Below are 144,179 nucleotides of genomic sequence, written 5' to 3'. Positions count from 1 at the left end.
ATGGCTTGTGGCAAACTGCAAACGGGACTTCTTATGCTTTCTGTTAACAATGCCTTTCTTCTTGCCACTCTTCCGTAAAGGCCAACTTTATACAGTGCATGACTAATAGTTGTCCTATGGACAGAGTCTCCCACCTGAGCTGTAGATCTCTGCAGCTCGTCCAGAGTCACCATGGGCCTCTTGACGGCATTTCTGATCAGCGCTCTCCTTGTTCGGCCTGTGAGTTTAGGTGGATGGCCTTGTCTTGGTAGGTTTACAGTTGTGCCATACTCCTTCCATTTCGGAATGATTGCTTGAACAGTGCTCCGTGGGATGTTCAAGGCTTTGGAAATCTTTTTGTAGCCTAAGCCTGCTTTAAATTTCTCAATAACTTAATCCCTGACCTGTCTTGTGTGTTCTTTGGACTTCACAGTGTTGTTGCTCCCAATATTCTCTTAGACAACCTCTGAGGCCCTCACAGAGCAGCTGTATTTGTACTGACATTAGATTACGCACAGGTGCACTCTATTTATTCATTAGCACTCATAAGGCAATGTCTACAGGCAACTGACTGCACTCAGATCAAAGGGGGCCTAATAATTATGCACACACCACTTTGCAGTTATTTATTTGTAAAAAATGTTTGGAATCATGTATGATTTTCGTTCCACTTCTCATGTGTACACCACTTTGTATTGGTCTTTCATGTGGAATTCCAATAAAATTGATTCATGTTTGTGGCAGTAATATGACAAAATGTGGAAAACTTCAAGGGGGCTGAATACTTTTGCGACCCACTGTAGATCGGTGAATGGGAACTGGGTTACCATTTGCTGATTAGTGTACTAACATGGGACGAGAACGTGTGCATGGTGAGCGATCTCGGTGGAAGACTAATATCAGTAACTAATAAAATTGAATTCAGAAATATTTGCATCTCATTCCTGCTTTAACTACTCTACGACCGCGTCACACCGATGGGCATCAGCGTGGTGGTTACCCCAGGACCGTCAAGTCCTAGGGGAGTGTTTTGTGGGCGATCGTGCACGCGCATCACCCAGCAGTCTGTGCGCCGCTAATTAGCAGCGCCGGGACGAGAACGTGTGCGTGGTGAGCGATCTCGGTGGAAGACTAATATCAGTAACTAGTAAAATTGAATTCAGAAATATTTGCATCTCATTCCTGCTTTAACTACTCTACGACCGCGTCACACCGATGGGCATCAGCGTGGTGGTTACCCCAGGACCGTCAAGTCCTAGGGAAGTGTTTTGCGGGCGATCGTGCACACGCATCACCCAGCACTCTGTGCGCCGCTAATTAGCAGCGCCGGTGGGCTGTTACGATCTAGCCTACAGAAATAGTATAATACAGGTTGTTTAGTCAACAACCTGTATTATACTGGCTGCCGCCTCCTCCTCTGGTGGTCCCTTTGCTTGATGGACCACCAGAGAGGACGGCAGTTTGTTAACACGCACGCACGCACACACACACACTTGTGCCCTTACCCCCTGATCGCCCTCAGAGACCCCTCTGATCAACCCCCCCAGTGCATTGTTTACACCTGATCTCCCACCCCCTTATCACCCACTGTCTCCCCCTGTCACTCACCCATTAGATCAGGCCTTAATCAGCCCCCTGTGGGCTCCTGATCACCCCCCCTGCTATTGTTTAGCTTTGATCTCCTCTCTGTAAGGCCTGTAAACAGCCTTCTTTTCATCCCCTGATCACCACCTGTCACTTTCCCCCATCAGATCAGGCCCTGATCAGCCCTCTGTGGGCTCCTGATTACCCCCCCCCCTAAGATCCCCCTCTGATCACCCCCGCTGCTATTGTGTTTACCTGTGAGCTCCCCTCTGTAAGGCCTATAAACAGCCTTTTATCACCCCCTGATAGCCTCCTGGCCTCCTGCCCCCTGTGACTGTCTCATGCCCTAATCAGCCCTTTGCGGGCTTCTGATCCCCACCTCACTGATCAACACCCCCCCCCCCCCCCCCCCGTGATCTCCCCTCTGTAAGGCCTATAAACAACCTTTTATACCCCCGAAAGTCTCCTGCCAACTTCTTGTGACCGTCACCTGTCTGATCAGGCCCTATTCAGCCCCCTGCGGGCTCCTGATCACCCCCAGATCCCCCCTCCCTGGCCAGTTAGTTGGCTAGGCCCCTTTGTTAGGTAGTTAGCATCAGTTAGCGCCCAGCCCACCGCAGTCGCTGATTAGCGTCATCACTGTTGCTAATCAGAATTGGTACTATATAGCGCCCATAGTGCCCCCTTTCACCACCCAGTGTGGAATCCATGTGGAGACAGATCATCTAGGATCGGCCCTAGACGCTTTTAATTTGTTCTTCACTGAGGATCTCTACAACTTAGTCGTGGCAGAGACCAACCGTTACCGCCTATCCGAGAAGCTACTACGCCCAGCCTTTCCGGTGGAAACCAGTCACACTTTCCGAATTTAAAATCTTTTTGGGCCTTCTCCTCAACATGAGTCTAACTAAAAAGAATGTATTGTGGTCCTATTGGTCTACGCACCCAATATATCACATGCCCATGTACTCTGCTGCCATGTCCACAACCTGTCATCCAAGAGGCCACCCTGCTTATGACCGGCTCCACAAAATTCGGCCCCTCATAGACCACCTGTCATCGAATTTGCAGATGCTTACACCCCGAACAGAACATCTGCATAGACGAGTCCCTTGGCATTAAGCAGTACATCCCAAGCAAGTGCGCCCGGTATGGGGTCAAGCTCTGTGAAAGGGCCACAGGCTATACATATAGTTTTAGGGTCTTTGAGGGAAAAGATTCAAAATTGGAGCCGGTCGGATGTCCTGACTACCTGGGGTGCAGTGGCAAGATTGTGTGGGACATGGTGTCACCCTTGTTCCAGAAGGGGTACCATTTATATGTGGACAACTACTACACAAGTGTGGCCCTCTATCAGCATTTACAGATAGTCATAATTTGCTGCTGTGGCACTATGCGGCCTAGTCCCCGGGGCTTGCACGGGGGGAGAGGGCTGCCTGGCGTACCGAAGACCTTCTCGCAGTGAAATGGAGGGACAAGAGGGACGTTTACCAGGACTGGAATAAGGTGTGACACCACTGTTTATTGTCCCACCTGTCCTGACCAGCCTTCCCTATGCATAGGGGAGTGTTTCGAGAAGTACCACTCACAGGTACGCTATTCGAGTAGAGAATGTGAGATGCAGTAGTAGGCACACAAAGGTCTCTCAGGGCTCTTTCACACTGGCGCGATGCGTCGTGGCAAATTGCATAGCGAAAGTCCCACTTTGCGGTCCCCACTATGCTGGAAGTGGTTGACTTAATGCTAGTGCGACTTAATGCTAGTGCATACCTACGTTACTGCGTGGCTCCTGGTGACGCGCAGTAATCTTTGCGTCGCCATCCGGGACGACACAAAGATTACTTCCTACTTGGCTGAATGTCATGTATTAACGCGGTATTCCCTGAAGGTCTGTTTTTGGCAACGCGGTGCAGCGGGCGCGACCCACAGGATACGCCAATATGCAGTGTGAAACCAGACATCAGGTTTCGAGTGACCCTCTCCTTTCACTTGGGACAAAGTGCATAGTGTACTTCGCCATATCTCTGTGAGATTTGCGCTTTGCACACTGTCCCATGGGGAAGGAGTGGTTTGTCCTCAGAAGGTAAGTAAACAACAAAAAACACAGGTAAGCAAAAAAGTTAAAAGTTCCAAATGCTAATGTTTGGGTAAAAAGGTTCAATAAAGTTTATCAAAGTTAATGTTAATGAATTTATTGCATTGCTGCTTGCTTGTTTTTTTTTGTTTTTTTCTCTCTTTCTTCATCCATTACCCTTCCAGGTGGACTGATGCTGGGCATACACGGTCAGTTTTTTTCTTATCAATCGAGCCGCTGATGGCTCGATTGATAATATTCGAGAGGTCCGATGACCTGCCGGATAGATTCCCCGTGGGCGGACAATAGCGGGGAATCGAGCGGAAGATAAGGAGCGCCCGCGGGGACGAGCGGGAATCGATCTGGACGGCGGCGGGGACGGCAGGAGTCGATCCGGCGGCTAATCGAGCCGCCGGGTCGACCCGTGTATCCCCAGCATGACCGACCAATCGACCAACCAGATGCAGCACTGATGGTGCATCCTGACAGAAGCATTGCGTGTCTGTCAGATTACACACAAGTCGGTGCATGCAGCGCTGCAGGACGAGATTTCTCCTCCGCAGTAAGATACGTTTGCCAAGGCATATGACCTGAGGGGCGGTGTTGGAGTTCCGATGCTTTGGCAGCCACAAGTATCAAAATTGGCATGTTTTTTTTATCCACAACAATCGATGTGAATGGAGAAAGCGTCTTTGCCAGGGCATATGAGCTAAGTGGGTTTGGACAGTTTGGGCGGAGCTACTATGTCCTGGCAGATGCCTTTTCCCTCTTTTTTTCAAATTTTTTGGAAGATATTTTTTCATCCACATTGATTGATCAATGTGAATGGACGGATCTTTGCCATTTCTAGCCTAGAGGCCGAATGGAAAAAAGTGCATTACCTGTATGCCCAATATAAGGAGTATAGCAGAAAATCCTAATACTGGCCAAAAACGTAATGATTGCGGAGACCCTAAAATGCCAGGACAGACCCCCACTAATGACCCCATTTTGAAAATAAGACACTCCAACGTATTTGCTGAGGGGCATGGTGAGTTCATAGATTTTATTTTTTGTCACAAGTTAGCAGAAATTGTTCATAAAAAGCAGTGCGATAAAAAAAATCTTGTCGGGAAAATACCGCACTCGGTATTTTCCCGTTCTGTGTGCTAATTCATAAAGATTTACCGAGCTGCCGTTGAAGGTTGGTAAGTTACCGCAGCCCATTGAGCGGTAGAGTAGAGCAGTGTGGCGATTCTCTCTTTTGCCCTGCACAAATGAATCGCACAAATGACTCAGACAGATGATTCGCACAGACTTTCCCTGCCTGCACAAGTGACTTGCACAAATGACTCAGACAGATGACTGGCACAGACTTTCCCTGCCTGTACAAATGACTCGCACAGATGACTCAGAAAGATGACTCGCACAGACTTTCCCTGCCTGCACAAATGACTCACACAGACGGCTCTCTGCACAGATGACTCAAACAGACTTCGGCTCTCTGCACTTTGCATTCATCAGAAGTGTCTGTAACTTGTTAACGCCTCACCAGAGATGTCGGTAACTATCGTCAGGCTTACTGCTTGTTGCAGGCTTTATGAATTGACATTTGCTGACAATTTACTGACATGTGTTGGAGGTAACTACAGCCAAGTCGGTAATTTATCTCACTGGTCGGTAATGTCAGCTTTTCATGCGGTAACAGCCTTTATGAATTAACACTTTGCTAAGTGCTCGGGAAAGTCTGCTGTTTTCAGCATTACCGCATGAGGTAATGCTTTATGAATCGAGGCCAAAGTGTCATTGTCCGCTAACTTGTGACAAAAAATAAAATTTTCTATGAACTCACTATGCCCCTCATGGAATACGTTGGGGTGTCTTCTTTCCAAAATGGGGTCATTTGTGGGGTGTGTTGTGGGGTGTGGAAAGAAGACACTCATGAGGGGTATGGTGAGTTCATAGAAGATTTTATTTTTTGTCACAAGTTAGTGGGAAATGACACTTTGTGAGAAAAAAACCCCAGAAAAAAATCAATTTCTGCTAACTTGTGACAAAAAAAACAAAACAAAATCTTCTATAAATTCACTATACCCCTCATGGAATACCTTGGGTTGTCTTCTTTCCAAAATGGGGTCATTTGTGGGGTTCCTATACCGCCCTGGCATTTTAGGGGCCCTAAACCGTGAGGAGTAAAAATGACCTGTGAAATCCTAAAGGTACTCATTAGACTTCGGGCCCCTTTGCTCAGCTATGCTGCAAAAAAGTGTGACACATGTGGTATCGCCGTACTCAGGAGAAGTTGTATAATGTGTTTGGGGGTGTATTTTTACACATACCAATGCTGGGTGGGAGAAATATCTCTGTAAATGGACAATTTAGTGTAAAAAAATCAAAAAAGTTGTCCTTTACAGAGATATTTCTGCCACCCAGCATGGGTATGTGGGAATAGACACCCCAAAACACATTATAGTACTACTCCTGAGTACGGCAATACCACATGTGTGACACTTTTTTTGCTGCCTAGATGCGCAAAGGGGCCCAAAGTCCAACGAGCACCTTTAGGCTTTACAGGGGTGCTCACAATTTAGCCAAAAATGCCAGGGCAGTACAAGTACCCAACAAGTGACCCAATATTGGAAAGTAGACGCCCCAAGGTATTCACTGAGGGGCAGCATAGGGAGTCCAGATTTTATTTTATTTTTGTCACAAGTTAGCAGAAATGGAAACACTTTTTCTTTTGTCACAAAGTGTCGTTTTCTGCTAACTTGTGACAAAAAATAAAATCTTTTATGAACTCACCATGCCCCTCAGTGAATACCTTGGGTGTCTTCTTTCCAAAATGGGGTCATTTGGGGGTATTTACACTATCCTGGCATTCTAGCACCTCAAGAAACATGCCAGGTGCTCAGAAAAGTTAGAGCTGCTTCAAACTGCGCAAATTCACTTTTTAGTACCATAGTTTGTAAACGCTATAACCTTTAAACAAACAAATAAATATACACTTATTGGATTTTATCAAAGACATGTAGCACAATAAATTTGGACAAAAACTTGTATAGGAAAGGTTACTTAATTTGAAAAATTTACCACAGGAATTTTGTAAAAAAAAAAAAAATGGTATGTTTAACTTTGTCTTTTTTGAGGACTATATTAATCATTTACCGACATCCTATCGTATTAAAACGTCATGCTTACCGCTATTAACGGCAACATGACGTTTTAATACGTTGCGCATTCCCGCCGCTGCTACCGCCGTGTGCGCGCTGCTACCACCGCTGTTTCCGTCGGGATCCCGTGCTGGGTGATTGGGGAAGAAGACCGAACGGTCCTCTACCCAATCGCAGTGCCTGGAGTGAATGGACGTGACCGCGAACAGCGGCTTTGTCCATTCACAAAAACAGGAAATGTAACAATTAAATAAAGTGTAAAAAAAAAAAAAGTGAACACTTCCTATAATGAGTGTTCACTAGCGCCATCTTGTGGCCAAAAAGTATATTACACCTACAAAATACATACATTTTCAAGTATATACACATCATTAATAAAATTACACTTCCAACCCTCCCCCCCCCCCCCCCCCCCCCCAAAAAAAAAACCACTTGTAAAAAAAAAAAATATCAGCTTCAAAAAAATAAATAAATAGTTGCCTTAGGGACTCAGCTTTTTTATTCTATATTTTATGGGGGGAAATTAATTTTCATTTATTACATAGGGGCTTGTAATTATGGCCAGAACAAAAAAAACAAAACAGAAAAATAACACTTATATTTCAAAATAATATACTGTTGCCATACACTGTGATAGGGACATAATTTAAACGGTTTAATAATCGGGACCACTGGGCAAATAAAACGTGTTTGTTTTATCCACAGGAGAATGTTTAATTTTAAAACTATAATGGCTGAAAACTGAGAAATAATGATTTTTTTTTTCTTTTTTTTTCCTGTTTTTCTCATTAAAACGCATTTAGAATAAAAAAATTATTAGCAAAATGTACTATCCACAGAAAGCCTAATTGGTGGCGAAAAAAACGAGGTATAGATCATTTTCTTATGATAAGTAGTAATAAAGTTATTAGGGAATAAAAGGGAGGAGCACTGACAACTGAAAATTGCTCTGGTCCGTTAGGATAAAAACCCTTGGAGGTGAACTGGTTAAAAACCAAAAATCGCAGCAGCAATCAAATAGCACCAAAAGAAAGCTGTATTAGTGACAAGAAAAGGAGGTAAAATTTGTTTGGGTGGTAGGTTGTATGACCAAGCAATAAACTATTAAAGCTGTGAAGTGAAGAATTGGTCACTAGGGGGGGTTTAAGCCCGTGGTCCTTAAGTGGTTAACCTCCTTGGCAGTAACCCTGAGCCAGCAACAGAGTGAAAAAAACATGCTGAGAGGGGTAATCCCAGGGGGCGTGGTCAACATGGCGACCTGAGCGGACGCATGGTGAGGAGGCTCCGCTACCCAGCTTTATTTCCTCAGCTCTCACTGCCCAAACATAGCTGATTCCTGCGCTACTTATACCCTGCAAGCTCAACACACACCCAGGCACAAACTGGAGAGTTGGTCTGATCCTCCGGCGGAGGAATCCGCGGAAACCAGTACCGCTGCTACCTCTGACTGGAGCGAGTCTGCGGGTCCTGCCCGGGAAACGGCATCCTCTTCTCGTTATTACCCCTACGAAGCTCCAGCAATGTCGCAGCGCAGCAAGCAGAATAAGGAGAAGGAGAAAGGGGACAGAAATAAACAGCCAGACCAACATACGGATACCCCGTCTGCTCAGAAGTTGAAAGGGAAAGGTGATAAAGAGGCAGACACCATGGTCGCAGAAGAAGAAACAGAGCCACTCCCGCCGTATGTGGGCACCATTATGGAAGCAATACAGGCATGTCAGGCTGCCCTTACCATGAAAATTGACCATGTGGACGCTGGTCTAGGACTGCTCCGACAAGACATGTGCAGCATCCGTGAGCGAGTAACTGAGGTGGAAAGGCCCACCTCAGATAACGAAGATACGATTCGGGCACACAGCAATGATATTCCCGCCATGCAGAGACGGCTGAAGACCCTGGAGGATAAATCGGTGGATGCCGAGAACAGGAACCGGCGTAATAATCTGCGCCTGGTCGGTCTCCCGGAGGGAAGTGAAGGGAACGACGTACCCGCATATGTTGAACAATTACTCAGACGCCTTCTCCCTGATAACACGTTCTCTCCCTTCTTTGTAATCGAAAGGGCTCACAGGATTACCAGCAAAAAGAACCCCCCGGGAGCACCTCCTCGAGCCCTGATATTTAAAATCCTAAATTTCAAGGACCGGGATAATATCTTAACAGCTGCAAGAAACGTCGGTGACCTGTTCTTCGAGAATCACCGCTTGATGATCTTTCCAGATTTCACTACTGAGACGCAGAAACAGCGCCAGTCCTTCTCACAAGTGAAGCAGAAGCTACGCGATCGAAATATCCCATACGCCATGCTTTTCCCAGCAAAGCTTAGGGTTCAGGCGGACGGGGAGACCAAGTTCTTTGAAACACCTACTGATGCAATGACTTGGATAAATACCCTACCACGTCTACCTGAGTAGTACCTGTTTTAATACTTATCTACGAAACTGTAAGTACAAAGTTATCCCCACCTTGATGCCGATAATTAGTTACTGTTCAAGCCACACAGACTACTACGGTTATGTGATATGCCCCCCCCTGCTTAAACCGGCATTCTGGTCAATGGGAGATTAACCCCGGTTTCCACCTAGCCCTCTATAACTTACCTGATGCTGTAAATCGGGTTTAATCCTGTCTTTGAAGCCCGCCATATCTATTTTGTGCCTTAAGACACTCATTCATCCTTCGTAACGGAGTGAAGATGATGGTTGCACAGCATACTATTCCGAGACTGTCTATTAGATTAGAGACGGGATACTGTTATATATGTCCCTAACTATCAGCGGGACCGGTTGCTGATACCTTCGTTGTATTGTTATGCCTATTTTACTGTTCAACCTTATTTTAGCGACTCCTGCACGGTACTATGAAATATACTGAACGTCATGCGTGAATCCCTGCAGATGGAGTCAGAGCTTTAAGTTCACTTTAGAAGCTGTTTATTAGATGCCAATGTGGGAATTTTACTCCTTCTCTCTCTACTTGTAAATATATTACCGGCTTTAAACGACCCAGGGGATCTAATATACTGGTCCAACAGGCATAATCTAAATTTGATCCGCCATTGTACTCCGTTTTGGCGCGCTAACGCCCTTGTTGTTCTCCAATTTAAACTGCCCGCCCATACCTCGTTGGCGCGCGCGCGCGCGCGCGCGGTATATATAACTGCCAGTTGCAATGTCTAATGCTCCATTGTCAGTTCGCCAGTGGGGTATACCCTAATACTCGATCTCCTGGGTCGTTAGGAGAAATTAATGTGGTCTTGTTCTCTTAATATTGTGTGTCTGCACTGTTAAGATATGACAGTAGTACGGGTACGCATCGTTAAGCTACAGTGTACGAACGCCACCAATGTGGTTAGACGTAATAGTACTGCGACCCATTGCATAATAAAGCCGGGAGGAGTGTGAGGGATCTAGAAAAGGGTTTTTCTCCCCTTCTTTGTTTGTTTTGTGCCTTGTGCTGGTGACGTCTCCGGGGACCGGGCAGGTGTTCTGTCTATAATGCAGCCGCTGGGTTTTACTAGCCTCCGTACACAATTTTTCGCTAAAAGCTTGTAGATCCCCTGAAATCAGATGGCTGGGCGGTATTGCATGCAGCTGGTCTCCTGTGGCGTCGCTGGTGGGGGGCATACATAATTTTATTTTTATATATCGTCTTAATGGGCACAGTTAATGCCTATGCCTACTATGTAGGATACATTACTATAAAAATGCCATCTTATGCAGCAGTGGGGTATAGGAGATACTGGAACTATGCTACTCCGGTACTGCGTGGATGTGCTCCGCCAAATACATGACCCTGAAAGGGAGTAAACAACATATCTCTGTGATAGAGGGGCACCAGGGATGCTCATAACACCTTCCCGATATATACAATGAATGCTGAAACTCATAATTTACTTAGCGGCCCTCCACACAGACAGAATCCCTTTCTGGATAAGAAATATGCTCCTACTTCTGGCCATAGCCTGCAATACCCAGTAGATGGCGACACAGCACTAGCATATAAAGCTTGCAAAACCTGACCCCTCACTCACTCCAACCTGAATTGTCGCAAATTCTTTCTGTTTTAGGAAGGCAAACTTTTGTTTTTCTCGCATAAGTTAAAAGGGAAAACAAACTATAGTAATTGTTACCTAGTTAAAGGCGGAGCTCATGTATGAGGTCTGGAGAACCTCTAGGGTCTCCTGTTGTCCTGGTATCTCGGTGGTATTCATCTTATAATTTATATGCTTTACCATCACGCAGTGGCTTAACAGACCACACAGCTATATAAATATGCGATGTGGGCAATTAAAATGTCCTTCTACTTCCCTGGCAACACACATAAGAGGATACAAATCATGGTACAGGGTGAACTTTAGCCAAACGGTCTGGTCAGTATGCATTGTTTTAGTGCTGTAAGCTTTGTTAATTCTCCATAGTAGTATGTTATATAATGTTACATTTTCTATGTTTGAAACGTTATGACATGCACCCCCAGCCCATATTGGGTTGGGCGTACTGGGTGGCGGGCCTCCAAGCGCCGTCCGCTTCCCCTCAGAAGTAGTCCCTTTGGAATACCATCAACCAAGTTAAATTTTGTAAGATCAACTACTTCTGCTATAGTTGTAAGTTAGGGTACAGACATGCTCTTCGTGGTGAGTTTGGTAAGAGATGTAGGGTGGGGGGTTTTGGGGGTGTTGTTTTCTTTCTCTGTTCTTTCCTATCTCTCCCTTGGCTCCGGGCTTGCCTCCTGGTCATGGCTTGGCAGATGGTTGCTCATACTTCTATATGGCCCACGGCTGTTTACAACAATAGCAGCATATAGCTCCTGGGAAATGCACTTCAGGTATGTCTTATTATTATTAGACAGTACAAATGGATACACTTAAATGTCTATGTTGGAACACAAGAGGGCTGGGCTCTAAAATCAAGAGATCACTAGTATTCAACTATCTAAAACAGTATACCCCACATATATGCATTCTACTTGAAACACATCTGACTGGAAACAAACCTTTGTCACTTCGGCGCCCTTGGGTGTCGCAGCATTATCACTCAACATACTCTTCCTACTCTAGGGGAGTCTCAGTACTTATCCATAAATCCCTTCCACTACAGATGATGGACTCGTACTGCGATAGCCAGGGACGTTTTGTTTTACTCAATTTTGAATTATATGGCCTTGAATATATAATAGCAGGGGTGTATATTCCCCCGCCAGTACACAAACAAATTCTGTATGATATTATTACTAAGTCCTCCAGGTGGCATGGTGACAGACTTATTATAATGGGCGACTTTAATTTAACTATGGATCCCACAATGGACAGAACTAGCAATTCTTCCAGAGACGGTACCGACCTTAAAACTTGGGCTGAAGGTAATCACCTACAAGACATATGGAGGTGGAAACACCCCACTGACAGGGCCTTTACGTGCTTCTCCTCTGCGCACCGCTCTATGTCCCGGATAGACTTAGCCTTTGCCACTCCACCTATATTACCCCAAGTACAGTCAATTGACATACTACCATCAGGCATCTCAGATCATGCTCCCATTCTACTCACAGTGACAACTTCCACCAAACCCAAAGATCGGCTGTGGAGAATATCACGGTTTTACATAAATGAACCCCTTATACAACCTCAAATATCTCAGGCCCTACGAGATTACTGGACTACAAACTCTGGATCTACTTCAAACCCGGTGGTCTGGGACGCGGGGAAGGCGGTTGTCAGGGGGCAATACATGACAGAACTCAGGACATACAAGGCAAATTCTAGGGCACATGTGCTAAGCCTTGAGAACAAGGCTAAAGACGCTGAAACTGCCTTTATACAATCTAACTCCCCTGAGTCCTGGAGGTCTTGGCAGCAGCTAATTAGGCAGTGGAGAATGGCTCAAATATCCCTAACAAAAAACATTATGTTACACCAAACGCAACGCATATTTGAATTTGGGGACAAAAACAGTAAATTGCTGGCCTGGCTATCCAGAGACTCGGGTCTACCCACGGCTATTCCTGCTGTAGTAGACCAAGGCAATGTCACCCACAGAGATCCCGAACAAATTAATAAGGTCTTCTCTACTTTCTACCAAACACTATACTCCTCAAGGGCCCATTACTCTGCAGAGGATCTAAGTAATTACCTAAACAATATAGACATACCAACACTATCCGAACAAAATAAAACGATCCTAGATAAACCAATTTCCATTGAAGAAATACAAGAAGCTATAACCGAGCTCAAACCTAACAAAACCCCTGGCTCAGATGGTCTCCCCTCTGAATTTTATAAATGTTATACTGACCTCTTGACTCCTAAGCTTCGTTCCCTGTTTAATGAAGTCCTGGAGGGCCATTCCCTGCCTGAGTCCTTTTCAGAAGCAATAATTATTCTTATTCTGAAACCAGGGAAGGACCCAACACAATGCGGGTCATACAGACCAATTTCATTACTCAATACGGATGCAAAAATCCTTGCCAAAGTATTAACAAACAGGATTAAACCAATAATAACCTCCTTAATTCATGGCGATCAATCTGGCTTTATGCCTAACAAAGGCACCGATATTAACCTACGCAGGCTTTTTACTAACATCTCTTTGTCCTCCTCGGTGCCCAGTCGTAGGGTCGTTGCCTCGCTGGACACCGAGAAGGCATTTGATTCTATAGAATGGCCTTATCTGTGGGAGATATTAAATAGATATGGGTTTGGAAATAACTTTGTTAAATGGATTAAAGCTCTATATCAAGCTCCCAGGGCAAAAATTCGCACCGGAAACAACATCTCTGAGTCATTTCAATTACAACGCGGTACCCGCCAGGGGTGTCCACTGTCCCCATATCTTTTTGCCCTAGCAATAGAGCCTATGGCTATTCTAATCCGTGACTCTGAACATATTTGTGGGATCCCAGTGGGGTGTATAGAAGAAAGAATATCACTATATGCAGACGATACTTTACTATATCTAAATGACCCAGAGAGCTCTCTGACCTCGGCTTTGGACATCATTACAACATTTGGCGCATACTCGGGCCTTAGGGTCAATAAAGATAAGTCTGTCATCATGCCGCTTGACGACAATCAGCCCCAAATGCCATCTAACTCACTACAATGGGTCTCCGAATTTAAGTACCTGGGCATCCTAATAACAAACTCTATACGGGAGTATACTAAACTCAATATTACACCAGTTGTAGAGGCCTTTCGTAAGAAATCCCACACATGGAAGCAGTTGCCGCTCTCACTCATTGGAAAAGTAAATATATTCAAAATGATTTTTTTACCTAAATTTTTATATGTACTTCGTAACTCGCCAATTATGATACCTAAGAAATTCTTTAAAACCCTACACTCTCTAATCTCAACGTTCATCTGGTCGGGCCAAACCCCCAAAATTGCCCTGTCTACATTACAATTAGGTTCCGACCAAGGTGGTTTGGCGCTCCCCAACATGCAACTTTATTACTATGCTGCAACATTAGTCACAGCCAGATGGTGGCTCTCTCAGGACCAATATAACCCTGCTGTAGTTACAGAGGCGGCATGCTTGGGATCTTACGAAAGACTCACTCTCCTGTTGTATAGAGGTACTACCAATGATGATCGTTGTACCATTCCAATGCAAACGGTTTGTAAAATCTGGACTGAAGCAGTTAACACCTGAAGGTAGATAATTATACTTCTCCACACTCCCCTATATGGGATAACCCTAACCTACTGCACTTCACTCAGATCCCAGATCCTACGATATGGACTAAGGCAGGAATTAAAAGTCTACACCATATTATTAAGGACGGTTCCTTACTAACATTTGATGAATTAAAACGAATGTATTCCATTTCTAACAAAATGTTTTTCCGTTACTTGCAACTCCGGCATGCCTTTGCGGCCCAGTTCTCTGGCGGCGCACCTGTATTGGCTGTACATGATCTTGAACGCACTCTCTTGACAAAACACTTAGAAAAATCCCTATCGGTGATTTACTCAGTCCTTATGTCCAAAAATAATGAAAAAATCCTTCGCTGTCAGGAAAAATGGAATGTGGACATTCCAGGACTGGACAATACTGACTGGGAAGATATCCTTGAAGACTTTATAAAAGGCCCCATCTCGGCCAGAGATAGGCTAATTCAGGTCAAATTTTTGCACAGAACCTATCTAACCCCGACTAGAATGCATCATATCTGCAACACTAACAGTGCGCTATGCCAGAAGTGCTCTGCCGCAGACGGTACGTATTATCATATGTTTTGGAGCTGTACTAAAATCAAGATATTTTGGAATAATATATTTGACACTATAAATGAAATCCTAGAGACATATGTTGACTGTACACCCAAACTTGCGTTACTGGGAATATTTGAGGAACCGTCCTATAATAAACATACACAATACTTGATCCGCATTTTATGTTTCTATGCACGTAAAGAAATATTAAGAGTATGGAAAGGCGAGACTACACCCTCAATTAATATGTGGAAACGTACCATAAATCGGGCTCTCCCGCTATACCAAATGACATATAAAAACCGTAACTGCCCATTAAGATTCCACAAAATATGGGCACCATGGTGTGACAACCCCTCTACGAATGGGTCCAATTCGGAAACAGATTAATCTTTTCTTCCCTTCTGTGTGATAACAGCCAATCTAGGGCGGACAGGCTGTCGGGTGGTGGCGGGGGGTGAGCTCGGAGCCAACTTCTTCTTTCCTTTCTCTCTTTTCTTTTTCGCTTTCCTTTTTCTTCTTTCTATCTTTTCTTCCTTACATATATCCTTCTGATAAGCTCTGGGTCTCCTGCACACGATCTGTGTGGGCAACATCACATCTCTGATGGAATGGTACTCCTGACACATACGAGCAGGTGATATATATATCCGAAACCATACCCCCCTTTTTTTTGTCATTATGCATGAGACTGTAGAAATATCCTTCGGATTAATGTACAATAATACTATCACTTGTCCTACCAATGATTGTATTGCCTATTGTGATAAGAATGTGACTAAGACAAGCTCTCCCGTGTGTGGGACACCAATGTTCTCTCATTATATCTGTCTCTTTTTGATGTTTGTTTTTCAAAAATAAAAATTGATTTGTTAAAAAAGAGGGGTAATCCCAAGCCTCCCTCTGGGTTGTTGCCGGGAGGTGTATGCAGAGCCTGTAGCGCAAAGGCCGTTTATAAATCGCCTGGGATCTGGACACTTCCTGCTCATCTTCTTCTGGTCCTCGGAAGCTTCCTGGTGTGAGATCGCAGTTTGTCACATGACAAATAGCAATCTCCCCATGGGGTAGAGCACCACCCTGAGAACAGGAGGAAGAATTGCAGCACTGGATCCCGGGGAGGTGAGTGAAGTGCAGGGCTGCTGCAGAACTAGCTGCGGTATGATTTTTTTTCCTGCTTTTAGGGTCTAAAAGCTCATGTAATAATTGTACCACTTTTAAACCCTAAAATCTGAAAAAATATATTGCCAAGGAGGTTAAAAAATCTTTCAACCTCTCTCCACTGGCATTTCCCTTCCTCATTTTTACAGGCAATCATAGCACTACTAAATTCAAAAAACATTGTTAGGACCCAACAGCCCTCTCTAGCTACCATCCTATCTCACTTCTGAATGGACGCACAATTCCAGAACTGACATTTACTTCACTAAACCCTTGATTATGCCCATTCAGTATATTTACCACCCCCACTATTCCATTAATAGAGTCCTTACCGAAGTTGCCAATGACTTCTGGTAGGAAAATCGAAAGAACATTCTCCATACTCCTACTACTTGAGCTTTCCAGTACCTTTGCGTCTTTAAACTATTGTTACAGTAGAATCTTGTTATATTAACCACTTCTCTACCACAGGTTTTTTCCCCTTCAAAAGCTCTTCCCATTCATTCGGTAATAACTTTATCACTAATTATAACACTGAAATGATCTATACATTATTTTTTACGGGAAAAACTAGGCTTTCTTTGGGCAGTACTTTATGCTAAGAATTATATTATTTTATACTGATTTGACAGGGAAGAAGAAGAAAAAAATGAAAAAAATCACCATTTCTCAGCTTTCAGCCATTGTAGTTTAAAAATAAATTGTGCTATTGTAGATAAAACAGACACATTTTATTTGCCAATTTGTCCCGGTTTTTACAATGTTTAACTTCTGTCCCTAGTACAAAGTATGGCGATACTATTTTATTTTGGGTGAGGGGTGAAGGAGTTTCAAAAATAATGAAAATGTGCTTAATGTTCCTATGGTAAATGAATAATGGTGTATTTGGAAGTAGTTTTACTTTTTGGCCACAAGATGGTGCTATACGTACTCAGTTTTCTAAAAATAGACAGCAGAACCAAATATTTATATGTGTTTATAGGTGTTTGTAAATAAGGACGTAGAAAAGCGTGGCAGAAGTTGCTAAGTGGTTAAACATCTGGATGTAGTAAACTCAGTCCCCCAGGTCCCAACGCCTGCATAAATATACAATGTATGACCAATCCTGATATACTTAAAGTGGACCCAAATTAAAAATAAAAAATTTCAGAAATAAAATCTATTTTCTAAATTATAATAATAAATAGCAACCTTTTTTCAGCTGCATGATGACAAATATAAAATATTTTACATTTATTGGAGGAACCCCTCCCTTCCGTTCAAATTGCCGGGACAAAATCCAGCAAACTGTTGGAGTAGGTGGTGTCTGGCAATGGAGGAATTGCTAATGGCTGCCACCTGTATAACCCTAGTAATGAAAAGAGAAGGGTGAAAAGCATGCACTGAAATACTCATAGGCTTAAAGGAGTGTTTATTTTATCTTTGTATGTGTCAGAGTGGGGCAACTAAATATTTTTAATTTAAAAAAATGTTTGGTTTGGGTCCGCTTTAACAACTTTTCCTGGTCCGTTGGAGTATACTATAAAGAAATTCTACTGCATTGGGGAATCCAGAAACCAAGAGCCTAGGGCAGTGGTCCTCAAACTAGGCCCACGGGCCAAATGCAGCCCACCGAGGCTTTTCCACTGGCCCCCGGAACACAAAATGTACCTTCAAATATTGTCTGCCCACATATAGAATAACAGTGCTGCCATCACCTATCCACATACTATAGAAGCCTGCGAGCCGTTATTTGCTGGCTTCCAATCCAATACTTCATCAGGTGACACTGCTGTCCAACTGGTTGTCACCTGGGTATGCTTCACTGTCTGATACACAAAGACGTTCTTCAAGTGCCGCATGACTGAATGGCTGCTGCTGAGAGTTCTCCCCCAGGTATGATTAGGGGGAATCAATAGCTAGTTTCAATGTAATGTTTTTCAACATCATTTTATGTATGTTCCGGCCCCCCAGCAGTCTGAAGTATGTTGACCCGTCCCTTGACCGAAAAGGTTTGGGGACCTCTGGCCTAGGGCATCCTTTGATTTAATCTTTCACCTGTCTGGCAGTTCTTTCACAGTCTCCTACTCCAGTACTAACTCCACCCGCTGTCTGTTGATTTACCACAAATTTCCAGTCTTGGAAACCTCTAGCTACAGTTCTACACTTTTGAACTGAGTCAATTAATATGCTCATTATTGTTTCAGTATCAACTCTGCACTGATGACACCCAAATCTGTTTCTCAGCTCCTGATCTCATGATTGAGTTTCCACCTGTTTATTTACTGTTTCAGCAATCACATCATGCTCAAAAATAACATGAGTAAAACAGAAATTTTGAAATCTTTCCACCATTTTCTGCTCACCAACCTGTAGTCACCATAAGGGCTGTTTTATACTGCAAGTCATAAAACCCAATAACGGTGCAATTTTACAATGCAATTTTCCTGCTATTTCAATTACTTGATTTTTACTGAATGCTAGGAACACAAGGATAAATGCAGAAGAAATGCAGCATGCAGGACGTTTGTGTTCAGGCACATTTGGATCATAATCATATTGCACTAGAATTTTCATTATCTTGCTGATGGCTTTACCATACAGTTAAAAAGGATGGCAAAAGGTAGCAAATCACTTCTAGTATACAATTACCATTCTGTTTTTTACCTTGACAAAGGGGACGCCTCATGGTCACGAAACGGTTTTTGGTTATTGAATAGACATCTGGTATATGTTGTGAATAATCGGTTCACATTTCTACATTATTTATTCATGGTGTGCAATTCCACATCTGTATTGGGGACTAAATGTAGAGAACACCCCACAAACCTCAGCTTATTACGCCAGGGCCCATATGCAATTACATTTTTCACCTGAGTTTTCTCCTAGGAGATATTTTCATAACGTGTAAATAAAAATGCCTTTTAAACCACCAGCAAGCAAAAATATACTCAAAATAATATTAACAGTGCCTTTTCACCTACTTTTTGGTACCTTTTCAATTGCAAAGTACTGAAAAATTATTTTAAATAGAAGATGAAAAATTATCTCCTAGGAGAAAACACAGGTGAAAAAGTGAATTGCATATGGGCCCAGGTGTTTGATTCTGAGCTCTCATTTAAGCCTCTTACTACCTAGTTAGCTAGCTTCTGCTACTTCCAGCTGAAAAATATCTCAAATGCGCCTTGACTTACAGAAGAGGCTACTAAAATGCTTGTTCATTCCACAGTTACGTCCCGTCTTTACTGTAACCGAACGTTGTAAAAACAGCGCAGGAGATTTGGGCGCAGCCATCGCCACCATAGGCCGTAATAGGAATTATTTCTACAGCAGCGTCGAAACGTGCTGATATGAACTGTCCCATGATTCATTGCACTAGCAATTTCAGGGCATTTTTAAAAATCGCCGGCACCTAAATTAGGCACCAACGTAGCAGTAATGTTATACTGTGTGGGGTGCATAAGGGTAATTCGGGGTTACGGCAATTGCCAAACTCCTAATTACATCTCCCTCCGAGTAGCAACGACTCGGAGGGGGAACACTATTTTATGCTGCCAGGGATTTGAGCGGCAGCAGGGTGAGCTGTCTTTTGGCTCACCCTGCGGCCAGCTCACAGGCAGCATACAAATATGGCCTTATGGTATTGTGTAAACTTAGTATAAAAGTCTCACATAAAATGTGTCTCTCTCCTGCCAGTAACCCCTCATTTGTTCATTTTTCAATGTATTAAAATAATGCCAGTGCAAGTATGTGCTTCCAGTGTGGCTTGCAGTGCTGTCTGGCTGGACCTCTGTGCTTTGTAACTGCTTATCCTTTGTTTAATGTTCTTGTTAATAAGTTTTGCTCAAAATAAATATTTACTTTAAAGCCCAATGGATTTAAATAGACATAGGGCAAAAGTCAGTGGACAATAACAGCACCAGACACTAAAGTCTACTTCTCCAGTATTGGTCGAGACATGATTTTGCTGGTGTACAACATACCCTGTGCCACTCTCTATACTCCTACTCAACTGATAAAGTAATAGCCTTTCTTAAACAAGTTTCAGTCAATAGATAAACTAAAATTCACCAAGAGGACCCTAGGTTTAAATACATTCATTAGATTAAGTAAAAAATAAATTAAATAAACATATAGTGTTTGGTAGGATAAAGACTATGGGAGCTAGAACTGCCCAAATACAGCACTGCATTTTTAGCACATAAGTAAGACAGTAAATACTACATTATGGAAAACAGTTTCAGGAAGGAATGAGAGTTGCAAGGCAGTGCTGAAATTGCCAGCACTAATTCTATTAGTTTTTATATATGACTTAAAGGACAACTATCAAAGCTGATTATTTTGGCAGAAATCCTGTAATAGAGAGTAGACACTTGGGAATAACTGGTTGTAGCTATTTTTTTTGCTTGTGTCCCTAAACTGCATCCTATACAGGAGGAGTCAGCGTTGGAATGCAGGTGTGTGTGTGTGTGTGTGTGTGTGGTGGGGGGGGGGGGGGGGGGGGGGGGCTAGGAACCAATGACTCTTCAAACTCGCACTATATATTCTAAACATAATGGCACCCCCTATTGCGGATGATCTCTGCTGCATTTGAACCATACCGTTCAGGGACACCTGGCAAAAAAACAATTTACTGGCAAATTATTCGCTTTGATCGTTGTCCTTTAAAGGATACCTCAACTGACCTGTGACATGATGAGATAGACATGTGTATATGCAGTGCCTAGCACACAAATAACTATGCTGTGTTCCTTTTTTTCCTTCTCTGTCTGAAAGAGTTAAATATCAGGTATGTAAGTGGCTGACTCAGTCCTGACTCAGACAGGAAGTGACTACAGTGTGACCCTCCCTGATAAGAAATTCCAACTATAAAACACTTTCCTAGCAGAAAATGGCTTCTGAGAGCAAGAAAGAGATAAAAAGAGGAATTTCTTATCAGTGAGGGTCATACTGTAGTCACTTCCTGTCTGAGTCAGGACTGAGTCAGCCACTTACATACCTGATATTTAACCCTTTCAGACAGAGAAAGAAAAAAAAGGAACACAGCATAGTTATTTGTGTGCTAGGCACTGTACATACACATGTCTATCTCATTATGTCACATTTCAGTTCGGGTATCCTTTAAGTTTTTGTTATGTCAGAGTAAAACGAATATGATTCAGCACCTTGAAGGTGGCAATGCCATCCTTACTATGCGGCACTTAAAAAGCACCAACAAAATATTACTTTAGTTGTTGCTTGATTGAACTGAAAAGTAGAAGAACAGGAGTTCTTTCTTGTAAATATAAATATATATATATATATATATATACACCGTATATACTGTATACTGTATATATATCTCTCCGGGAAAGTGTCATACTTCAAGATCTGGAAGTTGTTGGGTGTGTGTAGCATCAGAGTGTATGCATGGATCAGTACTGTATCAATGGGCAAAGTTCAAACTTTGTAATTGTAACCTCAGAAAAGCAAGTTGCTACTCAGGGTAAAGCATCCATATGCACATAATAACAGAGCAGGGAGAGAAAACTATTCTGTGGTTTTAATGGGCCTCATTCTTAAAATTATATAGAAAGGAAGTTCTGATTGTACATAGCAACCAAAGTCTCCCTTTGAAGATTCCAGTGTACTATGAGAAATTAGAGACAAACTGATTAGCTGCTATGGGCAACCAGAAATGCACTTATAAACATGCATGGAGAAAATGCAAAGCAGTTTTGTGTCATACAACCTCAACACATTCCAAAGTGTGGGAGACAACATTGGGCAAGATTCACAAACCTTTTTCACCTTATCTATGTTACATTTTTAAGCTCCCAAAGAGCAAAAATATAATTAAGGCACGAAAAGTAATATTAAAAGGAAATTAATCAGGAACAACTTACTTTTACAACATTTACGAGCAAAATAATAACTATAAGTTATTTTTATCAACTGGTAAGTCAATTGATAAGTCATTTATGAGAAGTTTTGTGAATGGAATCCATTGAGTTTTCTGTCCTGCACAAAATACATAGGAAGGGAAAAATGAACTTGCTGCACTTACAATATGCAAATGTATATATATCTTCATGGGACAACACTGCAGATATGACACTTTGATACAATGTAAAGTAGTCAGTGTACAGCTTGTATAACAGTGTAATTTTGCTGTATCCCGGACGGATTTACCATAAGGCACAGTAGGCATGCGCCTACAGGTGCCTGATAATGGAGGGGAGGCTCACTCCCCTCCCCTAGCGCCTCCTTTCTTCCCTATGCAGACTCCTTAGCAGAGCTTAAAGGCCAACTGAAGAGAGAAGTATATGGAGGCTGCCATATTTATGTCCTTTTAAAGGGAACCTAAACTGAGAAGGATATGGATTTTTCCTTTTAAAATAATCCCAGTTGCCCAACTCTCCTGCTGATCCTGTGTCTCTAATACTTTTAGCCACATCCCCTCAACAAGCATGCAGATCAGGTGCCCTGACTGAAGTCAGACTGGATTAGCTGCATGCTTGTTTCAGCCACTACTACAGCCAAAGAGATCAGCAGGACTAACAAGCAACTGGTATTGTTTAAAAGGAAACATTCTTATCCCTCTCAGGTAAGGTTCCCTTTAAGCAATACCAGTTGCCTGGCCACCCTGCTGATCCTGCCGCTAAAGGTAGCCATACACTGGTCGATTTGCCATCAGATTCAACCAACAGACAGATCCCTCTCTGATCGAATCTGATCAGAGAGGGATCGTATGGTTGCCTTTACTGCAAACAGATTGTGAATCGATTTCAGCCTGAAACCGATTCACCATCTGCTGAGCTGCTGCTGTCGCCTGTCCCCCCCCCCCCCCCGCATACATTACCTGAAGCCTGGTCCCGGGCATCTTCTCCGCATCACCTCCCGGCTGGCATCTTCTCCGCATCACCTCCCGGCTCCCGGCTGGCATCTTCTCCGCATCTTCTCCGCATCACAACATCCGGCATCCGCGTATAACTTTCTGTCACTCCAGTAACAGCGGAAGTTCAAATAGAGCGCCCTGCAGTGACACAGGAAGTTATACACGGATGCCGGATGTCGTGATGCAGAAGGTGATGCGGAGAAGATGCCAGCCGGGAGCCGGGAGGTGATGCGGAGAAGATGCCGGGAGCCAGCTTCAGGTAATGTATACCTGCGTTGATCATACGCCGCTATCGATGCGCTCCCTCCCCGCGGGCGATCAACGGTAATTTCCCGCACGGAGCGATCAACGGAATCGATCTATTTCGGGACGAAATAGATCAAAATTTAGCGTTTAGCATGAACGATGTGACAGCAGATTAGATCCCAGTGATCGAATCTGCTGTCAATCGGCGGGTAATCGGCCTAGTGTATGGCCAGCTTAATACTTTTAGCCATAGACCCTGAACAAGCATATGCAGATCAGATGTTTCTGACATCGTCAGATCTGACAAGATTAGCTGCATGCTTGTTTCTGGTGTTATTCAAACACTACTGCAGCCAAAAAGATCAGCAGGGCTGCCAGAAAACAGGTATTATTTAACCACATTATGCCCGCCCTCAGGCCCCCCCCCCTACCCACACCTCAGACTACAGTTTGCACCCAATCACCCCCCTAATCACTCATCAATCACTCATTATTACTATCTGTCAGCACTATTTTTCTTATCAGGTCCTAAACTGCCCGGCTCCTGATCACCCCCCACACCCTCAGATCCTCCCCAGACCCCCCCCCCCTGTGTACATCTATCCTCCCCTGTACTCCCCCACTGATCACATGTCAATCACCCATCAATCACCCCCTGTCACTGCTACCCATCAGATCAGACCCTAATGTGCCCCATGAGCACCCAATTACCCGCCCACACCCTCAGACCTCCACCCCATGTACTGTATACATCCATTCTCCCCTTTAATCACCCACTGATCACCTGTCAATCACCCATCAATCACCCCCTGTCACTGCCACCCATCAGATCAGACCCTAACCTGCCTCTTAAAGGCATCTGATCACCCACACCATCAGATCGCCAGCAGACCCACCCTCAGATCACCTCCAAAGTGCATTGTTTACATATGTTCTCCCATCTAATCACCCATCAATCACCCTGTCACCACCTGCCACTGCTACCCATCAGATCAGACCCCTATCTGCCCCTTGGGCACCCAATCACCAGCCCACACCATCAGAACGCCCTCAGACCCCAGCCCTGATCACCTCGCCTGTGCATTGCTTGCATCTATTCTCCCCTCTAATCACACCCTGAACACCTATCAATCACCCTGTCCCTGTCACTGCTACCCATCAGATCAGACCCTAATGTGCCCCTTGGGCACCCAATCACCCGCCCACACCCTCAGAACGCCCTCAGACCCCAGCCCTGATCACCTCGCCAGTGCATTGCTTGCATCTATTCCCCCCTTCTAACCACACCTTGAGACACCCTGAGACATCACCTTGAGACATCAATCACCTCCTGTCACCCCCTAGCACACCTACCCATCAGATCAGGCCCTAATTTACCCCGTGTAGGCTCCTGATCACTCGGCCAAACCCGCAGATCCCCCCCAGACCCCTTCCGATCACCTCCCCAGTACATTGATTGCATCTATTCTCCCCTCTAGACACCCGTCAATTAACTCCCGTCACCCCCCTAGCACTCCTATCCATCAGATCAGGCCCTAATCTGCCCCCCCCCCTCCCCTGCGGGCTTCTGATCACCCGGCCAAACCCTCACCCGCCCCACCGCAGTGACAGAATTTTTTTTTTCTGATCACTGCTAGTCTCTAACACTTAAATGTGGCTGAGACCAACCGTTATGCCACACAATACGCAACCGCCAATCCAAGAAGCTACCATGCCCAGCCTTTTTGGTGGAAACCACTCCAAGTTTCCGAATGTAACATTTTTTGGGGCCTTCTTTTTAACATGGATCTAGTCAAAAAGAATGTATTGCGGTCTTATTGGTTTACGCACCCAATACATCACATGCCCATGTTCTCTGCTGCCATGTCCAGGTCACGATTTGAGAACATCCTGCACTTCAGTGCCAATACAACCTGTCATCTAAGAGGCCACCCTGGCCACCTGTCATCAAAATTTTCAGATGCATATACCCCTGAACAGTTATTTTGAGGCATTTGGTCTCCAGACTACTCCTCACGGTTTTGGGCCCCTAAAATGCCAGGGCAGTATAGGAACCCCACCAAGTGACCCGATTTTAGAAAGAAGACACCCCAAGGTATTTCGTTAGTAGTATGGTGAGTTCATAGAAGATTTTTTTTTTTGTCACAAGTTAGTGGAAAAGGACACTTTGTGACAAGTTAGTGGAAAAGGACACTTTGTGAAAAAAAAATCAATTTCCAATTAACTTGTGACAAAAAATAAAATCTTTTATAAACTCACCATACTCCTAACGGAATACCTTGGGGTGTCTTCTTTCTAAAATGGGGCCACTTGTGGGGTTCCTATACTGCCCTGGCATTTTAGGGGCCCTAAAGCGTGAGGAGTAGTCTAGAAACCAAATGCCTCAAAATGACCTCTGAAATCCTAAAGATACTTATAGGACGTTGGGCCCCTTAGCTGTTAGGGTGAAAAAAAATGGCACACGTGGTATCGCCGCACTCAGGAGAAGTAGTATAATGTGTTTTGGGGTGTATTTTTACACATAACCATGCTGGGTGGGAGAAATCTCTCTGTACATGGACAATTGTGTGTAAAAAAAAATAAAAAAAAATTGTCATTTACAGAGATTTCTCCCACCCAGCAAGGGTATGTGTAAAAATACACCCCAAAACACATTATACTACTTCTGAGTACGGCGATACCACGTGTGGCACTTTTTTGCACCCTAACTGTGCTAAGGGGCCCAAAGTCCAATAAGCACTTTTAGGCTTTACAGGGGTGCCTATAATTTAGCACCCCCCAATATGCCAGGACAGTAAACACCCCACAAATGACCCCATTTTGGAAAGTAGACACTTCAAGGTATTCAGAGAGGGGCATGGTGAGTCCGTGGCAGGTTTCATTTTTTTTTGTCACAAGTTAGCAGAAATGGAAACTTTTTTTTGTTTGTTTTTGTCACAAAGTGTCATTTTCCGCTAACTTGGGCCAAAAAATAAAATCTATGAACTCACCATGCCTCTTAGTGAATACTTTGGGATGCCTTCTTTCCAAAATGGGGTCATTTGGGGGGTATTTATACTATCCTGGAATTCTAGCACCTCATGAAACATGACAGGTGGTCAGAAAAGTCAGAGATGCTTCAAAATGGGAAAATTCACTTTTTGTACCATAGTTTGTAAACGCTATAATAAATATACACTTATTGGATTTTTTTTTTATCAAAGACATGTAGCACAATAAATTTGGACAAAAATGTATACAGACATTTTACTTTGACAAATTTTATCACAGAAAGTTAAAAAAAATCATTTTTTTTTTACAAAATTCAGGTCTATTTTGATGAATATAATAAAAACGAAAAATTGCAGCAGCAATCAAATAGCACCAAAAGAAAGCTGTATTAGTGACAACAAAAGGAGGAAAAATTCATTTAGGTGGTAGGTTGTATGACCGAGCAATAAACCGTGAAAAATGCAGTGGTCTGAATGGAAAAAAAGGCTCTGGTCCTTAAGGGGCGAAAAGACTGTGGTCCTTAAATGGTTAAAGAGACTCTGAAGTCTCATAAAATTGACGTTATTTTAAAAATCACTTTAACATCATTGCCCTACCTAAAACGCTGCATCCCTGCGGCTGAACACTAACTAAATTGGCAGTGGAACACGGCGTGACCAAGCGTCCAGGAGGACGCGAAACGGCCATCGCTAGGCCCACATCTGTCCCTCACTCCCACCTCCCATGCTGACAGGCCTACACCTGGAATTATAAGGTATCACATCTTCAATATTTGCAGGATTTATATGCAATCATGGAATATGCTATGCACAGAATCCATTTTGATGTTGAACACTGGCAATAAATGTGTATGCTTAAGACGGAAGATGCACGCTATCTGTTTCTTTTATGCATAGTTCAAGTTTCTTCCTTCAAATTGTGGAGCGGAGCACATGTCTTGTACAAGCAATCTACATAGCATATAACCTGTCAGCAACAAATTGGCCACTTTGGGCACACCATACTCGCACAAAAGCTGGGAGCAACACACCTCTTAAAGGAGAAGTGCCACGCCATTCTGTTTCTTTTTTAAATAACACTAACTAAATTCCCCCAAACTCCCCAGAGCACATTGCGGGGAGCGCTTTCCTGAGAGGCAGAGCTTTCGGCTGCAGCTCTGCCTCTACATGCATCTATCAGCGTGGATCACCGCCTCCGCCCGCCCCTCTCAGTCTTCTTTCACTGAGAGAGGCGGGGGAGAGGCGGAGATATGCACGGATTGACACGCATGGAGGCAGAGCTGCAGCTGAAAGCTCTGCCTCCCAGGGCGGCAAAATCCATGACCAAGAAAGTAGTGGATTTTGCAAGGGGGGGGGGATTTAGTTAAGAGTTCAGCCGCGGAGATGCAGTGTTTTAGGTAGGGCAATGATGTTAAAGTGATTTTTTTTTAAATAAAAAACTTGAATTTTATGAGACTTCAGTCTCTTTAAAAGGAAATAAATATGGCAGCCTCCATATTCTCACTTCAGTTGACCTTTAAATGAGAGTTTAGTGACTTGGCTCTCTGCATTCCACTGACAAAATCTCCCTTCAGAAAGGGCACCACTAGCTGGCTACATAATACTAAGGGACACCTGTAGCTACCTATGACTGGTAAGGAAGAAGTGTCACAGCTGGGTCAGCCAGCACACTTGCTGTGCGGTTCAGTGGGGTTCTATGGGTCTCTGGAGGGCGAAGTTTAGGGTGCCGGGACATTTGTGCCTATAGGATCCTGTGATGTAAATCCAGGCCTAGCTGTACTATCAAAATAGCATGGCCATTAATGTCTAAGCCGTTGGCAAGAAAAGTGAGTAAACCCATAAGTGAAGAATGTCAAAATTCATGACCCTGGTGTGGAAAAATATGTAATTGGGCACTATTTTTCACAAACAATTCTTCATATGAACAATCAAATTATTTTGGACCACTAATGGACAAAAATCTAACATATCTGATCGATTTCATTAATCTGATCGGCTTGGTTAGTGGCCACCTTCAGATTAAGGGAAACAGCTTGATGAATATTTTTGAACAAGTGGAAAATGTACATGCCCAAATGTTGGCTAGTGTTTTCCATAGAGCATAGTCTAAGATGCCCCTGGAGCATTGCTAGAGGATCCCTGAGACCAGGGGCTCTGCTGGGCACCAATGTAGGGAAATTATGCAACATACTCCACATAGCAGTTAAGCAGAATATCCACCACATATGCAGTTAGGCACCATTTCCCCCACATAGCAATTGCATATGTGGAGGATATGCTGCCCGATTGCTGTGTGGGCTAAATGCTGCTTAGTCGCAATAAGTCAGCATACACCACACACACCAATGTGGTGCATAAGCTGCCTAATTGCTTTTAGGCAGCATATCTACCACATATGCAATTAGGCAGCATATCCCACATAACAATCAGGCAATGTATGAGCTACCTCGGGTGGCTTTAAAGGATACCAGAGTTAAAAATAAAGTGTCCCCTTTTACTTAAGGCTTCTAGTCTTGTAGGTCTCTTCCTATATTCCTGGTCCTTTACGTTGATCTGCTGGGCAACCTGGTAAAGTGCATGACTTGGCTAAGTAGCGCACTTCTGCCTATGCGATGGCCCGGTGGCACGCCTCCTTGAATGCGCTCCTATAGCCGCAAGCATTGTGCGCATGTGCGGTAAATTAAGACTCACAACTGTCATTTGCACCGTTTTATCCACAGTGATTCAGTTATCTCCTGAAAAGTGAGCATCCCTGTCTTGACTGTTGTCGGGTGAGGCAACCTTTGGGGTGGTAAACTGGTAGTAACTGAGGGACTACTTTGCTCTTGGTATCTAAGAGTGGCAGCTTATCACCCCTTGTGGGCTCTGCTGGTAAAAATCTGGTGTACACTTAAAGGACTTATGAGGTCAAAAATGTGTTAAAGTTCAGTACCTGTGTTTATTCTGTATCTACGGAGGACTCCATCTGCGCCCTCCGTTTACTGCCGCTGGGTCCACCGCTCTTCCTCAGACCCCCGGTCGGCTCCCGACCCCACTGTCCGGGTCGGGCTTTTTTCCATTTCCATTTTCCACATGTAAATTGGCTGCCAGAGCTTGCCGCAGGTGCACAGTCCGCATGAGGCAAGTGCGGCTGCACAGCTGTAGGGCCTCCCCCGATCCACGCACAGGAGAAAGCCTGTAGCGAGGACGCGGCGGGAGGAGCCCTAGAGCTGCACAGCCGCGGTAAGCTCTGGCGGCTATCTTACATGTGGAATGAGAGCCTGACCCGGATGGTGGGGTCGGGAGCCGACCAGGGGTCTGGAGCAGAGTGGGGGACCCAGCGGAAGTAAACTGAGGGCTCAGATGGCGTCCTCCGTGGATACAGAACACACAGGTACTGAACTTTTTTTTTTTTTCCCCCCCACACACATTTGACCCTGTAAGTCCTTCTGTACACACAAGATATGTTGCTTGGCGGTGATCAGGATCTGATCCCTCAGCAGACTTTGCAGTGCCAAGGCTGCGTTGCTAGTCCACAGGCTAGAGACACATTCTGTTGCTCTACAGGGGGTGGGAGGAGAGCCAACAAAGCAGCAGTGGGAGCAATATCACAAAAAGGCCAGGGCGAGTGGGGAGAACAATGCTTTCGGACAGTGATCGGCAAAATTAATCTGCTGGACTGATAGCAGGCCAAAGCATCGGGAGCTGCTGTATTCATCGTTTGCATGCAGCTTTGAGTTGGACCAAATGCACTTCCTGACACATTCCTAAGCACATCCTAAACCAGAATGAAGGTGGCCATACACTGGTCGATTTGCCATCAGAATCGAGCAAAAGATAGATCGTATGGCCACCTTTACTGCTAACAGATTGTGAATCGATTTCAGCCTGAAACCGATCACAATCTGTGGAGCTGCCCTGCTGTCACTGTGATCGAAGCGGCCATATATCGGCGGGAAAATCGTTAGGTGTATGGGCCCCTTTACTTGCATTTCATCGTCCATCTCTACCATATGAGCATTAGGCCTAGAACCCACTAGAAAGCACAAAGAGCAATCGCTAGCGATTTGAGATAGTGTTTTGCAAGCGATTTTGGGAGTGATTTCCCTGTTCCTATACAATTCATTGGAATGAAAACACTCCCAAAATGCTGCATGTCCTGTGATTGCGATTTCCTTAATCACAATTGCTCTAGTGGAATCTGTCCCATCAATTTACATTTGAAGAGCGTTTAGGGAGCATTTTCAATCGCAAGCGATTTCCCTGAATGCTCAAGTGGGTTCCAGGCCTAAGGCTGGGAATCGGCAGAATCAGTGAGTTGGCACAGTGGACTAGATCCACATCAATTGGAGGACCTATGTCACTTACTGTACCACCACATTGTGTCAAGGCAGGTCATTTGGACACCACCATAAACCGCAGCGGCACCTGGTGTATAATTTGGATTCCAGTCAAGGTAGAACGAACATGGCCAGGCATGACTTGACTAGCAATTTTCATTGGGTCAAGCTCTCTTTTCAGGTGGGGGAAAAAAAAAAAAAGTTTGTAGCATTGCTAAATGGAACAAAACTAAATGTCTTGCTTATAGGAGAAAGATACAGCAATAATGTTCAGTAACTTAAACCACATTATGATACACGTTACACAAAAAAAAATTGGAGAATTTATTGTCTGACATTCTTTTTTAAATGTTGGATGTAAATGCATTATTTTGCATGCCGTAAAATGAAACTTTTTTAAATGGAGGAGCACTTTTAGTGCTGCCTTGGCATAGTACTGCTGTGGCAGGGAGATGGGAGCCAGGAGGCACTGTGCTCCCTAGCAACATTTTGCCAAGCATTGATCTAGCTAATGCAGTCCTCAATCTGTCAGCCATCACATGTGGTTTCAGATTCTTATTAAAAAAGAATCCTGTAGTAGGAGGGAAATGGAGACTGCCATAATTATTTAAACAGTACCAGTTGCCTGGCCGCCCTGCTGATCCATTTGTGTCTGAATCACACCAGAAACAAGCATGCATCTAATAGTCAGATGTGATAGAAAACACCTGATCTGCATGCTTGTTTAGCATCTCTGGCAGAGGATTAGCAGGACAGTCAGGCAACTGGTATTGCTTAACCTTTTGCCGACCGCGTCACGCCGATGGGCGTGGCCGCAGCAGCAGCCCCAGGACCGCCTAACGCCAATTGGCGTAAAGTCCTGGGGCCAGCTAATGCAGGAGATCGCGCGCAAATCTCCTGCTTGGGGGGCGGAGCTCCGCCCCGCCTTCAGTCTGAGCGGCTATTGCCGTTTGGGAGACTGTTAGATCACCGTCTATTTCTGTGTACAGCGCTGCGATCAGCGCTGCGATCGGCTGCAGCGCTGTACTGGGAACAGCCGTGTCACACGGCTGTCCCCCTGGGGGACAAGAGAGCGATCGGCTCTCATAGGCAGAAGCCTATGGCAGCCGATCGCCGTAATTGGCTGGCTGTGGGGAGGGAGGGAGGTAACTTAAACAAACAGTAATTTTTAAATAAAAATCACGAACAATAATATTTATATAAAAAAAAAATAAACATGGAGGGGGCGATCAGACCCCACCAACAAAGAGCTCTGTTGGTGGGGAGAAAGAAGGGGGGGAAATCACTTGTGTGCTGTGTTGTGCGGCCCTGCAGTTTGGCCTTAAAGCTGCAGTGGCCATTTCAGCAAAAAAAAAAAAAAAAGGCCTGGTCTTTTGGGGGGTTTAACACTGCAGTCTTCAAGAGGTTAAAAGAAAATAAGTATGGCAGCCTCCATATCCCTCTTGCTTTGTGTTCTCTTTAAAGGGAACCGAAGTAAGAGGTATACGGAGGCTGCCATATTTATTTCCTTTTAAGCAATACCAGTTGCCTGGCAGCCCTGCTGATCCCCTGCCTCTAATAGTATTAGCCATAGCCCCTGAACAAGCATGCAGCAGATGAGGCGTTTCAGACTACAAGCCTCATCTACACGCGTAGATGAGGCTCCGATGTTCCTTATCAATCGAGCCGCTGATGCGGCTCGATTGATAAGATCCGACAGGACGGATCTCCCCACCGCCGATTCCCTGCTTGTTCCCCGCGAGGGGACAATGGCAGGGAATCGAGCGGAAGATAAGCGGCGCCGGCGGGGACGAGCAGGGAATCGTATCCGACGCACGCGCCGGCGAGCGGGGACGAGGCGGGTACGCGTGGGGATGCGGAAGAGGCGATCTGGCGGCTAATCGAGCCGCCGGATCGGAGCCTCATCTACTCGTGTAGATGAGGCGTTAAAGTCAGATCTGACAAGACTAGCTGCATGCTTGTTTCTGGTGTTATTCAGATACTACTGCAGAGAAATAGACCAGCAGAGCTGCCATGCAACTGGTATTGATTAAAAGGAAATAAATATGGCAGCCTCCGTATACCTCTTACTTCAGTTCCCCTTTTATGAATGCCTGATGCCTGGCAGTCGCATGCTGATCCTTTTGGCTGCAGAAATGTATGAATCCCACCCCTAAAACATAAGTGCAGTCAATGTGACATTCAGTTTGTAAATGGACCAATCAAACCAGCAGGAACTGCATTTGATAGGCATACGTATGCAATCGCCGCCAGGAAACTTGGGTGCAGGATACAGCCGATATACGGCTTTCCCTGCTCCGGCATAAGTCCCGATGGCGTTAATTACTATTCCCCCTCCAGGTCGATGTGGATGGTGGGGAATGATGTAGTTCGGCTGCCAGCTATTGCTACAAATTACAGTATTTTAAAAGTAACTTCAGCGCTGTCTTCTGACTGCACTGGTTGCTTACTGTACGCCGCTATAGTGGTCTATGGTGGTGCCAGCTGTACCAAAATCTCCTGTGCTGTATTCAACGTGTTTGTTTGATAGGCCCAATTCCAAGCTGCATACAAGTCAACTAAGGATGGTTTATGCAAACAAAATATCAGCGCCAGGAGAACCAGACATTTGATCGCTGCTGAGAATAGACAATGGCGTCAATTCACCAGAGGTTACCAACCTATTTATCTCTTGGGAGGTAATTTACCTCCTGTGATATCTCCAAATAGCAATTCTCCAGAAGTATAGGGGAAAATATCGACAGAGAGAAATGCAAGAGAGAAATGTGAGATAAGTATGAGATAAATAAGTGATAGTTAGTAGTTAGTTTTTCTCCAAATCACAATTTACCAGGGAAGAAAGGGGGTGTGGCCATTCGTTATTTTTTCATCTCTTTATCCCCTGAATGAACCTGGAGATATCGTGGTTTTCACACAGCAGCTGCTGCTGTGGAAGATGGAGCCTTTTGAGCTTACTCTGTTAGGCCTGGTGCACACCAAAAACCGCTAGCAGATCCGCAAAATGCTAGCGGATTTTGAAACGCTTTTTCTTATTTTTCTGTAGCGTTTCAGCTAGCATTTTGCAGTTTTGTGAAACGTTTTGGTGTAGTAGATTTCATGTATTGTTACAGTAAAGCTGTTACTGAACAGCTACTGTAACAAAAACCGCCTGGCAAACCGCTCTGAAGTGCCGTTTTTCAGAGCGGTTTGCGTTTTTCCTATACTTAATATTGAGGCAGAAACTCCTCCGCAATCCAAAATCTGCAGCAGCCCGGGAGTATGCGTTTCTGCAAAACGCCTCCCGCTCTGGTGTGCACCAGCCCATTGAAATACATTACCCAAGCGTATCCGCAGCCGCAAGCGGATCGCAAAACGCAGCCAAACCGCTCTGGTGTGCACTAGGCCTTAGAGCTTGCTTTTATTATGAGGAGACGAAGGCGCAGGAGGAGGGTTTGTTTAATCGCCCCTTGTATTTTTCGTGAGAGAACAGTTCTTGATAATTCTACTGAGAGAGGTGGTGAAGAAGTTCAGACTCACTCGTGATATGATTTATGATATGATCCAGCAGTAAAAGGCGGGAATACTCTGGTCACGTAGTGGTAAAACTCCGCCTCCTACCCACAATGCTTCACTTTCAAGCGTACAGAGAGGAAAAGTATCCCATGCAAATCATTAATACCGATTACCTAACTCTCTGCTTTCTCACACTTTCCTCATGCATATCTCTCCATTATCCCGCTATCGAACATTTTTCTCTCTGTCCTCTCACACTGGTGAATTGACTCCAGAGTGTTAAAATACCTCATGAGATAAACTACCTACCTTTTTTCTCTTAGTAAATCCTCTGGTGAATTGACGCCATGGGCCTCAATTCACTAAGCTTATCTCCTGTCTTTAATAACTCTTCTAGAGTTATCACCATGGTGATAAGGCATGTAGTATTCTGGAAACATTTGACCTCAGGCAAATCTAAAAGTTAACTTCTGTCTTCAAGTTAACTCTTCAATCCTTAAAATAACTCCAGAGTTTATTAACTGCGTGTGAAATTAACTACAGAGGAGGTACCTTAACTACAGAGGAGGTACCTTAACTACAGAGGAGGTACCTTAACTACAGAGAAGGTAACTTAAGGAATGAAGAGATAAAATAACTCTCTCACTGTGTGGCGGTAAGTTATCTCTTGCCTTATCTCCAGCATGATCTTAGTGAACTGAGGCCATTGGTAGTTAAGTTACCTCCTCTGTAGTTATTTTCACATGCAATTAACAACCTGTCTTTAACTCTGGAGTTATTTTAAGGATTGAAGAGTTAACTTAAAGACAGAAGAGTTAACTTTAGGTTTGCCTGAGGTAAAATGTTTCCTGAATACTACATGCCTCGTCACCATGGTGATAACTATAGAAACGTTATTAAAGACAGGAGATACGCTTAGTGAATTGAGCCCATTGTCTAAAAGTCCACACAGAAAAATTATTAAAAATCAGCGCAGATCATAAGGAGAGTCCTTGATTTCACCATCAACTATATTTCACCACAGTGGTCATCAAGTTCATATATTCATATGGTGGGCCATCACCCAGAGGAATAAAAGGCGCTTACCAGCTGCTGACAACCCACTTTATAAGGTTGTAGGTCTCGCATTCAGTGGTAAAAGGAACAAGGAAATGACCAGGATCCAAACTTCCAACACTCCTTAACTTAGTTCAGGCATTCCGTCCCTAGGGAAGGAGACAGGCGGCACCTTCTTACTGGTTGTGGACCAGCATACAAGCGAAAAGTTCTTTGGGGGTTCCCAGTTCTTGGGCCTCGTATGCAAGTTTTATTGCTTTTATGGCTTATGCTATGATTTTACCAATAAACGGTTTACACTTAGATCTGCCATTTGCAGGTTTTATCTATATTGGACTTCTGGACAGGATGCCTGAACTAAGTTAAGGAGTGTTGGAAGTTTGGATCCTGGTCATTTCCTGGTTCCTTTTACCGCTGAATGTGAGACATACAACCTTATAACGTGGGTTGTCAGCAGCTGGTAAGCTCCTTTTATTACTCTGGGTGCTGGCACCACCATATTAATATATGAACTGGATTACCACTGTGGTCAAATATAGTTGATGGTGAAATGAAGGACTCCCCTTATGATCTGCGTTGATTTTTAATAACGAAGGATGGTTAATGATGATAATCATTCTGAATCGATACAAATTTTATGCAAATGTATACCATATGGAAGGGAGCCAAATGCCTACATTTGGACATCATCAACATAAACCTGATATTAGGATTTCATTGCTATCTCAACCTCATGTAAGTGAAAGGGGCACTGCAATATACATATGTGGAGTTAAAAGACAGCCTCTGCTGTGACCGTCGAATTTTGGGAAAGAAAAAAACTCCTTGTAAACTATTTTATGGCATTAAGGTCATGTGTTTGCACTGGGCTATGAATGCACATTCTGAGGCACCCTTCTGAATAGGCCATAGCAGTCCATGTATAGCTGTCCACACTTTCTGCAGACTTCCACAAATTTTTCCCTCCATGCAACTCTCATGATACAGCGTAGGAGGATCATTCTTTATTAGGTCAGGAAGCAAGAGAACTTTCGCCAGATTATAAACAGTCACCAATGAAAGCCCAAAAGTTTCCAACCCTTTTTCCAAACTATCCAAAATGAAGAGCACAACTTGCTTGGAGTAGGGCAAGGTCTTTGCTACTTGGATTTAAACAGAATACAAGAGACAAGGAGTCCACCACGTCTTCCTTTTAATGCTTCACCTTTATTTCATTTCACTTTAAAAAAAACATTTGACTTTTAAAAATACAAATGTATCTTGACTTGTGAGATTATAAAGTGCATATTTTGACCCCTAGTGACGTGTACAAACATCTTAAAAACGCCAACATACAGAAAGGGGGCAAGGGACACCCGAAAACAAAAGGCACTTGAAGTTGAAGGGTTGAAATGTACATCTTTGCATACATTGCCAGATTGCAAGCAGTCTTCCAAACCACTATAGAACCCTGCCTGCCCCCTTTTACAACTTTCCAATGTCTAACATTTTTTGTCATTCAAAAAAGAAAAAAAAAAAAAAAAAAAAAAGTACACACTGTTCCTCTTTGCAGCCACAGGAAACAAAGACTGTGAAAACTTAAAAAGAGTTTACCATTTAGTGATTACTAAGTTTGGACTTTTGTATATAACTTATTAGTATTAAGTATAAAATACCGGTCTGATATTTGAAAGCACATTAAAAAACTGCTGCAAAACGTGCCATCTTAAAAGAAAAAAGAAAAAAAAACAACTACCCAAGTGGTGTCTACTTTATTTGGTCACAAAAAAAAAATCCCTATATACAAATAGGAGACAGTGTAGGTAAAAGCATCAGCATGCTTACTGGAATTGAAGTTGGGTCCTTGACACAGTCCAGTAAGAAAATTTGCAGTTTGTTTACCTTAGACCCGACTGGCATTTGCCAAAAAGTCTCTGAAATATGACAATTGGCAAGGTTATCAGTACAGTAGTATTAAAAATTCAAGCATCAACATCACTAAGCTGTGTATTAAGTGGATACCAGCATCCACCCAAGAAAATAAAAACCCTTCACATATAACGGATCTACAATATTGCACCAATTAAAAACAAAAAAGCCTCGCCTGTGCTGGTATGTGGTAAAATGTTCAGTTTAAAGCATAGAATCTTATGTGACCTGGACAGAAATTCTTTACACAAGAGTGAAAGGACACTATCGTACAGGATGGGACATTGGCATATGTAACAAATACTTTACCTAAAAATATATATCTATATATTAAAAAAGAAAAAAAAAAAAAAGACAAATTACCGGTATCTCAGATAAGAGGCCTAATAAGTACCAGACTTGCCAGCGCCACTGGAAGTGATCTACTTAACAGGTGCAGTGTACGTGCATAAGGTGGGGCAGTGCAAATAAAACCCAGCTGTAGCAGGCTGTAGTTGAACATATTTTACCTGAGTAGAGCCAGAAGGAAACAGAACAAGAGACATACTGGCCACTGCTGCCGAGCACAGTTCATAGCCTGGAGCAGATACACATTCTCCTCAATGGGAGGTCAATGCTCTATCTAAAGACATGAACACTACAGCAGAATGCTACAGGACACATTTAAAGAAAATACTACTAAGGCTTATGTAGAGCACAAATAAAGTAGCCCAAGGAAGGGGGAAAGACAAAATTAGCAGCGTCTTCCAGGCTTCAACATTATAATAGATAAGGTGCTACTTTGGTTAATTTAAGGATGCCAATTTCACCCATCTACGATAAACCATATATAAATATAACCTAATACATGTTCTAAAAGTCTTGACATCAGAAAATTTTCTAAGTTTGCACATCATATTTTATGTATTCACATTGGGGCCAATATTGCTACAGTCGGCATATCAATTTTCTTTAAAAATTAGTAGTAGGGACCCCGTTTTTCAAATCCAGAGTAGCTGGGCAATTCTGGAAATATACCATAAGAGCATCTGGGACTCCCAAACTGATCCAGAGAATGGCTGTAATCAGGTTCACTGTGGCGGCTCTGGAGGTCAGACCGTACTATTCTATAATTTTGTCCTTTATTACTATCCCAGTAAGTTTTACCATTGCATTCATAACAAACTGCAAATTCAATCTTCTCTCGAGGCCTTAGGTCATCAGGCAGAACAAAATCAAAAGAGAATGTGTCCTTATCAGTTCCTGCATAAGTGTCTGTTACATACTGGCATTCATAATCTGTAAAGCTTCGCCAAGAGTCATATGTCACTCTAATCTTGACGCTTTTGTGGAAGGCAAGATTCTTAACCTTTACAGTGCCAACGAGCGATAGCTCTTTCAGCACACAGTTTTCAAGACAAACGCAGTCTGCCTGGAGACGGTTCCTGAAGTCCAAGTAATCTGCAGCAGGCTGGTCAAAGTCCAAAACCAGGTGTTCTCTTACTGATGTGGTCAAGTTAACAATGTTGTCAATCAATTCTGTAATGTTGAAGGGAATCTCCAATGGGTCATCAAGCTCTGAATAGACTTTAACCATAGTAAGGGCTAAGCCTCTACTATCAGCAAAGGAAACCCGTTTTTTTACTTTGTTTCCATGGTCATTTAATTCTGGTAGCAAAGCCTTGTCATTTGGATGGATACATGGTCTTAGCGGCTTTCTCGGCTTTGCAGCAATCCCACAATAGAACTTCATGGCAATATCCACCGCCATAGTTGGCTTATAGGGAAAAAATTCCAGGACACTAGATAAGAAGAATAAAAGCAAAAGGTTAAAATTCTTTATAAAACCAAAAGTATCTGCTACATTAAACCTAAAAACCCCCACCTATTTCCAAACTGCTATTAAAAACTTAAAACAGCTGAAGAACATAGGGATTATATACACCAATTTAATGCGCTACAGCATGACTCAAGTAGTAAACAGAGTATTTGAAACCCACACAATAAGTTTATTCATATAAAGATATTCTGAAAACAGGCTTGCTGGCTCATGTGCATCAGGCAAAATATATGCCCTAAATCTCACAAACTTAAATATCAGATGACATGGGAGAGAGATCTTGGGGTGGAGTTTGACGAGGAGCAGTGGCAGAAGATTTTCCTGTTCAATCATAAAGGTTCATTGAATGTTAACGTACAAGAACTTGGTTTCAAGATTCTATCAAGATGGTATAAAACACTTCAGACATAACACAAGATCTTCCCAACCTCTCCAGACACATGCTGGAGATGCACATATGCTACATATCTTCTGGTCCTGCCCCAAAATTGTCCCATTTTGGATTGAAATCCATCATTTGTTAGAAAAGATTTCATGTGATAAGATTGCCTTTGCTCCTGGTCGTCTCCTACTCCACATCAGATACAATCAAAGCATACAAAAAATCTATTGCTATCCATTTAATTAACGCAGCGAGAGCTATAATTCCCCTACATTGGAAGTCTCCCCAGGCCCCGTCTATCAAATCCTGGCTTAAAAGAGTAGAAGGAATAGAAGCCATGGAGCATATGATCCTCTTATCCCAAGACAGAACGGAACAATACACCTTGATTTGGTCAGTCTAGAACGAATTTCAATGTTCAGAAGAGTATAAACGACTCAGGTCAGATGGTTGAAAGAGATTTCTCATACTATCTTTCCTTTTTCCTTTTCTCTTACCCTCTTTCCTGGTGTGATGGTTGAGTCCCCTACAAAGTCTACAACTTTGGACTTATAACACAACATTCCCCCTGACGCCTACAAAATGAGTACGTACTTGAATAAAGTTCATCTGCGACATTCTGCCTAGCTTTGTTTGTTAAAACTACAAGCAGATGCAGAAGCAGTTGTGATGAAGCTACAATGATGTTACTAAATACTAGACGTTGTATTACGCTACTTTTGCTCCGTTTAATGTAATTTCATGTCATGCTATGTTTGTATACTTGTACTGTAAAGTTTTTTTCAATAAACTTAATTGTGAAAAAAATAAAATATATGCCCTAAAATCATAGCCATAGAGCTTTGCCCAATAAGAGTCAGCCAACCAGCCTGGGGTTTTTTTTTTTTAATGAGTTTTGTTGTATGAATAATCAGATTTTTACGATGTTCCTACTAAAGCGGTGGATCTATACTTTTCTGATTGATTTGAATGGTTGTAGAGCTTTGAGATCATGCAGAATCATAAAAATGTTTGCTAAGTGATCAGAAAATCAGCATCTCTATTATAAGATCTAGTGGTATCTTTTCCCCATGCTCCCCCCTCCCATGTTCAGAAGCCCTTCTTAAGGGACCCATACACTGGTTGATTTCAGCCATTGATCGATTCAACAGAATCGATCAGAAATCGATTCTTTCAAATCTAGCGATTTGTGGCCGATTTCAATGGATTTCATCTGACAGAATGGAAGATCTAGGTCGATCTGCTGCTGGCAGCAGATCGATGGCCCATAGAGTTGCATTGGATCTAATGGTCCAATAATTCATTTAGATAGATTTCCAATAGATTTCATTCTGCAATCTATTGGAAATTTGTTCCTAGTGGGTGGCACGCAGATAAGATTCCTGTCATATTCGACTTGACAGGCATCTGACAAATTATCTGATCATCGAATCTGCTGCAAATCTATAAGTGTATGGCCACCTTTACACACACTCCATACTCGCCTGAAAGCAATGCCATCCAAGGTATTCCACCAGAGATAGTCAATGAATTGCTGATAATTCCAATTGCACGCAGTTTAGGATTGAGCCAATATAACTAAACAGGCAGTGCAGTTGAACAAAGGGAGTGCCATATGACTGTTAACCACTTGCCGACCAGGGGTGATTTGCCTGATCTGTGCTGCGTGGGCTCTCCAGCCCGCAGCACAGATCAGTATTATGCAAGGGCGATCAGACTTCCCCCCCTTTTTTCCCCACTAGGGGGATGTCCTGCCGGGGGGGTCTGATCGCCGCCGGCCATCTGCGTTTTGCGGGGGGGGGGGGCTCCTCAAAGCCCCACTCCGCAGCCATTTCCGCCCTCTGCCTCCTTACCTCCCTCCCTCCCTCTTTCCGTAATGCGCAGGACGGAGTTCCGTCCTGCTCATGGAAGGATAGGCTTACGCCTATCAGATGCCGGCGATCCCCGGCCAATCAGAGGCCGGGGATCGCCGATCTGCCCTACGGCGCTGCTGCGCAGCAGCACCGTATGATGTAAACAGCGGAGATTTCTTCCCCACGTGTTTACATTTTGCCGGTGAGCCGCGATCGGCGGCTCTCCGGCTGTTCACGGAGACACCCTCCGTGAACTGACATGGAAAGGCCGCTCTTTCGAGCGGCCGTTTCCATGGTAACCCGCAGACGACCAGTTTACGCCGATCGGCGTTAGCTGGTCGTCAAGAGGTTAAATCAAAGACTGTGCAATATGTTGGGATGTTGGACACTAAAGGGGCCCATACACTGGTCGATTTCAGCCATTGATTGATCCTATAGAATCGATCAGAAATCTATTCTTTCAAAATCGATTTGTAGCCGATTTTTATCGATTTGATCTGACAGGATGGAAGATCTAGGTCGATCTGCTGCTGGTAGCAGATCCATGGCCTATAGAGTTGCATTGGATCTAATGGTCCAATAATGCATTTAGATAGATTTCCAATAGATTTAATTCTGAAATTTATTGGAAATCTGTTCCTAGTGTGTGGCACTCATCAGATAGATTCCTGATGGTTAAATCTGCTGCAAATCTGTAAGTGTATGGCCACCTTAAGGGTTAATGGTAAAGTTCGGGTGGGGTTGCCCATCTGTGCGTGCATATAGTTGCTGTTATGCACCTGATGAAGGACTACAGTCCCTAACATGTAGTGCTCCTGTTCTGCAATACACAGCAAAGTTTTTCTGCAGCCAGTTGTGCGCCGTCTTTCTTTGCATGGTTTGGCCCAGGTCCATTTGAGCAATCTGGCCGAGACTTGGCACTGGCCAATCAATAGGTCTCCTGAATTGCATGCGATTTGTATTAGATTTGCATGCAAGCCGCTTGATACGGAGGGATCTGCGTCATGACGTAGGCGCGGCCGCGGCTTGTTCACCCGAGGCTGAGACTACCTCCCAGCATGGAGCTGGCGTCCCGGCGTCTCCGCAAATGAGAAGGGGATGACCGGTGGAGCCAGAAAGAAAGCTGGATCGGCGGCTGCCCCCGCTCCTGCCCCAAAGACGCCACAGCGCTCAGCGGCGGAATTCTTTACTCCGCCAGGACCGAGCGCCTCGGCGGAAAAGACGACTGAGAGGCTCGGTAGACAGGAGAGCATGGCCTCACCGCAACTTAAAAAGCCGACAACGATGGAGGAGGTGTGGAAGCACCTAAGAAACTTGCCTACGAAGCAGGATCTGTGTGAGCAGACAGACAAAAATCCTGGAGGTTACCAGAGCAGAAGTAACGGCAGTAAAGGAAGAGGTGACAGAACTCAAGAGCCGGGTGTCAAAGCTGGAAGAGGAACTCGGGGCCATAAAGGAAAGTTTAAAAGATGTTAAGAGGAGGGAAGAAAAGCAAAAACAAATGAACATAGCGCTGTGCACCCAGCTGGAAGACCAGCAAAACCGGTCCCGTAGGAATAATATCAGAGTACGGGGACTGCCGGAGGCGATTGGCCCGGGAAGACTACAGGAGGTCTTGAGAACTATCTTCAACTCAGTTCTAGGGCGGCAGAGTGAACAGGCCATCTTAATAGACAGAGTGCATAGAGCCCTGAAACTACCCTCTCGGAGCGGGGAAACCCCAAGAGATGTGATATGCTGCCTACACTACCATGCAGAAAAGGAAGCAATTATGGGAGCAGCCTGGAAACAGGAATGTATCATGTACGATGGAAGACAGATACTGCTTTTTCAAGATCTGGCCCCAGGGACATTACAGCAGAGAAGAGTATTAAAACCACTGCTTCAGCAATTACAGAAAGAAGGAGCCACATACAGATGGGGTCATCCCTTCGCTCTGTTGATTAAAAAAGGATCCCTTTTCTTCTCCCTGCGGAGACCAGAGGAACTTCCTGAGCTCTTTAGAGTACTGGGACTGGTACCGATGGAATTAAAAGACTGGGATCCGGAGAAAATTTTTATACATAAAGAAAAAGGTCAGAAGAAGGGTCCCTCTATATAAAGGACACCTACATGTGAGTTACGGCAGATTTTTTGCCTGAGGAAAGGTACTTAATGGTGTAGCCGAGGGCTGCTCGCCCTATAGGTGTTTTTTTTTTTTCCTCTCCCCCTCCCCCCTCCCTCTCTGCTTATTAAAAGTGATGGGCAATGTATTGATCTAAGAGAGATGACTATTGTAAATGAAGACTCAGTAGACTACTGCCACGTGTCCCCCTGTTCTTTCTCTCCCCGTCCCCACCGGTTTTTAAATATGGCTAGTTTGGACAAAATGTCAAAAACTGTGAAAGCTGCCCAATATGTTTAATATGATGAAATGGAATAGTATGAAAAGTTTTATGAGCCAAGATAAACCGCAATTGGGGAGGAGGGTTTTTTTTTTTTTTTTTTTTCCTCCTCTCTCCTCCAAAATGTGGCAGTGGGATAAGGGGCTTGTATCCCTCTGGCGGGTGTTCTGGGGCGGGGGGTGGGGGGGTCTTCGCCAGCGTGGGGCCCCGAGGGACCCCGTGTTGGTGTTGGCGTCGCCCCCCCTCCCCCCCCCCCCCCCGGACGGCCCGAGAGTGCTTAGGGGGAGAGGAAATGTGAGAAAGAGATAAACAAGGGGTAATTTATGAAGGATATGGTAATATGCACTTAAAAGAAAATGTGTGTGATATATGAATATAATTAGTGGATGTGAGACGGTGTAGGGAGTTCATTGGTGATAGATATAAATCAGTGGGTGTTGATTGGTGGGGGGTGGGGGGGGGGGGTCGGGGTCGACGCGGGGCCCTGAGGGGCCCTGTGTGGGCGGCTTCCCCCCCCTCTCCCCCCCCCCCCTGTTGGGGTGTTTTTGGGGGGTGGTGGGGGAGGGAAACTGAGTGATGCTATGTATATGTTTATATAATGATACAGCGGGGTGGGGCCGGGGGGACAGAGAGAAATTAAAATTGAGCACTACTGATAAGAATATAGATAGATATATAAAGGAATGTGATGTGTGGTGGTTGTGGGGGGGTGGGGGCGGGGGGCGGCATGGGGCCCTAAGGGGCCGTCTGTCGCCCCCCTCGCCCCCACCGCTGCTGTGGAAAAGTTTGGGAGGGGGATATTGGAGGTGGGTTGAGCACTGAAATAGATTGTGATGTTAAAGTTATAAATAATACTTTGTTAAATGGGGGAAAAAGAAAGAAAAGGGGAAGAAAAAAAAGAGCACTAAAAGTAGAGGAGAGGGTGTGTTAAGTGGGTTAAGGAAAAGTATTTAATTTATTTGATGACATGTAAAACACGAAGGCACATTACATGGGGGGGTTGGGGGTGGGTGGGAGATGTGTGAAGGCACTATTGGTTTGAGTACTTAGAGGCTTATAGTGGACGGAAATGCACTGTGAGGATGGTGAGTGGGCCCCGGGTGGGGTTGTGGGCTTGGGGGGGGGGCCCGCGGCCGACGGGGGGCCCTACGGGGCCTCCCGTCGGCCGCTGGCGCCCCCCCCTCTCCCTCTCCCGCCGCCCGTGTTTGGCCCCAGAAAGTAACGGGAGGGGAAAACTGGGAGAGAGATAGACACAGAATCGGGGGGTGTTGATGAATGTATTAATGTTCCTCCTTCTTGGGAATACTAGAGAAACACGGCTGTACTATGAGAAATGTGAGGGGAAGAGTGGGGATGTCGGAGGGTGGGGAGGTCGGGGGAGGAGTACGGGATGGAGGATTGGAAAGAATGGGGCGAGCAGTCCTGGGAACCTTTTTTTCAGACTTTGTCACAGGGGAAACACACGGGATACGATGAGCTGGTTGCGGGGGGAGGGGTGATGCTGTCATGAGGGAGGGGGGGGGGGGGGTTTCGGAGGCCGAGTGAACGAGGGGGGGGCCTGCTTTGTGGTGTAGTTTTCATTCCTTAAAGGACCCGAAGGACCGGGTACGATAGGGGGAGAGATAATGACCCCTGGGGACCCTCAAAAAAGAAGGGTATCCAAGAAGAAATGCCCATTAAGAACATTAAGGGAGGTCCCCAAAGGGCTCAATGAGCCCTGCAAGAGATGGTGGTGGAATGAAAAGAGGATGACTGAGGGTGTGTTTGTTGTTTTCTCCTTGGTCTTGTTGGTTTTTCTTTTTTTTTTTTTCTTTCTGGTGAGTTCTTTGTTGCTATTTCTGATTGAGATGTGTGTATGGCTGGGCGTATGGCTCCTTGTCTCTCCTCTCCTCCGGCCGCCCGGGGAGAGACCCTACCAGAGAAAGTTGAGGAAAGATGAGAGAGAGGAAGACGGGAAGGGAAATGGAGGAACAAATTAAATTCTTATCGTTGAATGTCTGTGGGCTAAACGTCCCGGAGAAGAGATCCTCGCTACTACAGCTTCTAAATACAGAACACACACAGATAGCTCTGATACAGGAGACACACTTTAAAGGATCTGCCCACCCCAAAGTTTTTAACAATAGATACCCTACAGCTTACTATAGCAATTTCCCAGACTCCAAAACCAAAGGAGTGTTAATATTAATCTCTAGACAAATTAAAATGCAGGATATTGAGGTCCTTAGAGATGGGAACGGTAGATATTTGTTTATAAAAGGGATATTTAACTCACAGAAATTAACAATAGGCAATATCTATGCACCCAATACAGGTCAATTGTCTTTCTTAAAAAGTGTACTGAGGGCCCTGGAAACATTCGCAGAAGGCTCGGTGGTCCTGGCAGGGGATTATAACCTAGTGTTGGACCCTGTGATGGATACCTCCTCAGGGAGAACCAGCCTTCCCCATGGAACACTACGTGAAATTAAGCAGCATATGAATAAACATCAGCTCATGGATGTCTGGCGCCTCCAGCACCCTAGGGATAAAGAGTATACATTTTATTCATCTCCTCATGGAACATACTCTAGGCTGGATTTTTTTATGATCTCTCATAACTTGCTATCTCACCCGGTGAAAACAACGATAGGGACAACAACTATCTCCGACCATGCTTCGGTGGCACTATGGCTAGGTAAGTACATGCAGCGGGAGAGAGCATTTACATGGAGAATGAATAGCTCACTGCTAAAGAGGGAAGAGATAGCTCAGAGAATTAGTAAAGAAATTAGAGATTACTTTGAGCTAAATAATGATACAGTACCCTCGCCGGTACTGATATGGGAGGCACACAAGTGTGTGATCAGAGGAATATTAATACAAGAGGGAAGCAGAATCAAGAAGGAGAAAAATACAAGAAAGCTTAAAAAGGATAGAGAGATTGGAAGGTGAGCATAAAAGGGGATTGGCAAGAGAGATACTGGAAGAACTTACAGCAGAGAGAGAAAAACTAAAATCAATTCTATTTCGTAGAGCTAGATATGCAGCACAGAGGTGTAACGGACTATACTATGAACATGGGAATAAGACGGGACAGTTGCTGGCGCGTGCCTTAAAAAAACAACAAACAGCTAATTTTATACCATATATATGTGATAGTAAGTCTGATAAGCATTATAGGAGCGAATCCCAGGCGAGGGTCTTCCGAGCATTTTATGAAAATCTATATAATCTGAAGATGCGAGACCAAGAAACAGAGGGGAAGATAAGATGGGAAGATGTGTGGGAATACGTTGAAAGTGCAGGGATGGGGAAACTCACAAAGGAGGAAATAGAAAAAATGGAGGCCCCTATTACACCTCAAGAACTAAGGGAAGCGGTAAAAAGTATGCCTGGGGGGGAAGGCCCCAGGCCCAGATGGATTTGGGCCAGAATATTTTAAGCAATACATTCAAGATCTAGAAGCCCCTTGGGTATTGGCAATGAATGCATTAAGTGAAGAAAGAGAGGAGAGATTTAGTAGAGAATCCTTGGAATCTCACATAGCTGTAATACATAAGCCGGGCAAAGACCCGTCGGTATGCCCTAGCTACAGACCGATATCATTACTGAATACGGACCTGAAAGTTTATGCAAAAATTCTGGCTAGAAGAATGTCCCCATGGCTTCACAGAATTATACAAACGGATCAGGTAGGGTTTGTCCCTAAGAGGGAAGCCCGGGACAACACGCTGAGGACACTCGGTGTGTTGCAATGGGTGAGCAACTCGACCGACCCTGTCGTGCTGCTCTCTACTGATGCGGAGAAAGCATTTGACAGGGTCGGTTGGGATATTATTAGGGCGGTGCTGCAGTCCATAGGGGTAGGAGGTAGGATGTCCAAATGGATAGGATCATTATATAAGAATCCGACAGCAAGGGTGAAGGTAAATGGGGCCCTATCAGACCCTTTTGTGATCTCGAACGGCACACGCCAGGGGTGCCCTATGTCCCCTTTAATCTTCGCACTGGTCCTAGAACCTTTTTTAAATCATATAAGAAAGAACCCGGATATTAAGGGAATAAAGATAGGACAGAGGGAGCATCGAGTAGCTGCATATGCAGATGATTTACTGTTCTATCTCAGAGCCCCTGTGATTTCAATACCCCTCTTGATGGGAGAGTTCAAAAAATTTAGGGAAGTCTCCAATTTTAAAATCAATTGGGATAAATGTGAAGCCATGGGAATAAATATAAACGAATCTGAAAAGGGAAATTTAAAGGCAAATTTCTCATTTAAATGGGTCAAGGAAGCACTTACATATTTGGGCACCAAAATTACAGTAAATTTAAGGGGATTATACACATTAAACTATGGGGCACTTCTTGAGACTGTGAAAAAAGATCTTCTGTCATGGAGGAAGTTAAAACTCTCCATGCTAGGTAGAATTAACATATTAAAAATGAATGTACTCCCAAGACTGCTTTATATATTTCAAACACTGCCAGTCCCGGTCCCGGAGTCCTTTTTTAGGACTTTAAAAAGAGAATTTACTAGGTTTGTATGGAAAGACAAGCCTCCTAGAATAAAATATATATTGATGACCCAGACAAAAGCCCAAGGAGGACTCGCTTTGCCAGACCCTAAAATGTATTATATGGCCGCGATAGTGGCTAGGATTGTAGACTGGCATAAAAATAGTCAACATAAACTCTGGGTGGAGTTGGATCAGAATACGGTTGAGATCCCCTTACAGGGAACTCCATGGACCACACATGCCTTCAGGACTACACACCCGGCAGGAGTATATGTGAATCACACATTAAAAACTTTTAATAGATTAAGGGAAAGATACGAACTGTCCCCTCTGCCATCTCCGCTGATGCCGATAGTGGATAACGATAAATTTATGCAGGGCTCAAGTGAGGGGCAGTATGCGAGATGGAGAGAGTCAGGGGGGGTTAAAGCAGGGGACCTGATGGTAAGAGGAGAATGGAGATGTCTGGAAGAGTTAAAAGAACAGAGGGGGAGGGAAGACCTAGATTGGTGGAGCTTTATGCAATTTAGGCATTTCTTACTGTCACAAGGACGAAAACAAGAATTTATAAGAGAATTGACACAATTTGAAAAACTCTGTAGCATGGAAGGAGATGGCAGAAGGTGCTTAGCTAAGATCTATGGATTGTTAAATAACAAGAAGGAAGCCAGCGAATCATATAGGAAGAAATGGCAAGATGAGCTAAACCAACAATTCACAGATACCCAATGGAACAAAATTATAATTTTTTCTTATAGAACGTCAATATCAACTAGGATGCAAGAAATAGGTTTTAAACTACTAGCAAGATGGCATCTCACCCCGGACAGATTGAGAGGTATGTACTCAGACTCGGATCCCAGGTGCTGGAGGTGCCGGACTGAAAGGGGCACATATCTCCATATATTTTGGAGCTGTGATATGCTGCGAGGATTTTGGGAAGGGGTGAGACGAATAGGGGGGGAAATATTGGGGTGTGAGCTCCCTCTGGACCCAGCCTTCTTCCTCCTACACCATAATGAATGGGGCATTAAGAAATATAGACAATCCTTATGTAGTTATCTAGTCAACGCGACGAGAATTCTGATCGGAAGACATTGGAAAACACAGCAACCCCCTACGTTAACAGAGTGGATAGGAGAAATAAATAAAACACAAATGCTAGAGGAATTAACAAAATATATTATGGGGAAAGAAGAACAACATAGGTCAACATGGGAAAAATGGGAGCTGTTTAAAGACAGTGAAAATTACAGGAGGTTGATATGTGGTTGAGGATTCTTTTTTCCTGGGGGGATGGAGCACAGACATGAATAAAACCTATATAGTATGGAAAATCCCCGTAATGAGGGGGAAAAAAACTGGTCGGGGTTGATCGCCGGGGGGGGGGGGGGGAGGGGAGACGGGGAGCGGAGAGTGGTGGGAGGGGGTCTGATGATGCTGCGGAGCCCCCCTTTCCTTTTTTTTTTTTTTTTTTTTTTTTTTTGAGTGTTATTTCTTCTACTCCTTATGTCTGGTTGTGTGAAGGGTGCTGGGAATGGAAGGTGGGGAATGAAGAGACTGTGGAGGAATGGGACTGAGTGACTGTAAGGGATGGGATGAGAGGAGAGTAACAAGTGAGGGAGGAGAAAGGAATTATATAAACTGAATGTATAAAAAATTGAAGGTATTGTTAGGGAAGAAAGGTTAATTTATTAAATAAAGATGATAACAGGTATAAAAGTAATGGGATATAAAGGTGGTAATATTTTCTCCCATGTATTTTAAGGTCCTGATGTTAAATATGCACTAAGAAATACCCATTGCTTCCTCTGGGTTATGACTGTTTAATATTTTTTGTACAAAATGTTGATAAATAAAGAATCTTTAAAAAAAAGATTTGCATGCAAGCCAAATTACAGTATTAACATTTTATTGCCAGTCACTGTGCGCCAATTTCCCCAACAAGAGTTTTTTTTTTTAATGGCTTATTCCCCGCATCTTTGCATTTGCTTTAGTAGGACACCACTACCACCTCATAGGTTGCTCCAGATGCCAGTGCCCTCCTGCAGGTCCCTCACATTGCTGCCAATATAGTTAACATTTCCTTTTAATTTTTGCTCCCCTCATCAGTCCAGAGACTGCCACCTCACCTGGTATCAAATCAACTAGAGAAAACCAGAGGTAAGGAGCCGTGGCAGCTATGCTACAACTGCTGCATTGTGGCTCAATGCCCTGACAGGATGTATTGCATGTAGGTCAGCGAGACAACGTGCGTGATCCTGTACCTGGGCTGTCATGGAGTGACACTGTGCTGGAAGCCATGTAGTAAAGGTGGATGAGATTTACTTTTAGTGACCCCTTTAGTGGGATGGATATGAAGGGTGTCATATTCCTTTTAAACATTGCAAAGTTGTCCTGCCAATCCTCTGCCTCCAATACAAGCTGTTCCATATTCACCAACTAGATCAACTCGAGGAGGTTGTAAGTGGAGTCATATTATATATACTGGCACATGTGGATGAAAGATTAGCTTTAGGACAACTCTGGATTTTGACATACTAGTATAAACAATACATATACAGTTGTCAATGTGCTTTAAATTGCATTTTTTCCCCCAGTGCTGTAATTTAATAAAAACAGAACTAGGACGCAGATCAGGTGCTTTGATTAACTCAGATTGCACTAGCTGCACACTGGTTTCTGGTGTGATCAGACACTTCTGAGCTACAAAAGGAGGAATGCCAGGCAAATATTTTCTTCGGGTTTGGAGTTGCTGCGGATAGAAGGAAGGGTGGGTGTATATGTGGAGTTTGGGAATGAGCAGGATTTTTCCCGATTAGGGATTATCAGTGAGGTGCTTTTTGGATCTTGACTGAATTTGAACCAGTCTAAATTTGCATCAGCTGTTCTTACATGGCCCAATTTCAAAATACAAATTGCAATAAAACCTAGCATAGTCTGAAAGCTATGAAATTCATTGATCATCTCAAGCTCTGGTGTTGACATGACAGGTTCTTGTAGGAAACCAAAAAGGCACAGGTAGATTGGGAGCCCGATCTTGTGTATTACCACAACACCAGAGAATGTGATTGAAGAAAGATATTCTCACAAAAATGGGTCGCTATATCAGCAACCACTCATTAGGCCTCGTTTCCGGTAGAGGGATGGGTCGCAGCTCCAAATAAAAAAGGATGGCACACTTGGGGTAGTTCCAAGCGTGCATTACCCTACATAGGGTTGGCGGTAACAGAGAAGGATGGAGGCGCCTGGAGACATATCTATTATTTACAGTGTAGATCAACTATAGGAGCATAAGATACCAGTGTTCCCACCTTAATGGAGTGAGACTCAAATGCAAGGTAATGGTAACAGCTTCTCAAATTTTATTAAGGCACAATCAACTTAATTACCTTGCATTTGAGTCTCACTCCATTAAGGTGAGAACACTGGTATCTTATGCTACTGTAGTTGATCTACACTGTAAATAATACAGATATGTCTACGGGCGCCTCCATCCTCTCAGTGTTGACATGAACTGGCTTGGTGAAGCTGGGATAAGGAGATGGGGATCCTACTGCTGCCAGGAGTATAGAGGCAGTAACTTTGGTGTTACTGAGGTTTACGTGGAAAGTGGCATCCTGGTGGAAATGTTGGTGGGCAACGGACAGGCTAGCATTTGGCTGCCAGTAGTAGAAGTAATGGTTCTCTGGAGCAACTGTGGGTGGAACATGACGACTGGGTGTTCTGGTGCTGCACTAGGTGAACTGGAACAGTTCTGCTGCAGCGAGGGAGAGTCTTGGTGCATCTGAAGGTAGAGAGTTTTAATGGGGACAGAGAGTGATCACTAGGTGACCTAGTGCTGGTGTGTGTGTGTGTGTGTGTGTGTGTGTGGGAATTGCACTACTAAGCTCTTGTTAATATCAATATGGGGGGGGGGGGGGGGGGGGAGTGAATCCTTGCTGCAGTTTTAGGTGAGTGCCTAAGTACTACTGGTGTTAAAAAGTTTCCTGGTGCTGCTCTGGATACAGGGCATGCATGGCAGTGCTTGGGGTAGAGGGGTGTTTTGGTAGCACCCTAGGTAGGGGGAGGTGTGGGCTAACATTGTGTTGCTTACTGTGAATGAAAGTTTGTCCTTGTTCTGTTGGAAGTAGAGAGAAGGAGGCAGCAGAGAAAAGCTGGAATGGTGCTGCCAGGGTAGGAGGTCTGATACTATTGGTGGAGTGGGTGCTCTGGGGCCAATGAAGGATGGGAAGGAAGAAGGCATGTTCTAGTGTGGTTCTGGCTGGTCGGCGATGCTGAAATAGAGAAGGGGTGCTGTGATGCCAGAGAAAGAAGTGGAGTTGTCTTGCGCGGCTGTGGGTGGGTGGTGTAATATGCATCACCACAATTTGTTCATCGCGTAATTTGACTATCACTACATTTTCCTTTTTACAGAAATCTGCCTAAAACTGTCATCACTACTGTTTTACCAGCACATGTGCCCATGTATGTACCTGACAATTGGACTTTTAAACGTGCTTCAACGAGTTCCTATATGCTTGCGAAAAACAAGAAGGAATATAAAGAATATACACATTTGAATTATGGTCAAGTGATTGCTGAAGCCTGATCCCCCTCCTTCCTGTTGTGCTGGAGGGGATGCTGCACAAGCTACATATGATGCAGAAAAAAGGCAAGGGCAGGGCTTTCCCACTGTACTCAATCAATTCTGTAAGCAAACTACTGTACAGTAAGCAAAGAGCTAGAAGCGGTTCTTTAGGTCATCAAGGAACCCCTGTCATTTGTAAAGTGCATACACATCTATGCAGCAGCTGGCATGGAGGAATTACCAATTACTACAGAGCCTGTTTCACTCACACTGGAGTTTAGTTGTAAAACATGCGATATTATGGTATGTAATTTACCTTGGGTTAGTATAGCAAAGGTATAGGCGTTATTGCCAAATTGTACCACAAAGGAAAATTTCCCTCTCTTATTGGAAAAGAACGTTCACATGAGGTTTTTAATTGTGGTCACTCTTCCTGCCCACTACAGCAGCAGGAGTCATATTAAAGCCATGGAGGGCTACATAATTCCCAAGGATAAGAAATGAGGGAGGTTATGGAGACTTGGCAGTAAAACCCCAGAATCATATACCCGCGGATTACCCAAAGTGCGGGTCAGGTACCACTACCCACAACCTGACCAGCAACCCAATTAAAATCAAAACAGGTACCCGACCCACATTTCGCAGGGCTGAGGCGCAGGTACCAGGTTCACCAGAAAGCAGGGCTGCGGGTCGCATGCAGATAGCAGGGCTGCGGGTCTGAAAAATCAGACCTGCATAGGGCATCAGGTCACGTACACGCGGGTTACCCGAAATGCAGGTAGTGTTCAGGAAGCAGTTTTGATTTTAATCAGATTGTGGGTTGGAAGTGGGTAGCGGGTACCAGTTTCACTAGAAAGCAGGTTGGGTGTGGGTAGCGGGCCTGAAAAATTAGACCCGCGCAGGCCTCTACCCCAGAATACATTTTCCTTTTCTACACTATTGTGCTCGGGCTCGGCATGTAGTGGAAAGAGTTGACAGATTATTGGGTGGGGCTGGGGAAGACCCAGCTGTCATGGTACACATTGGCCCCAATGATAAAGTTAGTGGGAGATGGAAGGTCCTCCAAAATGATTTTCAGGTACTTGGAGATAAACTTAAGGCAAGGACCTCCAAGGTGGTGTTCTCTGAAATACTGCCAGTGCCACGTGCTACATCTGAGGGACAGAGGGAGCTTAGGGAGTTAAATACGTGGCTGAGAAATTGGTGTAGGAAGGAAGGGTTTGGGTTCCTGGAGAACTGGGCAGACTTTGCAGTCGGCTACAGGTCCTACAGCAGGGATGGGCTGCACCTTAATGGGGAGGGTGCAGCTGCATTGGGGGAGAAGATGGCTAAACGGTTGGAGGAGATTTTAAACTAGGATCTGGGGGGAGGCGGGAGGATAAAGTCTCAATATGTAGACAAGATAAGGTAAAAAAAAGACAGTGGGAGCCTAACATTATGGGGGGTGGAGAGGGGGGTGGGGACAGTGTAAAGATTAAGGAGGTTGGTAAAAATTCAAGTAGCCCATTTCATGTAAACAAAATTGGTAAATGTGGTGGTAAAACTATAAAGTGCATGGTAACCAATGCTCAGAGCCTTGCAAATAAAATAGACGAACTAGAGTTCATTCTTAATGACAAAGGCTATGACATTGTGGGAATAACCGAGACATGGATGGATATAAGCCATGACTGGATAGCTAATTTAAAAAGGATACAATGTGTTTAGGAGGGATAGAACAGGGAAAAAAGGTGGAGGGGTTTGTCTCTGTTAAGAATTCTTTTACAGATGTCCTCAACGATGAGATGGAAGAAGATTGCGAAGATGTGGAGTCCGTTTGGGTAAATATTCATGGTGGAAATAAAAGTTGCCAATTGCTTATTGGGGTATGCTACAGACCACCTCATATTAATGACGCTGCAGAACTGCGATTACTACAGCAGATTTAAAAAGCTGCAAGTAAAAATGGTCATAGTTATGGGCGACTTCAACTTTCCAGACATTGACTGGGGTATTGAGGCTACCCATTCTGGTAAAAGCAGCAGATTTCAGGCAGCACTACAGGACAATTACTTGACTCAAATGGTAACGGAACCAACTAGGGGGAATGTGTTACTGGATCTGATCATTTCTAATAGACCAGATAATGTGTCAAATGTGCAGGTTCAAGAACATTTGGGAAATAGTGATCACAACATGATAACGTTTGATCTGGTGACTGATAGGCCACGGGGCAGTGGGACCACTAAAACTATGAATTTTAGAAAAGCAAAGTTCAATCAAATTGGGCAGGCACTAAGTTTGGTGAACTGGGATAATGTACTACAAGGGGAGGACACTGAAGGGAAATGGCAAGCTTTTAAACTTATGCTCAATCAATATTGTAGTATGTATATCCCATATGGAAACAAAATGTCTAGGAATAAAAAAAGGCCTCTATGGATGAATAGAAAGGTTAGGGATAAAATGAAGAGAGAAAAGAATGCCTATAAGGTCCTAAAACAGGAGGGGACCGAGGCTGCACTAAGCAATTATAAGGAGTGCAATAAAAAAATTGTAAAAAAGAAATTAGGCTGGCAAAGATCGGAGCTGAAAATCAGATCGCTAGGGATATCAAATCTAACCCAAAAAAGTTTTACAAGTACATCAACTCTAAAAAAAGAAAGGTTGACTGTATAGGACTCCTAAAGGATGAGGGTGGGAACTCAATGGTGGATGACCAAGGTAAGGCAGAGTTATTAAATGCTTTCTTTGCTTCTGTCTTCACAAAGGAAACCGCACTGTTGCAAATTACAGAGGCAGAAGAGTCTCAATCTTCTAACTGTAATATTAAATACTTAACGCAGGAAGAAGGGAAGGCAAGACTAAAATTAAAAATAGACAAGGCACCTGGCCCGGGTGGCATGCATCCTCGGGTCCTAAGGGAATTAAGTTCAGTTATAGATAAACCCCTTTATCTTATCTTTTGTGACTCTCTTGCAACTGGCAGAGTCCCAGTGGATTGGCGTACAGCCCACGCTTTCCCATTACTTAAGGGCAAAAAATCAGATCCAGGAAATTATAGACCTGTAAGCTTAACATTAGTTGTATACAAACTATTTTAGGGGTTACTAAGATACTATACATGACTTCATAGTAAAAAATAATCTTATTTCTCAGCATCAACATGGGTTTACTAAAGACAGGTCCTGCTTGACTAACATGCTCAGCTTTTATGAGGTAGTGAATGTGAATATGGATATTGGGAATGCTGTAGATGTGATGTACTTGGACTTTGCAAAGGCCTTCGACACTGTTCCCCACAAAAGGCTGGTGCAAAAGTTGAGGATGCAAGGACTGGGGAAGAGTCTGTGTGCATGGATAGGGAACTGGCTAATGGACAGAAAACAAAGAGTTGTGGTCAATGGATCGTACTCAAAATGGGAGACTTAGCAGTGGGGTCCCACAGGGGTCTGTACTGGGTCCAGTGCTCTTCAATTTATTTATTAACCTCCTGAGCGGTATGGACGAGCTCAGCTCGTCCATTACCGCCGGAGGGTGCCGCTCAGGCCCTGTTGGGCTGATTTTCGCCAAATAAAAAGGAGCACACGCAGCCGGCACTTTGCCAGCCGCGTGTGCTACCCGATCGCCGCCGCTCTGCAGCGATTCGCCGCGAGCAGCGGCGAAAGAGGGTCCCCCCAGCCGCCCAAGCCCTGCGCAGCCGGACCAATCAGTTCCGGCCAGCGCTAAGGGCTGGATCGGAGACGGCTGACGTCAGGACGTCGGCTGACGTCACTCCGCTCGTCGCCATGGCGACGAGAAAAGCCAAACAAGGAGCGGCCCTTCTTGTTACTTCTGATCGCCGGAGGCGATCAGAAATATGCGGCAGGAGCACCCTCTAGTGGGCTTTCATGCAGCCAACTTTCAGTTGGCTGCATGAAATAGATTTTCTTTTTAATAAAAAAAAAAAAAATAAAAAAAAAAAACCTCCCGCAGCCGCCCTGGCGATCTTAATAGAACGCCGGGAAGGTTAATGACGTAGTAGATGCAGTAGTGAGCAATGTTATTTTTGCAGATGATACAAAATTGTGCAGAATCATCAACTCTCAGGAAGGTAGTGTCATATTGCAACAGGATATGGATAGGATGGCTATATGGGCACATAAATGGCAGATGAAATTCAATGTTGAAAAATGTAAAGTCATGCATTTTGGTCATACCAATGGTCTAGCACCATACAAAATAAATGGGATACAGTTGGGGACATCAAACTTGAAGGACATAGGAGTACTCATTGACAAGTTAAATAATCGTACTCAATGCCAAGCCGCTGCAGCTAAAGCTAACAAAATTTTGGGATGCATTAAAAGGGAAATAAAAACTTGAGATGCTAGCATATTGCCCCTGTTTAACTCTCTAGTAAGGCCACATCTGGAATAAGGAATTCAGTTCTGGGCACCACATTACAGGAAAGATATTGCAGTTTTAGAGCAGGTGCAGAGACGAGCAACAAAATTGATACATGGGATGGAAGGTCTCGCTTACCAAGAAAGGTTAGATAAACTGGGTTTATTTATTCTAGAGAAAAGACGCCTTAGAGGAGATCTAATTAACATGTATAAATACATCAGAGGGCAATATAATAGCTTGGCAGATGAGCTTTTTGTCCCTAGGCCTTCTCAAAGGACTAGAGGACATGATCTGCGCATGGAGGAAACACGTTTTAGCCATTTATTTAGGAAAGGGTTCTTTACAGTAAGAGTGATTAAGATGTGGAATGCATTGCCACAGGAAGTCGTTATGGCAAACTCTATACCTGCATTTAAAGGGGGCTTAGATGCTTTTCCTTGCGTTGAAAGACATCCATGGCTACAATTTCTAGGTAATGCCTAATGATGTTGATCCAGGGATTTTATCTGATTGCCATCTGGAGTCGGGAAGGAATTTTTCCCTTTTGGGGCTAATTGGACCATGCCTTTTAAGGGTTTTTTCGCCTTCCTCTGGATCAACAGGGATATGTGAGGGTGCAGGCTGGAGTTGTACTTTGTACTGGTTGAACTCGATGGACGTATGTCTTTTTTCTCCCAAAATAACTATGTAACTATTCAGGAAAGGAATACATTTATTTCTTAAAGGACAACTAAGTGAAAGGGATATGGAGGCTGCCATATTGAGTTCCTTTTAAACAATACCAGTTGTCTGGCAGCCCTGCTGGTCTATTTGGATGCAGCAGTGCCTGAATAACACCAGAAACAAGCATCTAGCTAATCTAGTCAGATCTGACAATGTCAGGAACACCTGATATGCTGTATGCTTGTTCAGGGGCTATGGCTAAAAGTATTATAGGCAGAGGATCATCAGGACAGCCAGGCAACTGGTATTGCTTTAACGGAAAGATATATGGTAGCCTCAATATCCCTCTCGCTTCAGTTGTCATTTAACCAGGCTGCTAGTGTAATCTGAAAAAAGGGAGGGCGGGGAGATTAGGGGGACAAGGGTCGACTACCACAACTCTTTTTGTGTTTAGGACTACCAGAAAAGATATTGCGATTCATGGAGGTCCCAGGTATGGAAAGTGAGGGAAAATCATTTCCAATGGGTGACAAAGCATAGAAACTTTAAAGTAAATGGGTATCAACATAAAAAAATAAGCCAAATACTTAACTAAGGAGAGGGAAGGCTCTGGGTCCTATAGAGCCTTCCTGTTCCTCTCTCGGTCCCCGTTCCGGCACTGACTCCCCGGTAGCAGTATTCCACCAATTTGGTCAAATACTGCTCTCTCCGTCGCAGGGAGGTTTCCAAATTCTTCAGGAGCACAAGCCGCTCCACACTGCACACGTGTGAGCATTCTCTCTTGCGCACGCGCAGTATGGTGCCGAGCCCTCTTGAAGTGCCCCGGTGATTCAAACGGAGGAGCTGCCGCTGCAACAAGTGGACGAGGACAGGAGAGGAAAGTCGCTATAGGATCCAGAGCCTTCTCCCTCAAGTATCTGATTTTTTTTTTAATATAATTACCAATGATTTTAAGAGCTTCTAACACTTTTACACACATCCAGTACTAATCAGAATACTTGAATCCAGGTGTACAATGTATTACTGAACACTAAATACACCAGGTAAAATCTTTTATGCAGTCAGACAGGATATTTTGTAAAACATGACTCGAGTTGAATGAATAGTCTGCTAATTCAGACAAATAGTAGGCAATTATGTTGTAGGGAAAATGGTCAATATCTACCCAATATTAATAGTATAACAGCTTGTAAACCTTCCAGTACTCAATATTAAATCAGATCTCTTCTGAGATCTGAATTAAAGTATACCACAACTGAAAAAAAAAAAAATGATTGCTGCAGTGTGTGTGGGGTTAAAAGTACATACCATGCGCTCCTCCTGCCCCCCTCTGTCTGCCACTGTTAGTGTAATATACATGCCTGGACCGACTACTTGATTGACCCCTCACCGGACATAATGCGCAGTATGTTCCCCCCCCCCCCCCCCCCCCCCTTCACATCTGGCTGGCGCATAGTGAGCGGCTCAGAAGCACGCTGATTCCTCTGTCTCCTCTGGGCTGCGTGTGCGCTCCACTACACCAAGAGAATGCCAACAGTGTGCAAAGCATTAATCAAAGCAAAATGTGGCTACTTTGAAGAACCTAGAATATGACATATTTTCAGTTGTTTCACACTTTTTGGCTATGTACTATACTTCCACATGTGTTAATTCATAGTTTGGATGCCTTCAGTATGAATCTGCAATGGTCATAGTCTTGAAAATAAAGAAAACTCTTTGAATGAGAAGGTGTGTCCAAACTTTTGGTCTGTACTGTAGATTTATGCACGGTAGAGGTCAGAAAGCTGGAAAGACAGGTAACAAGAACAGATGTCGGTGTAGACTACTTGTAGTCTCATTTAATTTACACATTTATGACCTAGAAGTTTAGGCTGACCATACATGCATCTGTTTTTTTCTGCTGGATTTAATTACCTTTATCAAAACAGCTGGGGATGTTTTCCCACCCAACATACCCCATCAATTAATTTTCAGCTAGATATTGTCCAAATCCACAAGAAAGACTGGCACCACAAAAGTAAAAATCAGCTCTTTATTAGTTTGTCATTAAAATGACATAAAAGTCAGCAAAAAGATCAAAAATGGCGAAAGCAGCTGCTCTTTTTGACCTTTTTGCTGACTTATGTCATTTTAATGACAAACTAATAAAGAGCTGATTTTTACTTTTGTGGTGCCAGCCTTTCTTGTGGATTGGACTAAGGAATCCCGATGGTACTGGGACTCAAGGCTTAGGCACGCTACTATTCCTGCCTTGCATGGGTGCTCCTCCATCCGATTTTTGCACAGCTAAATATTGTGCATTATATTGAAGAGATGTTAGAGTACATTTGAAAATATGAGGAGAATATGGTTATACAAAGTACTTAACTGCATTGATTGGTACCCTAGTAGTTTAGCAGATTCTGAATCTGAATCTAAAACTGGACAAAGTGGTGGAATAGGTCACTGCTAGCCATTTTTTGATTCAAGAGTGATTCATCGGTTATTGATAAGTGTAAGACTGGAAGAGGCTAAAGCTTGACTACTTCAAGTGAACATCCGGACTAAAAATCGACTCAGCAGCACTGAAAAGGCTTTGTGTTTCTTTAACAGTTTTACAGCATCAGAACTTTGTTTCTCTTATACAAACCTAATTTTTAGCTGCACAGAAGAAAACTGCCCGGGCTTTTTTCCCCTGATGCTGTGCAAAGCATGATGGGATTTCTGATTTTGTTGTTCTCTTTCTGCTGTTCTGGTGCAATTTTTTTTTTTTTACATTTTGAATTTGACATTTGAAGCCTAGCGTGTGCAGCTGGGAGGGGTAATCAGGACACAGGATAGTTGGAACTGTGTCTCCTGCTCCTTGTCACCTCCTTTCAACCAAAAAGATGGCTGCCCCCATGACAAAGATGGCAGCCCCCATGAATCACAAACATTTGCCTGTTCTTTTAAAACAGGGTGGGCAAGAGATTATATTACCTATCTATTCTAATTAACATAACTAATGTAACTTGATGACAGTGTTTGTTTAGGCCGAAGTTCCCCTTTCAGTTACTGTCATCTCATAGGACTGCATCATCTTCACCTATTCTACAAGAAATATGGCAGATTCGGGAGGGAGTCATCACTTGGAGACCCAGCAGGCATGCACAGATTTTGAATAGGATTTCATGCTGAACTCTGAGCATTTGCATTTTTTGTTCCTGGTAGTTCAGTGTCATTTGCATATACCTGCATGCATTTCTGCACAATACAAGCAACGGTGCATTTGAAAAATACAATACATGAAAACATATTAGCATTTTCATGTTCATGGCATGTACAAGCCATCATCTCTAACATAACCCATCAGATAATGAAAATTTTAGTTTGTTCATTTTGTCTTAACTACTTAATGACATGCTGACTTGTAAAAACGTCCTGCTAGAGCCTCTTAACTTGCCAACCGCCCACTACCTACTCCGCCCACCTGCACCGTTAACCCCCGATCTGCCGCATTCAAAGCGTATAATACGCTTTGTAATGTATACAAAGCGTATTATACAGGCTGCCTCTTGCCCTAGTGGTCCTAGTGATCGAGGGACCACCAGGGCAGGAGGCAGTAAGCACACACAAACACTGATCCTGCCCCCTGATCGCCCACAGCACCCCTCAGACCCCCCCTGATCACCCCCCCCAGACCCCTGTTTGCATCCAATCAACTCCCTAATCACCCACCAATCACCCCGTCACTATCTGTCAACGCTATATTTTAGACCAGGTCCAAACTGCCCCCTGTGGGCTCCTGATCACCCCCCCCTCCCCCACACACACACACCCTCAGATCCTCCCCAGACCACCCCCCCCCCCCCTGTGTACTGTATTCATCTATTCTCCCCTGTAATCACCCACTGATAACCCATCAATCACCCCCTGTCACTGCCCCCATCAGATCAGACCCTAACCTGCCCCTTGCGGGCCCCTGATCACCCGCCCACACCCTCAGATTGCCTGCAGATCTGTTCTCAGATCACCTCCCAAGTGCATTGTTTACATCTGTTTTCCCCTCTAATCACCCACTGATCGCCCATCAATCACCCACTGTCACTGCTACCCATCAGATCAGACCCTAATCTGCCCCTTGCAGGTACCCAGTTACCCGCCCACACCCTCAGATCGCCCTCAGACCCCCCCCCCCAATGCACTGCTTGCATCTATTCCCCCCTCTAATCACACCCTGAGACACCCATCAATCATCTCCTGTCACCCCCTAGCACACCTACCCATCAGATCAGGCCCCAATTTGCCCCGTGTGGGCTCCTGATCACTTGGCTAAACCCTCAGATCCCTCTCAAACCCCCTTCTGATCACCTCCCCAGTGCATTGATTGCATATATTCTCCCCTCTAATCACCCCGAGACACCCATCAATCACCTCCTGTCACCCCCTAGCACTCCTATCCATCAGATCAGGCCCTAATCTGCCTCCTGCGGACTTCTGTTTGGCTACACTCACCCGACCCACCGCAGTGACAGATTTTTTTTTTTCTGATCACTGCTGGCCTCTATGACTTAATTGTGGCCGAGACCAACCGTTATGCCACACAATACGCAACCGCCAATCCAAGAAGCTACCATGCCCAGCCTTTTCGGTGGAAACCACTCCAAGTTTCCTAACGTAACATTTTTTTGGGGCCTTCTCCTTAACATGGGTCTAGTCAAAAAGAATGTATTGCGGTCTTATTGGTCTACGCACCCAATACATCACATGCCCATGTTCTCTGCTGCCATGTCTAGGTCACGATTTGAGAACATCATGCGCTTCCGTACCAATACAACCTTCATCTAAGAGGCCACCCTGCTTATGACCGATTCCACAAAATTCAGCTCCTCATAGACCACCTGTCATAAAAATTTGCAGATGCTTATACCCCTGAACAGTCATTTTGAGGCATTTGGTTTCCAGACTGCTCCTCACGGTTTTGGGCACTTAAAATGCCAGGGCAGTATAGGAACCCCACAAGTGACCCCATTTAGAAAGAAGACACCCCAAGGTTGTCCATTTACAGAGATATTTCTCCCACCCAGCAGGAGTATGTGTAAAACATACACCACAAAAACACTTCTCCTGAGTACGGCGATACCACGTGACACTTTTTTGAAGCCTAGGTGCGCTGAGGGGCCCAAAGTCCTATGAGTACCTTTAGGATTTTCCAGGTCATTTTGAGGCATTTGGTTTCTAGACTACTCACGGTTTAGGGCCCCTAAAATGCCAGGGCAGTATAGGAACCCCACAAGTGACCCCATTTTAGAAAGAAGACACCCCAAGGTATTCCGTTAGGCGTATGGTGAGTTCATAGAAGTTTTTATTTTTTGAGAGATATATATATCCTCCTAATTGTAAGGACTGGGACCCACTTACCATGGCAAAACTCTAAAAAAAAAACAAAAAAAAAACTAGTATTTGAGAGTTAGGGATGTGATATTGGGCCTTGCATTCCCTCAATGAAATCTATTAAAATACTGCATGCACTCGGTTTCGGAAAATCACATTCAATTCTGTGGGATCACAGCAATAGGCTTTCAGTAGCAAATTGCTTTCGGAATCACCCACGGTTTCTACAAAGCATCAATCTCTACTGAATACACTCAAGTAGGCCCCAGGTGTCAGGGTGAAACCTGAAAGCAACAATATGGTATTTACCTTGTGCCCAAGTTTGACAGGTCTTTATAGGGCAGGCTTTCTCAACCAGGGTTCCTTGAGTACTCTGCAGGGGTTCCTTGGCATTTTCCCCCATCGTGGGGGAAGTATAATAGAGCACATTATAATAGGTGGGACTTCAACAAGAAGCACTAAATTGGGGGGTCAGGAGACAGTATTATGAGTGGCACCGTAATAGGGGGTAGTGAAATAAGCAGCCACACATACTTTTAAAGACCATGCCTTCTGCAAAATAAATGCAGGGGTTCCTCGAGATCAAAAAAATTGTTTGCAGGGGTTTCTTGAGATCCCAAAGTTATTTGCAGGGTTCCCCCAGGGTAGAAAGGTTGAGAAAGGCTGTTATAGGGTGATGATGATCACTGCATGCTCTGACTCTGCAACTTAGCTGAGCCACTTTTCTATAGGCAGAGCATTTCCCACTTAGTCTTGCTGATCCCATGTCGCTGGGACAAGAAGCAAGGTGAAATTTCTACACAGGGGAACAGCAATCTTGACACCAGTTCTAACCCCTTCCCTCTCTACCCAAAGTTAAAAATAACCATTGATCATTCAACTTTAAAAATATATCTGCCTGATGCTGTTACAGGGTAACGTTACTTACATGACTATGGCTATAAATAACCTAGCAGGGTAAAATTTATCTTGGTAGCAGTGTCTTCAGCTGCTGTGTACCCTTGTGACACAAGATGCCCCTGCGCAGTACTAGAAAAAGCTTGGTAATGGGCGCTTAGCTTGTACCAAATAACAATGAGCAATCCAAATGAGGTCAAGCCAGCGATAATTCCTTTTTATCTTTATGGAATTGCCCTCTTTAGAAGGTAAACTTGCAAATACAGTACTGAGACTGCTGGGAAAAAAAATAGTTCCCTCAGACTTTGAGTCACTGACTTGTAATGGAGTCAGATCACCTGATTTATACTTAATCCAGATCAGTGGCTACAGACATATTTAACCACTTTACCCCCGCGCGTACGGATTTCTCCGCCCCTTTTTCCATCCTTTCACCCCCAGGGACGGAGAAATCCGTACTCTGCGCACTCCCGCCGCTGTCCGCGCTCTCGCTCGTAAACACGCCGCCTGCCGCTAGTAAACACGCCGCCGCCCGCTCGCCCGGAGATCAATGAACGGGAAAATCCATTCCCGTTCGTTGATCTCAGCCCCGCAATGATCTGCTGCCGCTCGGCTGAGCAGCCCGATCATTGTGAAAAAATAACAAAGTCCCAGCCTCTTTCTACTTCCTGCAAGAGTCCAGAAGGACGCTTGCAGGTCGTATGAAACAAATTGGTAATGGTGCCATCTTGTGGCCAAATAGTAAAACTACATCCTAACCATTTTTTTTTACACACAAATAAACTTGTTTTACACAAAAAAGTAACTCCTTACCTCCCACACTCCCCAATTTTTTTTTTTTTGTAATTAAAAAAAAAAAAATTTACAATTTAAAAAAAAATACATAAATAGTTACCTTAGGGACTGAACTTTTTAAATATTTATGTCAAGAGGGTATAACACTGTTACTTTATAAACTATGGGCTTGTAATTAGGGATGGACGCAAAACTGAAAAAAATGCACCTTTATTTCCAACTAAAATATTGGCGGCAAACATTGTGATAGGGACATAATTTAAACGGTTTTATAACCGGGATAAATAGGCATATACATTTAATGGGTTTTAATTACAGTAGCATGCATTATTTAAAAACTATAAAGGCCGAAAACTGAAAAATAATAAATTTTTTCCCACATTTTTTCCTATTTTCCCATTAAAACACATTTAGAATAAAATTATTCTTGGCATAATGTCCCACCTAAAGAAAGCCTAATTGGTGGCGAAAAAAACAAGATATAGTTCATTTCATTGCGATAAGTAATGATAAAATTATAGACGAATGAATGGAAGGAGCGCTGAAAGGTGAAAATTGCTCTGGTGGTCAGGGGGTAAAACCCCTCAGTTGGGAAGTGGTTAAACAGATTAGCTTGTTGCTGTACAATGAATGTAAATCTCAAAGACAACATTTGTATGGAGTCTGTACATTTCCTCTGGGTGCTTCAAATACATTGGAAGGATAACTGGCATTTACCCAATGACTGGTCAGAGAATTTAAGAATCTGAGCCCATTAGCAAGCAATATGAATGGTGCCAGTCTAATACTGGGGTTACACGATGCGTGTTTTCGGCAGATTTTCCATCCGATTGATTCCCGATCCAATTCTGTTATCTTTTCATATCTGAAATTATCTATCAAACTATCTAACACAAAATTGTATGGCGTGTTCCTAGCATAAAGCACAGTATAATTTGCTAATGCTATAAGACATAAGTAAAAACATGATCTAAAATCAACTGATTTCACGGATGACCAAATTCTGATATGGGCCATGTTAAGCTGCCTACTTTTTAAATAGAACAGTAAGTTTACATTAGCCATAATATTTTGCACATCTAATTTTTACAATAAACATCTGGATGGATGGCTTCTGCAGTCCCTGCTGAAATGGCAGTGCAATGTTATTGGAAAAGTTGACCACATTACTCCACCTCTTCCAGCAGTGATAGGATCTCGGGGTTAATTACCCACCTGCATGGCCGTTAATAATGATACTGCGATCGCTACCAACAGGGCTGTGGAGTCGGAGCAATTATGGGTGCCTGGAGTCGGAGAAAAATGCACCGACTCCTAATGAATTTAAATTGTAATTAAAATAGAAAATATGATAAAATGTTCTATTTCTCAGATTAGTCAAATAATTTATATATACAGTAATAGCTGTGCTTAGTCCACAAAAATGAAACAAACCAATCAAAATGAGTTACTTGTGCTGCTTCAATAAAGCAGTCTCCATATTTTTAAAGTCAGATATACATATCAGATTGTGACTGTACAGTATAAATGATCTGCACAAAGGAATCTCATATATACTAAATAACATCTATGCTGTAAGAATAAAGCCTGATGTGTAGCGGTGCCACTAATAGATAAGGTCGATAAGATGATAATCATTCTGCGTTGATGCTGATTTATGCAAATTTATGCCCTCCCTTTGCTCATGAAATCAAATCATTGAATATGTTGTTAAAAATTTGGTTTGGCGACTACGAATTAAAGGGTACCTAAGACTGCTTAAAAGAAAAGTTTTATACATACCTGGGGCTTCCTCCAGTCCCCTTCAAGTCAATCAGTCCCTCGCTGTCCTCCGCCACCTGGATCTTCTGCTATCAGTCCCGGTAATACAGCCAGTCACCGCGGTCCGGCCACATGCTGCTCCTACAGCCAGGAGCGTTCTGCACCTGCGCAATAGTGCTGCGCAGGTCTAGTATGCTCCCGGCGGCGGAGTGTGTGCATGCGCACTACGCCAGACTGGCTCAAGTACCTGGACTCATAGCAGAAGATCCAGATGGTGGATGAGGACAGCAAGGGACTGATTAGCCTGAAGGGGGCTAAAGGAAGCCCCAGGTATGTATAAAACTTTAATTTCATCTCTCAGGTTTACTTTGTTACACAGTAGTACTATACTCTACATATGCACTCCACAGAGCTGCAAAAAATCCACTGGAAAAAGTTGTGCACAATGAACACAGAGGTGTTGTCTATCGACCATAAACCTGGTTCAGATTGTGCATGAAGAATGTAATAGAGGAAGAATCTCCTCATTCCCCTGCAGAGTACCTGCATATCATTCTTTCATGTACCCACAGTTACATTGCCTAGGGCCTGATCGATGTTCTTTGTTCCGGTCTGTACCTTTTTCAAGTACTCTTACCAAGGACTAGTTTTAGTCTATGACTAAAGGGAATAAATATGGCAGTCTACATATCCTCACTTCAGTTGTATTTTAAAATTCCTAAGCGTTGGCAGTTAAGACACGAATTTCATATTGCATAATTTTAATCAACAAGATTGTAATATGCAAATTAGTGGAGTCAGGGTAATCCTAAACTGAAGAGTCGGAGTCTGGATTTTTGTACCGACTCCACAGCCCTGGCTACCAACACCCTCAGAATTTTTTTCCCCAAAACTTCACCTGCGTTACCGTGGCCCACCCCCCGCTCAGCAGCACCCATGCCCCCCTCCCCCATGAGGTCCTGCTGCATTAAAGCGGATCCGAGATGAAAAACTAACTATATAACAAGTAACACATACACACACACACACACACACACACACACACACACACACACACACACACACGTTACCTAACGTTTAGATGGTTCACACAGCAAATCTAGCTGCAGCAGTTTTAATAGAATGATTTATTCATTCCTGTGATACAATGACAGCGGCCATGTTTGTGAACATTACACAGAGGCAGGCTTATCTGTATCTTGAGCCATCAGCCTAATCCCCTTTCCTCCTCCCCTCTGCCTCTGAAATCAATGGCTAGTAACACCTTCCCCTCCTCCTGCCCAGACTGAGCTCCCATGAGCCCTTGCTACTGCCTTGGCTCTCTGAAAACCTGTGGGCATAGCTTGTTTATAGGGAATTAGAGTATAAAAACAAAAAAAAAAGTATTTGGCTTGAGGAATGCCCTATAAACAATAGGAAAGGTACACAATTATGCAATGTGTAAAAGTTCACCTCGGATCCACTTTAAGACAGAGCCTGATATGACACTATTGTTATGACTTTCTTGGACAACAAACATTGTGACGTTTTTGTGGAAAAGCACCTTTATGGTGCAAACTATGAAAACTATCTAGTTGTAACATTTTTCTTCAGTGTAAATCTGTAAATAGCAAATCTGAAAGAATAGCAAACTACACAAGAAGACGTGGTTCACTACTATGTTCCACTCTGGGAAGTCTTTCCAAAACAATTTAGACTTCTCTCCTACAAGATGATTTATCATCTTCTGGTTAAGACAACTTTTTCAACAACTTTTTGGTACCTTTTCAATTGCAGAGTGCTGAAAAGTACTGTCAAAAGCATTTTAAATATTTTCTTGGCTGCTGGTGGTTTAATTACTTTACGGCCGTCCCACGCCAACGGGCGTGGTTACGGCCGCAGCCCCAGGACTGCCTAACGCCAATTGGCAGCAAGTCCTGGAGCGCTGTTTTGCCGGCGATCGGATGCGCACATATCACCGGCATGCCCTGCGGCCCCCGTGTCATCAGCCTGCCGGCCAATTAGCAGCGCCGGCGGGCTGCAATCTTTCAAACAGCCCTATCCCAAGCGTATAATACACGTTGTTCTGTAAACAACGTGTATTATACTGGCTGCCTCCTCCTCTCCTGGTCACAGCGTTCCGGGACCACCAGGAGAGAGGACGGCAGCCCTGCACTACACGCCAGCACACAGATCCTGGTCCTGCTCACCCACGATCGCCGCTGATCACCCCCACTACCCCCCTCACTGGCCCTGCCAAGGCGTCTGAGGTCTGAGTGTCATCTGGTCGCCTGTCACAGCTCTGATCGAGGTCTGAGTGACAACATTGCCTGTGACATCTGATTGATTGCATTGTGATTGGTTTTTGATCATCTGTGATTGCCCTGTGATTTCAATTGCTGTTTACATTGGTTGGCATCTGACAGCGGCACTGTGATTGATATCTGGTCGCCTTTCACAGCTCTGATCGAGGGTGATCGAGTGAGATCTGAGTGACATCTATTGCCTGTGCACTGTTTTTTGGCCAGTGAGTTAGCTAGGCCCCTTGGTTAGGTACTAAGCGCCCAGCCCACTACACCGCAGTCACTAATTAGTCGCTGATTAGAGTCATCACTGTCGCTAATCAGCATTGTCACTATAGAGTATCTGTAAGCGATCAGTACTGATCACAGTCAGATCTATACAAGTACGTTAGGGTCAACTTAGAGTAGGCTCCGCTAAAAACGCAGTGTTTGCCCCATCAGGCCTGATCGTTTGGCCGCACTTGCATTCAGCCCGCCCCACCGCAGTGACAGAAATTGTTGTTTTTTTCTGATCACTGCAAAAACACTACACAATAGCTACGGCGCTCTAAAGAGTTGATTTTTTTTAATCAAAACTGTGCGACCTCAGCTTTTTAATTCACAAGCACTCCTTTTTGCTAGGTAGGTGTGCTCTCTTTCCTGGGTAGTCTCAGAGGAATACCCCCTACATTTAGCAGTCCACCATGGCAAGAAAGGGGTATTCCGCCTATAGAATTCTGGCCCAGTCGGATGAGAGTGATTATGACTTCTCATCCGACGAATCATCCGGGTCAGAATATGAACCTATAGATAGCAGTGGCTCACTAACTGATAGTGAAGATGATGAGGTTGTGGTTCCTGCTAGCGCCAGGCATACCGCACCTCATGTCAGTGGACCGCAGGTGGCGCTTTTCATCTGATCTTCACAGAGGATCTCTACGACTTAGTCGTGGCAGAGACCTACCGTAAGGCCACACAATTTATCACTGCCCATCCGAGCAGCTTCCATGCCCAGCCGTTTTGGTGGAAACCAGTCAGTTTCCAAATTTAAAATCTTTTCGGGCATTCTCAACATGGGTCTAACAAAAAAAACAAAACAAAAAAAAAAATGTATTGCGGTCCTATTGGTCTACGCACCCAATACATCACATGCCCATGTACTCTGCTGCCATGTCCAGGGCACGTTTTGAGGACATCCTGCGCTTCAAAGATAATACAACCTGTCAAAGAGACCACCCTGACTATGACCGACTCCACAAAATTCGGCCCCTCATAGACCACCTGTCATCCAAATTTGCAGATGCTTACACCCCTGAACAGAACATCTGCATAGACGAGTCCCTTGTACATTTTACCGGGCGCCTTGGCATTAAGCAGTACATCCCAAGCAAGCACGCCTGGTATGGGGTCAAGCTGTATAAGCTCTGTGACAGGGCCACAGGCTATATACATATCATTTTAGGGTCTATGAGGGAAAAGACTCAAAATTGGAGCTGGTCGGATGCCCTGACTACCTGGGAAGCAGTGGCAAGATTGTTTGGGACTTGGTGTCACCCTTGTTCCAGAAGGGGTACCATCTTTACGTGGACAATTACTACACAAGCGTGGCCCTCTATAAGCATTTACAGCTACTCGGAGTTCGCTGCTGTGGCACCATGCGGCCTAGTCGCCGGGGCTTCCCCCACCGGCTCACCAGTACCCGACTTGCATGGGGGGGAGAGAGCTGCCTTGTGTAACGAAAACCTGCTTGCGGTGAAATGGAAGGACAAGAGGGACGTTTACCTTCTGTCCACCATTCACGCAGACACGACAGTCCAAATTCAACGAGCAACTGAGGTTTTGAAAAACCCCTCGCCGTACACGAATATAATCTTAACATGGGAGGGGTGGATTTCAACGACCAGATGTTGGCTCCCTATTTGGTTTCCCGCAGAACCAGACGCTGGTATAAGAAAGTGTCTGTGTATTTGATTCAGTTGGCAATTTACAACAGTTTTGTTCTCTACAGTAAGGCTGGGAAAACTATAAGGATCCTTCCTTAAATCTCAGGAAGAGATAGTTTCGGAACTCCTCTATCCAGAAGGAGCCGTGGTCCAACCCCAAAATGTAGTTAGCCGGCTACATGAAAGACACTACCCCTATGTCTTTCCAGGTACCCCATCTCACCGTTCCCCAAGAAAACGTTGTTGTATTTGCAGCAGGGTTGGAATTAGGCATGACACCACTTTTTATTGTCCCTACTGTCCTGACCAGCCTGCCCTATGCGTAGGGGAGTGTTTTGAGAACTACCATGAGCAGGTACGCTATTAGAGTAGGGAACGCGAGACACAGAGTAGGCATACAAAGGTCTCTCAAGGCTCGTTCACACTGGCGCGATGCGTTGCGGTAAATTGCCTAGCGAAAGTCCCACTTTGCGGTCCCCACTACGCTGGAAGTGTGTGACTTAACGCTAGTGCTTACCTACGCTACTGCGTGGCTCCTGCCGCAATTTGCGTTGGCCGGATGGCGACGCAAAGATTACTTGGCCGAATGCCAGACAGGGAATACCTTGTACTAACGCAGTATACCCTGAAGGTCTGTTTTTGGTGACGCGGTGCGGCGGGCGTGATCCACCAGATACGCCAATATGCAAAACCACACTTCAGCTTTGGAGAGACCCAAATACACAGGGCTGCCAGAAACCTCTCCTTCCTCTTGGGACAAAGTGCATAGTGTACTTCGCCATATCTCTGTGCAATTTGCGCTTTCCACACTGTCCCATGGGGAAGCAGAAGTTTGTCCTCGGAAGGTACGTAAGTAAAAAAAAACAAACAAACAATCAAAACAAGTAAGCAAAAAAAAAAAAAAAAAAAAAAAAAAAAAAAAAGTTAAAAAGTTCCAAATCTTATTGTTTGGTTAAAAAGTTTTAATAAAGTTTGAAAGTTAATGTTAATGAATTTCTTGCATTGCTGCTTGCTGGTTTTTCTTTTTGTATGTTTTTTTTTCTCTCTCTTTTTCCATCCTTTACCCTTCCAGGTGGACCGAGCGAACGACTGATCGACCAACCAGCTGCAGCACTGATGGTGCATCCTTACAGAAGCATTGCGCGTTTGTCAGATTACACACAAGTCAGTGCATGCAGCGCTGCAGGAAGAGATTTCTCCTCCGCAGTAAGATACGTTTGGCGAGGCATATGAGCTGAGGGGCGGTGTTGGAGTTCCTATGCTTTGGCAAGCCCTTTGTATCAAACCTGGCAACGTTTTTTTCATCCACATCGATGTAAATGGATTAATCGTGTTTGCCAGGGCATACGAGCAAAGTGGGTTTGGAAAATTTTGTGGGCGGTGCTCCTATGTCCTGGCAAATGCCATGCTCCCCTCTTTTTTCACATATATCGGCAGATATTTTTTCATCCACATTGATCAATGCGAAAGCTAGAATCTTTGCCGTTCATTTTTCCTTTTATGGAAAAAAAAAAAAAGTGCATCACCCGTATGCCCAATATAAGGAGTATAGCAGAAACTCCTAATACTGGCCATACATTTAATTATTGCGGAGACGCTAAAATGCCAGGACAGACCCCACAAGTGACCCCATTTTGGAAAGAAGACACCCCAAGGTATTCGCTGAGGGGCATGGTGAGTTCATAGAAGATTTTATTTTTTGTCACAAGTTAGCAGAAATTGATTTTTTTCCTCACAAAGTGTAATTTTCCGCTAACTTGTGACAAAAAATAAAATTTTATATGAACTCACTATGCCCCTTGTGGAATACCTTGGGGTCTCTTTCCAAAATGGGGTCATTTCTGGGGTGTTTTTACTGTCCTGGCATTCTTTGGTGGGGCCTAAATTGTGAGCACCCCTGTAAAGCCTAAAGGTGCTCACTGGACTTTGGGCACGTTTGCGCAGCTAGCCTGCAAAAAAGTGTCACATATGTGGTATTGCCATTCTCAGGAGTAGTAGTAAAATGTGTTTTGGGGTGTCTTTCCACACATACCCATGCTGGGTGGGATAAATCTCTGTAAATGACAATTTTCTCTTTTTTTTCGCACTAAATCATCATTTACAGAGATATGGTTTTGTGTGAAAATACACCCCAAAACACATACTACTTTTCCTGACTACAGCGATACCACACGTGTGACTTTTTTTGCAGCCTAGCTGTGCAAAGGGGCCTAAAGTCCAATGAGTACCTTTAGGATTTCACAGGACAATTTTAATTATTTGGTTTCCAGACTACTCCTCATGGTTTAGGGCCCCTAAAATGCCAAAGCAGTATAGGAACCCCACAAGTGACCCCATTTTGGAAAGAAGACACCCCAAGGTATTCTGTGAGGGGTATGGTGAGTTCATAGAAGATTTTATTTTTTGTCACCAGTTAGCGGAATCTGACAGTTTGTGAGAAAAAAGTAAAAAAATCAATTTCCACTAACTTGTGTCAAAAAATAAAATCTTCTATGAACTCATCATACCCCTAACGGAATACCTTGGGGTGTCTTTCCAAAATGGGGTCACTTGTGGGGTTCTTATACAGCCCTGGCATTTTAGGGGCCCTAAACCGTGAGGAGTAGTCTGAAAATCAAATGAGTAAAATTGACCTGTGAAATCCTGAAGGTGCTCATTGGACTGTGGGCCCCTTTACACAGGTTGGCTGCAAAAAAGTGTCACACGTGTGGTATTGCCGTACTCGGGAGAAGTAGTACTGTGTTTTGGGGTGTATTTTTACACATACCCATGCTGGGTGGGAGAAAGATCTCTGTAAATGGACAGTTTAGTGTAAAAAAAAAAAAAAAAAAAAAAAAAAAAAAGGGGAAAAGTTGTCATTTACAGAGATATTTCTCCCACCCAGCATGGGTATGTGTCAAAAGACACCCTAAAACACATTTTACTACTTCTCATGAGTACGGCGATACCACGTGACACTTTTTTTGCTGCCTAGCTGCGCAAAGGGACCCAAAGTCCAATGAGCACCTTTAGGCTTTACAGGGATACTCACAATTTAGCCCCCCTCCCCCCCAAAATGCCAGGGCAGTATAAGTACCCCACAAGTGACCCAATTTTAGAAAGTAGACACCCCAAGGTATTCACTGAGGGGCATGGTGAGTCCGTGGCAGATTTTATTTATTTTTTTGTCCCAAGTTAGCAGAAATAGAAACTTTTTTTTTTTTTCGCCAAAGTGTCATTTTCTGCTAACTTGTGACCAAAAAAAAAAAAAAAAAAAAAAAAAAAAAATTCTATGAACTCACCATGCCTCTCAGTGAATACTTTGGGATGTCTTCTTTCCAAAATTGGGGTCATTTGGGGGGTATTTATACTATCTTAGAATTTTAGCACCTCATGAAACATGACAGGTGGTCAGAAAAGTCAGAGATGCTTCAAAATGGGAAAATTCATTTTAATCAAAGACATGTACCACAATAAATTTGGACAAAAATGTATATAGAAATTTTACTATATTTGAAAAATGTCAGCACAGAAAGTAAAAAAAAAAAAAAAAAAAAAAACACCTTTGACAAAAATTCATGTCTTTTTTGATGAATATAATAAAAACTAAAAATTTGGAGCAGCAATCAAATGGCACCAAAAGAAAGTTGTATTAGTGACAAGAAAAGGAGGTAAAATTTGTTTGGGTGGTAAGTTGTATAACCGAGCAATAAACCGTTATAACTGCAGTGGTCTGAATTGTAAAAAATGGCCTGGTCTTTTAGGGGGTTTAGCACTGCAGTCCTCAAGTGGTTAAAATGCATTTTATTGAAAAGATCGCCTGAGGCCGGTTTCACACTAGAAACCAGCATTATAGGTGCGGTGCGATTTTATGATTGCATCGCACCGGTAAAAATAGCCTTTAGAGATTTCAGCGCAATGCGTGGTAATGTCTAATCTGGCTGCAAGCCATAAGTGAGGCTCTATAGCGCTCACCTCCTGTGACGGAAATACAAAGTGTATCGACAAAATACGCTTCCGTGCATGCACTACGCAAATGCCAGTCCGTTTAAAATATCTGCGGCACCATAGACTTACATGACTTCGAGTTGTTGCATTAAATCGGGTACTACCGGCACATCGCACCACGGGAGCTATAACATGCCCCATAGATATTCATTGCTTAAAGAGACACTGAGGGGAGTATAAAAACTTGCTTCTTCTCTTATATTCAGCAGGGGTATGTGTGCCCCTGCTAAAACGCCGCTATCCCGCGGCTGAACGGGGGTCCCTTACCCCCCAATGCCCCCCCTGCAAAATCTACGACCAACTTGGTTTAAACTTCCCCTGGACAGGAAGTTCAGTAGCCGGAGCGTGGCGGGGCCGGAGCGAAGGAGAAGACAGCGGACCAGGGGACTCGCGCCGGCCGGAGCAGGTAATGTATGCGGGGGGGGGGGGGGGGGGGGGGGGGAGGGGAGGGGCTGCAGCTCCACAGATTGTGATCGGTTTCTGTGATCGGTTTCAGTGATCAGATAGGGATCTATCTGTTGGTCGAATCTGATGGTTAATCGACCAGTGTATGGCCACCTTAACAGAAAGAGTGAATTAAATAAGGGCACTGGAGAGGTGAATTTGTTGACCCCGAATGTCCAGTCTGAATTGCAAATTGTATGGATGTAGCGCTCCTCCAAATAAGGCACAGGAGAGTGAGCGCTCCTTCAGCTCTTCCCCTGCCTCTTGATTGGAGGAGCGCTCATCCTCTGGCCTGAATTAAATGAATGCTCTCTCCCGTGCCGCTGCCCACCAATAGACATCCTTTCCTCAGCCAATCATGCGGATGCGGCTGGAGGAACAGATGCAGAAGAACTTGCGGCGGCTGATTTCAGTCGAGGGCCGGGTCAACATACTTCAGACTGCTGGGGGGCTGGGGAGTATACATGAAATGTAAAAAAACATTACATTGAGCCCAGGTAGAGTAAACTATTACCGGTTAACATGTGCAGCCGTATGTCTCCCATTTAACCAAATCAGATAGTCTGCCCCCCAACACAGAATGTGCAGATAGTATGTCCTGCAACGAAGAGGAGAACTCCCAGCAGCAGCCATTCATGTGGCGCCTGAAGAACATCTTTGCTACAGACAGGGAAGCATACGCAGGTGACAACCTGCAGTCCAACTGGACGCATGGGGATGGGTGGTCAGCACTGCTATTCTATATGTGGGTCGCAGATATATAAAGATGCAGTGGACCACATCTATAAGTAACAGATTGAGAGTGGGGGACCGGTGAAAAAGTCTCAGGGGGCCGCATTTGGCCCACGGGCCTTAGTTTGAGGACCACTGGTCTATAGGTAGCGTGCCTATAGGGCAGACATCCGAACCTCGCCAGGCATAAGCTGGCTACAATACCCCATCATCACTGACAGCAGGACTTTGAATTTTTTTGTCTATGTCCAAAGTGAATTGTACTGCCAATCCGTCTTTTGTGGACATATACATTATTATTGCTTATAGTGGCCATCATATGATTTGTCTTCCCAAATTTACCTCTGCTTATCTTGTGTCATTTTTTCGTTTATGTGCCTCACCAGTTCATCTACAGCAACTGCTGCATCACAAGCAGGACAATTAGTTCTTGGTTCCTGAACTCTTGCACAGGACAGAAGGAAAACAGAGAAATGCATCCTGAATGTATTAAGAGTGTCGCCTGCCTAATTCCCCCTTATCTGTGTAATCACAAGTAGTAATTTGATATCTCCCATGTCACCTGTCACGGCAGATAAACCCATTTTAAAGCACAGGATGCTAACAATATGTCTGCTTCCAAGAAAGCAGGAAGTAGAAAGTGCAGATTTATTGAGGGATTTGTATCAGCTGTAACAAAAAGACCAAATTACTTACGGTAACGTCTTTTCCAGTAGTCGCGAAGACAGCACCCCTAATGAGACTTGTCTCCCTCCAACACACGGACAGGAATCTGCAAAAGATTAGAATTTGCATAATAGGCGGCCCCAGTATATAAGGCATTAGTCATCAATTACCTTCAGTTCTATACAAAAGACACGGACACCGTAATAATGCTCATATAATCTTTAATCTTTTTTTTTTTTTTTTTTTTACCCAGGGTGGGTTGTAGGGGTGCTGTCTTCGCGACTACTGGAAAAGACGTTACCGTAAGTAATTTGGTCTTTCCCAGTACGTCAGCTCAGACAGCACCCCTAATGAGACGATATACACGATATATAAATTCAGGGAGGGACTACAGCCTGCAGAACTTTTCTGCCAAAGGATAGGTCAGAATTAGCCAAAACATTAAGCCTATAGTGCTTCACGAACGTGTTCTGGCTGGACCAGGTTGCTGCCCTGCATATCTGTTCTATCGAGGCTCCTGCCCTCTCTGCCTATGAAGTTGATACAGCTCTCGTGGAATGTGCTTTTACCGGGAAGGACAGCTGCCTGCCCTGTATTTGATAAGCTTCAGTAATCGCTTGTTTGATCCATCTTGCAAGTGTTGGTTTAGAAGCTTTACTTCCCCTGGCATTCCCTGAGAAGATTACAAACATTGCCTCGGTCTTCCTCCAGGATTTAGTCCTTTCCAGGTATTGAAGCAAGCATCTTCGAACATCTAAACAATGAAGCGTCCTTTCTTTGTCATTCGCTGGATTATCACAAAAGGAAGGAATGAACAATTCTTGCGATTTGTGAAACTTAGATACTACTTTAGGCAAAAAAGCAATGTCCAATCGTAGGGTGATCCTATCCTCTGAGACCACACAATACGGCTCTTTTATGGATAGGGCCTGCAACTCTCCCAATCTTCTTGCGGTTGTGATTGCCAAGAGGAATGATGTCTTTAAGGATAAAAACTTATCAGATGCTTGTTCTAAAGGTTCAAATGGAGGTTTACATAAACCTTGCAACACAATATTCAAGTCCCAAGGAGGTATCCTTGTTCTCACCACAGGCTTAATTCTCTTTAATGCCTCAAAGAAACGTATAACCAACTCCTCCTGGGCTAATCTTCTCTCCAGGAAAACGCTCAGAGCAGACGTCTGGACTTTTAGGGTGCTGGTACTGAGCCCCTTCTGGAACCCAGATTGTAAAAATTCCAGGACTGAAGTCAGGGAATTGTTGACCATTGATCTCTCAACACACCACTCATTAAAGATCTTCCAGGTTTTTTGATAGATCTGACGAGTCACCTTCTTCCTACTCTGGATTAAAGTGCCAGCCAACTCATCTGAGAAACCTCTTGCCTTTAACAATCCCCATTCAGGTTCCATGCCGTAAGATGCAGAAGCTCCGGATTTTGATGAAAGAATGGCCCCTGAGACAGAAGCTCCGGATGAGGAGGAAGATTGATTGGTTCTGATACCCTCAAGGCTTGAAGTAACGTGAACCAGGGTCTCTTTGGCCAGAATGGCGCAATCAGAATAACTCGTGCTTGGTCCTGTATAATCTTGTTCAAAACCCTGGATAACAGAGGTATTGGAGGAAACGCATACATCAAATGGAAGCCCCAATTCACTGAGAAGGCGTCCACTGCCCAAGGATTGTCTTTCGGGTGGAGGGAACAGAACTTCCGACACCTGGCATTCTCTTTCCTTGCGAATAAGTCTATCTCCGGACATCCCCAATGAGATGTAATTTCCAGAAGAATCTGAGGATTGACTGACCATTCGTTCTGATCCAAAGCTTTCCGACTCAACAAGTCTGCCAGGTGATTTGAGGTCCCTTTCAAGTGGACTGCCCTCAACGATTCCAGATTTGCTTCCGCCCATCTGAGAATGCGACCCGATTGGCACCACAGCAGGTGACTCCTTGTTCCTCCTTGACGGTTCACATAAGCCACCACACTGCTGTTGTCTGATCTTATTAGAACATGATGGCCCTGGATCTGGCTGCTGAAAAACTGTAAGGCCTGCCATACTGCTTCGAGCTCCCTGCTGTTGGAGGAGCTTGATTTCATCTGGTCTGACCACTGACCCTGAGCCGGTCGAAAGTCCATGTGGGCCCCCCATCCCCACGCACTGGCATCCGTCGTTATCGTCGTCTGAGATGGATAATTCCAGAGACGACCCACGGATAGATGCTTCTTGATCTGCCACCACATCAAGGATACCTTGATACTGTGAGGAATCATCACTGCCCTGTCTAGGGAACTTGACCTCCTGTTCCAGTTCTTTAGAATCCACACTTGTAATTCCCTTGAGTGAAGCTGGCCCCACTGAACTGCCGGGAATGAGGCTGTTAAGTGACCCAATGTGGCCATGGCCCTTCTCAGCGAGACTGATCTTGATTTCTGAAAAGAAAGAACAGTATTTAGTATAGAAGAAATCTTCTTAGTCAGAAAAATTCTTTCATTAACAGTGTCAATGTTGAACCCTAGATATTCCATAGATTGACAAGGGGTCAGAGAGGATTTCTCCCAGTTGACAAGCCAACCCAGGGACTGAAGGAATGAGAGACATGAGTCCAAATGGGCATACAGTAACCTCTCAGAGGAACCCCAAAGCAATAAGTCATCCAAATAGGCAATAACATTAACAGACTTCAGTCTTAGTGCTGCTAAGACCTCTGACATGACTTTAGTAAACAACCAGGGCGCAGAGGATAGCCCGAAAGGAAGAGCATTAAATTGAAAATGTCTTACCTTTCCGTCCAACTGGACTGCAAATCTGAGGAATTGCTGAGAGGAGAGATGAATGGGAATATGCAGGTACGCATCTTTCAGATCCAGAGATGCAAGGAAACTGTCCTTCTGTAAAAGATGAATCACAGAAATAATGTTGTTCATTCTGAACTTCCTGTACTTTACTGACTTGTTTAGACCTTTTAAGTTGAGAATGAAGCGAAAGCCTCCTTGTGACTTTGGAACAAGAAATACTGGAGAGTAAAACCCCCGACCCCTTTGACATGAGGGGACCTCCCGAATTACCCTTTTGAGAAGCAAGGATTTTACTTCGGCCTGAAGGGCTAGTTGTTTTGTATGTCCTAATGGCAGAGGAGTGACAAAGAATCTTTGGGGAGGTAACATTTCGAACTCTATTTTGTATCCTTCCAGGACAATGTGCAGAAGCCATGGGTTTGTGAAGTACTGATGCCATATTTCGTAAAAGTGGGCTAACCTCCCTCCCACTGGAAGCCTGATGTCATTGTTTTGTAGTCTTGCTAGTTGAGGGGGGATTGGGCTTCCCTCTCTGGTTTCTGTAAGGAGCCTACCTCTTTCTGGAGGTGGTGGGACGCTCATTGGATTCTGACTTTGGGGGCCCGCGAAAGGACCGTTTGTATTGAAAGGACCTTCTCTTAGTGGGGAAGTTTTTCCTTAGTGTCAGCGGTTCTATCTAAGGTCTCATCAAGTTTTGACCCAAACAAAAGACCCCCTTCACAGGGAATACCACAAAGTCTTGATTTAGAGGAATTATCACCCCCCCCCAAGTCTTTACCCAAACCCCTCTTCTAGCGGAATTTACTAAAGCAGTTGTTCTTGCAGTTAATTTCACAGTGTCATCAGCAGCATCAGTGAGATAGTCCGTAGCATTAAACAGATTTGGGAAGTCGTTAAGTATCTCCTCTCTCGGTACACCTGAGGCAATCTTGGATTGTACATCCAAGAGCCATGTTTTCAAAGATCTCCCTACTGCGGTGGAAGCCACTGCCGGCTTAAATGTTAATGACGATGATTCCCAGGCCCTACGAAGGATATTGTCCATCTTCTTGTCAATGGGATCCCTAAGATTGCCAAAATCTTCAAACAACAAGTCAGTCTTCCTTGAAACCCTTGATAATGACGGATCTAGCTTAGGCGGAGGTCCCCAAAAAGCCTGGTCATCCGGATTAAAAGGATAGCGACTAGACATAGATCTAGGCCAAAAGGCTCTTCTCTCAGGACTATCCCATTCTCTCTTAATCACGGACTTCAGAGAGGAATGAACAGGGATAAATTGAGATTGGGGATCCGTCAAACTTTCATACATCTGATCAAGGGCTGTCAAGGATCTCTGCTCAGTCTTTATACCCATTGTTTTATGCATGGCAGCAATAAAGTCTTTCATAAGCTCAGGAGAGAAGGCAAACCTATGTGGTCTGCTTCCCTTAATCACTGCCTCCTCCTCAGAAATTTCCTCAAATGCAGAAATCTCTCCCTCCCGACCTCTTTCTCTTAGTTCCCAGAGGAATAGGAAGGGCGGCACCTGATCCAGCTGGAGACATAGCAGCAGCAGGAGGATTCGTAACAACTATTCCAGAAATGTTTGCAATAGGATCCACAGGCAACACAACAACAGGCACAGTAGAAATATTAGAGGTAGAAGCAGTGCTCATAGCCGAATCCCTTATCTCCTTAATAGCAGTAGACATTTCTGCTCTCATCCAGCCCATCAAGTCTTTAAACACAGCAGGAGACTCATTCTTTACAGTCTTATCAGTGCAATATTGGCATAATTTCTTAGAGGAGGAAGAAGAGATGCGATTGTTGCAGATAGCACATTTTTTCTCAACCTTGGTGTCTGTGCGTTTGTCCTGACTGGAGTGCGCACTCGATTTATCAGATCTTTTGGGCTAAAACACAAACAAACAAATCTAAATTAGCCAAGAACCCCCATGAAATAAGTCATAGAAAAACTAGCTAAGCAGTGTGCATATAACCACTTGCCAGAGGGGTTTCGGAGCCAGACTCCACAGATAATGCTGGAGAGGGTCCTACAGCGTCCTCCATGATCCCAGCTTACAACACATCTGAGACCAGGATTTGAGAGGCTAAAATACCTGCTCCTGAAGAATTTGCATAATCCCCAGCTGAAGCAGCTCACCGCCGCGGCCCCTGCCGCCTGCTGCACTTCCGGGTCACGTGGGACGCCAGCGTCGTGACCACTTCCGGATTTCCGCATCGGAAGTTTCCATTGCGTGCCCCTGCACGCATAAAAACGCCGCCTTCCTAGGAGAAGCCTCCTAAGTGCTGCCAGGCTCCACACCGCTCCCCCTGAAGCGGACTGCCCAGGAAAACCTCCGCAACAGAGCCCCAGCCGCCTGACTAGATGGCTCCCTGGAGACCTCTCCCTCCTACACGTCCAGACAGGAAACTAGAACTGAAGGTAATTGATGACTAATGCCTTATATACTGGGGCCGCCTATTATGCAAATTCTAATCTTTTGCAGATTCCTGTCCGTGTGTTGGAGGGAGACAAGTCTCATTAGGGGTGCTGTCTGAGCTGACGTACTGGGAAATATGTTTCTTTAAAAAGGTCATTATATGCTGCTGCATATCTTTAAGAGCTGAGAAAAAGTTCTGCGTTCAGGTCCACTCGCTGCAGCTTCTGAATGGCTGGATTATCCATCTATCAATCGCAGTAAATGCCCACTGGCACTCACTACTGTGTAAGCCAGGGGTGCCCAATAGGCCACCACCTATTTAGTAGATCGCGGCCTCCTGGCCACATCACTTAACATTTTGTGCCTGGCAGCTGCGTAACGCGGCCAAGTCCCGTCAAATTCTGCTGCTGGCCAATAAGGAAGCGGTGGCGGAGAGAGGCAGCGCGGCCACAATGTCATGGCAGGGACGCAGGCTCCTACTGCGCATGCGGAGCTGCACAACGTGCGGGGCTGCACTATCTCTGTTACACCGGAGCGTTCCTACAGCCGCTGCTGCCCTCCAGCTAGCCGCCCGGAAGGAGACACTGAAGGAACAGATCCCTGGCCACCTACACTGAAGGAACAGATCCCTGGCCACCTACACTGAAGGAACAGATCCCTGGCCACCTACACTGAAGGAACAGATCCCTGGCCACCTACACTGAAGGAACAGATCCCTGGCCACCTACACTGAAGGCGCAGGTCGGGTCGGGGTGTTGGTAGATCTCCTGGACTCTGCCAACTTTAAACTAGCTCGCGAGCCGAAAAAGTGTGGGCACCCGTAAGCGCTGCGAGGCTCAGGCTGTCCTGTGTGCAATGTAATTTTATTGGTATTTATTTTGATTATTTAAACTTAGGAGCCACTGCATTTCCTGCCCTCGGCTTATATGCAAGTCAATGACTTTTTCCTGATTTCTAGGGAAAAAGTGGGTACCTCATCTTATACACAAGTATATACAGTAGCATTTTCATACAGGGTACAAAAATTCAGTGATGTCTAAACTGTATCCACACACCTGCAGCAAACGGATCTGTTTGTAAGCACAGTGGTTCATATTACAGCCAGGGCATCATCTGCATTGAGATTGTATGTTCTCCCCATGTTTGCATGGTTTTCCTCCCATACCCCCAAAACATACAGATAAGTGAATTTGCTTCCCCCTAAATTAGCCCTAGACTATAATGGACAGAGGAGCGCCTCTGAGGGATAATTAGTTCAAAGATTACTGTATATGTAGTGTGCTGCGGAAGAGGTCAGCACTATATAAATAATTATTTTAACCTCAAAGCTTACACTAAGGCTAGGTACACAGTCGTGCATTTGTAACATGGCTTGCTGCACTGCAATGTTCCACCTATGCAACGTTCACAGTACCACATTGTGCTGGATGAGAATTTGTGCCATCATTAATGGAGAGACTGAGAAATTCATTAAGCTGTTAGTGAATTTAATGACAGCGCTTTGCTTTTTTTAGTCTGCATGCAGGAATTGTGCTATACGCTATAATATGAACTTCTTCAGCCAGATGCTATATAGCCTGTTGCTTTGCTGACAACATTAATAACTTTATTAGGCAGGCCTGCTTTACAAGAGCTCTAAGGGTAGAAGGCAGGGAGGTTTACGCCCATGTCAGGGGTATTGCTTGTAGGTAGTGTTGGGGCTTGAATCCGGGGTCCTTTTATGGGGGGTTGCACTTTGGGGACTTACACCGCATTGTCTTTTATAGATTATTTAGTAATAAATTGATTTATACTTTTGAAATTATAGTGTAACTATTTGTCTCCAGTAATGCCTTTGGATTCAATGACCTTTGGCGGTATCTTTTTGTGTGATTATTGGTAATTTAGGGATTACAATTTTTGTCATGATGTCCAAAAGTGGATTAGATGCTGCATCTGAAAATTTAAGAAAAAAAAAATAAATAAATAAAAAAATCTGTTTCTAAAGAATGTGGGTCAAGAAAGTACTTTGCACTTGTACATTTTAGCGACATTGTACAATTACAGTTCTTGTTTTCCACATTAATCCCCTCACTTTAGCCTGCTTGTGCCTTGCAGGGGCTCCTCAAAGCCCCCCTCTGCAGCCATATTACGCCTCCCTCTCTTTCCCTCCCTCCCCTCCTCCATATAGGCAGTACAGGACAGCGATCCGTCGAACGAGCGTCTGTTTCCATGGAAATCCACAAATGACCAGCCACCGCCTATCGGCGTTGGCAGATCGTTAAGTGGTTAATAGATTAAGACGTGTTAAAATTCAACAAAAACACATCAAAACAATTGAAAAACTATTTTGTCTTAAGTTTCAACATTTCAAACAGCCCAGAAAAAGCATTCCTAAATCAAGCATGATTATGCTCAATCAGCTTTCTAATGGATCAGACCGTGCACGGCTAGCAGCAGTGTTGTGATCAATATTTGAGTAGACCTGTGCTGCTGAGATCTAATTTTGAGAGGTGCAAAAAGTAAAGAGGGCTGTGAAGTCGGAGCAATTTTTGGGTACCTGGAGTGGGAGTCTGTTACATAAACTGAGGAGTCTGAGTTGGAGTCAAATGATTTTTTTTGTACCGACTCCACAGCCCTGTACCAACTCGAGAAGGAGTCGAGAAGTCAGAGCAATTTTGGGTACCTGAAGAAGTCAGTGGTTTCATAAAATGAGGATTTGCAGTCGGATGATTTTTGTACTGACTCCACAGCCCTGGATGACAAGCAGATAAATGGTTGATACCAGGTAGATGTTGATTGTTTACTTGATCCAATAGTGCATAATGACCTTAAATACAATGATCTATCCACCTAGATAGAGCATGCAGCAGCTTTATGTATCACTCTGCAGCATGCAATCTAAATTCAGCTCTTCAGACAAGCCCCAATGTAAAAAGATTATACAAAGACATGGACACAAAGTATATGCAGCTAGGCTAGAGCACAGGCCGGACCAGAAGCACATGTACAGAGGTGTCTGATTCTTTACTAATGCCCAGTTTTTAAATGAAACGCTGTAGACAATTACAGAAAACCTGAACTGAAAATGCCAGTTTCCTGGCTGTAATGCAGCTCTTTTGGTTTCTGTTTTACTGAATCACAAACCTGGAATAAGCATGCAGCAAATTGAGTCAAAGTAGAGTTAGAACATCCGATGTGCATGTATTAGGGCCCGTTTCCACTTGTGCGGTACGAATTAGTCGCGGAAAACGCAAAACGAATTTGCACACGGATGCGAATTTTACTGCAAATTCATGGCATTTTCGCATATGTTAGTAAGTATGCGAATTTAACCATGTCAGTGCCTGTGTGCTTTTACATTGATTTTATGCGAAAACGCCCACGAATTTGTGGTAAAATTCGCATACGAAAACGCATGCGAATTTCCTATTAAATACATTGTATGCGAATCGCATAGCGGTATGCGAATTCTGTGGGGTCTACCGTGCAGATTTTTTCTGCACAGAAAAACGCTCGGAAATCCTGGCAAGTGGAAACAGGCCCATCCACTTGTATTGTCTATGCGAATCTGCATGCAGGAAACACATGCAGATTCACTCTAGTGGAAACAAGACAAGACAAATAACATTTATATCGAGCTTTTCTCCTGGCGGACTCAAAGCGCCAGAGCTGCAACCACTAGGACGCGCTCTGTAGGCAGTAGCAGTGTTAGGGAGACTTGCCTAAGGTCTCCTACTGACTAGGTGCTCTTATACAACACAAAGGCAACTATATGTAGTGTGAAGTGTGACAACCAGATTTCAAGCATTGCTGCAAGATAAAAGGAGGCCTCATGTAGTACATGTCTTACTGTACAAGCGTGTATTGCTGTCCTTGCCAGCAATCAGCTCCTAATTTCCCGGTTAATTAAACAGGTAAGAACATAAACAAACAGGAAGAAAGGAAGGGGGGGGGGGGGTACAGATTGGTTGCTAGGAGAGGTGTTCTACACACAAACTTTATACATGCTATAGAATTTAAAGATGAGTGTTCATCTCATTGATTAGAATGAGTGGATAGGGAGAGATAAATGTTACAAGTTTAAAATATAATATTTTACCTGGTGGAGTTCATCTGTGATGTGATCCTGGGCATTTAATACCCGTACCAATCCTAGGAAAACATGAAAATCCGGACAAAGATTAAAAAAAAAGTGCAGTGGTCTTTGTCTGTGGAGGAAAAGAAAAGCGGAAATTTACACGTATGAAGGAACACACCCCTTCTTGTCTTACGTGATGTAATGTGAGCGTTCTGTCTCAGGCTAGTTTCATGTGAACTTTCACTACCACCTAGTGGACACCATGTACAAACACATTTCATTTTGGCTCAGCAAAAGCTGCTGAGAAACCCTACTACAACATCACATTACGTCACATACTTAAAAAAAGGAACTTGTAAATGCTACATAGACAACCCAATAATGTCATTTAAGGTTATATTATTTAACATTACACACTATGTTAGATAGCAGAACTTCCCAGTATTCACTGTCAGTTTGTGATTCAGTGCTTACCCAGAAGTGTGCACAACCATAAAGAAAGTTGTGTTTAGTTCACCACAACAGCACATTCATTACACAGCAAAGAGTATACGTGTCTGAGGGGGATGATTCATTTCTCTTTGCATGTTAATCCCTTCCACTTGCCTCCTTGAATTTACTCTACATTATATGCTCATTTTCAGGCAAAAATGTATAACTGTGTAATGCAGCTAATTACAATACTTTCAATTTATTTAACTCATCAGGTAAAAAAAAAATGTTGAACCTGTAAATCTATTTATAGCACTACAGGCGCACAGCAATTTAAATCCGTAAAAGGAGGTTAAGTATCTACAGTAGAGCTGTACAAGTATTAACTTAAGTAGGTATGTGTGTATGTTACATTATATAAAGGTAGTACACAGTTAAAGTGTACCTGAGATGGTGAATGAAAGAAAAAATTATATATACCGTACATACCTGGGGCTTCCTCCAGCCTTATCGCTCCCTTGTTGTCCTCAGTCGAGCGCTTTAATTACAGCGCCGGTAGATTTGGGTGCAGCCGCAACACCATAGGCTGTATTAAAAATTACAGTTCTAGCAGCGCACACTGAGTAACTCCGGCACCGTCAGAAGACGGAGCTGAAGTTACTTTTAAAACACAATAATTCGGCTTCCAGCAATTGCTGGAAGCCAAATTTTTTAATTCCCCACCATCCCATGGCGGCCTGGAGGGGGAATAATATTTACCACAGCTGGGAACTTGTGCAGCAGCAGGATCAGCCAAATACCGGCTGTATCCTGCGCCCAAGTCTCCCAGCTCCGATTTTATATGCATCAGTCCTCAGTCGCCATCTGGTTTATTTGCAACTGGCCCTGGTAAGTTGTCCAGTCGGGCCCAGTTGGCGCAGGTAGGCCGCGTACGCTTCCTTGTCGCGCTCTCATCAGCGGCAGTAGTACTGCTCAGGTGTAGAACGCTCCCAGCAATGGGAGCATGCAGCTTGGACGTGCATGCGTAGTTGGCCTGGACCGGAGATCTTTCATCTTTCCATTTGCAGAAGAACCAGAAGGCGACTGAGGACTATGAGAGAGCGATCTGGCTGGAGGAAGCCCCAGGTATGTATAATTCTTCTTTTAATCATCATCTCAGGTTTTCTATAATAAACAAAATAGGGGACTGAAGGTTCTGGCTATAAGTCAAAACACTGTGCCATCTCTGTCCCCTGTACCTCCTCCATGATCCACATAGGGCGATGACGTGCCAGACCAGTTCCAGCACTCCTACATAAGCCCAAATGCGCCAGGGGATGAGGCCGACACTCTGATCTGAAGAGGATGGTTGTCTGTGCTGTCCAAACTTTCCCCCCTATACAGCAACACCTTATGAACTAATCAGGGAGGACCAGGAAAGAGCACCAGCAATTCCATCTATACACAGCACTCACGCACCTGCCCAGCTCCTCCCTGTGCTGCACAGGATGGAGCAGAAAGCGATGGTGGGTGGGGTGGGGAGATGGCTCTGTGTTGGAAAAACAACTGCCACTGTTCAGGCAGCTCCATATTTGTGAGCATAAGAGTTATACAAGTGACTTTACCAAAAGAAATTTCATTGGAACAACTGCTTCAAATACTGTATATCACAGTTTTGGGGGATAAAAACCCAGCTGTAAGAATATAAATGTTCATGTTGCATAGCCAGTAAAGAGATTAGAATTTGTCTTTCCCTTTTATTCCAGTGTTCCTCTGAACCAAACTTTAATAGTAGAGGGTATGCCTGTGGCCTTTTCACTTCTGAATGCTGGGTAACCAGGAAGCTGAATCTCTTCGCGAAGACCATACAGTCCTCATTAACTACATCCAACAACTACAGACTCACATAGCCACTCACAATACACTAAACTTCGTTTTGTCAGTTAACCCAATAGCCACAAACCGGCCACAGGTTTTTGCCGCACAATAGAACTCTCCTGGCTAGCACGCAGATACTGGAAAACCCCGTCACCCTCTCCTGGAGAATATATCACACACATACTAGTGTTGTCCGGATCATGAACGATTCGGATCTTTGATCCGAATCTATTTTGTGAGTCGAATCATCCGAATCATCAAAATGAGCGATTCGGAACGCAAAGGGGACGGGGCCAGAAGCGGCACGCCCCCCCCCTCAGCAGGCAGCGGGGTCCTGGAAGCAGAGCAGAGATGGATCGCTCTGTTGGAGGGGAGCCAGCCTTGCAGTGACAGGTAGATGAGAGAGAGGGGACATCGGTGCCACTGCCAGATATGTGTAGATCTTTTCAATGATCCGATTCAAATTATCCGAATCATTGAAAAGATCCGAACTTCCCATCTCTAATGCTAGGTACACACCATACAATATTCTGTTAGATTCTTCTGTTAGATTTACCTGCCGGATAGCTTTTTTCCATGTTGTAGGTAAATCTAACAGAAAATTGTATGGTGTGTACCTAGCATTACACTTACATACATGATCTCAACAGCTTCCAGTTTCCATGGAGACCACACCTCCTCACTGTGTGAGCTTCTGATGTTTAGAGACAATTCTCTATGGAATACAAACAAGATGCTACAGAGATCACACAGCATTCACCACATACAGGCTCAGTTATAAGCAAACCACCACGAGTGTGGAGCATGGTTAGCAGCCATACCTTAATGGCAACATACTGTATATACTGTTTATCAGGACTGCAAAAAAAAAAAACAAAAAACAAAAAAAAACACTGTAGGTGTATGGGGTTGGAGAGGACTTTGGGAGCAGGAAGAAGCAGAGGAAGAAGAAAACAAACCTTTGTGTTTCTATCCAAAATGGGGTGCTGGGGAGCTTTGTTTGGGAGTCTGATAAAGGTCTCTGATTTTTAGTAGTTACACAGTTTTTAGTTGGGGAAAAAAATGTCTATCAAGTCCAACCAGAGAAGATAAATGGGTAGGTTTCACCACAAAACCAGCCATACAGAGCCCCGATCCGTTTGAGAAAAGGAATAGATTTCCCATGGGAAAGGGGGTATCAGCTACACAAAGGCGTCAATTCACCAGAGAGGATTTACTAAGAGAAAAAAGGTAGGGAGTTTATCTCATGAGGTATTTTAACACTCTGGAGTCAATTCACCAGTGGGAGAGGACAGAGAGAAAAGTGTTCGATAGCAGGGGATAATGGAGAGATATGCATGAGGAAAGTGTGAGAAAGCAGAGAGTTAGGTAGTCGGTATTAATGATTTACATGGGATACTTTTCCTCTCTGTAAGCTTGAAAGTGAAGCATTGTGGGTAGGAGGCGGAGTTTTACCACTACCTGACCAGAGTATTCCCACCTTTTACTGCCGGATCATATCATATCACGAGTGAGTCTGAACTTCTTCACCACCTCTGTCTCAGTAAAATTATCAAGAACTGTTCTCTCACGAAAAATACGAGTGGCGATTAAACAGACCCTCCTCCTGCGCCTTCGTCTCCTCATAATAGAAGCAAGCTCTAAGGCCTAGTGCACACCAGAGCGGTTCGGCTGCGTTTTGCTATCCGCTTGCGGCTGCGGATACGCTTGGGTAATGTATTTAAATGGGCTGGTGCACACCAGAGCGGGAGGCGTTTTGCAGAAACGCATACTCCCGGGCTGCTGCAGATTTTGGATTGCGGAGGCGTTTCTGCCTCAATGTTAAGTATAGAAAAACGCAAACCGCTCTGAAAAACGGCACTTCAGAGCTGTTTGCCAGGCAGTTTTTGTTACAGTAGCTGTTCAGTAACAGCTTTACTGTAACAATACATGAAATCTACTACACCAAAAACGCGTCACAAAACCGCAAAATGCTAGCTGAAACCCTACAGAAAAATAAGAAAAAGCGTTTAAAAATCTGCTAGCATTTTGCGGATCTGCTAGCGGTTTTTGGTGTGCACCAGGCCTAACAAGTAAGCTCAAAAGGCTCCATATTCCACAGCAGCAGCTGCTGTGTGAAAACCACGATATCTCCAGGTTCATTCAGGGGATAAAGAGATGAAAAAAATAACGAATGGCCACACCCCCTTTCTTCCCTGGTGAATTGTGATTTGGAGAAAAACTAACTACTAACTATCACTTATTTATCTGATACTTATCTCACATTTATCTCTTGCATTTCTCTCTGTCGATATTTTCCCCTATACTTCTGGAGAATTGCTATTTGGAGATATCACAGGAGGTAGATTACCTCCCAAGAGATAAATAGGTTGGTAACCTCTGGTGAATTGACGCCAAAGTGAGAAAGAATCTTCCAAATAGTGACAGACCCTTGTAGCACTACTCAAAACCAGGCCTCATTCACATTAGAGACTGAAGGCAGGGTTGTTCATCACCTGTCAGCTGCTTCCATGCACTAGCAGGGCACTTGTGAGTGCTTCATATTGGCAGTGAAGAGGCGGTCCATCCCATCTGAGTGCAGCCATACTCAGACGCAACATGTCTCAACACCTGCTTCAAAAGCTGCTGACAAGTGCGCAGTTCAGCCTCCTGTGTGAAAGAAGCCTAATCGGACCCTAGTTTAAAGGCTAAGTGCCTGTTTCCACTACACACGGATTTTAACATTTAATACAGAGTTCATGGTATGTGTATAGAGTGGGGTATAGTTCTGTTTTAGCTAGGCCTATTTGTAACAGCGGGTCTCAAGCAACCAGAAAGCACATTTATTTAGCATCAGCCGATACCTGTCAGTGCCTGGTAACCGAGACTCTACTCTATAAAAGTTCAGACAAGTAAAGTCTGCAGTAAAGTACCTAAGCTGAGCAATCAAAGCCCCGTAATAATAGCAATTATTACTATTTATTTATAAAAGTGGAAATGTATTCCAAGGTGCAATAATTATCCTCATACGCAATTTGTAAATATTAAAAGTCCAGTAAATATAAAAATCAATAACTGGCGTTTAAAAAAAACAAAAAAAACAAAAAAACAAACATGCTAGCTGAGGCAAATGCAGTACTTCACATTTAGAAACACACAGCTGGTTTATTTTAAAAAGAGTACCTGACTTGGGAAGGAAATATAAGGCAGCCATCTTTACTCTATTTAAGAGTTGCCAACTGCCTGGTTAACATGCTGATCTTTAAGATTCTGTAGTCTCTGAGACACAAGCATGCAGCTGGCAGCGCAAAGGTCATAGATGATTAATAAGATGCTCAATTTCCCAACTTGCATGCAAAATGAACACAATACATACAGTTTAAAATTGGGCCAAATGTAGTTGCAACTACATTTGATTTGGCTAAAGTTGCATGCTAGTTAAAACAAACAACTCATCAATCTGTGTGGTTTGTAGTCAAGACTGGAAATGTGAACTTAAAGGGATATTTAAAAAAAAAAAAAAAAAAAAAAAAAAGTGTTTCACTTACCTGGGGCACCTACCAGCTCCCTGCAGCCATCCTGTGCCCTCGCAGTCACTCATGGCTCCTCCGGTCCCCTGCCACCAGTTAGTTTTGTTTTTGCCGACTGAATCGGTGGGCCGCCACGCGTACCTTTGCACGCAATACAGCTAGTGAAGGAAGCTATCACGGACATTAACACGTATATTTTTACGCATTGCAGGTTCAAGGCGTACATTTTTACAAAATGTATGCGCTAATGTCCACGATAGCTTCCTGCACCATCGGGAATGCGTGCAAAGGTATGCGTGGCGGCCCGCCGACTCGGAGTCAGCAAAAACAAAACTAGCTGGCGGCGAGGGCCCGGAGGAGCCTTGAGTGACTGCGAGGGCACCGGATGGCTGCAGGGGGCTAGTAGATGCCCCAGGTAAGTGAAACTTTTTTTTTTTCTAGAGTAGATTCCCTTTAAGTCAGTCATAAAAAGCCAGTTTTACTGACCTGGGGCTTCTACCAGCCCCTTGTGCACGCACTGGTACTGTAGGATCCTCTGGCCCCCCGCTGCAAGAAGATCTCTACTGCGCCTGGGCAGGAAGCTCCCAGGTACAGGAGCGTGAATGAAGCAGTGGCCAGCGACAGGCTTAGTTGCTGAAAGCGAAAATGAGCCGCGGCGGGGGATCCTTGAGTACTGCCGCAGGCACAGGGTAACTGCAGGGGGGCCGGTAGGAGTACCAAGTAAGTAAAACTGCTTTTTTATGTCTAACTTAAGGTTCCCTTTAGGCTAGTGACACACCAGGACGTTGCATTTAGGGGACGTTATAGGGCACATAACGTGCCCCTAACGCAACGCCTGGTGCTCTCTGGTGTGGACGTCGGAGTGAGCCGCGTTGTGCAGCTCACTCAGGCGTCAGTGATGCGTACTCTTGGACGCATGCGGCATGTGGTCCCACCCGGCCAATCACCGCACAGAGCGGCCGCTCCAGGAAGTAAAGACTGCACGTCACTGAGTGCAGTGAATATTAATTAGCCATGTGCCCGGCCGCTCTCCCCTCCTCCCCAACATGACTGAGCATGTGCAAGCAGTCTAACGCGGCTTAGCCGCCTAGAACGCACAGCATGCAGCACTTTGCTGCGTTACAATGTAACGCAACGTGGGCAGTGTGAACAGCCCACTTGTGTTACATTGCTGTGCGTTGGGGGAGCGTTATGCCTGTAACATCCCTGTGTGCAAGAAGCCTTAAAGTAAACCAGTGAGTTTGATTAAAGGATACCGGAGCTTAAATCTTTTTGAGAAACAGGGGGTGCAGGCATATACTGTTACCTGTGCTGATGCCTACTGCTCCCCCCCCCCCTCCCCGAAATCCTCTTCTAGTTGGTCAGGTCGGGATCCCAAGGGGCTTTTAGGGGAGTTACGGGGAGCTGAGAGAGGAACAGGGGGAGTGGTTAGCATCAACTCAGGTAATGGTATATGCCTGCTCCCACATTTCTCAAAAAGATTTGAGCCCTGGTATAAAAGTTAGATACTTTTAGGAGAGGGAAACCGCAGGAAAATCCAGAGGCTTCCCCATCCTCAGTTTCAGTTCTGTGTTTGACCCAGTGCACGTCAAAAACCTCTAGCAGATCTGCAAAACGCTAGAGGTTTTTGCAGCAGATTTCAGTGCGATTCTAGGCATGTTTTCTAAACATGCCTAGTGTTTTTGGAGCGTGCTTGTGTAGCAGATTACAAATATTGTTACAGTAAAAGCGGTTACTGAACAGCTTCTGTAGCAAAAACGCCTGGAAAACCGCTCTGTTCTAGCGGTTTTCAGAGCGGTTTTCCACTTTCCTATACTTTAACATTGAGGCAGAAACGCCTCAGAAATCTAAAAAAATGCTGCACGACACCAGTTAAATGGTTTTCCCCTTGCAAGCGTTAAAAAAAAAAAAAAAAAAAAAAAAAACACTCCAGAACCACTCTGGTGTACACCAGCCCTTACTGAAGCTTGCTGCATTGTGCCTGTGCAGTAGCAAGGACCCATTTTGGGTTTGTCCTTTTCCACCTTATTCCAAGTGGGTCCATACTACGGTGCATGAGCGAGCTGTCAAGTACCCAAATTGCACACTTGTTTTCCATACAGGTTCTTTAAATTCAAGTTAATCAGATTGGCGGTGTGAGATTGCACATCAGCACCCAGGCAGCTAACTCGGCTTGCAAGTTTAGTGCTGCTGATGGGCATTATGGGGTTAATGTATGACCTGCATGACTTTGCACATGCTCAGTAGCATTTGTATGCCATTCTGTCGGGTATGCTAAAATGTTGGAACAGCGGCACAAGTGATCTATCCTCAGTCGCTACAGTAATCACGTCACTGGCTCACAACATGCTAAAGATCTAACACCACAAAACGTTTTTACACCTTGAATGAGAGGTATAACCAGCCAATGCCGTTCAGAAAACTAACGCAAAGTATCTGAATAGTAATAATCCCCCTCCATAGTGACGTTACAAATCGAACCAGTATAGAGAGCAAAGTCTATATAATGAACGGGCTGATACACGTGAGAGGAGTTCCCAGTCAGTATGCAGCATGACTTACGTATGTAGTGCCACTCACAGCAGCGTGCTATAATCCGGGGGAGGTGAGGCTGGACAGGTGTAAATAGAGCTGCAAATAGGGGGACTCTCCATCCCCATGGTCTAGCGCCACTCATCTGCTCTCCTCCGGCTAGTAAGCTGAGCCCTCCAGCACTGAGCACACTCCCATTAAAAAGCCGGCTGTCTATTCCACTCCCAGCTTCACGTGAACCAGTCAAGTTAGCCAATAAGCAATTCGCAGCATAGGCGTATCAGCCAATCGGGAGGAAGTAGCTACTCTCTGCTCTCCACGTGAACGCCTGATCCTTTGCTGGCAGGAGGACACAGAGGTGCGTGTCTGCGTGAGAAGGGAAGGGCTCTCCGGGTAGTCATGTGCTGGGCATCGTGTAAGAATCGTCTGCCAACTCAATTCATTTGATGCTGTTTTATAGCTTGCTGCTTATATACTTTATTTCAAAGTAGAGAAATAAAAGTTTGGAGTTATTTTTAGCTTAATAATAGTTTGGCCATGTTTATGGCAAATTTAAAGTGGAAACAATTACTTTACTTTCAACATTCAAAGGAAAACAGACAAATGTAAAAGAGAACCTGAGATGGGGCCTTAAAGGGGTTCTGTTGACGTTTTTTAAAACAAAAACTGCCACTTACCTGGAGCATCTATCGCCCCCCTGCAGCTGGAATGTCCCGCGCCGTCCTCTTCCGATGCGCCGTTCCCTGCCACCGGAATCGGTGTAATTATTTGTCTAACTAGACGAATAGAAGTGTGGCCGCACGCGTGCTCGCTTCCACGCGCGTCAGCGGGAGTACGAAGGTTTCCTGTACTGCACCTGCGCAGTAAGTTCCCACTGACGCCACGGCCACGCAGCCGCACTTCTGTTCGTCTAGTTAGACGAATAATTACACCGATGCCGGCGGCGTGGAACGGCACATCGGAAGAGGATGGCGCTGGACATTCCAGCTGCAGGGGCAGGGCCGGCGCTACCATAGAATCAAAGGGGGCAATTGCCCCAGAGCCTGTAGGGGCCCCCAAGGTATCTCCTCCCATCTTATTTGTTGCTCCCAGGAGCCTCTGCAGAGTCTTTGGTAGAGTAGCTTCTCATCTGATGGGCAGGTGGGACACTACACTGCCAAAGACTCTGCAGGGGCTCAGGGGAGGGAGGGTCAGCACCCGACTCAGGGGCCCAGGAGGGAAATTTGGCTGCAACAAAGGGCCCATAATGCCACTTTTTTGGTCAATGGGGTGTCTGTTGGGGGGCCCCTGGGTTAATTTTGCCCTGGTGCCCCATTGTTACCAGAATCGGCCCTGTGCAGGGGGCCGATAGAAGCCCCAGGTAAGTGGCAGTTTTTGTTTTAAAAAAACGTCAACAGAACCCCTTTAAAAAGAAAATATACATACCTGGGGGCTTTCTCCAACCCCCTCCGACCTCGTCATTCTCCTCCGCCCCAGAAAGTCCTCCGGTCTGCGCATGTGCTTCCATTGCCTGGAGCATTCTACACCTGCGCAGTACTACTGCTTAGGCGCATAATGCCACTGGCGATAGGAACGTGCGTAGCTAGACTATGCCTGCGTTGACTGGCCCTGACTGCACGACTTGCTGAGGCCAGTTGTGGACAAAGCAGGCGACGACCGAGGACGATGAGGGAGCGATCAGGCCGGAGAGGGCTGGAGGAAGCCCCAGGTATGTATATTTTCTTTTTAAGGCCCTATTTCAGGTACACTTTAAGGCCCGTTCACAGTGGCCGTTGTATTGCGTTCCCCGTGACTGCATGAACACAACGCATTGGGACAGCGCGTTATGCTCGCATTGCGTTTGGCACAGTGAAACATACAGTCAATGAAAAGTATGCTTTGCTTCTACTGTTAACTCACACTATTACCGGTATCGCATGGCATGCGGTGCGTTACTATAACACATCCAATTAAAATGCAACGCATCCACCGCACAGTGAACGTGGCATAGGTGATACATTGCAGTATGGTAAGCCTTCCAATGCAGCCGCTACAGCGCACCACTATGAATGTGGCCTAAACAAAAATGAGATAAGTAGAGGGAAGCCTTTGGATGGTACTGAAGGACTTCCCAGTCAACCCACTAGCCCACAATTTCTGCACAGTGTCCCACTGAACATATTTGATAAGAGCTTGTTTGGTATGTTCTCCTGGCCACACTTCTATCTATGTACAAGCGCGGCTGCACTGTGCATGCACGAGCTTGGCCACACCTGTGGAGCATGGCAGCAAACAAGAAGAGGGTCCTGGTCAGCAGAGGTGGGTTCAAGGAGGACATGGGACCATCCAGAGGCTTCCCTCCACTTAGCTGAGTAACTTTTTTTTTTTTTTTTTAATTACGGGTTTGCATTCAGGGCTTTCATTTAAAGGGCGTCAGCCACGGTTTTCCGGCATGCACAATTGAAACCAGATGTGAGGACACCAATGTTAATCAATGGGCTCGTTGAAATATAAATGCAATTTCTGTATGCAAGAAAGAAAACATGCTGTCTAAAGCATAATATTGCACACTGTGTGCGATTCCCATAGCTTAAAGGGGAACTGAAGTGAAAGGAATACGGAAGCTGCCATATTTATTTCCTTTCAACGAATCGTGGCACTTTGCGTGCGCAAAAGTCCGCGAATGGCACTTCAAGTGCTAACTGTTTAGCACACCCATGCTAAACAGTTTGCACGGCTTTGTGAAACAAGCCCCTGATCTGCTGCATGCTTTTTCAGGGGCTGTGGCTAAAAGTATTAGAGGCAGAGGATCAGCAGGGCTGCCAGGCAAATGGGCTGCTGTCAAAGGCCTATACGCTTTGTTACTCGCTGTAATGTTTTTATAATAATTTGTAATACACCCTAGCACTGTATGCACTCTATGCACTGCACTTTTTCCCTTGAAAAAAGCTTCCAGAAGGAAGTGAAACATGTCAGGTTTATTTATGGTGGGGGGTTTTGTGTAATATAGTTATTATTGTAGTTATATGAAGTTGAAGTAGAAGGAGGTTTCCTCCAATGTACCCATACTACTGCATCAATTGTCTACTCAAGTAACGTTCTGACAGTAACCTAAAATGATATTTTAGATGTATTATTAAATGTTAAGTTTTATCCCTTTTTGAGGGAATTTTTTGTATTCTTGTTTGAAAATACAGGGACTGCTTTATTGAAGCAGTACAAGTAACTATTTTTTGATTGATTTATTTCATTTTTGTGGCCTAAGCACAGCTATTACTGTATATATAAATTATTTATGATGACTATTATCTGAGAAATAGAACATTTTATGATATTTTCTATTTTAATTACAGTTTAAATTCATTAGGAGTCGGAGTCAGTGCATTTTTTCCCGACTCCGACTCCAGGCACCCAAAAATTGCTCCGATTCCACGACTCCGACTCCACAGCCCTTTATTTTACAGCAAAATTTGTCTGTGTTTTTTTACCAGCAACTAATATAAAAAATAGACAAACTCACTTGCCACAGGCTGTCAGCTTTTTTTCCTCATGCGACAATTTGCATCAGTTGTGAACAAGCCCACTGATTTACATGGGCTGTCCATGCTTGTGCGAATTCACGTTGCATAAAACCACATGTGAACCTGTCCACTGTGAACCCTGTTAGCAAGTTTCCATGATTGTCAACTATAAATAAAAAGGTTTGTTGCTGCGCTGTTCGCAAAACCATATGCAACAGCCTATGGAAAAATGAACTCGAAATAGCGTAATACTGTGTGGTAAGTTTTATTCAGTGCATAGTTAAGTGATAGGTGGCAAATATCACACAGTGTTTCAAACTCCGCTCCCCTATCATGCATCCGCTCACCAAATTGCCGCCTCACAAACCAGGTGGATCCAGCATTTTGTATGAGCAAATCCAGATAGCAGCCAAGCAACCTCCACAGACGTTATCAGATGACCAGAATTCCAATATTTATTCCATCTCTGTGCCTGCACTGCCTAATAGTGGGGAATACATCTATTTACCTAATACTGGTGGAACCTCTGGCTACCAGATATCATGGGGGCCTCTCTAGCTATTTAAAATTAAGGTGCACCAATGTTTATCTAATACTGGAGCCACACCTCTGACAAGTACATAAAGTGCCACTGCTTGTAGCAGCACAGATACTTAAAATATTGTTAATGTAAGATTACCAATATTTTACTATAGACTTACTTGTTACTAGGGCTGAGCTCTCAGATTCCGAATTTGAGTTTGCCATCGGAATTTGGCAGTTCCGAGTAAGCACTCGAAACTCGAAAATTCGGCAATTCCGAGTACCGAATTCGCGCGTACATTGAAGTCAATAATGCTAAATTCCTTGGTTAATTGTGAAGCCCCCTTACATGCTATCATCACCAAATTTGGCATGTATATTAAGCAGATGAGTAGAAACATGGTAAAAAAAATTGTGAAAAGACCTTATAGTTTTTGAAATAAACGATTTTAAAGTTTCATAGGAAAAATGGTTTTTAAACTGTGTAAAATGACACTGCTGCAGTACAGGTTACTGCATTCAGAGTTCTGTATACATATTGTATACATTTCATGAAAACAGACAGCTTGGGGTCCCCCTCCCAAGCCTCCTTAACCCCTTGTCCCCCATGCAGGCTGGGATAGCCAGAATGCGGATTCCCGGCCACGTGGGGCTTCGCACCCTAAGCTATACGAGCCCGCATGGTCCATGGTATGGGGGGGCTCTGGAGGAGAGGGGCGGCCAACCTCCCCCTCTCCCCCAGAGCCCTTGTCCAATCCATGGACAAGGGGCTCTTCCCCACCTCCGGTGCCCCAGGAGGAGGTGGGGGCCGCCGACGTCCTGGGGGGTTCATGGTGCCATCCGGGGGTCCCTTTTAACAAGCAGACTCCGGAAGCCGCCCCCTCCCCAGGAGAAATGAGTATAGGGGTACACGGTACCCCTTACCCATTTTAGCAGAGAGTTAAAAAAAAGAAATAAAAACACGACAACGAAAAAAAAGTCCTTTATTATTCTAAATTAACCAGGGATACTTACCTTGCAATAATCCCACACCAGTATCCTAATCATCTGCTTAAAGAGGAACTGAACTGAAAAAAAGTCACTAAATTGAGCCTCCTTATCCCTTTGAAATTAATGATTAGGCACAAAACACTTGCGAAGGGCAATATAAAAGTAGATATATTTGTGCAATATAACTATGAATAAAAGAGAATGGCAGACTCCATCTTAGAGCTCTCTCCCTCCATTTTGCAGCTCTCACTCCATGGGAGGTGCAGTATCTGATTCTGTGGGCGGTGTTACAGTTGGAGTTAGACATGCCCATTCACGCCCACAGAATGAGATTTACATCCCAGTGTCATGAGGTCATCATCAGTCGCCCTGTTACAGGAAACTGACAGCTGTGGCTTCTGCTGCTGCCCTGCACTGTACTGGCACACGCCTTGATAAAGTATTATTTTTTCTCTAACTATGCCTCCTGCAGTGTGAGATCTTGTGTTGTCATCCTGTAGTCCTGCAGCTTTTCCCATTCATTTTGTGCCAGATCCCATATCATGTCCTGTAGTCATGCAGCTCTCCCCTTTCGTATCCTGTCCGGCAGAGGTAGGGGGGTCACGCTGCAGAGGGAATCTGCTCCTATGTCAAACACCCCCAACCCTCCTTCTCCTCCTCGTAGGTGTCACGCAGGGGGAATCCCCTCTTACATCATCAAGCCACCCTTGTCGTCCTCTGTAGGTAGCTTGACAGAAGGAATCCCCTCTTATTTAACCACCCCCTGCAAGCCCCCCCTCTCCTACCAGTACATAGCGCATAGACTAATTAAGCCTCATTTGAATCACTCGTGATTCAGGTTGGGGATCATCCCAGCTCTCATACACACTAAGAGAGGTTTGGCACTTCACAGTATAAAAAAGACTGAACAGGTTTTTCCCCAAAAAAATCATAAATATATATGCTTCACTGTCAATGCTTCACTCTTTATAAAACTGACCAAATGTCCACTAAAAAAATATGACCGGCACGCATATGCTTCACTGATATTACTTCAATTACTAATTTCAGGAAAATCGTTTTTTGCCGGAAAGCAACCCTTTTAGATACACAAATGCCCCCTTTAGTTATCAGTTCACATACACACTGAGATAGGTTTGGCGCTTCACAGTGTAAAAAGGACTGTTATATGTTTTTAGTGGACATTTGTTTAGTTTTATATAGAGTGAAGCATTAACAGTGAAGCATGTATATATTCATGTTTTTTGGGGGGAAAAACTTGTTCAGTCCTTTTTACACTGAAGCACCAAACCTCTCTTAGGCTCCTTGCACACTGCATGTGATTCCGATTTTTAATCAGTTTTTACATCCGATTCCGAATTTTAATCTGTACTGCATGCTGCGTTTTTTGATCCGTTTATTCTGTTGAATGTATTCAGGGAAAATCGGAATTGAAAATCGGAATCTGAAATGGAATCGGAAAGCGGATTTGCAGTGTGCAGGGAGCCTTAGTGTGTATGTGAACTGATAACGAGAGGGGGCGATTGTGTATCTAAAATGGTTGTTTTTTGGCAAAAAAACTTTTTTCCTGAAATTAGCAAGAGTGAAGTAATATCAGTGAAGCATATGCGTGCTTGTCATATTTTTTTTAGTGGACATTTGGTCAGTTTTATAAAGAGTGAAGCATTAACAGTGAAACATATATTTATGATTTTTTTTTTTTTTAGAAAAAACCTGTTCAGTCTTTTTTACACTGAAGTGCCAAACCTCTCTTAAGGTGTATGAGGATCATCCCAGCTCTGCCCATCTGCTGCACCTATTACCAGAGGCACCCCCCCCCCCCCGATTATTTTATCTCTCAGGGTCTCTAGTGGTGAGACCTCTGTGCGCCCGAGTTCCCAGCTCTGCACCCCTGCTGCCCCCATTACCAGTGGCTCCCCTCCTCCTGCTGGATTCCTCTATCTCTCAGGGCTCTGGTGGTGGGATCTCTGTGCACCTGAGTTCCCAGCTCTGCACACCTGCTGCACCCATTACCAGAGGCTCCTCTCCCTGCTGGATTATTTTATCTCTCAGGGTCTCTAGTGGTGAGATCTATGTGCACCCGAGTTCCCAGCTCTGCACCCCTGCTGCACCCATTACCAGTGGCTCCCCTCCTCCTGCTGGATTCCTCTATCTCTCAGGGCTCTGGTGGTGGGATCTCTGTGCACCTGAGTTCCCAGCTCTGCACACCTGCTGCACCCATTACCAGAGGCTCCTCTCCCTGCTGGATTATTTTATCTCTCAGGGGATCTAGTGGTGAGATCTATGTGCACCCGAGTTCCCAGCTCTGCACCCCTGCTGCACCCATTACCAGTGGCTCCCCTCCTCCTGCTGGATTCCTCTTATCTCTCAGGGCTCTGGTATTGGGATCTCTGTGCACCTGAGTTCCCAGCTCTGCACCCCTGCTGCACCCATTACCAGCCTCTGGATCCTCCAGACTTTCCCCATTGTAGCTGAGACCCCTGCAAGCCCACTGACAAGAGCTTGGCAGCACTTGCCTGGACTGCGCAGGTGAAGACAGCTTGCACCTGCGTACTAGTATTGAGCAGAGTGGGCCCTGCTTTCTCCATCTAGCCCGAGCCTACCCAGGCATGAGCCGCCTGCACACCCCAGGCGAGCTCCGTGGAACTTGAGGGGGACACTGTGCTAGAAAAGGACAGAAAGTGACGGGGGAAGCTTCTAAAAGATCCTTTCCTGAAGTAAGTATCTACATTTTTCACCTAATCTATTAGGATAGGAATGAAGAGATGAAAAAACACAAAGAATTATTACTTAATTATTCCTCCAGCCCCATAAACACGTGCGAGTCCCACGCCATTATCCCGCAGTCTGCCGTTCAGCCGCGATCAGCCCTGGTAACTTGCTTAGTCGCGTCCAGTCTGGGTCTACTGCATGGGAGGTCCGTACATGCACAGTAGACCCGGACTGACGCGACTGAGCCTGTTACCAGGGCTGATCGGCAGACTGCGGGATAATGGCGTGGGACTCTCACGTGTTTATGGGGCTGAAGGAAGCTGCGGGTGAGTATCAATTGTTTGTGTTTTTTCATCTCTGATTCTCTTTAAGGTTGTATACAGATGTGGGCAGCACGGTGGCGTAGTGTGTAGTGCTTTCGCCTTGTATCGCTGGGTTTGATTCCCAGCCAGATAAACATCTGCAAGGAGTTTGTATGTTCTCCCTGTCCTTGCGTGGGTTTCCCTCGGACATTTCGGTTTCCTCCCACATCCCAAAAACATACAGATAAGTTAATTGGCTTCCTCCCCCCTCCAAATTGGCCCTAGATTAATATACATGCACTACATAATACATACATAGACATATGACTATGGTAGGGACTAGATTGTGAGCTCCTTTGAGGGACAGTTAGTTACAAAACTATATATACTCTGTACAGCGCTGCGGAAGATGTCGGCGCTATATAAATACTAAATAATAATGTGAATGTCTGGATGAGCATCTGTTGCTGCCATTCAGGAAGAAAAAAATGGAGCATTTCAGGAGCTAGCTCCAGGAGCAGAAGAGCCTCATACCACAAGCTCAAAACCAGTACAGTGTTAATTTGCACATCATTATTCATGCTGTGACAGCTACCATTCGATCACCTCACAGTCTGTCAGGAATTTTTACAACTAGCCATTGTCCTGACACAACACAGAACACTCCATGTGTTGCTGGAATGATCAGAGAAAGACAGTAGCACTTCTGTGACAACAAAAGAACACAGATGGTGAACAGAGCACAGTGCACAGCTAATAAGAACTACACGGCTCACTGAGGAAAGCATGGCATAGCTTGTGTAACTTGATGCAGAACCTACTCCGTGTGACGCTCTGCAGGGCTTCCACCGCCAGGAGCTGGACTCAGGCAGAGACATTCACAGAGAAGCCTGGTAAACTATAGAGGCTGCACTTCCTTCTTCTCCTCAGCCCAGGATAAAAGCCTGTGTACACAAGGGAGGGGGCAGGGCCAGCCAGTCAAAGCACTCTCAGCGGCAACTCTACCTCCTTCAGCTGTCTGCACGCTGTCAGGATTCAGCCGGCGCCTCCTGATGACGAACAGTGTCAATAGCAGGGAGGGAGGCGGATTTTGTATAAGCAGGAGAAAGTCCCCACTGATCTCTGCGAGCCTGTCAGCAGTTCCCACGTGACTTGCCGCAGCAGCAAATGTAACAGGGGGTGTGGCTTATTAATTTATTGTATATTATAGTGTGTATTCACATATTTTTGTACAGATATTGTGCTGTTTTTGCCTACAATTTTTAACATGGATTTCAATGCTCTTTTTTTAAATTCTGAGTTCAGGTCCACTTTAATATACATGCCAAATTTGGTGATGATAGCATGTAAGGGGGCTTTACAATTAATCGCAGAAGTTAGCACTATTGACTTCAATAGAAATGCACTCGGAACACGAAAATTCGGAATACGAAATTCGGTTTTCTCATGCGGTACACGGAATTTCGACGAAATCGGAATTCAGCTGTTCCGATCAGCCCTACCTGTTACCTATTCTTACACTAGTCCTCAACCCTCCTAGTGCCGAAGGCTCGGTTTCCACTTACGCCGGTCTGTGCAGCAGAGTGGACCAGTTCAGTGTCCACTCCATTATATTTACTCGTTGCCTTTACTTCCAGGGCGGATGCATTTCCACCATAGGTCTCTATGGGAAATGCATTCATTGGTCCGAAAAAAAGCAACACGTCGTGGCTTTGCATTCCATTTTTTGCAAGTGGAAGTAGACCCATAGGTCTGCATTGGATCCATTTGCTTAGTTTTGCTGCACTGCAAAAAGTGGTACATTTTGATTGCAAGTGAGAACCAGCCCTTACACTAATTTCCCTTCCACATACCTAACATTAAGCCCTGCTCCTAGTGTCTACCACTAACTTCCTCTCCTAATCCCTTATACTAAGTCCTGATGCCTAAAGACCAACACTACTAAATAAGCCAATCTGGTATTAGGAGTTTATCTGCTATAGAGACTAGTAACTGTTTATCTGCAAATAGCTGATCAGCTGTTCAAAGTACCTCCTCTCTCATCCATACTAATAGCTCATTGGCTCCTAATAGCCAACAGGCTATTTAATATGGGGCGCACTGTGTGCCCAAATCCCCGACTGGGCACACACATTTGTATTGGAGAGTATGAGACACCTGCCTCAATGGGCGCCCACACAACCTAATACTGAGGGAACCTCCGGCTACCTAGTACTGATATCTAGGGGCACCTCGCTACTTAATTACCTTATCTGGGGGCACCTGGCTACTTAATTCTTTTATTTGGAGGCACAGGTAATTACTGTATTTTTTGGACTATAAGACTCACTTTTTCTCCCCCAAAAGTGTGTGTGTGGGGGGGGGGGGGGGGAGTCACTGCCCCTTATAATCCAAATGCAGGAAGTTCCTAACTTGTCAACGTCTGCCAATGCAAACCTCCAAAACAACCGCAATATTAGGGACTCCCTGTACTGTGCCCATGCAGAGGAGGACACAAAGGGGCATGGAGGAGGACACAAGTGGAACACAGAGGACAGAGGAGGACACAAGGGAGACACAAGGACACAAGGGGGACAGAGGAGAACACAGGGAGACACGAGGTACAAGGGGGCATGAGGTACAAAGGGGGCATAATCCACACGATGCACCAGATTTCGTATATATTTTTTCCCCCTAGTTTTTGTCCTCTAAACCTAGGTGCTTCGTATGGTCAGGAGCGTCTTGTAGTCCGAAAAATATGTTAAGTCTTTTATCTGGAGGCATGTGGCTATTTAATTATTGTATCAAGGACGGGCATAGATACCTAATTTGTGTATCTGGGATGCATATTAGCTATTCAATTCTGGGATCTGGTGAACCCATCTGCTTAATTCTGATATTAGGGGACCAAACTGACACAAGCCTGAATGGAGGAACATGGTTTTGACCACAGTTTACAGTATACAGACACTGAACCAAGGAATATGGTGCAAATATGTTTTATTGCAAATGCAGGCATACATGCAATATCATGCAAACCCATGCACAGCGCACAATATATACAAAAAACGGGAAAGCAGTGGTAAATATATATAATAGCCTGACTAACTAACTATCTAAATATATACAGAAAATATATACATAATCGAAGTACAAAAGGGATCAGGCAGAATATCAGAGTCAGCAGGAGAGCAAGGTCAGCAACAGGTTATCAGAGAAAAACGGTACCAGGGATTAGACAAAAGCAAGGTCTCAGACAGAATAAACAGGTTCGGCAACAGGAAGGCATACACAGGAATCAGGGCAAGGAACAGGGACCAGGGTGTCCAGAAACTCAGACCTGGGAGCTCAAAGTTCTGGCAATTAGCAGGGGGAAGAGGCAGTCCTTAAATAGTCAATGTGAAAGTGAGCACAGGATGCAGCTGGTGGTGAGTAATTGCAACAAACTGAACCACCCGCAGGCCAGATCAGGAACTGCAAGTCTTTGTGAGTGAACAGCCTCCTGCTGTTGGATTGTAGAATTGCAGGTCTGTTCAAAAGTCCATTGAGCCCTCTGCTGGTGACACAATAAAAGTTCCAGGCATTCCATGCCTATACTGCCACCAGCAGGCAGGAGTAGGCAGTACACCGTTCCTAACACACACAAAATCTGATTAGCCACTGCTAAAAATTAGTTCTGTCCGGCGCATTCCAGCTCTTGTGTAACTGTAATTTGCATTTTAGTTGACTTTTTAAGTTATCTCTATTTATATAGATTGGAATTCTTCATGCCGCATGAGTTTGTTAAATCACCTGAACAAATATATAAATGACAAAGTAGTGTCACCCCCATATCACTACTGAAGGGTACCTGTACTCAGAGCAATATGAAGATTGCCATCTGTTTATTGTTTTAACCTTTTGTCACAATGCACTTTGTTGAATGTAAATGACAAAACCAACTTTACCCCTGATCACGACAACTGGTCAGTCATGCTGGATTACGAGTGTCATGTGACTGAAGACCTTTCTTACTTTCTCACTCTCCTTGCTCTGATGCTCCGGGCTACAGTGCAGTCTCAGAAATAGATGCACAAACTGGAGGCTGCATAGTCTTGAATTCCCACAGCCAGATAATCACATGGACTGTACTGTATATGGATACAAGTTCAAGAGTGCCACTACCATCACCTACAGTATTATACATGGATGACAATCATACTGCAAGCCAAAAGCAAACAAAATATTAACCATTTCACAACTGAGGGGTTTTACCCCTTCAGCATCCGAGCAATTTTCTCCTTTCAGCGCTCCTTCCATTCATTCGCCTATAACTTTATCATTACGTAGTGGCTAGATAGAGTACTGGTTAAGGGCTCTGCCTTTGACATGGGAGACCAGGGTTCGAATCCTGGCTAGGCCAAGTACCTATTCAGTAAGGAGTTCAAGGCAAGACTCCCTAACACTGCAGGGTGGCCTCTTGAGCGCGTCCCAGTGGCTGCAGCTCTTGAGCGCTTTGAGTCCGACAGGAGAAAAGCGCTATATAAATGTTCGGATTATTATTTCGGATTATTATTATTATTACTTATCACAATAAAATGATATATATCTTTTTTTTCACCACCAATTAGGCTTTCTTTAGGTGGGACACTATGCCAAGAATTATTTTATTGTAAATGTGTTTTAATGGGAAAATAGGAAAACATTTGGAAAAGAAAACATTATTTTTTCAGTTTTCCGCCATTATAGTTTTTAAATAATGCATGCTACTATAATTAAAATCCATGTAACCTATATGCCCATTTGTCCCAGTTATTACACCGTTTAAATTATGCCCCTACCACAATGTTTGGCGCCAATATTTTATTTGCAAATAAAGGTGCATTTTTTTCAGTTTTGCGTCTATCCCTAATTACAAGCCCATAATTTATAAAGTAACAGTGTTATACCCTCTTGATATAAATATTTAAAGATTTCAGTCCCTAAGGTAACTATTTAAGTTTTTGTTTTTTTTATTGTAATTTTTTTTTAATTTATTTTAATATTACAAAAAAAAATATTGGTAACAATTGGGGAGTGTGGGCGTTAATGAGTTAAAATTAATAGTAAAAATAATGTATGTGTATGTGAAAAATGTTTTTGGGTGTAGTATTACTTTTTGGCCACAAGATGGCCAAATTTTTTTGCAGGTGTCCTACAAGCGTCGGAAGGACGCTTGCAGGAAGGGAGGCTGGGAAACTGAGTTTTTTCACAATGGTCGTGCTGCTTTTCATAGAAGCATGCCGATCATTGTGGGGGCAGAGATCAACAAACGGGAATGGATTTTCCCGTTCATTGATCTCCGGGCGAGCCGGCGGCGGCGTGCACGATCGCGGGAGTGTGCGCACGTGCGAGCGGGAGCACGGGCGGCGGGGGTGCGTATATCTACGCTCCTGGCGGGGAACTGAAGTCCAAAGGAGCGTAGATATACTGTACCCGGGCGGTGAAGTGGTTAACTCGCTGATCAGCTTGACATTGATTTAGTGCAAAGACTTTAGGATATAATTCAGATTGGAGAAATGTAGCTTGATGATGGTAAATAGAGGTAATGAATAAACTTGAAGACAAAAGATCAATCAACACAAGATTGCAAGGCAAGTGTTGGGGGTAACAGGTGCAGTGGTTGTGCTTCCAGATACCAAGGGTAGTAATTCAATAAAGGAGATGAACAGATTCTGGGTACCAACCACAAAAAATTGCAATCAGCATCGCCTTTATTGCATCTCTAACAATCCTGATATAAATTGCAGTGTAAATGGCCTGTCAGCTGCTTCACAGGTAAAGGCCCACAGGTAAGTATATATGTAACTTTCTGCCTCTGACAAAGTGGGTCTTTACCTGAGAAACGGCTGTCAGGCCATTTACACCGCAATTTATGTCAGGATTGTTGGGGATGCAATAAAGGTGACGCTGATTTGACTTTTTTGTGATTGGTGCCCAGAATCTGTTCATCTACTTTATTGCAGTAAATAGCAGTAAGGTAGTCAAGACTGATGGGTTGGCTCTACCAGCAGGCCATGTAGCTGACATACAGACCCGTTACTAGTATCTTGGCATACTATAGAAGCATGGAAACCACAATGAATAAGCAAGGAAGACAGCAACATCCACATACTATCAAAGGGTAACATGAGACCTCTCATTGGGAAGAACAAGATCCATGCCATCAATATGTACACCCTGCTAATCATTATGTACCTTGCCGGCATAGTAAGTTGCCCATGAGACTGAGGACATGGATGCATCTGTACCTATGTACATCTGATCAATGTATGTACTAGAATCTCAGAAAGTCCAGATGGGAGATTCCACAAAAGAATGTGGAGAATAAGAAGGCTAAGATCCTGTGGGAGTTGCAGATCAAGATGGACAGACATCTACTAGCCAATCAACCAGACATTGTGGTTGCAGACAAGGACTAGAAGACAGCAGTGGTGATAAATGTTGCAGTGCCAAATTATGACATCATCAGGAAGAATGAGGAGTGTGTGATTTTTCTAGGTTTAGGGGAAGAAATGTGTGTACTGAAAATACACAGTGACTTAGTGAGGAAATTATATGGGTATGTAAAATGTGTCTACCCCATGTGCAGTGTTGGGCTGTTTTTTCCTAGAGGCAATGAGTTTACACTGTCTTCATTCCAAACATTTAGTCCTGCATTCAGAAACGTTTATGTATTTTTTTCTTTTTTAATTTTTCTGCACTTTATTAATCTTTTTCCCTTGTTTTCTCCTGTACGCTGCATTGCCGCATACTTTTCTGCCTTCTCCAGCCTGCCAGCCTAAATGCAGAGTAGCGCAGGGAGTGCTTTGATATTTACCTGATCCGGATGCAGGATCGAATCTTCTCTCTTACCACGGAGGAGTGTTGTATGCTGACATCCTCCTTTGGGTCTCAATCACATTTTATATTATGTTATCGTGACTCGAAGTAGGATGATGTCATCATACAGCACTGCTCCATGGTGGAATAAGAGACTCGATCCTACATCTGGATCAGGTAAATACCAAACTGCTCTCTGTGCTGCTCTGCATTTAGATTGGCAGGTTGGAGGAGACAGCACAAGTTTAGTCATCTACGGCAGCCCTGCCCTCATATTCACTGTACAATACTGCATATTTTGCTTAGTAAATGTTGACTAGCTGTGACCTGCAGCAGAATTGGTGGTTATCTGACTATCAACATAACACATTTGTACCTAGAAAATAGATGATTGTTTTTTGGGGTTTTTTTTAGAGATAATTCATTTCATTGCTTACACACTATGAAATAGAGCATTATTATTGCAGTAGGTGGCTAGACTATTATTATCCACTCTCTAAATATTGAACTTGTATGTTATGCAACAGAGTACTGGTTCAATAATTATCCTACACAGATCAAATGTCCAAGTGAAGTTTGACAGCATGTAGCAAGCTAGTGGTTTTTGCAATAATAACTTTAAAGCAGACCTGAACTCAGAAGTCCTTTCTGCTGTAAAAACTACGGTACATAACAGCATAATAACCTTTAAAGAGACACTGAAGCAGAGAAAAAATTATAATATAATGAATTGTTTGTTTAGTACGGATAATTACTAGAACATTAGTAGCAAAGAAAATATTGTCATATTTTTATTTTCAGTTATATAGTGTTTTCTATAACATTGCATCATACTCTAATATTTGCAGTTTACACACTACTCAGCGTTCTAAATGATTTTACAGAGCAGGCCAATGAACTATTGACCTGCTGTGAGGATCCGCTGGGCTGCCTGCGCAGGCAGGCAGACTTTTTTTTTTTTTAAAACAAATTTTATTATAGATTGTGAGAAAGGTACAGGTGTCCTCACGCAGGAGGCAAGACTCCGGTTACATTTCCTTTGGTATAATGGTCATATTACAATCACATATAATATTTGTTAACCTTGCCTCTTGGCTCTATCAAGTGTCGACACTTCACAATCCTTTTTTTCCTAGTTTCCTCCCAACCCTCCTTAACCCACCCTCCCCACCCCCCTCCCTTGTCACCATCTCATTTTAAACTCTATGTAGAAATTCTCTTTAAGGTAGCTTCTCGTGTCTTTCAGACATACGTCATGTCTGTAGCTCCTCTCCTATATTTTTAATTTGCCCAATTCTCCGGACAAGTCTCTTTTAGAATACCAAGCTGTATACTTGAATGGCGTCATGATATCTCGTATTTCCTTTGTGGTGAAGGAATATATAATAAAGAGTTTCCAAGTCCGAAAAAATCGCGTTGTCCTTTTTTCTTTATGCATTTGTGTTTCTATGTTGTCCAGGTGAAACATGTGAAGGAGTTCTTGCTTGACGTCCCATGTGGTTGGTGAGCTTGTATATATCCATTTACTATAAAGTACTTTACGTGCCGCTATGAGAATCACATGTGTCAATGGGGGTAAACCCTTTTTCCTTGTCCTGGAATCGTTTGGTGGGGTAATTGAAGAGTCGTGATAATTAAAAAGACACAACTGGGGAGTCAGATCAATCTTACATTTACACATTTCTGTTATATATTTTTGGATCTTTTTCCAAAATAGGCTCACTACTTCACAGGACCATAAACAGTGAAACATATTCGCATTTGGGAGTGAGCACTTGGGACAATATGGCCGATAATCTGAAGGTGGTGATTTATATTTTATATTGAATGCATATTTGGCATGGTGAATCATTTTGAAGTGAGATTCTCTCCAAGACTCATCTAAGATCAGAGTGCGGACTGTGTTATTTCCTTCTATAATTTGAGAACTTATGTTTTCATTCTGGGTGTCTTTAATCCAGGAGGAGAAATTGTGAAGAGCTTTTTTTTCTATGAATGGCCTTGTTATCCGTTCCTGGATCTCAGATAAAGACATTTTTGGTCTCTGTGGATTAAAGAAACTGTCAAAGGAATTAACTTTCATTTTATCCGCCATATTGTCTCCCAGACTTGACAGGAAAGATTTTAGTTGGGCAAAAAAAAGAAAGTGCGATTTGGGTATGTCATAAAGAGCTCTCAGTTCTAAAAAGTTGTACCATCTATTCTTTTTGAAGTGCCATAGGTTCCCTAATTTCGTGATTCCCTTTGTTTCCCATGCTAGGAACCCACTATGAGATATGCTGGGGGGAAACCCTGGGTGACCCCACATGGGCATATATTTTGACACTGTGGCCGGCTGTGAGAATATTTTCCGGATTTCCTTCCATGAAGCCCAGGTATCCCTGACCATCCTGCTGTGTTTGAGTCGAAAGGGAAGATGTTTATATGGGGTGTGCAGGACCGCCATAGGAAGCCAGGGCTCCATGAATGCCCCCTCCAGGTCATAGTTGGAATATATGCTGGACTGTCTTTCCCAGTCTCTGACATGACGAAATAAGCAAGCCAGATTATATGACCTTATATTGGGTAATCCCAGCCTTCCCCAATCTTTAGGTAGTTTTAGTTTCTCATATGCTATCCTAACTTTACGGCCTCTCCATAGAAATTTATTAAAAGCTTTCTCTATTAGTTGGGTGTCCTTGTGTCTTATTAGTAAAGGAATTGTTTGGAGAGGGTATAATAATTTGCCAAAGCACATTGATTTTAAAATTACGGCTCTGCCCATCAGGTTAATAGGTAAGTTCTGCCAGTGATCTAATTTATGCTTTATATGGGTGAAAAGGGGTGTGTAGTTTAGGCTATACAGTGAATCGGGATCTCTTGTAAAGTTAATACCTAGATATTTAACCTGGTTTTTGATGGGGATTGGTGGATCTCTCATGATTTTATGCAATTCTGATCGAGATGACAGACATAGTAGTTCGCTTTTGCTCAAATTAATTTTAAACCCACTCAGGGTGCCCACTTTTTCGATAATGTTTAATATTTTGTGCAGCTCAGTATGTGGTTTAGCCTTGAATAGGAGAAGGTCATCGGCAAAGGCAGCATGTGTGACAATTTCCCTTCCAATTGGTATGCCTGAGATTTGGTCATGCAGTATACGAAGTAAAGGTTCCAAGGCTAGGTTAAATAATAACGGTGATAAGGGGCACCCTTGGCGTGTGCCTTTCTCTAGGTTAAAACGGGATGAAAGAAATCCAGGTGTGTAAATTTGAGCATTAGGATTATCTTGTAGTGCCTTTAATAAATTGCAAAAGTAGCCTTGAAAATTCATTTTGCTTAGGACTGCTTTTAGCCAGCTCCATTTAACGTTATCGAAAGCCTTTTCGGCATCTAATAATAACGCATAGTGCTTACTCGTAATTGGGTATGCTTTTGTATGATCTAGGACCGTTAAGACTTTTCTGATATTCATGACCGCTGACCTATTTCTGATGAACCCCGCTTGGGCAGGACTTATGAGTTTATGTATAAGACCCTCCAGCCTATCGGCCATAATCTTTTTTAAAGGGAAGGTTCAGGGACTGTTTAAAAAAAATAAAAATCCGCATCCACTTACCTGGGGCTTCCTCCAGCCCGTGACAGGCAGGAGATGCCCTCGGCGCCGCTCCGCAGGCTGCCGGTGGTCTCCGGTGGCCGACCTGGCCAGGCCGGCGGCCAGGTCGGGCTCTTTCCGCGTTCCAAAATGCGCCTCATGGCGGCGCGCTGACGTCATCGGACGTCCTCCAGGCTTTACTGCGCAGGCTCAGAACTACTGAGCCTGCGCAGTAAATCCCGGAGGACGTCCGATGACGTCAGCGCGCCGCCGTGAGGCGCATTTTGGAACGCGGAAGGAGCCCGACCTGGCCGCCGGCCTGGCCAGGTCGGGTCGACCACCGGCAGCCTGCGAAGCGACGCCGAGGGCACCTCCTGCCTGCCACGGGCTGGAAGAAGCCCCAGGTAAGTGGATGCGAATTTTAATTTTTTGTAAAAAGTCCCTGAACCTTCCCTTTAAGATTTTGATGTCTTTGTTTATTAAAGATATGGGCCGATACGCTGCCGGGTCTGTCTTATCTTTACCTGGCTTAGGAAGCAGTTTGATGTGTGCGGACTTTGCCGAATTAGGCATCTGACCGTCTTTGAGAATAGTGTTAAACATGTTTTGGAGAGGTAATGCAATCTCTGCTTTGAGGAGTTTAAAGAATTCTGGGGACAGACCATCTGGGCCTGGTGATTTATAATTGGGTAGGTTCTTAATTGTTAATAGTATCTCCTCTTGGGCGATATCTGCGTTAAGTGTGAAAATGTCCTCAGTGGTCAGTAAGGGTAATGAAATGTGTTGGAGCATTTCGTTTATTTGGGACGAATGGTCATTTGGGGATACTTCACTATAAAGATTGGCATAATATTGCTGGAACTGATTATTTATTTGTTTGGGATCTGAGAGAAGTTGACCTGAGTTGCTTCTGATTGCAGAGATATTACAGGGGGAAGGGGGGGGGGGGGGGGGTAGGGGCCCTTAACAATATTGCTGAGTATTTTACTCATTTTATTGCCATATCTCCTGAATCTAATTTCTTTATATGTTCCACAAATGTTCTCTTTCTTTTTGAGCCAGGAGTCTGTCTCCAATTTCTTTATTGTCCATTCTAGCTTAGTTGCTGGGTTGGGATGGGACTGAAATTTGGTTAAAGCTTCCCTGGCTTCCCTTACTGCTTTTAGGTAGTTATTTTGTGCTTCTTTCTTTTTTCCTGTCAGATAGGCTATAATCCTCCCTCGAAGGACTGGTTTAGCTGCTTCCCAGAATAACCTAGCATCTGATATATGTTGTTTGTTATCTTGTTTATATTCATGCCACCATTGCTTAAGGAGTTCTGCAAACTGGTCATCCTGATATAATTATGTTGGGAACTTCCACAAAATATCTGTGCCTTTCGGGGGTGTATTCTTTTATTGAAAGAACTATTGGGGAATGATCGGAGATGACCATATCTAATATGTCTGAGTCCAGCACCCGTGTGACAATCCTGTCTGACAATAGAAAAGAGTCCATTCTGGTCCACAAATCATGTGGAGCCGAGTAGAACGTGTATGATTTGTCCCACGGGTGCAGCACTCTCCAGATGTCACACAGCCGTGCATCTTGTGCAAACGCTTTGAGATGGTCTGCTTTTTTCTGGTATGCTGTGGGTACTGGGGTTTTTGTAGATCTATCTTCGATGGGGTTCATTACCGTGTTGAAGTCTCCGCCAACTATCCAGTTGGCTGAGTTGTCTTGAAGAACTAAGCTACTAATTTTCTCCATGAATATTGAGTTGTCTCCATTTGGCCCATAAACATTTAAAAGATTTAGTGTTTCATTGCCCAGCTGCATGCGGACTCTCACCCATCTCCCCCCTTCATCAGACTGGTAGTCAATTATTTTGCCCTTGAAATTTTTATGTAGCAAGATAAGTACCCCAGTTTTCCTCTCAGTAGAGGGTGAGCCTATCACTTCTCCCACCCATTGTTTTTTCATATAGTAAAAGTGCTCTGCAGATAGATGGGTTTCTTGGAGTAACGCTATTTCCACTCGTAATTATTTTAGGTGTCGCAAGATCATTGAGCGCTTGTGGGGAGAATGTAGCCCTTTAACGTTCCAACTGCAGATAACTATAGTCATTTATCAATTAAGAAGATGTGCCAGAGCCCGAATGCAGCGTAGACCATATTAAAAATCAAGTAGCTAATATGACGCTTCCCTATGAGATGGTGACACCCCTCCCTGTTGTTAGCTAACCGCTTAACTAGAATACCCCATCCCCAAATAACAGCTGTTAAACAGAATGCTAAACTATAAACTTTCATCCTCTGCGCCTGTGTTAACAGGTACTCTAAGGTAAGCTAAGGTAAGCTAAGGAATGGAATATAAAAACTAAGATGACTTCACTTCTTCCCCTGGGGGATTAGCGTGACAAGCAGCTCCAGCTAATATCGCGAACCCTCCTCCCTCCTCTAAAGTCCTATCTTCATCTTAACATGTATTTGTTTTCTATGCATTTTTCAGCGAAGTAATTCCGAGATATGCTAAAACAGTTAAAACTTGGTCTAGGTGAAGAAACAGATTATGCAGCGCCCCACGCCACATTGAAAGCTTTGAAGCGGTTATGTATTCCATTTGTGAAGTACTGTTCCCTCAGGAATCGTCGTCATTGTGTTCAGGTGACGTTTGGGGGGCTGCTGAGCCTTTTTTAAAGAAAAAGGATTCCGCCTCCTGGGGGGTCTTGAAGACTCTTGTCACTTCATCGTTGTCGGTGCACTTTAATATGGCGGGATATAGTAGTGTGAACTTCCACTGTCGGTGAACGCATTCAGCGCAAGTCGCGTTGAACTTTTGTCGCAGTTTTGAGATCTCCAGCGAGAAATCATTGAAAAGTCTAAGTCTATGGCCTTCAAACTCTAGATCTTGACCTTTTAACCGGTATGTGCGGAGTATCTTAGCCTTTTCTGCGTAATCTAAATACTTTGCCATAATCACCCTTGGACCTTTTTTGTTAGTGGCTGCTTGTGGGGGACCTACTCTGTGAGCTCTTTCTACTTTGTGTATGCCTTCAAGGCCCAAGAGATTTGGGATTGATTCAGCGCAGATTTTGGATAATGTTGTTGGTGCATATGACTCCGGCAATCCCACTATGCGTAGGTTGCTACGTCTGGATCTGTTCTCCAGGTCCTGTAATTTGTCATGCATCTCTCTGTTCTCTTTCTGCAGTGTTTGTATTGATTTTTCATGTGACGCATTATCGTCCTCAACTGTTGATATTCGTTTTTCTGCTTGATTTAATCTAGCAGTGTGTGCCTGTAGATCTTTAAGTATTTTTTTCAGAGACTGCGTGAGGGCCGTTTGAATCATGGCCTCCAGATCGGGTTCTAGCTGGTCCACCACCGCTTTTGCTAGTTTGGCATATTTAATAGGTTGCTCACCTTCGTCTGCAGTGCCCTCCGAATCAGAGTCCCATTCTCTTTCATTTGTGTCCTCGGACCAGTCCTGGTTGCGTCTGGTGGAATTGGATCGCCCGCGCGCCTCCTTGTCTTTGCCCTTCGGCGCCATCTTTAGGGCAGGAGTGGCTTTCTTCTCTCTTGGCGCTCGGCGCGAGTAAGATAACGGTCCATATATCGGCTTTGTGTGTCTCCGGGAGGCGCAGTGTTTCCCCCGCTGGCCAGGTGAAGTAGCGTGGGGCACTTTTTCTGGCTTATATATCGGGCGGAGAGGGGATCTGCGCCGGAGCTCCTAGCCTAGCGTCTTCCCTCCAGGGCGCCGGAACCGGAAGTCTCGGCAGGCAGCCTTTTGACCACTGTTCAGGTCTGCATTCTGCAGGTCTCTGGAAGAGAGACCTTTTGTCAGTATTGCAGCTTGCTGCTGAAGAATTTGCATACGTTTGTCATGCAAATTGCCTAGCCACATCCCTTGTAGGCCTGCTCTATATATACCATGTGATATCACAGACCTTGGCTGGTCATAAAGAGTTAGATCCTGTGTGACACTCGCCGGGAGTGTCAGCCTTGCTCTTTGTTGTAGATTAGCCTAGAGTAATCCCTGGAAACTGCACTGGGCAAGTTTCCTTAGTGCAGTTAGGATTGCTTATCTGTTTTGTTTGTCTGTTGCGATTGTCCTGTCCCAGCGGTGGTCGACAGGAAATCGTTCTGTGTGTCTGGGTGCTAACCGGAACAGCGGTTGTTACTAGTAGCCCCTTCTGATCTGTCTCCCTGGATCGCACTAGCATCCTGCGCTAGTGCTGTGGATCCTTCTGTTCTGTCTCCCTGGATCGCACTAGCATCCTGCGCTAGTGCTGTGGATCCTTCTGTTCTGTCTCCCTGGATCGCACTAGCATCCTGCGCTAGTGCTGTGGATCCTTCTGTTCTGTCTCCCTGGATCGCACTAGCATCCTGCGCTAGTGCTGTGGATCCTTCTGTTCTGCTACTCTGTACCTGGATCGCACTGGCATCCTGCGCTAGTGCTGTGGATCCTTCTGTTCTGCTACTCTGTACCTGGATCGCACTAGCATCCTGCGCTAGTGCTGTGGATCCTTCTGTTCTATTACTCTGTACCTGGATCGCACTAGCATCCTGCGCTAGTGCTGTGGATCCTTCTGTTCTGCTACTCTGTACCTGGATCGCACTAGCATCTTGCACTAGCGCTGTGGATCCTTCTGTTCTGTCTTTCTGGATCGCGCTAGCCACTTTCGCTAGTGCTGTGGATCCTATCGTTCGCTTATTCATGTTTTCGTGTGTCTGTCTTGTCTGCTACGAACGCTTGCTGGGGGCTCGGTGAGGTAACCGTTAAGCAAGCGCTCGCGTCCTCTGTTTCATGTTTGTCTGTCGGTGGTTAGTTAGGCGTGTTTGTCTCTATTGTGCTTATCACGTGGAGACCGCGCATAAAGGCGTGCACTGTTGCGAATGAGTGCAGTGTTCGCGTTTAGCTAGCGTTTGTTATTTTCCGTATCTCCTCATTGTATGATTTGCTGTGCCTTTGCTACTCTCGTGCTCTGCCTTGCTGTAACCTTGTGTCACGTCTGGCGATCGCACCTCTCACAATCGCGTTCCTACTTCATATCTGCTGTGGTGTGTGCGCCGTCGCGGGTTGGCGACTAGTTTGGTGCACACACATACAATCTGTCTCTGTGCTCATTCTCAATCGCCTCTCTTGCGATTGCGTTCCGTCCCTTCGTACAATTCCTGTCTGGCGTGTGTGGTAGGGCAGAGGAGCTGTTCCTCTGCACTCCACAGCTCCCCCTGTCGACATGAATTTCCCTCTACAGGTGCATTGCACCTTCTGCTGGGTTTCCGCAAATTATACGTTTGTGGAGGATTTCCGCAGTGTCAGCGCACACGTCTTGTGCGCTGATCACGGAGAGAATCCCACAATCGTTACACCTGCCCTGTGGAGAGGGAAAAAATACAGTGATTGAAAGTTGAGATAACAAGCTTCAGAAGACAGAGCTCTCAGCGACTTTGCAAGTCATGGAGCTCAATGGCTCTTTTGCATAGATAACAACTGGAGTTTCTTAACTCTTTCTGTACTGGAAACAAATTAGACTTATGTCTCTGCTCCTAAGCTGTACCACACATACAATTCAATATATCATAATTTGTTTTCACTTCGGTGTCTCTTTAACTACTTCAGCCTTCAGTCGTTTTCACTTTATGCATCCGAGCAATGTTCACCTCCCATTCATTAGACTTATAACTTTATCACTACTTATCACAATTAACTGATCTATATTTTGTTTTTTCCGCAACCATTTAGGCTTTCTTTGGGTTGGGTCTAAGAGTTACCTTACTGTAAATGCATTTTAACAGGAAGTATAAGAAAAATGGAAAAAAAATCATTATTTCTCAGTTTTCGACTTCTATAGTTTTAAAATAATACATGCCTCCATAATTAAAACCCACGTATTGTATTTGCCGATTTGCCAATTTGTCTCGGTTATTACACCGTTTAAATTATGTCCCTATCACAATGTATGGCGACAATATTTTATTTGGAAATAAAAGTGCATTTTTTCCGTTTTGCATCGATCACTATTTACAAGCTTATAATAAAAAAAAATTGAAATATTTCATCTTTACACAGATATTTAAAAAGTTTAGACCCTCAGGTAAATATTTACGTGTTTTTTTTTTTTTTTATTGTAATGGTTTTTTTTATTATTAAACATTTTCTTCAGGTATTTTGGGAGTGTTGGATGTAAATAGTAATTTTTTTAATGTAAATATATGTTTATTTTTATTTTTTTTAATGTAGATGTAGTTTTACTTTTTGGCCACAAGATGGCAACCTTAGGTTTGTTTACATGATGTCACTCTATGCGTAACATGTTGCTTAGAGGGATGTTGGGGGACGTAGGAGGCAGAAAAAGTGAGGCTTCCGAGAGAAGCGGACGCTTTTTCTGCGGGGAGAGGAATCAGTGATCGGGCACCATGGCTCGATTCATTGATTCCTGGGCGCGCCATCGGCTGTGGGAGCGCACATGGCCTTCTGGATGTAGCTAGTACGTCCAGAAAGCTTAAATGGTTAAACAAAAACATTTCTTTGCTACAGCTGATACAAATCCTAAATAAATCTGCACTGTCTCTACTTCCTGATTCATGGAACCAGACATATTGTTAACATCCAGTGCTTTCAAATGGACTTATCTGCCATCTCTGCCATAGGCAGTCAAGTAACACAGGGGAGGGATCAAATTACAGCTTGTGATTAGACACAAATGAGGGGGAATTAGACAGGCTAAACTCTCTACATACAGGGTGCATTTATCTCTGTTTCCCTTCTGTCTTGTGCAAGAGTTCAGGTCCACTTTAAAACGGACTAATACTTGTTCACATAAGCCTCTGGTAATGTGAAATTGGTTTCAGTTAAAGGGAACCTGAGAGGGATATGGATGTTTCCTTTTAAACAATATCAGATGCTTGTCAGTCCTGCTGATCTCTTTGGCTGCAGTGGTGGCTGAATCATACACCTGAAACAAGCATGCAGCTAATCCAGTCTGACTTCATTCAGAGCACCTGATCTGCATGCTTGATGAGGGGCTGTGGCTAAAAGTATTAGAAAAAAAACACATAAATCCAGGCACATCGCCTCTAGTTAGGACATTTAAATAAGTAATTTAAGGAAAGGGAGGTGCTAAAGGAGGTGTGGCCAGAAAAAAAGCAAAAAGCAGTAACCCTTTGCACGCTCGCATGCAAATGTTCAAACAAATGCATTCACAGATTTACTCATCCAGGCACCACTTTTATCCCTACAGCTAAATTAAAAGCCCGGGTCTTAGTTCACAAAGGAATGCATTCTTTTGCTTAGTCACCTACACTACGCAGAAGTACTGTAACGAATGGGGAATTATCTCCGTGGTCAGCGCCCAAGATGTGCGCTCACACTGCGGAAATCCTCCACAAGCATTTAAATAACAGAACCCAGCTTTGGTGCAATGCACCTGTAGAGAGGAATTCCCACCAGCAGATGGAGCTGTGGAGTGCAGAGGAATAAACCCTCTGCACTGCCACAGATGCCAGATGGAAATTGTATGAGGTGAAGCAATACAGGGCAAGATAGCCCCTAGAGAGAGAGTGAGCACAGAGACAGAATGTATGTATGTCCACCAATCCAGTCGCCACCCAGCGACGGTTGACCTACAACAGCGAAAACCAAAGTGAGAAAGTAATCGCAAGAATGGCGATTGCTAATAGAGACACAAGACTGAATAAGACAGAACGTGACTGAGTAGGGAAGACATAGCAAAGAACCGCAATCTGAATGTCAAAGAAAATAACAAACGAACTACCTAAACACGGTCCCCGCACGATATGCGCAACAGAGACAAGTGCGTTAACGGTACGGTCACCGCACGAAAAGCGCAATTTGCATGACAAGTGGATGCAAATCCCTCAGCAGAACAGCAGCTTTGAAACTTGCAGAATGAAGACAGGTCTCCTTTCCAGGGACCTGCAGCATACAGACCTAAAAAATGGTCAAAAAGCTGCCTGCCTGTGCAGACAGCAGAGCAGATCATTACAGTAAACCCCCTAGGGACGGCGTCCCTCAAAACTGATATTTCCAACAAAACAGTCTGACTGAACACTCATGAAGGTCCAATTCCAGAGTCAATCCTCCTGAAACCGAACTCATCGGAAGCAGGACCCACCGAAACATGCCCATCAGTACTACAAGCCTCAGTGTAACGCCCATCAGAACCGTGAGTGCCAGAGAAGAACCCATCGAAACTCTCCGAGCAAAACCCACCACCTTCCAGGGACCGTCCAAAAATACCAAACCTCCCACAATACCTATTCGAAGTGTCCCTATCAACACAGAAGCCACTGTTGATCCCATCCAGGGTACCAAAAAGAATTTCTCCCAGAATCTCCCAGAACACTTTGCAGCTCCGCCGAGATACCAAGAGGCCAGAATGCTCTTTAGGTTCACATGGAGAACTATCAAGAACCCCTATGGAACCTATGACAATTCCGGATTCAGGATTACCAGGACAACCATCAAGATCAGGGCTTTCAGGGACCACTTCTAGGCATGCAGGCAGGCAATATCAGAACATGTCTCCACAGAGGAAGTATCTGAGCATGCTGGTAACCGAGACACACTTGGGCATTCTGGCTCACAGAGCGCATCGGGGTACACTAGTACAAGAGAAACTTCAGGACATGTTGAGGAACTGCAAACCTCAGAGTCAGTCATGACAAGACCAAAACCAGGACCGGGCAGAGAATCATCACGAGTAGTGGTCACAAGTACTGGTCTTTCAAAAGAAGACTTGGATTCAGACTTAGAAGTCTCTGTGACTGTAATTGTATCTAATAAACTCATCATTGACTACGCATGACTGAAGCTCCACAAGAGCTGCAAAAGTAGTCAGCATAACAGCAATGCCTACTGAAGTGGGCAATACCTCAGAAGGACCTGGGGGGCAGGAGGCATCTCCTAAAAGTTCTGCACCATTTGGGAGGAACTCAGAGACCTCCAGAACATCAAACCAAACCTCAGGAGCATAATTTCCCAAGTTTTCAGGCAAAGTCATCAAGGATTCTGAACTATCCATGTTACAGGGCAAAACATCAAATACATCTTGCGGACAGGGCAAATGTCCCAGGGATGGTTCTACAATACGCTGAGACTGAATTTCATCTTCATGAACAGGATGCACAAGAATATCTACTGGAACAAACACTGACTCCCTGACTCTAATTTCACTGCACGCAGAATCCTACATAGCAGTCAAACTAGACTGCAATTCCAAACTGGCAGAAAAACATGTGAGAGTAGTTGCAATACCTAAACGAGCCTCTAGGTTCACTGCAGGAGATTTTATGCAAGGCAACATTGACTCATCCAGAGTACAGGGTGGAGAGTCAGTACTTTCTTCAGAGCACGAAAGGAACTCACAAATGTCAGTGCGAGTGGACATCATAGTTTCATTCATGATACAGGGTAGACTCACAGAAATATTCTCTGGACTAGGCAAAGATTCCTCAGAATCAGAGTCACAAAACAAAAGCACTGTCTCACCCTTAGACTCGGCTAACAATGTCGAATTCGAGGAGTCAGAACGCAAATTTTGCGAATCCAAGATTGCGTTTGGTTGTGAATCTGAAGCTTCTAAAGCGCAAGCCTCTGCAATCTGTGGACCAAACTGTAAAGAGTTCAGGGCAGAAATATTGGAACAATTTTCATCTGGCAACGTGCTTTCACAGGTGTGAACAGAGTGAGACATAGATTTATTTGCAGAAGAAGTTGCGACAACAACATGAGGAACTTTATTAGTCATGTTAACATTACTCTTGAGGTTGCATAGTTTAGGAATTTTTCCCATAGCAGGATCATAGATGGAAGATCTTAAAGAATTACTGGGATTACTCTATTACTCTGGATTTATCACATTCAAGTGTGTTCCTCATTTCAGACTTTAAAGAAATAATTTCTTTATTTGTAGTTGCTATGGGCAATGGATTTTTCAGCTGGGAAGCTTTTCTAGACACAGGCTGAACAATTCCATTGTCAACATCTATAGGAAGTGTTTCACTCAGGTGTTTGCATCTTTTAGACTTTCCCTTTTTAGCAGCTTTGAATGGCTGCTGTTTAAATGCAAAAGAGCTGTCAATGCATTCCTCCTGCATACGCTTAGTAACTGAAGCTGTAACAGGAACATGTATAGGTTCATAAGGCAGTGGACAATCAAAGACCTTACGCAGATTGCATTGTCTAGGAACTTTTCCCATAGCCCGATCAAAAATGGATCTCCTCAAACAATTGCTGGGAAAAGAAAATCGAATGTCCTTAGACAAGGGAATCTCAGATTGCACAAGTTCAACGTTGACACATTCAGAGATTTCACATTCAGTTGCTTTAGGTACTGAAACATTAAACTGATTGTCACACTGAATGGTTTTTCATGGAAGAGATAGAAAAGCTGACTGATTAGCAGGTACACACTCATCAAGAACAGGTGGTAAGCAAGGCAGTTTAAACCAGTGGGAGAAAATCAATGTAAAAAACTGATAAGGATTATCATTCCAGGAATTGCTTTTCAAAATCTCATAAGCCCACGAAAACAGATCTCCCTGCAATAGAATACAAGCTAACTGGAGAGCCCACGTGGACGAATCAGTAATTTGAAAGGAAGGATTCATAAAAAATCTTACACATTCAGAAAGGAAGACCTCTTTGGTTTCAGAGTCTAGTTTTTTAAACCTCTTAAAGGTATAAGAACCATATTCGACAAAATCGTACAAATCGGAAATTCCCTCTACACTGGGAATTTCGGTTTGGCTGGTCATACTGTAACGAATGGGGAATTATCTCTGTGGTCAGCGCCAAGATGTGCGCTGACACTGCGGAAGTCTTCCACAAGCGTTTAAATAACAGAACCCAGCTTTGGTGCAATGCACCTGTTGAGAGGAATTCCCACCGGCAGATGGAGCTGTGGAGTGCAGAGGAATAAACCCTCTGCACTGCCACAGAAGCCAGATGGAAATTGTACGAGGTGAAGCAATACAGGGCTAGATAGCCCCTAGAGAGAGAGTGAGCACAGAGACAGAATGTATGTATGTCCACCAATCCAGTCACCACCCAGCGACGGTTGACATACAACAGCGAAAACCAAAGTGAGAAAGCAATCGCAAGAATGGCGATTGCTAATAGAGACTCAAGACTGAATAAGACAGAGCGTGACTGAGTAGGGAAGACACAGCAAAGAACCACAATCTGAACGTCAAAGAAAATAACAAACGAACTACCTAAATGCGATCCCCGCACGATATGCGCAACAGAGACAAAACGTACCAACCCTAACTAACACATGAACCTAACAATGACGACAGACAAATAACGCGAACGCTTGCTAATCGGTTGCCTCTCACCAGACAACAGCAAGCGTTCGTGCTGGAAAAGACAGACTAAAGGAGTAACCAGTAGCAACCGCAGCTAAGGTTATACTCCAAGACAGACAAAGGAGATCCACCGCCTCTACCGCCAGGGCGAATGCGATCTAGGAACGAGACCAAACGATTTACTGCCAGCCGCCGCAGGTGACAGTACAATCGCAGGGACCAGACAAAGCAGCACAGGAGTAAACAGTACAAATAATACAAAGCCTGACTGCACTGTAGAGAATGCAAGATGCACTCCCCAATAATTAACTATAATAGAATATTCGCAAACAATAAGCAGAGGGGCTAAAACTCAAGGTAAGTCCAGCAGAACCAAACCTTTATTACCAGCAGGGAATTCTGGGAGGAAATGGTATTTATACTGCAAGCCTTCAAAGGAAGCAGATAAGCAATTTGCATGACAAGTGGATGCAAATCCCTCAGCAGAGCAGCAGCTCTGAAACTTGCAGAATGCAGACAGGTCTCCTTTCCAGGGACCTGCAGCATACAGACCTAAAAAAATGGTCAAAAAGCTGCCTGCCTGTGCAGACAGCAGAACAGATCATTACAAGTACCCAGGTAAATGTAGATGTCCTAACTCTGGCCCTGTAACATGCATAGTGCAGGCATGCAAACATTCATTGCATCAAACCTATTTAGGGATTAGGAGCACACATCCTGACGTCCTCTCAAGGGATAGATAGCACGTCATACCAATCGCACAAGGGAGCTAACATAATGTATCCATGTGCACAATGCACATACACCAGCATAAGTAAATAAATCCAGGCACATTGCCTCTAGTTAGGACTGATATTTGCTATTTTTCTGGCCACACTTCCTTTAGTACCTCCCTTTCCTTAACCACTTAACGACCACGGTCAGCCGATCGGCGGACCTAGGTGTTAAGTGGTTTTATCTTTCCATGTCAGTTCACGGAGGGTGTCTCCGTGAACTGCCTGCGAGCCTCCGATCTCGGCTCGCAGGCGAAATGTAAACACGTGGGGAAGAAATCTTCGCTGTTTACATCAATACACCAATACGGCGCTGCTGCGTAGCAGCGCCGTAAAGGAGATCGGCGATCCCCGGCCTCTGATTGGCTGGGGATCGCCGGCATCTGATAGGCTAAAGCCTATTAGAGACGGCGCAGGACGGATCGTCGTCCCGTGCCGCCCATAGCCTAAACGAGAGGGAGGGAGGGAGGAAAATCGCTGCGGAGGGGGGTTTTGAGGAGGCCCCCCCCCACTCGGCCACACAGAGCAGCGGCGATCAGACCCCACCCCCCCCCAGCAGGACATCCCCCTAGTGGGGAGAAAAGGGGGGAAGTCTGATCGCCCTGCCTTTTACTCGATCTGTGCTGCGGGCTGGAGAGCCCACGCTGCACAGATCATCCAAAAATCCCCTGGTCCTTAAGTGGTTAAATTACTTATTTAAATGTCCTAACTAGAGGCGATGTGCCTGGATTTATGTGTTTTTTTTTCTTGTTATGGACCCTTGTGGCCAGGGTTTTAATCTAGTGCACTCCCTCCTTCCCCAGTTTGTGTTTTTTGTCAGCATGCACACAGCTTATGCTGGTGTATGTGCATTGTGCGCATGGATACATTACGTTAGCTCCCTTGTGCAATTGGTATGACGCGCTATCTGTCCCATGAGAGGACTTCAGGATGTGTGCTCCTAATCCCTAGATAGGTTTGAAGCAATGAATGTTTGCATGTCTGCACTATGCATGTTACAGGGCCAGAGTTAGGACACCTACGTTTACCTGGGTACTTCTGCGCAGTATAGGAGACTAAGCAAAAGAATGCATTCCTTTGTGAACTAAGACCCTGGCTTTTAATTTAGCTGTAGTGGTGCCTGGATGAGTGAATCTGTGAATGCATTTGTTTGAACATTTGCATGCAAGGGTTACTGATTTTTGCTAAAAGTATTAGAGACACAAGATCAGCAGGAAAGTCAGGCAACTGGTATTAATGCTGGGTACACACGTTGCGATTTCCTGCTCGATGAGCGGGATCGAACGATTATTTCCGGCATGTTCGATTCGGTTTCGTTCCACACAGCCGTTGTTTTGCATGCAAAATTGACGGCTGTTCCGAATGAAACCGAATCAAACATGTCAGAAATAATCGAATTGATCGAGCGGGACCCAGCAAAAGGAACAATCCATATCCTTCTCAATTTAATTTCCCTTGAAAAACATGGAGATGGACACTTTTTTCTTTTTTTCTCTGTAAGGACTAAGAATTAGGGCTCTAAATCACAGGTCTATAAATGCAGGTTGTAAATCTCTCTGTGGCTAAAGATGAGTACTCACTTATGCAGTTTGATAAAGAAGTACTGCACTTCGAAACTGCAGCTGCGTCTAAGGCCATTTCTTTCACATGATTTTAATTGCATGTTTCAATAAAGAGCTATCTTTATTCATAAGCTATGCTGTTGATTTTGCCTTTTCTTATGGGACCTAAATAATATTAAAGTCTTGTCGGGACAGATGGGCTTGTGAAGCTCTGTGAAGCTATGAGCTATGCCGCACAGGGACACCCAAGACGGAACAGGTCATAGTAGAGAGCTCAGACAAAACATGAATCCCTGGAGAAGGAAATGGCAACCCACTCCAGTATCTTTGCCAAGAAAACCCAAATGAACAGTATCAAAAGGCTACAAGATATGTGTAAGGGTTCTGTTAATCTCAGAACTGGTAATAGATACGGACAGTCCTGCGCCCCCCCCCCCCCCCCCACACACCCCCAAGGCATGATGGCCGTGACCCCTAACAGGTGGCAGATTACTATGCTTATCAAGTCACAATGCTCTGGACTACCCCACCAGAGATTACAAGAAAGGGGTTACCTTGCCACTAGGGAAGGAGAATAAGTACCAAAGTACTAAACCAGACTGACTGACGAGACTGGCTAAACTGGACAGACTAACTGGACAGGACTGAACAGACATGACAGTACTAGACGGACTGGACGGGACAGGCTGAATGGGGACTAGTTGGATAAGTAAGACTGTTGCATACTGTCAGGGTTCCATTGATCTCAGTACTGGTGACAGATACCGACAGTCCTAGGGTGTGGAGTCTAAGTGAGCACGGGTCTTCACCAGTGTACCCCGTAAGGGATGATGGGCCGTCACCCCCAATGGGTGGCGGACTACTTTGCTTCCTGGTGCTCATCAGGTCATGGGCCCCAGGACTAACCCACCAGAGATGAGAAGAACAGAAGGGGTTTGCCGATAGAAAAGCAGAATAAGCACCAACGTACTTACTGGACAGGACAGAACAGACAGGACTGTATGGTATGGACTGGACAGGACAGAATGAACGGGGACTAGCTGAATAAGTACCGGAGTACTGGGCAGGGGAAACAGGATAAGTACTGGAAGGGACAGCCTGAATGGGTGAGACTGTACTGACAGGACTATACTGACAGGGCTGGCGTGACTGATGAGACTGGCCTGACAGGGCAAACTGGCAAATGACAGGGCAGACTGGCAAGTGACAAGGTAGACAAACATGACAGGCTCACACTGACTGGCGAGGCAGGGCAGATAAGTTGCAGACACAGGAACAGGCTTGGAACAACATGGATGCATGCCATGGTTGTATGGCAATGCAACATGCAACTAAATGGTGACAGGTCAGTGTTTAAATACCCTGACCTTCATTTTATTTCACTGACTCCCTAGCCTAGTCCCTAGCCTTGATACATAGATTTTATAGTGCTGTGGCCACTGCCTGCATAATACAGCCAGGGCATGCGTGCCTAGCGAGACACGACCGTGCCGCCCTAGGACTCCAATCCCAGAAGTCCGCCGGGTCAGTGCCCTCCAGTAATTGAGGAGTGACTGCTGGACTCAAGGATCAGTAAGTGCTGTAACAATATGACACTGAAAGATGAGCCTCAAAGTTAGAATATGTCCAAAATGTTACTGGGGAGGAGTGGAGGGCAAATACATGAAGCGCCAGAAAGAAAGAAAGAAGCTATTGGGCCAAAACTAAAAGGATCTTCAGCTTTGGATGTAGTTGGAGGTAAAAGGAAAGTCCAATGCTGTAAGTAACAATATTGTATAGAAACCTGGAATGTAAGATCTATGTATCAAGGCTAGGGACTAGGCTAGGGAGTCAGTGAAATAAAATAGACAGGGATGGGGGAATTACATTTAGTTGACCTTTCTGTTTCCTACAGTGGACAAGAATAGAAGGAATTGAGTAGCTCTAATAGTCCATAAAAGAGTGAGAAAGGCAATACTGGGAAACAGTCTTAAAAATAACAGATCTCTGTTTGAATCCAAGGCAAACTTTTCAACATCATCACTCGTCTAAGCCCCAACTGGGCACCAATGAGGCTGAAGTTGACCTATTTCTAAAAGACCTCCTAGAACAGAGGTAGGCAAGCTAAGGGCCATACCCGACCCGTTTGGCTGTTTCATCCAACCTGCCATCCAACTGTTTTCTCATAGCCCTTGTGCCGGAATATGAGAATCCCACAGCCTGGAAGTGCAGAGGTACAGCCAGCATTGCAGCGTTCCACGAAGACCGTGCCAGTTCCTCTGGCTGTACCTCTGCACTTCCAGGCTGCAGGATTCTCAGATTCCAGCACAAGGGCTATGAGAAAACAGTGTCCGAAGCCCAGCACAGGAGCCTATTTGGGTCTCCAGTGCTGGGCTCCGACGGCAATTTTCCTGTAGCCCTGTACTGCCTGTCAGCGTGGGAGATTTGCAGTCGAAGCTGCTGTGATGAAGATGGGGAGCAGCGCTGGAAGACAGAAGAGGAGTGTCCTAAACACACTTACTGGGGGTGGCAGAAATAAATTATTTAAAGGGACTCCGAGCAGTGCAGAAACTATGGAAAGATACATATCATTTTAAAGTTCTCTTTCTCCTCTTTCCAATGATATATAAACTGCCGCCCTATGCCTTTTAGTTTTTGCTATTTTCGCGATCGAAATTGCCGCGGCCGCGATTTCGATCGCGAAAATAGAGAAAACTATAAGGCGTAGGGTGACGATTCAGGTGTCGTCAGAAAGAGAAGAATGAGAGCTTTAAAATGATATCCATCTTTCCATAGTTATATTGTATTACACAGGGCGACTTTTTCTCAAAGTCAGCAGCTCCATTCAGCAGAAAAAGTCGCCCCGTGTAATACAATGTAACTATGGAAAGATGAATATCATTTTAAAGCTCTCTTTCTCCTCTTTCTGACGACACCTAAACTATCGCCCTACGCCTTTTAGTTTTCTCTATTTTCGCGATCGAAATTATGGCCGCTGCAATTTCGATCGCGAAAATAGCGAAAACTAAAAGGCGTAGGGCGGCGGTTTATACAGTGGCTTGCAAAAGTATTCGGCCCCCTTGAAGTTTTCCACATTTTGTCATATTACTGCCACAAACATGAATCAATTTTATTGGAATTCCACATGAAAGACCAACACAAAGTGGTGTACACATGAGAAGTGGAACGAAAATCATACATGATTCCAAACATTTTTTACAAATAACTGCAAAGTGGTGTGTGCAAAATTATTCGGCCCCCTTTGCTCTGAGTGCAGTCAGTTGCCTATAGGCATTGCCTGATGAGTGCTAATGACTAAATAGAGTGTGTGTAATCTAATGTCAGTACAAATACAGCTGCTCTGTGAGGGCCTCAGAGGTTGTCTAAGAGAATATTGGGAGCAACAACACCGTGAAGTCCAAAGAACACACCAGACAGGTCAGGGATCAAATTATTGAGAAATTTAAAGCAGGCTTAGGCTACTAAAAGATTTCCAAAGCCTTGAAAATCCCACAGAGCACTGTTCAAGCGGTCATTCAGAAATGGAAGGAGTATGGCACAGCTGTAAGCCTACCAAGACAAGGCCATCCACCTAAACTCACAGGCCGAACAAGGAGAGCGCTGATCAGAAATGCCGTCAAGAGGCCCATGGTGACTCTGGACGAGCTGCAGAGATCTACAGCTCAGGTGGGAGACTCTGTCCATGGGACAACTATTAGTCATGCACTGTACAAAGTTGTCCTTTATGAAAGAGTGGCAAGAAGAAAGGCATTGCTAACAGAAAGCATAAGAAGTCTCATTTGCAGTTTGCCACAAGCCATGTGGGGGACACAGCAAACATGTGGAAGAAGGTGCTCTGGTCAGATGAGACCAAAATAGAACGTTTTGGCCAAAATGCAAAACGCTATGTGTGGCGGAAAACTAACACTGCACATCACTCTGAACACACCATCCCCACTGTCAAATATGGTGGTGGCAGCATCATGCTCTGGGGGTGCATCTCTTCAGCAGGGACAGGGAAGCTGGTCAGAGTTGATGGGAAGATGGATGGAGCCAAATACAGGGCAAACTTGGAAGAAAACCTCTTGGAGACTGCAAAAGACTTGAGACTGGGGCGGAGGTTCACCTTCCAGCAGGACAACGGCCCTAAACATAAAGCCAGGGCAACAATGGAATGGTTTAAAACAAAACATATCTATGTGTTAGAATGGCCCAGTCAAAGTCCAGATCTAAATCCAATCGAGAATCTGTGGCAAGATCTGAAAACTGCTGTTCACAAACGCTGTCCATCTAATTTGACTGAGCTGGAGCTGTTTTGCAAAGAAGAATGGGCAAGGATTTCAGTCTCTAGATGTGCAAAGCTGGTAGAGACATACCCTAAAAGACTGACAGCTGTTATTGCAGCAAAAGGTGGTTCTACAAAGTATTGACTCAGGGGGCCGAATAATTACGCACACCCCACTTTGCAGTTATTTATTTGTAAAAAATGTTTGGAATGATGTATGATTTTCGATCCACTTCTCATGTGTACACCACTTTGTATTAGTCTTTCATGTGGAATTCCAATAAAATTGATGCATGTTTGTGGCAATAATGTGACAAAATGTGGAAAACTTCAAGGGGGCCGAATACTTTTGCAAGCCACTGTATATCATTGGAAAGAGGAGAAAGAGAGCTTTAAAATGATCTGCATCTTTCCATAGTTTCTGCACTGCTCGGAGTCCCTTTAACCACCTGGGCGGTATGGACGAGCTCAGCTCGTCCATCACCGCCGGAGGCTGCCGCTCAGGCCCTGCTGGGCCGATTTGCGCCAAATAAAGAGCAGCACACGCAGCCGGCACTTTGCCAGCCGCGTGTGCTGCCCGATCGCCGCCGCTCTGCGGCGATTCGCCGCGAGCAGCGGCGAAAGAGGGTCCCCCCAGCCGCCTGAGCCCTGCGCAGCCGGAACAAAAAGTTCCGGCCAGCGCTAAGGGCTGGATCGGAGGCGTCTGACGTCAGGACGTCGGCTGACGTCCATGACGTCACTCCGCTCGTCGCTATGGCGACGGTGTAAGCAAAACAAGGAAGGCCGCTCATTGCGGCCTTCCTTGTTTATTCTGGGCGCCGGAGGCGATCGGAAGAACGCCTCCGGAGCGCCCTCTAGTGGGCTTTCATGCAGCCAACTTTCAGTTGGCTGCATGAAATAGTTTTTTTTTAATTTAAAAAAAACCCTCCCGCAGCCTCCCTGGCGATCTTATCAGAACGCCAGGGTGGTTAAAAAGGGAACTTTGTCTAATATGTTTTATGGCGGAAACAGTGCCTGCTGTATTTTTTGAGCGGGAAAGTGCTGCCTCATATGTCTTCGTGTGTATTTTGGTGGAAACTATGCCACATTGGCCTTGATTCATAAAAGGCTTTGCGATATAAAAAATCTTGTCAGGAAAAACCACATTCGGTATTTTAGACTTTTGTGTGCTAATTCATAAACATTTTCACAGCTGCGATAGAAATGCAGGGATTTACGAATTGAGCTGTCAGTAACATGAGGAATGTAGCTGGCTGAGTTGATACATTAACCACTTTACCCCCCCAGTGCTAAATTTCTCCGTCCCTCTGCGCACTGCTTCACCCCCAGGGACGGAGAAAGGCGCACATGTTTGTTTACTGGCTGGGAGTGGGCGGGGACCTCGCGCGCAGACTCCAGCCAGCCAGCACAGCAGGTGACTAATTGGATGTTAGGAACAAGCGTTCCTAAATCCAATTAGACGCGCCGATTGCGGACACAATGGGAGACTGCTTCAAACAGAAGCAGTCTCCATTGATAACAATTAAATGTAAACAAATGTGCAGCGCGCGATCGTGCGGCCCCGTGACCCGCGCGCGCGCGCACACACCCCCGCTCTGCAGTGCAATGATTGGTTATGGGGACCCCAGTCCCCAATAACCAATCATATCACTGAAAACAATCAATGGAAGCAGCGCTGCAAGGCACAAATAGCGCTGGTGCTTCAGGGGTAAAACCCCTCCGTTGTGAAGTGGTTAATGAGTAGCTGGCTGATTTGTTACATTTGGCTGTTCTCTGTGCAGCGACAGCAATACAATAAAAGAGGCATCCCCAACTTCAGTTTAGATGTGCATGTTTAGTTTTACTGCCTCTCCTTGCCCTGAATCTGCTCTGTCTATGTCTATTAGTCTTTCTAAACACTCTATTTAATTGCCACAGTGTAGAAGAACTCCAAGAAACTTTACACATGCCAGGCTTAATATTCACCTCCAGCAAATATACATCTGAAAATCAGGTACCCAAGAGGTTAAAAACAGCCTAGGGTATTCAGGGAAGCCTTGTATGTTCCGATCTCACTGCTGCTGCTGCCGGTGTCTCACTGCTTCTGCTGAGTCTCCATTTATCCCTACACTTCGCCGCCTTATCACCTCTTCATAGCAGGTGGTATTCTCAGTGTCATTACCGTCTGCTCTAATATTTATGAATTGATATTTAGTGACATGTGTTTATCACCGCATAAGGCGGTAATTTACCTCACTGCTCAGGAATGAGGCCATTATGTGTATTTAATGGGAAACACGGCCACATTATGTGTATTTTTTTGGGAAAAGCTGCCACATTATGTGTAATTTTGGGGAAACGCTGCATCATTATGCATAGTTTAGGGGAAATGCTGCATAATTATGCATAGTTTGGGAAAAACGCTGACGCATGATGTGTTTTTGGCGGAAACGCTACCGCATAATGTGTATTTTGGGGGAAACGCTGCCGCAATGTGTCTTGCTGTCTGAGAGGTCTGCCTGCAGTCCCTGGGTCTGTGTTTGGTGCTAAAGAGGACTGGCTGCTGCCATTTGTGGGTGTGGGAACGTTGTTTAATTACCTTTAGGGTCACTTTGCTAACTGTATTTTGGGAGACTACTTGGGCCCATTGTCTTTGCATTACACTGTTACATTACACTTAGCTCTACCCACATCCTGTCATGGTCACACCCATTTGCATGCTGCACTCACGCCTATTCTGGTCTAGCCCCTCGGTCAAACTTGAGACCTGTAATGCAAGAAGTTTGCCCACCCCTGTCCTGGAACCAACACCAAAAAAATTTACTTTTATCATAGGGAATGCTAAAGTAAGAAATTAAAGGATAACTGGAATAACAAGCAATTTTGGCCTTAGAGAATACAAATTAAAGCAGGGCAGAGACTAATATAATTTTATCAAGATAACTCGGTCATAACTAACACACATTTCCAACAGCCCAAATGTTGACTCTTCACATGGATATCACCAGACTATCGATACCAAAACCAGATTGACTATAAACTCTGCAGTCAGAGATGGAGAAGTTATATACAGTCAGCAAAGACCTGCAACTGACTGTGGCTCAGATCATCAACTTCTTATTGCAAAATTCAAAATTAAATTGAAGAAAGTAAGCAAAGATACTAGATCGTACAGTATTACATCACATTTTCTTCCAATATCTCCTGGTACTGAAGATAATTCATGGTACCTTGCACAAGCTGAAGCTTCCATGTACCTGCAGTTTTTGTTTTGTTTCATCAGTCCACAGAACACTATCCTAAAACTTTTGTGGTAGTGTTCTGTGGACTGATAAAACAAAATTAGAACTGGTTGGGCCCATGGATCAACGCTATGTTTGGAGGAGGAAGAACAAGGCCTATGAAGAAAAGAACAGCTTGCCTACTGTGAAGCATGGCGGGGGGTCAATCATGCTTTGGGGCTGTTTTGCTTCTGCAGGTACAGTGAAGCTTCAGCGTGTGCAAGGTACCATGAATTCTCTTCAGTACCAGGAGATATTGGAAGAAAATGTGATGCAGTCCGTCACAAACCTGAGGCTTGGGAGACGTTGGACCTTTCAACAGAACAATGATCCCAAGCATACCTCCAAGTCCACTAGAGCATAGATGCAGATTAAAGGCTGGAACATTTTGGAGTGGCCATCACAGTCACCAGACTTAAATCTAATTGAAAACCTCTGGTGGGACTTAAAGAAAGCAGTTACATTGCGCAAGCCTAAGAATGTGACTGAACTGGAGGCTTTTGTCAATGAAGAATGGGCTAAGATACCCGTAGATCGCTGCAAGACACTTGTGTCAAGCTATGCTTCATGTTTAAAAGCTGTTAAAAAATAGAGATGGCGCGAATGGTTTGCCGGCGAACGGGAACCGGCGAACGTCCGGGGTTCGCGATCACGGAGAACCACGAACTTAACCGGAAGTTCGATTCGCCCCCATAGTGCATCATTAGGGTCAACTTTGACCCTCTACATCACAGTCAGCAGGCATATTGTAGCCAATCAGGCTACACTCCCTCCTGGAGCCCCCCTTCCTTATAAAAGGCAGGCAGTGCCAGCCTTTTAACTCACTCGTGTGCCTGCAGTAATTAGAGAAGGGAGAGCTGCTGCAGAAAGAACTATAGGGAAAGCTTAGTTAGGCTCTTGTAGGCATGTTAGCTTGTTCCTTGCTGATTCTTATTGCTAAGAAAGCACCCCTCAACAGCTCTTTTGAGATTATTGCATTATATACAGCCCTGTCAGTCATTCGCAGCTGGACTTTGGCCCCTTGGTGGTAATTGCTACTGTGCCACTGCCAGGCCCAGCACATTCAGTGACTACCTGTGTGTGTGACAGGCAGCTGCACATTTGTATTCCCAATCAATGCACCTGTTCACTGTTCAGTGCACCCACCTACCTACGTGAGCGCAGGCAGTGTCACTGTGCCTGTCCGGTACCTGTCTGTGTGTGACAGGTGCACATTTGTAATAACCACCACTGCATATACCTACCTGTTGTTCAGTGCACCCACCTACCTACGTGAGCGCACGCAGTGTCACTGTGTCTGTCCGGTACCTGTCTGTGTGTGACAGGTGCACATTTGTAATACCAGTCATTGCATAATTGTTCACAGTACCTGTGTGACCGCACGCTGTGTAATATACCACTCCGAGCATACCTGTTAACTGCACCTGTGTGATAGCTGCACATTGTATTGTAATACCAGTCACTGCATACCTTTCACTGCATCTGTGACTGCACATTGCATTATACCTGGCAGTCAGTGCATACCTTTCACTTGAATGAATGGATGGCAGACTTGCCCTCCATAACAGATTGTCGTTAAAGGTCCAGGATTTAAAGTTGATTCGTCTCATATACAGCAGGGCCTCGAAAGTCCTCCTGTATTGTTATTTTTTGTCACTACCTCGGGACTTGCATGCTATGCCTGCTGCCTTCCTTGGATGTGTGGTGGTAGCCATTTCTCAGGCTCCAACTCCGGACCGGGATCGAACCCTGATTCCCCGGCCATTACCCGTTGTCACCATGGTACTGAAAAAGTACCATCGAAGGTTTCACACAGTTGAATGAATGGCAGACTTGCCCTCCATAACAGATTGTCGTTACAGGTACTGAACAGCCAGCAGAAAAAGTAATTTAAAAAAATAGATGTAAGCTTTAAGTATGGTAGCGAAAGAACCATGGAAAGTTGATAAGGCAGTCAGACATTACCTGACATCACTGAGTGAGGAAGAGCAATCTCGCCATGGTGCGCAGTAGTCCAGCACGGCCATCACCACACAAACAGCTGTTTGCGGTGCGTTACACAGTGAGTTTGGTCTGTCAGTGTCAAGCAGTACACTAATTACACTCCCTGATTGATGTATACACATGCAAGATGTTTTAAAGCACTTTAGGCCTCCAATTTAGCATGCAATGTGGTTTCTGCCCTTAAAACGCTGCTTTGCGTCAAATCCAGATTTCCCCCCGGGACTTTTGGTGTGTATCCCACTCCGCAATGCAAAAACTCAGATGTTAGAACCCTTGAAACATCTTTTCCATCACTTTTGTGGCCAGCATAAATGTTTCTAATTTTCAAAGTACGCATCCCCATTGAAGTCTTTTGCGGAAGTTCGCGTTCGCGGTTCGCAAACCGAAAATCGGAAGTTCGGGCCATCTCTAGTTATAACTGGAAAAGGATGTTGTACTAAGTACTAAAAATAAATGTCACTTGGGGGTTGAATAAAACTGATAATGATGTGAGCACAGAAAATACATTTGTGGTTATTTCATTATAAATGTTATGTTATATTTGTGCCTCTTTGATTTAATTGTAAACAAGATGACTGAAATGATCAAAATCAATGTCTAACTGGCCAAAACACTCAATTTCAGTGGGGGTTGAATAATTTTGAACACAACTTTATATTCATGCAACATCAAAAGGGATTCATACACTCAGGCCCATCAGTGTTCTCCCCAGATTTTTTTTCCAGCCTGGTAGCATGAAAAAGTAGCCAGGTGGGGCGAGATGAAAGAACGTAGGGCCGGCGCTTCTCTGCACAAGTCTGCTTACAGCAGAGCAGGAGGTGAGCCAATGACAGCTGGGTGCTCTTTGTCATTCAATGACTCATCAGGGGCTTCATTTCAAATAAAAGTAGTAAAATGTTTACTATTAATCCTTTCCTAAAGAGAAGGGGTCGAAACACCAATTTTATCTATTTACCTGGGATGAGGCAAACGTTGGGACAATAACTAATAAAAGAAACAAATGTATCTCCAAATTCATTACTCCAAAAATCTTACAAGTATTGTGACCTTTTGGTTCTCAGAGAGACTACAGAGCTAAGGTACATTTACAGTGACAGGTTGGGCTGCATTGCGTTGGACTAAATAATCAAAGTAATGCAGTTATTTTGTAATGGTAATTTGACATCAATGTGTTAGCAGTGCAGTGCAATCTGTTGAAGTAAATGACCTGGCTAAACAGCTTGAGAATGGGCTGTTGGCCCGAAACAGCGAACTGATGCTGACAAGCCTTGATGGAGTTCCTTTTTACTCGTTTTCAATAAGGATTATATAAGTGGTGTTGAAAACCAAATGAATTTTAATAATTTGCAGAAACTGTGCATCATTCTAAATGAAAAAGAAAAAAAGAAGTCAGTCAAGGACAGAAACCTGAGGTTGTCCCACAGACAGAGTGGGGAGAGGAGAAATGAATTGAATAAGAGTAAAGAACCTTTCAGAGAGATAGGAAAATCTACAAGAAAGAGTAATGCCCCTTAAACCGAAAGAAGAAGTAGAGTGTGTTCAACAGTTTAAAACTCAGGGAAGGATGAGTATGGAGAAATGGCCTTTAGATTTAGCTGCTAAGAAATCATTGGCTACTTTGGTAAGGGCTGTTTCTGTGGACTGGTTAGAGTTGATCAAGCAGGGAGTCTGAAGATACGGTAAACAATTAATTCCAGTAGTTGAAGAGAGTTGTGGGATCTATAGATTTTTTTTATGTAATTGTGAGGAAACGCGGAAAAGCCGCCGCAAGTGCTCAGTATGAGGCGGCTGTTTCCGCGTCCAACATGGCGGCACAACGCGAGGAAACCGCCGCATGCTGCATAGGCAGAGCGGTGGAGTCCGCATTGGATGCGGCGGATTGCGCGCATAACAATGCTACTGACACTGTGTTTGGACGCGGGGAAGCCGCCGCTTGCTTGGAGAGCAGCGCGGCGGCTCCCGCGCCCGAATCAGCGGATACATTGCAAAACATGTCTGGGGTGGCTGGGACTGCTAGTCCACACAGGTTCAGAAGGACGCGCGCGCGCTGAGAGGCAGAGTTTATATGACAGCCAGAGAAGAGTCAGCTGACCAAGCTGGTCAGCTGACATTTTCACCACCTTCCATTGGTCCAGCACTTAGGGATGGCACTGGAGAGCGCTATAGTATATATACTGGATGCTGGTCATTTCTCTGGCGTTGCGATCACTACGTGGTAGCACTCAGACCTTGTCAGTATCTGTGTTCTAGCTCAGCTTCCAAAGGTGTTGATGATCAAGGAGCTCACACCTTAGCGTTAGGAATATTGTATTGTATTATTTGTTATGACCTTCTGCCTTCCTGACCCTTCTTCTGATTCCTGATTCTGTACCTTGTTATTATGATATCCTGTTGCCAAACTCTGCTCGTTCCTGGACTCTGTATCTGCCTCCTGATTCTGTACCTTGCCATTCTGATACTCCATTGCCAAACTCTGCCTGTCCATTGGATTCCGTATCTGTCTCCTGATTCTGTATCTTATCTGTCTGTGTGTTACGACCTGGCTTGCCCGACCTCGAGAACTGACCTTACTGTTAGAGGCAGTTCCCAGATCTGTTAGTGACACCTCCTCACTGGTGTCACTCTCACTCTGTCCTTCCTACTTCCAGCCTGACTCCTCTCTCGGGAGAGTCCAGGCTAGTGGAAGGAACTTGTCTCTTGTGCAGTACTTGTACTGCCTCGCCCCTGCCCCTCAGGTGCAATACTCAAAGTATTACTGTTACACCAAAACACTCTTATCTCTCAGGTGTCCAGAGGTTAGAATATATATCTGATTATCGGTGATACTGCAGATCATCAATAATCGGGTATATTCTGCATTCTCGGTGATACTGCAGATCACCGGTAATCAGACCCTCTCTGTGTTACACCGATCGTTACAGTAATGCCAGCCTTTTTGCGTGAGGATAGAAAATGCAAGTAGAAAGCGATAAGTTAAAAAGAGTTGTTAATACAGGGATAAAGGAGAGTGACCTATGGAATTAAAGAGTACATAAATTAAAAATTACAGTTTGCTTTAATCCTAATAAGTTGCCAAGATATATAAACTCACAAATGATAAAGTGTGATTTTCTCACCCCCAGGGTCCATATTCCACATATGGTCTTGAAATCCCCGCCCCAGTGTGAAATTGGGACTGGGGCATTTTTTTTCTTTCCAAACCATAGGTGCAAAGGATGCTGGGGGATTGATGTCATAACTCCACTCCTCGTGTCCATGTGATCTAATCTAGGCAGACAGACAGACATCTGAAATAAAAATTATAGCAAACAGACATGATAAGACAGGCTGCTGCAGTTTTCCTGTCTGTTCTCTGTACTACAGTTTGTGAAAAGAGAAGTAATTTGATCCAGGCAGGCAGGGGAGTTAACCCGGCAGAAGAGGTGGGCACAATGCGTTCAGCTTTAGGAGGAATAAGGAAGTGCTCCTTACGGATATAGAAAAAAATAGAAAAAGTAGCTGGGCACATCCAGTCTAAAACTTCCAATTTATTAGAAAACAGTAAAAAAAATTCCATACATACTTAGCTCGGCACAAAGATATGGAGAGAGGGTAGGCACGTTTAAGAGTCTACAGCCGTTTCGCACCCCAATCTGTGGTGCTTCATCAGGACATTGTCCAAGCTAAGTATGTATGGAAATTTTTTTTTACTATTTTGTAATAAATTGGAAGTTTTAGACTTGATGTGCCCAGCTACTTTTTCTATGTTTTCTACCATGAGACTGTTATAAGCCAGGAGCATTCCAGCAGTGACCATGAGTGAGATCCTGTGCACAGATCTTTGTTGTCTGAGGTGCTCCTTACAGATATAAATGTGAGTCTGTTCTATCCAATATGATGTACCAGATGTAACTGTACACAGTGCCTAGATTACATATATGTATTGCCATTCAAACTTTTTTTTGGTTGGAGGTGGTCTTTAAGTGGAAGGGAATAGGATCCAAAGCACATGTAATAACATGGGATTTGGTGATTATAGAGGAGAGAGATTGTTCAGATAGTGGAGTGAAGACAGCTAAGGACAGCTAAACAGAGGGATGCAGACAGAATTTGAAGGCTGCATGGAGAGGTCACTTCTGATATTGTCAATTTTATCAGTGAAGTATGTTGCAAATTCTTCAGCTGATAGGCAGGGAGAAGGAGGTGGGAGATGAAGTGCAGTGTCAGGCTCAGTGAAAGAGGTGATGTGAGAAGAGATTCCACGGCATGTTGGGCTAGGTTGTGATAGTTTCTACACAGACATGGGTATATCTGTGTGGTGTGGCAGAAAGAGAGGAGAAGAGGGCGATTTTTAATAAGTTGTGGTCAGAAAATCGATAATTAGTAAAAATCTGTTACAGAACAGAGACGCATTTAATATTATCAGAACTTCCAAGAAAAATGTTTAGAATGAAGTGTGTTAAGAGATTTGAGGATGCATGCAAGTTGTTTGCAGCTTGTAACTGGGACAGCCAAAACTAACAGGAAGCGTAGTTGATTGGCCCAGGTCCAATCCAAGCTGCATACACTTTCCCTCAGAATTAGTAGCATCTGATTGACCATCTCTAATTCTAGATATAAAATTGTAGTATTTTTTGAATTCACATATTTCTAACCTATACAAAATGAATGTATTGTTGATGCTCCAGTTAATATTTCACTGACAGAATACACCTTTGTAATAATTTGAGCTAATTTAAGCCTGAGCTCTATCATCAATGTATCGGGTGTTATAAAATTAGCTGTTTTCAAAAACAGATGATTTAAAGTAAATTTGGGAGATTGTAAAGGCAGACATTTAGATAAATACCTTGTGACTGGGAAGCCTTTTGGATCCTACAGAAGCATCCCCTGTCTCCTTGTTCCAGCGCTTGGACCTCCAAAGTTCCACGGATCTCGCCCACATTGCGCAAGTGGTTTGCGCCTGCACAATGGCACGGAGCCGCCACTCGGACTTGATTGAAAAAAACCAAGCATGTTTGCTTTGTACTAGTGCACAGGCCTGAGCCATCTGCTCCTTCGCAGTGAGGTCCGTCGACAAAGGGCTTGTGGGAGTCTCATTGCTTAACCCTCCTGGTGGTTCATTTATTCTGCCAAATAAGCAGAAATCCTATTTATTTTTTTTTTTTTTTTTTTTTAGTTTCATGTAAAGCTACCAGAGTGGTAGCTACATGAAACACCACTAGAGGGCAAACAATAGCAAACAGGGGAACGCGTATATAACCCCGTTCCCCTGTTTGACTTCTCCTATCACCATGGCGACGATCGGAATGACGTCAGCCGACGTCCTGACGTCAGACGCCTCTGATCCAGCCCATAGCGCTGCCTGGAACTCATTGGTCCGGGAAGCGCAAGGCTCTGGTGGGGGGGCCCTCTTCCGCCATTGCGTGCGGGTGATCCCCGCAGAGCGGCGATGATCAAGCTGTGCGCGCAGCTAGCAAAGTGCTAGCTGCGCGTACAGCACTTTAAATGGGGCAAATCGCCCCACTAGGGGCTGAGATATCCTCCTGCGTGGCATAGCCCAAGCTCAGCTTGGGCTTACCGCCAGGAAGGTTAAGGTCCCTGTCCAACCTACATTTCCGATCTTACTCAGCGGTACACATCTAGCCGCTCACTCCGCTCTTCCAATGAACTTCGCCTAACTGCCCCCCGCATCACCCAGCCCCATGCACACCTCCAGGACTTCTCAAGAGCTGCTCCAACACTATAGAACTCCCTATCTCCACCCATTAGGGCAGCCTCCTCCTTCAACATCTTCAAGAAGGCCCTCAAAACTCACCTTTTGACTCTAGCCTACTACCCCTCACAAGTGCTCTAAACCCACACCTGAACTCTGGTCCCCTACCTTTCGTTTCCTTACCTCTCCCTCTAGATTGTAAGCCTTTGGGCAGGGTCCTCCTCCGTTTGTGTTCTACCTGATCATGCACCTCCATTACAGTGAACCCATGCTAGGCCTCTTGAGTGAACCTAACTTGCCTAATCTCCATGCTCCCCTCCAGGAACTGACTAAGCATTACCTTGTACTCATACTGTGCTGCATGATCTGGTCTTTCTTGTATTCATGTATTGCCATTTTGCTGTATGTCACCCCTAAATATTGTCTGTAACCTAAATTAATGTCCAGCGCTGCGTAATATGTTGGCGCTTTATAAATACAATAAATAAATAAGGTATACTTTTTCCCTTAACCACCCTGGCGTTCTGATTAAATCGCCAGGGTGGCTGCGGGAGGGTTTTTTTTAAATAAAAAAAAAACTATTTCATGCAGCCAACTGAAAGTTGGCTGCATGAAAGCCCACTAGAGGGCGCTCCGGAGGCGATCTTCCGATCGCCTCCGGCGCCCAGAATAAACAAGGAAGGCCGCAATGAGCGGCCTTCCTTGTTTTGCTTATATCGTCGCCATAGCGACGAGCGGAGTGACGTCATCGACGTCAGCCGACGTCCTGACGTCAGCCGCCTCCGATCCAGCCCTTAGCGCTGGCCGGAACTTTTTGTTCCGGCTGCGCAGGGCTCAGGCGGCTAGGGGGGCCCTCTTTCGCCGCTGCTCGCGGCGAATCGCCGCAGAGCGGCGGCGATCAGGCAGCACACGCGGCTGGCAAAGTGCCGGCTGCGTGTGCTGCTTTTTATTTCATTAAAATCTGCCCAGCAGGGCCTGAGCGGCAGCCGCTGGCGGTGTTGGACGAGCTGAGCTCGTCCAGACCGCTCAGCTGGTTAAGGTATACTTTAAGTCAGCCAAATACAATATTTGATAGTCCAGGGGCGTAGCAATAGGGGTTGCAGAGGTAGCGACCGCATCGGGGCCCTTGGGCCAGAGGGGCCCCATGGGGCCATTCCTAAACCAAAGTATAAGCTGTTTATTGGTCCTGTGTTGGTAATGATCACTTCTATAGATGCTTTGAATGGTAGTAATCATTAACAAGCTGTTCCCCATCCCCTTCTGGCACCTCTGACACTGTAGATGACCTTGGCAGGTTTTGTTGCGCCTTATCAATTGCTACGTATAGAGTTCTTGGGGGGCCCCAATGTAAAACTTGCACCCGGGCCCCGAGATTCACAGCTACGCCACTGTTTGATACCAACATACCAGAGCCGGATTAAGGCCAAATGGGGCCCCAAGCAATGTAGCATATTTGGGCCCCCTCTATTCTTAACCCCCTCTGCTCCCTCCACCCACATAATGCCATAAAAGAACTGAGGGTACCTTTGGCACACATAGCAATTTCTATGCTCTTACCGAGTAGCTACTTGGAATTCAAATTTAAATTAGAACCCCTCCCTGCCAGTGGTTTCCCTGTGCTCCTTTATCTTTCTATCTGGCCCTGCTCTGGTAATGGTAACCTAGTGGCCCCCTGTTGGGCGGTGGTAGTACATACCTCCCAACTTTTTGACATTAGAAAGAGGGCATCCTTAAAGTAAACCTGAGACGAAAATAACACAAGGTTTTATATTTACCTGGGACTTCCTCCAGCTGCCTGTAGTCCATGGGCTCCCTCGGGGGCCATCCGTTCTGCTGCTGTCAACTCCGGCAGTTGGGGACTACTGAGCATGCACAGACTTGGCTGCGTTCCTCCCTGGTCACACTCCTGTGCTTCCTGCGCAGTTAGTTAAAGCCTGTAACTGCTGTGGCACAGAACACTCCCAGCAACTGGGGCAGTCCGGGACTTTACTGGGCCTGACAGTGGCGGAACAGATGGGACCAGACAGACACTGAGGGTGCCCACTGACAACAGGGGGCTGGAAAAAGGCCCAAGTAAGAATAAATCCTTGTTTACATCTCAGGTACACTTAAAAATGCGCCTCCCACCTCTAGTCACACATACCACAAAGAATTAATCAGCAAAAGGCAACATTTCATCATTTTAACCACACTGATCCTTTCTGCTTTTCCTTCATATTAACAGATGAAATATCATACCACCCAACTTTCTTAAGATAAGAAAGAAGTTTTGAATCAGGATGATACCATTTATTGGCTAACTTAGAGATGGATAAACAGTGAGCTTTCAACTTATAAAAAGCCTTCGTCGGATAAGAAAGAGGGACACTTTAAGAAACTGCCCTGCCGCACCTCTAGCCACGACCCCACCACACCCCCTGTCATGCATATCACAAAGAGTTCAGAATTAAAAGATAGTTTCTCATATTCATCAGCTGGTACACCCTCTGGAGGAATGGCTCCGCCCAGTCCTGGGGAAACACAGAAGTAAAGTATAAAAAGCTCCCACCCTCCCCTAATCCCCAGTTCATTTGTGTTTCCGCCCGGGAACACAGGAGTTTTTCTTTCTGCTCCCAATTTGTTTTTTTATATGGCTCACCGGAGGGTGAGTTTTTTCTATCCCTGGCGGTAGTACCTTTGGAGGAAGAGGGTTCTGTGAGTCGCACCGCCAGAGTCCTGGCTTCTTTGGTTTGTGCTGCCGCCATTTGCCTCTGAACGCCCACGGTTGGAATTGGGTCGTCAGAGTTTTCTTCCGCCTTCCTCACGCGCAAGAGCCTCTCTGAACTTATTCCTGGTACGGAGGTCACTTCCGCCGACGTCAGAGGAGGCGGACAGG

At 44.5% G+C, this 144,179-nt stretch overlaps 1 protein-coding gene across 2 annotated transcripts; it reads right to left on the bottom strand.

Annotated features, from left to right (window-relative positions):
• Positions 1 to 36,304: 36,304 nt before the first annotated feature.
• PPP1R3B (protein phosphatase 1 regulatory subunit 3B) lies at positions 36,305 to 94,199 on the bottom strand. 2 transcript variants are annotated; one of them, XM_068271157.1, is made up of 3 exons: positions 94,043 to 94,199; positions 85,704 to 85,812; positions 36,305 to 38,807 (listed from the first exon to the last, which is right to left on the bottom strand). In XM_068271157.1, the coding sequence occupies exons 2-3, from the start codon at positions 85,736 to 85,738 to the stop codon at positions 37,985 to 37,987; spliced, it is 858 nt and encodes a 285-aa protein (XP_068127258.1). In that variant the 5' UTR covers positions 85,739 to 85,812; positions 94,043 to 94,199; the 3' UTR covers positions 36,305 to 37,984. The 2 variants fall into 2 exon arrangements, with proteins under 2 accessions (XP_068127258.1, XP_068127259.1); XM_068271158.1 differs by having other exon boundaries at positions 85,704 to 85,756.
• Positions 94,200 to 144,179: the final 49,980 nt, after the last annotated feature.

This window comes from Hyperolius riggenbachi, chromosome 1 (genome assembly GCF_040937935.1).
Source record: "Hyperolius riggenbachi isolate aHypRig1 chromosome 1, aHypRig1.pri, whole genome shotgun sequence".
Lineage (NCBI taxonomy): Eukaryota > Metazoa > Chordata > Amphibia > Anura > Hyperoliidae > Hyperolius > Hyperolius riggenbachi.
Note: the sequence above shows the minus strand (reverse complement) of the source record. Positions and strands in the feature narration are given on the sequence as shown.

Coding starts and splice junctions, on each gene's coding strand:
- PPP1R3B (XM_068271157.1), bottom strand. CDS start 85,738: ATGCCCAGGATCACATCACAGATGAACTCCACCAG. Junction 38,808..85,703: donor TCACAGATGAACTCCACCAG/GTAAAATATTAT, acceptor CTTCTTATCTAG/TGTCCTGGAATTTTTTCCCT.